The sequence below is a fragment of the Saccopteryx leptura genome, chromosome 2, assembly GCF_036850995.1.
Source record: "Saccopteryx leptura isolate mSacLep1 chromosome 2, mSacLep1_pri_phased_curated, whole genome shotgun sequence".
Classification (NCBI taxonomy): domain Eukaryota; kingdom Metazoa; phylum Chordata; class Mammalia; order Chiroptera; family Emballonuridae; genus Saccopteryx; species Saccopteryx leptura.
In genome coordinates, this window is record NC_089504.1 from 124,599,886 (window position 1) to 124,744,064 (window position 144,179).

Sequence of the window (144,179 nt, forward strand, 5' to 3'; positions counted from 1 at the left end):
GCCCAGAATGATACCTATCACTTTCACCAACGACGTAATAGCCAGTGATAGTTACATGTCCCCACCTAAATGAAAGGGAGAATGTGTTCAGTTCTCCAATATTGCTCCCAGCCTTGGGGATTCCTCAAAAGGATGAACAGTACTTTATACATAGTTGTACTCATGACTAAGGTCTACTATAGTGAAAGGATATAAAGCAAAATTAGCAAAGAGAAAAGATGCATGGGATGAAATCCAGGGAAATTAGACACAAGCTTCCAAGAGTCCTTTTCCAGTGGAGTTACACAGGCATGCTTGCTTGCTTCCTCTAACAAGTTGTGACAACGCACATGAAATTGTCTGCCAGATAAATTAATTAGAGATTCAATGTGCAAAGATTTTCTTGGAATTGGTCACATGAATATCTTCTACTTAGAAGGTACTATAATTCCAGACTCAGAAAGTTGGTATTTAGTATAAATTATATTGTTTAAAGTCTTGGCACCCTCAAACCATCCTTATCAGTTTACTGTTGACCAGGAACACGCTGAGAACCAGGTTTCCAGATGCCAGCAAGATCCAACCTTGCAAACAAGCCATTCTAAGTCTCAAGCCTGCAATGGTAATTCCTTTCTGTACAGGTGGTGAGAGAATTTAATCTACACTGTACCCAGAAAAACTAAAAAACTGAACTTAATAAGCATTAAGAAAAATCTCTTCCTCCCTGTTACTAATTTTAATGTTAGGGAGGGTTTAAGTCTAATTAGATGAACTTACAGTGTTTAGATTTCTTCCAACAGTGTATCAGCAAAATATATTAAGGTTTTCAGGCAAAAGTTAATGTATTTAGGTGCAAAATCTTTTAAAGAACAAAATTTAGCTATTGATGAAAGTATAAGTTTACAAAGGAAATTAACTGAAACATATGCTTTACAAGTAAAAAGGGGGAGAAAGAACATCAGGGAATAAATGTCACATATTAAAAAAATCCGTGTTAAAAAATCTGTATCACTATTTGTATTTATATATGCATATATACCTGAATATATACACACACATAGAATATTTTTGAAGGATTTATAAGAGAGTGGAAACATTTAATCTTATAAAGAAAAGGAAAGGTTAGAAAATGTATGACAGAGAAATTACTTGTCATTATATACAGTTAATTTGATATTTTTACTTTTTATAGGTATTACTTTTAATTTTCTACTTATTGATTTTTAGAGAGAGAGAGACAGAGAAGGACACAGAGGGAGAAATATTGATATGTTGTTTCACTTACTTATGCATTCATTGGTTGATTCTTGTATGTGCCCTGACCAAGGAGAGAATCCACAACCATGTTGTGTGGGGAAGATGCTCTTATCAAATTAGCTACAAGGTCAGGGTCTATATATTACTTTTAAATAAAATTAGTTTTTTAAGTTTATCAAGGAAGGATAAATGTGTGAAAATTCTTCTCTACTTTTATAAAAGCCTACAGAAATATTTATTTTTATTTTATTTTTTCCTTTCTATTGAATTTATTGTGGTGACAATTACTACATAAAACATACCCCATAGTGATAGTAAAGTAAGTATTTCTCACTTACTATCTCAACTTAAGACTCCTTCAATCAATATTTTTCTCCCCATAACCTCCTCCAAATCCCTTCTACACTCTTTCCCTGACAATCACTATACTGTTGTCCATGTTCATAATTTTTTTTAGTTTCTTTTTTTGTTTTTGCTCAATTCCTCAACCCCTCAATTCAGCTCCACAAACCAACCTCAGTCAGCTCTCTACCTATGAATCTGCCTCTGTTTTACTGTTAATTTTTTTCCTTGGATTTCACATATGAATGAAATCATAAGTTACTCGTTTTTCTTAGACTGGATTATTTCACTTAGCATAATGCTCTCCAAGACTATCCATGTGGTCACAAAAGGTAATATTTGCTTCTTTTTTTTTTTTTTTTAAAGCCAAGTAGTATTTCATTGTGTAAATGTACCACAGCTTTTGTATCAACTCATTTATGAATGGACACTTAGGCTGCTTCCAAATACTGGCTATTGTAAATAATGTTTCGATGAACATAAGGTTGTATATATTCATTTAAGTTCATATTTTGAGGTTCTCTGGATAAATTCTCAGAAGAGAAATCACTGGATTATAAAACAGTTCCACTCTTAATTGTTTGAGATAACTTAATACTGCTTTCTATAGTGGCTGTACCAAACTGCATTCCCATCAACAGAGCATGAGAGTACCCTTTATTCCACATCTTTACCAAAATTAGCTGTTTTTTTTTTAAATTATTGATTGATTTTAAAGAAAAAGGAAGGGAGAGAGAGAGAGAGAGAGAGAGAGAGAGAGAGACATCAATCTGTTTCTCTGTGTGTGCTGATCAGGGATCGAACCACACAAACTGCTTCGGGACAATGCTCTAACCAGCTGAGCTATCTGGGCAGGTCATTTGCTTTTATTTTATTGATTGATAATAGCCATACCAACAGATTATGAGATGATATTTAATTGTGGTTTTAATATGCCTTTTTCTAATGATTAGTAACATTGAGCATCTTTTTATAAGTCTATTGACCATCTCTATGTCCATGTGGGAAGTTTCTATTCAGGTCCCTTTCTTATTTATTTATTTATTTATTTATTTATTTATTTATTTATTTGGTGTTGAGTGTTATAAAATTCTTGTAAATTTTGTATATTAAGCCCTGATCAGATGCATTCACAAATATGTTCTTTCATTTGTAGCATGCCTTTTTATTTAGTTTATGGTTTTTGTTACTGTGCATAAACTTATTAGTTTGATATAGTCCATTTGTTTTCTTGTTGTGTTTGTTTCTTTCATTTTCCTTGACCAAGGAGATATGGGGAAATAATATTGCTACAGAAAATATTTATGATTTTACTGCTTAGGAATTTCTGAATTTTTATGGTTTCAAGTCTCACATGTAAGTCTTTAATCCATTTTGAGTTTATTCTTCTGTATGGTATAAGAAAGTGGAATGACTTCATTTTTTTTTGCATGTATGTGTCCAATTTTCCAACACCATTTATTGAATAGACTATACTACCTTTACCCCATTGCATGTTTCTGCCTCTTTTGTCAAATATTAGTTGAGTATAGAAGTGTGGGTTTATTTGTGAGCTTTGTATTCTATTCCATTGATCTGTATACTTGCTTTTATGCCAGTATCATGCTGTTTTGATTATAATAGCCTTGTAGTATAGTTTGATATCAGGTAGTGTGATTACTCCAACTTTGTTTTTATTTCTCAATATTTCTATGGTTATTCAGGAAATTTTGTGGTTGCATTACAAATATTTAAAATATTTATCCTAGTTCAATGGAATACATCATTGTCATCTTGATAGGAATTGTATTGAAACTATACATTACTTTGGATATTATGGAAATACTTATATTAATGATGTATTTTTTCTATCTATAAACACGGTATATGTTTCAACTTATTTGTAATTTCTCTAATATCTTTCTTCAGTGTTCTCTAATTTTCTGAGTACAAATCTTTTACATCCTTTGTTATATTTATTCCTAAGTACATTATTCTTTTTGAAGCAATTGTGAATGAGATTGTTTTCATAGTTTTTTTTCCTGATAGTTCATTATTGCTGTATGCAAATGTAACTGATTTCTGTATAAATATTTTGTATTGTGCTATTTTACTAAAATCATTTATCTGTATTACTAATTTTTTGGTGTGTTTCAGGATTCTCTCTATACTGTATCATGTCATCTGCAAATAATGACAGTTTTAAATATTCCTTTCCATTTTACATGCTTTTAATTTTTTCTTCTCGTCTGATTGCTGTGGCTAGGATTTCCATTACTGTGTTCAATAAGAATGGTGAAAGTGAACTTTCTGGTTTGCTCTTGATCTTCACGGAAATACTTGTAGTTTCTGCCTATTGAGTATAATGTTGACTGGGTGTGTCATATACGGCCTCTATTACATTGAGGTATGTTCCCTCTGTTCCTACTTTGCTGAGAGTTTTTGCATAAATTGTGCTGGTTTTTATCAAATGCTTTTTCTGAATCTATTGGATTAAACAAGTAGTTTTTATTTATCATTTGATCATTTGTATCACATTTATTGACTTATGAATATATTAGCAAACTTTCTTCCTCAGAATAAATCACACTCAATCATGGTGTATGATTTTTTTAATGTATTGTTGGATCTAGCTTGCTAATACTTTGTTGAGGATTTTAGCATCTATGTATAGCAGGAATATTAGCCATTCATTTTTTTTCTTTGTCATGTCTTTATCTGGTTTTAGAATTAGGTTAATGCTGGACTAATAAAATGATCTTGTGAGTCTTCTCTTGAATTTTTTGGAATGGTTTAAGAAGGCTAGATGTTAGTTCTCTTGAATGTTTGATAATACTCTCCTGTGAAAATTACAGTCCAGGACTTTTGTTTGTAGAGATTTATTTTTATTATTATTATTGCTTCAATTTCACTAGGTGTAGCCTGTCTATTCAAATTCTCTGAGTCTTCCTGATTTAATTTTGGAGATTGTATGGTTCTAAAAGTTTATCCATTTTGTTCACATTGTCCGATTTTTTGGCATATTGTTGTTTGTAATATTTTTTACAATACTTTGTATTTCTTTGATGTCAGTTGTTATCTAGCCTCTTTATTTTATTTTACTTTATTTTATTTTATTTTATTTTTTATTTATTTATTATGATTCCTTCTCTTTTTTTCTTGATCAGTCTGGTTAAAAGTTTGTGTATCTTATTTATATTTTCAGAGAACCAGCTTTTGGTTTCAGTAATCTTTTGTATTGTTTTTGTTTGTTTTGTAAGAGACAGGGAAAGAGAGACAAGAACATGGCATGAGCTGGTCCTGAATGTATCTTGACTGGGGAATCAAACCAGCAACCTCTACACCCTGGAATAATGCTCCAACCGATGGAGCTATTTGGCCAGGGCATAATTTCTTTTTTGTTCTTAGAGAAATTGAGAGAGAAAGGGAGAGAAAGGGAAGGGGAAGGGAAGCATTCATTTGTTATTGCACTAAGACAGGGGATGGAACCTGCAACCTTGTTTCTGGATAATGCTCTTAACAAACTGAGCTAACTGGCGCAGGCCTTGTACTGTTTTTTATTTTTGTTGTTGTTGTTGTTTTAAAGATTCTATTTTATTTATTTTAGCTCTGATCTTTATTATTTTCTTCTTTCTACTCTCTCTGGGCTTTGTTTGTTGTTCTTAGTCAGCTTTCATTAAATGCAGATTTATACTGTTTTGAGATTTTTATTGTATCTTGAGGTAGGCCTAAAATGCTATTAATGTCCCTCTCAAGACTGCTCATATATAAGGGGTTGTTGTGTTATAAGTTTCATTAGTTTCAAGATAATATTTGACTTTTTCCTGAATCTCATTGTTAACCTATCTATTGTTTAGTAACATTTTATTTAGTTTTCATGTCTGTGTATGTTTTTCAGCTTTTTCTTTTGATTGATTTCTAGTCTCATACCACCATGGTTAGAGAAAATGCTTGGTATAAATTTATTTTTCTTAAATTTATTGGGACTTGTTTTGTATTTTTTAGTAATTTTTAATTTTAATTTTTTGATTTTCAGAGATTAAAGAGAAATGAGAGAGAGAGAGAGAGAAGAAGAAGAAGAAGAAGAAGAAGAAGAAGAAGAAGAAGAAGAAGAAGAAGAAGAAGGAGGAGGAGGAGGAGGAGGAGGAGGAGGAGAGGTGGGAAAGCATTAACTCATAGTAGTTGCTTCTTGTATGTGCCTTGACCAGGCAAGCCCAGGGTTTCGAACCAGTGATATCAGCATTCCAGGTCTACGCTTTACTCACTCTACCACCACAGTTCAGGCAAGACCTATTTTGTGTTCTAACATGCGGTCTATCTTATAAAAGATTCCATGGGCACTTGAAATAAAAGTATAATCTGCTGCTTTGTGGTGAAATGCTCAGATAATATCAATTAAATCCATCTGATTTTGTGTGTCATGTAAGGCCGCTATTTCCTTGTTGTTTTTGTCAGGATTATATATCTACTAATGTCAATGGGATGTTAAAATCCCTTACTATGATGATATTATAGTCAATTTTCCCCTTTATGTCTATTAAGATTAGCTTTACATATACTGCTCACAAAAATAAGGGAATATTTCAAAATGAATATGAAGCAATAAAATATCCCCTAATTTTTGTGAGTAGTATATTTAGCTGCTCCTATGTTGGGTGCATACATGCTTATAAAGTTATACTTTTTTTTGTTGAATTGCTTCCTTTATCATTATGTGGTGCCATTCTTTGTCTCATACTTATTTTTTACTAGATATAAGTATTGCTACCCAAGATTGTTTTTCATTTTTCTTTACATGAAATATTTTTTCTATCCCTTTACTTTTAGTCTGTGTGTATGTTTTGTTCTGATGTGGGTCTCTTATAGAAAACATGTATACAATATATAGATCTTTTATTTTAGCCATTCAGCTACCCCATGCCATTTGGAACATTTAAGCCATTTACATTTAAACTGATTATTAATAGGTACATATTTATTGCCTTTTTATTCTTTTAACTATGTTTACCCATTTTTTTCTTTCTTTCTTCTTCTTAAAGCCAATCCTTTATCATTTCTTGTAATATTGATTTGGTGGTAACAAACTCATAGTTTTTTTCTTGTCTGTAAAGTGCTTTATTTCTCTTTCAATTTTAAGTGATATCATTGTTAGATAAAATAGTCTTGGTGTAGGTTTTTGTTTTAAATCATTTTGAATATTTCATGCCAATTCCTTCTGGACTGAAATGTTTCTGATGAGACATCAGCTGACAGTCTTAAAGGAATTCCCCTGTAGGTAAGTAACTGTCTATCTCTTGCTGCTTATAAGATTCTCTCTTTGTCTTTAAACTTTGACATTTTAATTATAATATTACTTGATGTGGCCTCTTTTGGTTTATGTTGTTTTGACCTTATTTTGCTTCGAGAATTTGTGTTAATTTTTTCTTGCATATGCTAGGTATATTTGCAGTAATTTCTTCAAATTGGTTCTCAGTTGTTTGCTCTCTCTTTTCTCTTTATGTGACACCTATGATGTACAATAGATGTTCTTACTCATCATTTTGTCCTAAAGGACTCTTAAAACTATCTTCATTTTTTAAAATTCTTTTTCTTTTTTCTGCTTTGTTTGGATGTTTTTTTCTACCTTGTCTTTCAAGTTGCTGAGTCAATCCTCTGCACATCCAACTTACTGTTTATTTCTTCTAGTATATTATTTATTTCATATAGCGTATTCTTCATATCTGACTATTTTTTTTAAATTTAGTGCGAGGAAGGGAGACAGAGAGACAGATTCCTACATGTACTCCAACTGAGACCTACCCAGCAAACCCTCATGGGAGTGATGTTCTGCCCATTTGGGGCATTGTCCCATTGTTCAATAACCAAGCTCTTCTTTGCACCTGAGTTGGAGGCCATGGAGCCATCCTTAGCACCCTGGGCCAGCTCACTCCAATCAAACCATGGCTGCAGGAGGGAAGAGAGAGAGAGAGAGAGAGAGAGAGAGAGAGAGTGTAACAGAGAGAGAAACAAGAGAGAAAGGGGAGGAGAAGCAGATGGGCACTACTCCTGTGTGCCCTGACTGGGAATCAAACCCAAGACATCCATATGCTAAGCTGACACCCTACCACTGAGCCAATTGACCAGGGCATTTCTGATTATTTTTATGGGTTTTTTTCCCCATGCTGTTGTAGTTCTCACCAAGTTCCTTGAGCATTCTTATAACTATTTTTCTGAACCTATATCTAATAAGTTGATTACCTTTATTTCATTTAGCTCTTTTGCTGGAGAATTCTCTTGTTCCTTCATTTGAAGTATGTTTCTCTTTCTTTCCATTTTTACTGCTTCTTTGTGTTTGTTTCTATGTATTAGGTTGATCTGCTATAATTTACAATCTTTGTAGGGTGACCATATATATACAAGCCTTGCAGGGTCCACTGCTGCAGCTCCTGAGCTGTGTTCTCTAGGAATATCCCTTGTGTGAGTTATGTAAACCTTCCTGTTATAATTAGTTTGATTGTTCTTTGCTCATTTGTGTGTGAGATCAACTTCAGGCTTGACTAATTGTGAAGCTCAACCCTAAACACAGCATACATTGCTGATCACACATAGCAGAAACCACCTCAGCAGGGTTTGGTACCTGTGAAGATCTGTCTTGGACTATGCCAATTTTGAAGTTTATTGGATCTTGTTCTGATGTTATCTAAGGCTGGCAACTGGGTGTGTTGCTTTTGGGCTTTATGGGAGGGACTCAGGGGCAGGCCACAGTAAAATCCTGCCTGTGACTGGCATTCGGCAAACTGAAGCTATGAGTGATCCACAGTTTGTGGATGCCTCTGCTCAGCCTGGGTGCACACATAAAGAACAAGGCTGTCCATCAAGGCTATCTTTTAACAGAACTGGGCAAGAAGGTAGGTCAACAAGTCTCAATGCATTCTAAAATTTCCTCTACCTGCCTTACTTTCTGGTTCTCTCTTAAGCACAATCATTGAAAGAGCCTCTGGCTATACTTGAGTTGCATGAGATAAGTTCACAGTGAATATGTATCAATCTCTGGTGTGAAAGTAACACAAATAAAGCTGATAATCAATATTAAATATCATACTCTGTTCATATAAAATAAGCATAATTTTTTTAAGTGAGAGGAGGGGAGATAGAGAGACAGAATCCCACATGTGTCTTAATTGGGATCTACCCAGCAGCCCTTGTCTGGGGCAGATGCTCAAATCAACCAAGCTATGCTCAGTGTCTGAGGTCAACTCTAGAACCAATCGAGCCACTGGCTGCAAGAATGGAAGAGAGAGAGAAGGGGAAGAGGGAGGGGAAGAGAAGCATATAGTTGTTTCTCATGTGTGTCCTGACCAGGGAACAAACCCAGGAGTTCTGCATGCTGAGCTGACACTCTTTCCACCGAGAAGACCAGCCAAGGCTCAGAACTTTTTCATAATGATACTTTCCAGCATTGTCAGGTTGCAGTGAAATATGAGAACCTTAGTACATGATAAGGAGAGATAAATTAGTTAATACTTGTAAAGATTAGTTTGGCAATCTACATCCAGGAATATTTATCTCAAGATTAATAGTGTAATAAGGAAATAACAGATGACGTCAGAGTAATGGCGCTGTAAGGAGCGATACCGATAAATCTCCCCCAAAACTCAACAAGATCTTCAACCAGAAACAGAAAAATCTATCCTTGGAGGCTCCAGATGTTCCGCACTACCCACGAAGGTATGGTCGAGTGAAAAATTGGCTAAATATATAACCAGACCCCAAAGGAAATAAGGAGGAAGAAACACTCCACCTTCCTCACTAACCTAAATAAGGGCTGCTTTCACTGGTAACTGAGAGTATAGGAACTAAGGCAGGCAAAGGGGGTGAATAGATCCATGCTGCAGCACAAACGGCCAAACCAGGCTGTGGCATGGAGATCTAAGCCGAGGAAAAACTGTACTTGTGGCAACCCAGTCAATATAAGCTAACGCTCGTGCCAAACCCAGACAAAGAAATGTACTTGGGACAGCCATTCGCCCGATCTCCTGGTTGGTATGCGCAGATAGTGGGCAAGAGATTCCTCGTAGAGCCCCAGGAGTGGGCGCCCGTGTTACCCGACAGAGGGACAGAGTCAGAGGCCTTTGTGTGGGCCAAAAGCAGAATCTCGAGGCTGCCCCAGCGCCCTGAAAAAGCCACGCACAGGTAGGGAGCGAGAGCTAATTCCAACGCTGGAATTTTTCCGTGAGTGTGGGGGTCTCACTCAGATTGCGAGGCAGCCGGCCTGATATCCTGGTTGGCACACATGGAGAGTGGGCGAGAGATTCCTCTGAGTGCTTCGGATGTGGGCGCCCATGTTCCCGGACAGAGGGCCAGAGTAAGGGGCCTTTGTGTGGGCTGAAACCGGAATCTCGGGTTCGCCCCAGCACCCTGAAAGTGCCATGCATGGGGAGGGAGCGAGAGCTAATTCCAATGCTGGAACTTTTCCGTGCGGGCGGAGGTCTCATTAGGAGTGAGAGGTGGCCAACCTGCTTCATATCCTGGTCAGCGTGCGCAGATAGTGAGCAAGAGATTACTCTGAGTGCCCTAGGAGTGGGTGCCTGCCCATGTTACCGGACAGAGGGGCAGAGTCAGAGGTCTCTGTGTGGGCGGAAGCCTCACCTGATTATGCTAGCAGCTCTAACTGATTGAGACTTACCCAGAGCCCTCTGCTGAGTGAGAATAGAGAGGGGATTTGCCAGCTCTTTGAGCCTCTTGCTCTCCAGACAGAGACAGCAGCAACCCCATAGTTGGATCATCAGGCTACTAATTCAGGAAGGAAAGACTAGGAGAGAGGCTCTGGGAACATGGACTCTCTCACTGTCAGAGCCTACAAATGCTAATGAGCCTCACTGCCAATGAGATTGAAGCCCAATATATGACATCGCCATAGAGACTTATCAACTGCAAACCTCTACCTAAGCGTGCCACAGGGGCAGAACTCAGGGTACAGAGTCACCGACCAGGAAGAGGGAGAGAAAAGAAAAAGCAAGAAGATAACCTCTCAAAATCAAGAATAATCCACAGACTTTATAACCTATCCCATTTTATTATATTTGTTCATTTGTTTCTCTTATCTTCCTGTCTTGATTACTTTTTTCCTCTTCAAATTTGGTCGTTTAATTCTCTGCTGGTCTTACTCTCTCCTCTCCTTGAACTACACTACCCATAAGTGTTACATCTTCCATTACCTTTTCTTTCTTCTTCCTTTCTCTCTATGAGGGTTGCATTCCAAAACCCTTAACTCTCTCTCTCTCTCTCTCTCTCTCCTTTTTTTCTTTTTTCTTCTTTTAGTGGTTCCTTTTTTTTCTCTTTCTTTTCTCCTTTTATATTAGTTTCTTCCTTTCTCCTTTACGTCGCCTCTCATTCAATCCTCAATAACAAACAAATTATTTTATCTGGAAATCAAACTTATGTTTGTGGCGCTTTGGGGTTATTTTACTTTGCTTTTTTAACTCACTAGCAGTACTTCTAACCCTGGCTTTCCATTTTATCTAGTTCTTGTTCTACTAAATACAATAGTAATTTTTAAATTTTCCCCCCTTTTTTTCTGTTTCTCTCTTATTCCTCTCATCATATCTCCTAGTCAACCAACACCTAAAAGCAAATCATTTTATTCTTGACCCAAATTTTTTTTAATTTGCATTTTGTGGGTCCATACCCCCTTTTTGCCCCTTTATTACTTCTTCGTAACTCAGGCCCTCCATTATAGGTATTTTTTGTTCTATTTAGCACAATATAATTCACAGTTCACACAAGATTTTCTCAAGAAGGAGGGGAGAGGAGAGGAGAGGAAAAAAAGAAGAGGGGGAAATATTTTTAAAAAAATTTTTTTTAATTCTTTTTTATTTTGATTTTTTAAACTTTTTATTCTTTATTAATTCTCATTAATACTATCAACAAAACCACCCTCAGATGCCATTAAGGAAGAGGAAATCAAATATCATGGATACAAAAGAAAGAGAGGTAACACAGAGAGATGAGGAAAAATCTATGGAGAAAAAACTTAATATATTGGAAACTTTGGGGCTAAATGACAGAGAATTTAAAATAGAAATCTTAAAAATACTCATAGATATACAAGAAAACACAGAAAGGCAATGTAGGGAGCTCAGAAAACAACTCAATAAACACAAAGAATATATTACCAAGGAAATTGAAACTATAAAAACAAATCAAGCAGAAATGAAAAACTCAATTCACGAGCTGAAAAACGAGGTAACAAGCTTAGCTAATAGAACAGGCCAGATAGAAAAGAGGATTAGTGAAATAGAAGACAAGCAACTTCAGGCACAACAGAGAGAAGAAGAAAGAGACTCAAAAATTTTAAAAAATGAGATAGCCCTACAGGAACTGTCTGAATCCATCAAAAAGAATAACATAAGAATAATAGGTATATCAGAGAGAGAGAGAGAGAGAAAATGGAATGGAGAACATATTCAAACAAATAATAGATGAGAACTTCCCAAGCCTGTGGAAAGAACTAAAGCCTCAAATTCAAGAAGCAAACAGAACTTCGAGTTTTCTTAACCCCAACAAACTTACTCCAAGGCACATTATAATGACATTGGCACAAACCAATGGTAAAGAAAAAATTCTCAAGGCAGCCAGGGAAAAGAAGAATACAACATATAAAGGAAGGCCCATTAGATTATCATCAGATTTCTTAACAGAAACTCTAGAAGCTAGTAGAAAGTGGACCCCAATATATAAAGTCCTGAAAAAGAGGAACTTTCGGCCATGAATACTATACCCATCAAAGCTATCCTTCAAATACGAAGGAGAAATAAAAAAACATTCACAGATACAGAAAAGATGAGGAAATTTATCATCAGAAAACCCCCACTCCAGGAATTACTAAAGGGGGTTCTCCAACCAGATACAAAGAACAACAAAAAAATAAACCACAAGTAAAAGCTCCAAAAAGAACACAATAAAAACAAATTTAAACTGTGACAACAACAAAAAAAAGGGGGGAGGAGAGGATGGAGATTAACAGTAGCAAAGGATGATGGAGTGCAAAAGTACTCATAAGATAGTGCACTACAGCCTGACTGGGCAGTGGCACAGTGGATAGAGCATCGGACTGGGATGCGGAAGACCCAGGTTCGAGACCTTGAGGTCACCAGCTTAAGTGTGGGCTCATGTGGTTTGAGCAAAAGCTCACCAGCTTGAGCCCACGGTTGCTGGCTCAGGCAAGGGGTTACTCGGTCTGCTGAAGGCCCACGGTCAAGGCACGTATGAGAAGGCAATTAATGAAATATTAAGGTGTTGCAATGTGCAACAAAAAAATAATGATTGATGCTTCTCATCTCTCCATTCCTGTCTGTCCCTGTCTATCCCTCTCTCTGACTCTCTCTCTCTGTCTCTGTAAAAAAAAAAAAAAAAAAAAAAAGAGATAGTGCACTACAATGAACAAATTAGGAACCCTTTTCATTACTTAATGGTAACCACCATTGAAAAAACCACCACAAGAAAAAGGAACCCTCATACACTATTGGTGGGAATGAAAGTAGTACAACCATTATGGAAGAAAGTATGGTGGTTCCTCAAAAAACTGAAAATTGAAATACCTTATGACACAGCAATCCCTCTACTGGGTATATACCCCCAAAACTCAGAAACATTGATAACGTAAAGACACATGCAGCCCCATGTTTATTGCAGCATTATTCACAGTGGGCAGGACATGGAAAGAACCAAAAAGCCCATCAATAGATGACTGGATAAAGAAGATGTGGCACATATACACTATGGAATACAACTCAGCCATAAGAAATGATGACATCGGATCATTTACAGCAAAATGGTGGGATCTTTTTTTTTTTTGTATTTTTCTGAAGCTGGAAAAGGGGAGAGACAGTCAGACAGACTCCCGCATGCGCCCGACCGGGATCCACCCAGCAAGCCCACCAGGGGCGACGCTCTGCCCACCAGGGAGTGATGCTCTGCCCCTCCGGGGTGTCGCTCTGTCATGACCAGAGCCACGCTAGCACCTGGGGCAGAGGCCAAGGAGCCATCCCCAGAGCCTGGGCCATCTTTGCTCTAATGGAGCCATGGCTGCGGGAGGGGAAGAGAGAGACAGAGAGGAAGGAGAGGGGGAGGGGTGGAGAAGCAGATGAGCGCTTCTCCTGTGTGCCCTGGCCAGGAATCGAACCCGGGACTTCTGCACGCCAGACTGACACTCTACCACTGAGCCAACTGGCCAGGGCCCAAAATGGTGGGATCTTGATAACATTATACGAAGTGAAATAAGTAAATCAGAGAAAAACAGGAACTGCATTATTCCATATGTAGGTGGGATATAAAAGCGAGACTAAGAGACATTGATAAGAGTGTGGTGGTTACGGGGGGAGGGGGGAGAGGGAGAGGGAAAGGGGAGGGGGAAGGGCACAAAGAAAACTAGATAGAAGGTGACAGAGGACAATTTGACTTTGGGTGATGGGTATGCAACATAATTGAACAACAAAATAACCTGAACATGTTATCTATGAATATATGTATCCTGATTTATTGATGTCACCCCATTAAAAAAATAAAATTATTAAAAAAAAAGAAAAAACCACCACAGAAGCACATGATTTAAAAAAGATAGCAACAGAGGAAAGATGTATGGAATACAACCAAATAAAAACAAAAGATAGAAAAATGAAACAGAAGGATTAAACAAGACACAAAACTAACAGAAAGCAATCTATAAAATGGCAATAGGGAATTCACAAGTGTCAATAATTACACTAAATGTAAAAGGATTAAACTCACCAATAAAAAGGCACAGAGTAGCAGAATGGATTAAAAAAGAAAATCCAACTGTATGCTGCCTACAAGAAACTCATCTAAGCAACAAGGATAAAAACAAATTCAATGTGAAAGGCTGGAAAACAATACTCCAAGCAAATAACATCCACAAAACAGCAGGCATAGCAATACTCATATCTGATAATGCTGACTACAAGACAGCAAAAGGACTCAGAGACAAAAATGGTCATTTCATAATGATTAAGGGACCACTGAATCAAGAAGACATAACAATTCTTAATATATATGCACCAAACCAAGAAACACCAAAATATATAAGATAGCTACTTCTTGACCTTAAAACAAAAACTTACAAAAATACAATCATACTTGGAGACCTCAATACACCGCTGACAGCTCTAGATCGGTCATCCAAACAGAGAATCAATAAAGATATATTGGTCTTAAACAAAACATTAGAGCACCTGCATATGATAGACATCTACAAGACTTTTCATCCCAAAGTGACAGAGTATACATTTTTCTCCAGTGTACATGGATCATTCTCAAGAATTGACCATATGTTGGGCCACAAAAACAAAATCAGCAAATTCAGAAAAATTGAAGTTGTACGAAGCATATTTTCTGATCATAAAGCCTTGAAACTAGAATTCAACTGCAAAAAAGAGAAAAAAAAACCCACAAAAATGTGGAAACTAAACAACATACTTTTAAAAAATGAATGGGTCAAAGAAGAAATAAGTGCAGAGATCAAAAGATATATACAGACTAATGAAAATGACAATATGACATATCAGAATCTCTGTGATGCAGCAAAAGCAGTGATAAGAGGGAAGTTTATATCACTTCAGGCATATATGAACAAACAAGAGAGAGCCCAAGTGAACCACTTAACTTCACACCTTAAGGAACTGGAAAAGAAGAACAAAGACAACCCAAAACCAGCCGCAGAAAGGAGATAATAAAAATCAGAGCAGAACTAAATAAAATAGAGAACAGAAAAACTATAGAAAAAATTAATAGAACAAGGAGTTGGTTTTTTTAAAAGATCAACAAAATTGACCAACCCCTGGCAAGACTTACCAAGGAAAAAAGAGAAAGAACTCATATAAACAAAATCCAAAATGAAAGAGGAGAAATCACCACATACACCGTAGATATACAAAGAATTATTATAGAATACTATGAAAAACTTTATGCCACTAAAGTCAACAACCTCGAAGAAATAGATAAATTCCTAGAACAATACAACCTTCCTAGACTGAGTCATGAAGAAGCAGAAAGCCTAAACAGACCTATTAGTAGAGAAGAAATAGAAAAAATTATTAAAAACATCCCCAAAAATAAAAGTCCAGGCCCAGATGGCTATACTAGTGAATTGTATCAAACGTTCAAAGAAGACTTGGTTCCTATTCTACTGAAAGTCTTCAAAAAATTGAAGAAGAAGCAATACTTCCAAACACATTTTATGAGGCCAACATAACCCTCATACCAAAACCAGGGAAGGATGGCACAAAAAAAGAAAACTACAGACCAATATCTCTAATGAGTACAGATGCTAAAATACTAAACAAAATACTAGCAAATCGAATACAACAACATATTAAAAAAATAATACATCATGATCAAGTGGGATTTATCCCAGAATCTCAAGGATGGTTCAACATACGTAAAACGGTTAACGTAATACACCATATCAATAAAACAAAGAACAAAAACCACATGATCTTATCAATAGATGCAGTAAGGCATTTGATAAAATACAACACAATTTTATGTTTACGACTCTCAACAAAATGGGTATAGAAGGAAAATATCTCAACATGATAAAGGCCGTATATGATAAACCATTAGCTAACATCATATTACATGGCAAAAAACTGAAGGCTTTCCCCCTTAAATCAGAAACAAGACAGGGTTGTCCACTCTCTCCACTCTTATTTAATGTGGTGCTAGAGGTTCTAGCCAGAGCAATCAGACAAGACAAAGAAATAAAAGGCATCCATATCGGAAAAGAAGAAGTAAAGGTATCACTTTTTGCAGATGATGTGATCCTATACATCGAAAACCCCAAAGAATCCACAAAAAGACTACTAGAAACAATAAGCCAATACAGTAAGGTCGCAGGATACAAAATAACATACAAAAGTCCACAGCCTTTCTGTATGCCAACAATAAAACATTTGAGAACGAACTCAAAAAAATAATCCCCTTCACGATTGTAACAACAACAAAAAAATACCTAGGAATAAACATAACAAAGAATGTAAAGGACTTATATAATGAAAACTACAAACCATTGTTAAGGGAAATCAAAAAAGATACAATTAGATGGAAGAATATTCCTTGTTCATGGTTAGGAAGAATAAATATAAGAAAGATGGCCATATTACCCAAAGCAATATACAGATTTAATGCAATTCCCATCAAAATTTCAATGACATTTTTTAAAGAAATGGAACAAAAAATCATCAGATTTATATGGAACTATAAAAAACCCTGAATAGAGAAAGCAATCCTAAAGAAAAAGAGTGAAGCTGGGGCATTACAATACCTGATTTCAAACTATATTATAGGACCACGACAATCAAAACAGCATGGTATTGGCAGAAAAATAGACACTCAGACCAATGTTACAGAATAGAAAGTCCTGAAATAAAACCACATATATATGGTCAAATAATTTTTGATAAAGTGGCCAACAACACACAATGGAGAAAAGAAAGCCTCTTCAACAAATGGTGCTGGGAAAACTGGAAAGCCACATGCAAAAGAATGAAACTGCACTACAGTTTGTCCCCATGTACTAAAATTAATTAAAATTGGATCAAAGATCTAAATATAAGACCTGAAACAATAAAGTACATAGAAGAAGACATAGGTTCTAAACTCATGGACTTTGGTTTTAAAGAGCATTTTATGAATTTGACTCCAAAGGCAAGAGAAGTGAAGGCAAAATTAATGAATGGGACTACATCAGACTAAGAAGTTTTTGCTCAGCAAGAGAAATTGATAACAAAATAAACAGACAGCCAACTAAATGGGAAGTGATATTTTCAAACAACTGCTCAGATAAGGGCCTAATATCCAAAATATACAAAGAACTCATAAAACTCAACAACAAACAAACAAACAATCCAAAAAAAAATGGGAAGAGGACATGAACAGACACTTCTCCCAGGAAGAAATACAAATGGCCAACAGATATATGAAAAGATGCTCATCTTCTTTAGTTATTGGATAAATGTAAATCAAAACTGCAATGAGATACCACCTCACACCTGTTAGATTAGCTATGATTAACAAGACAGGTAATAACAAATGTTGGAGAGGCTATGGAGAAAAAGGAACCCTCTTTCACTGTTGGTGGGAATATAAAGTAGTACAACCATTATGGAAGAAAGTATGGTGATTCCTCAAAAAACTGAAAATTCAACTACCTTATGACCCAGCAATCCCTCTACTGGGTATATACCCCCAAAACTCAGAAACATTGATACATAAAGACACATGCAGCCCCATGTTCATTGCAGCATTGTTCACAGTGTCCAGGACATGGAAACAACCAAAAAGCCCATCAATAGATGACTGGATAAAGAAGAGTGGCACATATACACTATGAAATACTACTCAGTCATAAGAAATGATGACATCAAATCATTTACAGCAAAATGGTGGGATCTTGATAACATTATATGAAGTGAAATAAGTAAATCAGAAAAAAACAGGAACTGCATTATTCCATACGTAGGTGGGACATAAAAGCGAGACTAAGAGACATTGATAAGAGTGTGGTGGTTATAGGGGGTGGGGAGAGAGGGAGAGGGAAAGGGAGAGGGGAAGGGGGCAAAAAAAACTAGATAGAAGTTGACAGAGGACAATCTGACTTTGTGTGATGGGTAAGCAACATAATTGATTGACAAGATAACCTGGACATATTTTCTTTGAACATATGTACCCTGATTTATTGATGTCACCGTAATAAAATTAATTAAAAAAAATGAAAAAAAATAAGGAAATAACAAACAGATATAAATTAATAACAATATTGATTTTCAAATATTTATGGGGGCATTTTTTATAAACAACCTATATAACAAAAAAAGAGAAAATTAATAAGTCAATTCAGGTATAACCATATATATGATGTATATTATGTAGCAACTAGAAAGCCCGGCGGTCATACGAAATGACCACTGTTCTAGATATTATAAATTGTAATTAAAATGATTTGTGAAAAGGTGTCTGCTAATTCAAACTGAATTACCCAGGGCAGGCGGCAAGGACGCCCCTTTGCTTACTGCCCCATGGGGTTTCCCCCTTCTACTTGCTTAATTGCTTAAAGTAGAGTGCAATGAAGGAAACCATTGGCATTACATTTCTTAAAAGCCACCGCTAGCTCAATAAATAAAGGTGATTTAAATAATAAAATGTTAATTCACATGTCAAAGATCTCTTTGTACACAACATTTCTTGTGTAGATCTTTCCATCATTTTTAAGCTGGCCTTGCAGAGGACCATCAATTATTTTTAATTTTACATCCTTCATGAACTCTTGAACAGGCAACATAAAGTTGACCGTGTCCAAATGCAGGCTCAGGTAAAAAAATGCCAACACGCTTAAGCGTTTGGCCCTGAGACTTATTGATGGTCTTAGCAAAGGCAAGTTTTACAGGAAATTGTCTATATCTCAATTGAAACGGCAACCCAATTGGTTTGTTTCCCATGGACACAAAAGCAAACGAACTATTGGCCCTGGCCGGCTGGCTCAGTGGTAGAGCGTCTGCCTGGCGTGCGGGGGACCCGGGTTCGATTCCCGGCCAGGGCACATAGGAGAAGCGTCCATTTGCTTCTCCACCCCCACCCCCTCCTTCCTCTCTGTCTCTCTCTTCCCCTCCCGCAGCCAAGGCTCCATTGGAGCAAAGATGGCCCGGGCGCTGGGGATGGCTCCTTGTCCTCTGCCCCAGGCACTAGAGTGGCTCTGGTTGATGCAGAGCGACGCCCCGGAGGGGCAGAGCATTGCCCCCTGGTGGGCAGAGTTTCGCCCCTGGTGGGCGTGCCGTGTGAATCCCGGTCGGGCGCATGCGGGAGTCTGTCTGACTGTCTCTCCCCGTTTCCAGCTTCAGAAAAATACAAAAAAAAAAAAAAAAAAAAGCAAATGAACTATTAATGGATTGAATGCTATCCATGTACTGTTTCCTATTTGGATGCTGATTAGTCAATAATTTATTCAAGAGTGGTGGATAATTCTCAATTAGTGGAACTACAATGTTTCCATACTTGCAACATTAAGAAAATCCTTTCTTGCCACGGTCAAATCAATTAGTTTCTAACTTGAAGTTTAAGGACTGACAGCGTTCACATTTCATATTCATGTCACCAGAGGAATGCTCAAAAATTAAAGTTTCTCCATTTGAAACTGTTTTAATCCTTTTTGCGTTTCGGTCAGCATTACTCTGTCGTTTTTTTGCATTTCTCTCCTGCCTTTGTTCAAGGGACTCATTTTGTCGAGACAGGCTTTTTTGTCTTGCATCTGAGGCAAGCCTTGCTTCTCTATGCTCATCAGTCTCATTTTGCTGAGAAAGACACATTTGCTCTGCAACTGAAGCAAGCCTTGTCTTTCTCTGCTCAGTGGTTTCTTTTTGTCGAGAAAGCCGTTTTTGTGCAGCTTTAGCTCCTTTTCTCTCCTCTACAGTGCTGTATTTTCTAGGAGGCATTCTTAAAAGAAATTACGTTAAGACGTAGTTTTTATGTAAAACAGATGATTGCCAATGCAAATAAATGTTCACCTTCCCCCTTACACGCTCAATTTGCGTTCAGCCTTAAATTGTTTCAAAAGCAGATGATTGCCAATACAAACAAATGTTCACCTTCCCCCTGACCCGCTCAATTTGCATTCAGCCGTGGCAACTTCACCCCATTGGCTAGTACAGTTATGCAAGCAACCAATAAGCTATCAGCGACAAACAGACACTTAAACCACATATAATAAAGATTAAAATGTTTTCAAGGCTTCTTAATGACATAGAGAAATAATCAAATACAATGTTAATTTATAAAAGCAAATGCAGAATTTTAGGTATATTCTATTCTCATTTAATTGCAAAAGATAAGTATAGTAATACTTTTATAATAGAAAATATTAGAAAATAAGTTATCTGGATTGAGGCTTTCTCTAGGCTTTGTGATTATGAGTGGTTTTTATTCATATAAACTTTTTCATATTTTTAAAACTATTTACTTTTCAAATTGCAAGTTAAAAATAAATGGTATTTTAAGAAATATAAAAAAGTTCATAAAGTAATTAAATATAAAGAAAAAATTATTGTAGTCCAAAATAATAGCTTTTAGAAATGTGAGGAATAAAGATAATAATAAACTTGATGAGGATAATGACATTTAGAGAAACTACTTAAGAAAATTTTCATTTATTGACATTTATATTTCTATCTACCACAGTGTCTGTACATGTAATTTTTATATAAAGTCCTTCCTTTAGTTTTTCTAATATTGACTCATTTATTCCTATCTAGTAACTTTCAAAATATAAATTAAAAACATTTTTATAAACAATATGACACTCACTTTTAAATAATTAAGGAACTAAAAAGTTTTTAAAATGGTTTTGCAGAATGTAGGCAGATTTGAATATTCTGCACACTAAACTCTAATCTTATAATAATTATGACAATTGAATTATATTAGTGTACCTTCTTTTTTATGAAGCTTGTAAATATTTAGAAACTTCTTATTGGACTAATTGTTATTGGATTCTACTTTGTATTTTTATAAGAAGATAGAATGCAAGCATAAACCTTTTTCTTAATCTATCAGACATTATAACCTTTTCATTTGCTTTGAGAATAAAAATGTTATTTTGTTGTATTTTTCTGAAGTTAGAAGCAGGGAGGCAGAGAAACAGACTCCCACATGCACCTGACCCAGATCCACTTGGCATGCCCACTAGGGGGCGATGCTCTGCCCATCTGGGGCATTGCTTCACTACAACTGGAACCATTCTAGCACCTGGGGCAGAGGCCATGGAGCCATCCTCAGCACCAGGGCCAACTTTGCTCCAATGGAGTCTTGGCTGCAGGACAGTAAGAGAGAGAGAGGAAGGAAAGGGGGAAGGGTGGAGAAGCAGATGGTCGCTTCTCCTGTGTGCCCTGGCCAGGAATCAAACCACATGCTGGGTTGACGCTCTTCCACTAAGCCAACCAGCCAGGGCTGAGAATCAAATTTTTTTCTTATTATGCTGAAGTTATCCATAAATCTCAGAATTCATTAGTCAATGATGAATAAAAAGTGAGTATTATAAGGTAAATTAAATTCAACATAACACATTTACCTTATTCTAAAATGTCTTAATAAATTAAAAAGTTTTATCTGTTCTTTTCTCTTCTGCCTACCTTAACCACCTGAATGTGTGTGTGTGTGCGTGCATGCATGTGTGTGTGTTTTAAAATTTAGATTAATAGCTAGTGGAAGAGAGAAAGAGAAACAGAGAGACAGAGAGAAACAGAAATAAATAGAGAATTAATCTCTGTCATTTCTCAGTATTTAAGAGAGGGTGGCAAGCATCAGCTATAGCAATTTAGAGAATGGTAAAAACATGTTTTATTGTATGGGATAGTAGAATATTCAGTTTGTCAGAAACCTTATTAACCACAGTGTTTAGACCCCTCAATTAAGAGGAGAAAATGATGACACTGAACTCTGAACCAGGACTTGAACTCTTCATAATTGATTTACTGTAGCAGATAACGTCACCATGCTGAATAAACAGGTAGCATGGCTCAGAGAAGAGTTCCTTTTTGTATACTGTAACTTCTCATCTTTTTAGGAGCACAGAAAATTTGGAAACAGGAACTTGACATTTTCAGAGAATTATTACAGTGCTAAAGAGTTCAAAGTGTTTATTCTTGAGACCTAGAAAACAAAGTGCCTCTTGATCCAAGGTTTTCAAAAAGGATTGCTGTACTAAAGTGTAATCAGCATTCAGTCAAAACTACTTATGTGGAGGCTAGAGCTAGATAATTGAATTTTAAAAGATTACTCTCCTTATGCTTTTTGTAAGAAAGGCAAATTAAAGTAGAACGTTAGAACCAGACAGAACTTATGTGTTTTCTTCCAGAAATGTTCTCTTCAGTGTGGAAACATAAACAGCATTCATTGTCCCTTTTAATGCCTTTATTATATTGATGATACACTTATAACTTCTTGTATTACTCTCAGTCTAGAGTCTGTACACACACCCCACACATACACGAAAACAGCACATTAAAGTTCAAACTAGATTTTATTTCTAGAATGTAAACAGCCACTTGCAGCAGTTTTTCTTGCTATAGATTTTATTATTCAAAGGTAATGAAAAAGCAAAGATAATAAGGCAAAAATAAATACAGAAATTATGTAAAGAGCTTGGTTTTCCTCCTTTATGTTTGTCTTGATATGTTTTCAAAACCATGGGATTACTGATAGCACTTTATTATATTTTCTGGGTTTTTTAGTAAATTTTATGGTTTCTAGTTCACTATAGCCCACAATATCCCACTACTATTATATATATATTTTGTTTCTCTCATATAACAATACACTTTCTAAGTTATATTTTGGGTTGTACCATATAAGCACATATAGATGGAATAAGCATCATTATTTATTCAATTTGTCATTGGGCACAGTTGCAAATTTATTTGTCAGAAAAATTGCTAGAAGTAACAAAACTGATTAAATGGATATAGATATTTAAAAACTTTTTATAGATATTACTGTTAAAATAGGCAGGTAGCTATATATTGATGGGGAAAGAGAGCAAAGGCAGATGGACATCACATTTTATAAATGTTGGAAAGCCTGCATCAGTAAGAAGCTTTCACGTCTAATTTAGCTTAATTTTTTAGAAGGTTAAAGTATTCCTAGCTAATTAGTTCATTGTGACCTCAGAGTACACTTTGCCTTTAGCCCTCCAGACTAGCTTGGGAGGAGTCTCCCCAAGGCACTCCCTGGGGCAGGTGCTGGTCAGGGTGGTGCTTCTGTGCTTCCACTTTAAGGCACCTGCAGTAAAAGCCAGAATGACAACTAGAGAAGCCTGCCACTCTATCCTAGAAGAAGATTGGTTTGTGGGAGGAATCAACACAAACTCATGAAATTAAAAAAAAACCCAAAAACTGTTTGGTTGACTAAGAAAAAAGTAGTCCTTCTTAACCAAAAAATATAAACAGAAGCTTAACAGAGACGGTCATATTTTTCCCTTCTGCCCTTTTCTCTGCTTTCCTGATTGGGAATGCACTAGTCACATTTGCAGCCATGATGTGTGGCCTGGCAGCTGGATGACGAACCAAGTACAGGCTTTGAGCTGTGCCTGGACTAGACTGGACTGGACTAAGCTTTGATATGAGCTGGACCATAGTGCAGAACATTCAGACTTTGGTCTTTATGCTGGGTTTAATGAAGACAAGGTTGGACTTTTTTTCTTGGTGAGATGAATGGAGATGAGGCACTGAAAGCCTGTGAGCAACCTTCTATTTCAAGAATAAGTTTTACTGCAGCAGCCTAATGTGTTTGCTTCTCCAAACGTGAGTCTTATAAAATGCTTTTTATACAATATGTACACCGGAGTTTTCCACCTCCAGTCTGTGGACCAGTGCTGGTCTGCCAAAAATTTTGTGCTCGACTGCAAAAGAGTTAACCATCTTGATAATGTAAGAAGATTATAGAGTCTATAATCTTCATACAACGTCAGTGTAGTTAACTCTTTTGTGACCAGCACAAAAATTTCTGGTGGACTGGCACTGGTCCACAGACTGGAGGTTGAAAACCACTGCCATACACAAGCCCCACTTCAACCTGTTTCAGAGCCAATATCATTGCCAAGTTGCATTCCAAGTTGTGACAACTATATTTTAGTTGTGTATAGAAGATACCCGTTACTATTTATTATTTAATTAATTTATTTTTTTTGCCCTGGCTGGTTGGCTCAACAGTAGAGCATCGGCCTGGTTTGTGGAAGCCCCTGAGTGTGGAAGTTCTGGGTTCTACTCCCAATCAGGGCACACAGGAGAAGTAACCATCTGCTTCTCTAGCCCTCCCCCACTCCTTCTCTCTCTCTTCCCCTCTGGCAGCCATGGCTTGAATGGTTTGAGTAAGTTGGCCCTGGCTGTTGAAGATGGTTCAATGGCCTTGCCTCATGAACTGAAACAGCTCAGCGGCCCCAAATGGGCAGAGCACCATCCTGTAGGTTAGCTTGCTGGGTGAATCTTGGTTGGAGCACATGCAGGAGTTTGTCTCTCTGCCTTCCTGCCTTCTCATTTCTCACTTAAAAAAAATGTATATGTGTGTGTGTGTGTGTATATATATATATATATATATATATATTTCATTTACTATTTTGACCTTTTAACTATATTCAATCATTTACTATTTTACCTGTTTAAATATTCAAAATAAAGTAAACTTCATACTTTTTATGTTTACTTTTTACTTCTATATGTTAGCTTATTCATTTTAATTTTAATTATAGACTGTGTAGAATTTATTTTGGCATAAAGTGTGAAAATCCATTTCTTTTTTATATTATGTTGTCTCAACATTACTGACTTGATGATATAGATATTCTCCAAGATTTGATATGCCATCTTTATCATATACTGAATTGTTATTGTATTTTGGTTAAGTTCTGAACTACCTATTCTGGTTCTAAGATTTGTTAGTCTCACATTTAAAAAATATGTTAACTTTATTATAGATATTTTGTCTCATATAATTATTAAATGTCATTTAATTAAAATTAATTTTGATTTTTTTTCCTTTTGCATGTTTATATCTATATGAATGTTAACATCATTTTTAGTTAAAATGTGTATATCTATATTATTTGGGGAAGATATATATATATATAAGTTGATGTATTAAAATGCTTTCTGTCTTAGCTGTAATTGACAGAATATCTAATTTAAAATGTTATAAGCAAAAGAGAGAATTTATTAACTCATATAATAAGACATTCAAAGACATGATAATATTGAGGTTAGATAAGTCAATAGTTCAAAACTAGACTCTCCTTTGATTCTGTACTAATATTTTTGCTGTCTCGATTTTTGACATCAGGCTTTTCTCTGATGGTCACATGGCAGTTATGTCATATTCAAGCTCACACAAAGTCTAAGGTAAAGAAAAAAGAATCTTTCTTTTTTGCATTTAGAGAGAAGAAAGATTTTCCAGGAATTTTCAGCCAATCTCCTCTTTATTTTGAAAATTCTACAACTGGATTAATCAAAATTTACCTCTTAGGAGAAAGGATTTTTTATCTTTATTTTGAGACTTTAGCTTTTTAAGCAGTTTTAGGTTCACAGCAAAATTGGAAGTGTATACAGAGATTTCCCATAGTCCTCCAGCTCCTGCAAATATATAGCCTCCCCTATTATCAACATTGCCACCAGAGTGTAACATTTGTAATGATTGAAGAACCTACGGGGCACTGACACATTGTAATCATTCACAATCCAGTAGTGTATACTACAGCTTATTCTGGGTATTGTACATTCTATAGGTTTGGACAAATGTCTAATGACATGGATCATACAGAGTATTTTTATATCTCTAAAAATCCTTTGTTCTCCACTACTCATTCATGCCTCCTCCCTAACTCTGGCAACAATTAATCCCTTTTTATTCATTCCATAGTTTTGCCATTTCCAGAATGTCATATGATTGGAAACATATAGAATGAAGTCTTTTGAGGTTGGCTTTTCACACTTAGTAATATTCACTTAAGGTTTCTCCATGTCTTTGTTTTCCCTTTTATTGAACTTATTGGGGTGACATTGGCTAATGTATCTCTTTGTTACTTGATAGTTCATTTCTTTTTAGTCATAAATAGTATTCCATTATCTGTAGGTACCACAGTTTATTTATCCATTTATCTACTAAAAGATATCTTGATTGCTTCCAAGTTTCAGAAATTATGAATAAAGCTACTGTAAATATCTGTACTGATTTTTGCATGGATATATGTTTTCAACTCCTTGGGGTAAACACCAATGAGCTGGATGGCTGGATTTTGTGAAAAGAGTGTATTTAGTTTTCTAAGAACTACCAAACTATCTGTCAAAGTGGTTGTGACATTTTCCATTTCCACCAGCAATGAATAAGAGTTTGCTTTGTTCCCATCACCGCCAGGTATTATCCATGTTCTAAATTTTTAGCCATTCTAATAGAAGTGTATTGATATCTCATTGTTGTTTAAATTTGCATTTTCTCATGGCATTTCATGTGCTTCATCAAGTGTTTTTCATATGCTTATTGGGTTTCTACATTTTCAAGATAGAAGAGGTCAATAGTTTGTTGGGTAGGTAAACAACAAAGTAATACTTAATTTAGGGAGACTTTTTAAGTTACTGATTAATTCTATCCAAAGCCAATGAGTAACATTCTCCTTACTCAAGTCCCTCTTATATAGCTTATTAAGTTTCTTTGTTGTCTTTGTATAGGATTTGTACACTAGATATGTTTTTCTCCTAGAGATTTATCTCTTTAAGTTACTTCAATGAGGCCTTTCCTTTCTTTCAACTTTCTAAGCTATATAGGAAAGCAAGTTCTTTTAAAAATGATTTTCCTCTCTAAATAGATAGAGATATGTATGTATATATGTATATACAAAATTGGTACACATATACATGTTTCTATAAAACATATATATGAATAATGTATATTATATACATTTTGATATGACAACTAAAATGTTAAGAAAACTTTAATTTATGTAACATACTTTTCCATTAATTAAACATGCTTTTAGCATCAACACTGGCACTATCTCACAAGACTTTTATAAAGAAAACTTAGTTGTAGAGTTAAGCTTTTCTGGCTTTGAATTCTAGCTTAATAATTCACTAAGTACATGACAATGGACAGGTTATTGAGACTGTTAACTCAGTTTCTTCATAAATAAAGTGGGATTATAATTGTATTTACCTTATGGGAGAGTTGTTAAGAAATAGAATATTTATTAGGGTTAATCCTCATAAAACCAATGCTCAATTATTGTCAAATAATTTTATTTTTCTTAGCAGTAATAATACAAACCTTTTGTCTTACTTTCCTGGTAAATTTATCTTTTCTCAGTTTTGAAGACTTGTGAAAGCATGAAATGCATAATTAGAATGATTGACATAATCATTTTTTGTACAATTTGGGAAACACTGGACTTGTATATGAGCTACAATTTTAAAAAGGTAAATTTAAACAAAACAGGTTAAGTTGGAAGTTTTCAAATTTTAAATTTTTCTTCAGTTTAAAGCTAAAGTACAATTTTCTAAAAAATTTGAAGAAGTAATTAAAAAGAAACAATCCAAGTTCTTAATTTGAAAGTGGGTATAAAATTCTTAAAGCTGTTTATTATATTTCTCTACATTAAAATATAAAATGGATATTCTTGAGAAATAAATGCTAGAATTTAAATTTTTAAGTACTTCACATACAGTATGTCAGAATTATCTATTCTGTTTATAGAGATTTTATAGTAGGAGTTTTCTCAATGAGAGATAAAACTGCTTAATCAAGGTCTCTAGGTCAGGCACTAGTACAAGCTGAGAGGTATTCATGTTGAAATTTTGTTGGAAGGACCTCATTTCATGCTACTAATTACTGAGTGAAAAGCCAAGAAAAACAAACATCTGCATCACAATTTCCTTCTGGTTAGAGCAATTCATATCTGTCCTTTCGAGAGATTCAGCCAGACCAAGCAGAGTGTAGCTTATGCTGAGCTTGGGCCAAAAATGTATGGGATAGCTTAAAATGCTTTGTTTAATAATCTTAAAGCTATATTCTGAGAACACTAATCCCCTAGAGAGGTGTTAGACGGGATAGGAGAAACCATTTCATTCTGTGGAAAATATTACTCAAAAGGCCCTTGTATAAAAGGAAAATAGAAACAAAATAAAAAAGCAACAGGAGAGGGGAAAAGTGTATTGGAAAATCTCTTGTTATTTATTTTAAATATCAATTGAAATAGAAAAAAGGTAGTATGATGACTATGCTTCTCATAGCAATAAAACATTTCTATTTTTATGCCTGTAATACATGTTAATAAAATAAAAGAAAAAATGAAATAAAAAGCTTGGACCTTTTTTAATCCTGAAAAGTTAAAAGATCAAATAAAAACCTGTTGAGAGTCTGTGAGGAAAGTCTTATTAAAAGCTATATATAAAGTGGGTATCACAGAAGTTTCAGAACTTTCAGAATTTCTCACGGTCTTTCTTTCTTTCTTTCTTTCTTTCTTTCTTTCTTTCTTTCTTTCTTTCTTTCTTTCTTTCTTTCTTTGTTTTTTTTTTTTACTAATTTTATCAAATTTTGCCAGAAAATGTTTAATGTCAGCAAATACATTCACTAGCAGAATCCATTATTTAATGTGTCTCCACATAATACAAAAGTATCAAAACATGGACACCATGAAAAAACAAAAGCAAAACAATAATAGATTTTTTAGCAAATAGATGTGATGAGCAGGGTTAGTTTTAGAATTCTACTTTTTTATCCATCGGACGGTTTTAGGATGAGTCAACATAGGCCTGAGGATTCTATTATTACAGTAAACATAATACATCTGGGCATTGCGCAGATCAAGATCAATATATTCTTCAGTTGAATTATTGTTCTATTACATTTATATTTAAATTGTATAAATAATGTGCATTAATAAATGATAAAATAATTTTACAAAACAAAACAAAGCCATTAGATGGAAGCAAATATGCCTCCACTTTAATAATGATAAAACCTGGGTTATATAAACTATCATATTCATCATGATTTTAGATTCTGATGTGTTGTCATTTTCATCTTTGTATTTATACATTAAATTTCATTTTTTATATTTACACATTAAATATAAAAAGTTTTAATGTGTATACAAGATAAATGATTTATATGTTCTTAGCAACAAAACAAACTTCTTAATTACTGATCAGTATATTTTCTAAGAATTTGTAGTTTGCTTTTTATTTTAACAGCCCCATGCCTTCAGATACATACAGGTATTGATTGACTTATGACCTATGCAACTTACAACCATACGACTTTACGACCACAATCGCTAACCACGACTGCTCTGCGTCTGGCAGGGCAAGCGTTGCCCAGCTGGGAATATGACAGTGAGGACCAGCTTCCGGCAGCACTACCATCTCCGTGTGCACCATTTCAACTGTTAACTCAGACTCAGTACAGCAATTTGTGTTTTGTGTCTTGGATATTTTTCATCAAACCCCTTCCAAGATGTCTACCAAGAGGAAATTGTCTTTGTCTTTGACTTAAAGATTTTTATAACATCATTTCACAGTACTATACATATGGCCTACTCAATTTATGACCAAATTGTGTTACAACCGGTCTGTTGGAACCAATCGTGGCCATAAGTCGAGCACTAGCTGTATATGCAAATGTCCTTGTGGGTCTCCCTAATTTTCTGGCATGTAGAACATCAGAGTATAAGCCTATTACTTTAACCTCATATAAGAGGAAAAGAGAGAGAGAGAGAAGCAAGAGGGGAGAGTTGGAGAAGCAGATGGTCACTTCTCCAGTGTGCCTTGACTGGGAATTGAACCCAGGACTTCCACACGCTGGCTGACACTCTATCACTGAGCCAACAAGCCAAGGCAATTTTGTTCTCTTTTAACCATTTCATTTTGGTTCCAAAGGCTTAGTAGTAAATGTTTAAACCCATATCAGGCAAGATAGGCCAGGTCATGTTGTGGTAACAAAAAAACCCCAAAATCTTATTGATATATGAAATAAAATTTTATTATTTCTTACATTAAATGTAAAAGGAGTAGACTGAGACTCTCCTCTCCTTGCCACTCAAGGACTCAGGCTCAAACAATAACTTTCTTAATATGTGCCCATGATTACCATGACTGATAGAAGAGAATGTATAAAGTAATGCATTAGATCTCAAAAACAATGGCCTAGATCAGGGGTCCCCAAACTACGGCCCGCGGGCCACATGCGGCCCCCTGAGGCCATTTATCCGGCCCCCTGCTGCACTTCCGGAAGGGGCACCTCTTTCATTGGTGGTCAATGAAAGGAGCACATTGACCATCTCATTAGCCAAAAGCAGGCCCATAGTTCCCATTGAAATACTGGTCAGTTTCTTGATTTAAATTTACTTGTTTTTTATTTTAAATATTGTATTTGTTCCCATTTTGTTTTTTTACTTTAAAATAAGATATGTGCAGTGTGCATAGGGATTTGTTCATAGTTTTTTTTATAGTCCGGCCCTCCAACGGTCTGAGGGACAGTGAACTGGCCCCTTGTGTAAAAAGTTTGGGGACCACTGGCCTAGATAAAACACATGCCACTTTCACTCTAACTTCATTGATAGAGAAGTTTACATGTTCAAAACTACCACTAAGCAAGGCAAGAAAGTGTAATCTTACCATGTATCCAGAAGGAAAACCTGAATGCTTACGAACTTCTTGAAAACCACCACAAAACAGCCTATGTTGGAAACTTTGTTGATTGGTAAAATAAACCTGAATAAGGGTTCAGATAACTTATTAGTGACACTCACATGGGCTCCGTTAAGAAGAGTAGTTGAATGTTGTTTAGAGAAAAATAGTAAATCTCTATTTTTTAATATCTGTTTCATTTATTTAGTAGACACTTTTATTCATCTGATGAGTGTTTTATTCCTTTTTCAGTCCCAAATCGCATATCACTTCCTCTATAAAGTCTCCTCCAACTCACTCAGGTAGCAATAATCACTTGCTCTACATGCAATGTCTGTATGTTTTTTCTGCTTTGCATTTATCATACTTAACTGTCATTTGTTTATTTATTTGCTCATGATTGGATGACATGTTCTCTGAGTGCTGAAACTATACCCTGTTCCTCACTGGGTCCTCAGTATGTTTCATAGTACATAGAACATAGAAAATTTTCAATTTGGGTTGAACTATTTATTGTATCTTACAAGCCATGTATTTAAAAACAAAAGGTATTTAGTTGGTTGATGAGAAAAGAGAATTAATAACTGGACAAAAGTGAGTCAGAACAGAATCAAAGCTTGTTCAGGAACTTGCTACAGATGAATTCCAAAGGATAATACTGCAACAGAAGTATTAATTTTATAATAAAAATCACAGTACTTTTTTCTCGGGAGGGTATATGGTTTTAGAGAGAGAACAACAATCTAGATTAACATTTACAAAGCTAACTTTATTTTGTTGTGTTAAGATTCGCTGATTGGGACTATTCACTTATTAAAATAACTTCAAAATATACTCTTTAACATCATAAAAGTATCATAACTATTCTTGTCATTATCTGAAAAATACAACTACTTCTAAGAAGTAAATATATATATGCATTTTATCTGTACATAAATATATTGAAATTTAAAGTTTCTCTAGGCTTATCACTTAGATGAATTTTTCATATCTCTTAATTAATGTTACCTCAAAATTAAAAGTATGACAGTTTAGTTACCCACTGATTGTAATATGTAAATAGGAATTTTAACTCAATCAGTGTTATATATGCAGAATTGAGGAGAATAATAATGAAGCGACTTACTATAATTACTCAGTTGCATCAACAATCTTATTAAAAAGCATGTTAATTCAATTTTAAGTTATTGGCCTCTAGATTAAAGTAAAAGTGGGAAGAAATGCAGGTTTGTCTGCTCTAAGTTAAATTGGTATATAGATAAATGTTATATCACAAAGAATATATAACTTATTTAGTTTTTGTAAAAACTCACCCTTTATTGTTCACTGTGAAGAGCATGTCTGTGGCTGTTTTATAAGACTTCAGTGTAAATTTAAATCCGGTGTAAGAAAATTCTATTTTCAAACGACTCCAAAAACTAATAGGCCCATTTAGAGCATAAATAAGATGATATAATTAAAAAGTAGGCCACTCTGAAAGAAAGTTATTGAGTCTGGACTTAGTTATATATGTTACCTGAACTGGGTATTGCTTTAGAATTTAGGAAATAGTGATTAGTGAAGTGCAGTCAGGGAAAAATTTGAGTTTCCATAAATTATTTATTAGTATCTTGGTAGAAAGAGCTAAATTTTATTTAGCTTATTTTTTAAGAAAATGAACTAAAGACTTTGTATACACTCACTCTCACTTGATAAAAAAACTCTTGAATATGAACTACATTAAAATAGCTCTACCGTTCCCATGACAAACATGAGTGAAACTGTTAGTATGGGGGAAAACCTAATTACTTCCACTAGTTTTCATTTAAGAAGAACAAATTATGAGCGAGAAATTAAGTTACACTTAACATAGTTAAAATGATTTTGTTCAACCATGTCTAGAAGAAGAAAAATTATGGATACAGCATGAAGTAAAGCTTTTCTGCTTCCTGTAGGTACTCTGTTGGGTCCTGGAAGAGAACAGATGTACCAACACAGCATTAAACAAATGCATCAACTTTATCACAAGCTGAGCTTTGTCCTCAAATGTCACTGTAGTTGCCTAAAATGGTGAATCACAGAAACTAATATAGGTCTCCAACATCTGAGTGTAACTACAATCTAGTTGAGTGTCTTTCTTGACCCATTTCTTGTAGGACTTTAACCTAACTTGGTCATCAATATCTTATAATTTTATAGAAAAGGAATGTGGATAAAGAACATTGCCTATGGGAAAAAGGTATATTTTTATGCCTAAGGCTTAGAAAAAAAATTAATAGCTTTAAACAGTGTACAGAGATAAAAACATATTTATTAAGGATTACCAGGTAGATACTATATTCATTCTTCTGAATGGCATAAAATAGCCCAGGGATGAAGGCTATTTGAATCAGATATCAGGTCAATTTTTCCCACACAATTATTACCAAATTACTCTTTGATGTGAATGCCTTCTACTCTATTGAGGAATATAATAACAACCTATGCTTATTCTAAGCAAAAGTTAAAAATATTTCTCAGAATATATTTCCTAAAGGGTCAAAGGCAAATAATATTTGTCTCTTTGCTTAAATCATCTCAGTTTTTTTGAAAAACACACAACATATTACACTTAAGCTTATAATTCATTCTGAATTTTTATATATGGTGAGAGAAAATAATCTATGTTGTTCTGTATTTTAGAAGCATCCTTTAATCTAGGACTAATTTTGTCCCATTGTTGAGTTCAATATTCTTAGTACAATATCCCATGTCTTGGGAATTAAGACACTTTTTTATTATAGCTTTTTATTATGTAAAAATCTATTCATGGCCCTTTGGGAAGTCCATTGACTGTTTTTATGCTCTCATACCCTCAAGTCTTGTGTAGTAGTGTCTTCATATATGTTGCTGTTTTTCAGTCTGCTGTAGATAAACAGTTGACCTTTCAACAATCTCCAGAACTATCTCTTTGCAATTCTCTCCCTTCTGGTACTGAGCACACTCTATCTGCCTTGGCCTCTTAGGAATTCCAACTGAGTCTATTCTACTCAGGGAAACTACTCAACTCTACCTTGGTTCCATTTTTTTTGCTCTGTGTCATGAGGATTGTCTATGGGTATTATGCTGAGGGATATTAATGGGCTCAGATAATCTGTTTTTTCTCTCTCAGAAAGCATTGTACTGTATTGACTTTTGTTCAATGTCTGAAAACTCTTGTTACATATATTTTGTATGATTTTTAATTGTCAAGGAGGTAGTGTAAATCTAATACATGTTACCTAATTTCAGTCAAAAGCTCAAATTCTGTCTTATTTTTATTTCTATTATTTTTCTTTTTTTTAATAATTTTATTTTTAATGGGGCGACATCAATAAATCAGGATACATATATTCGAAGATAACAACTCCAGGTTATCTTGTCGTTCACTTATGTTGCATACCCATCACCCAAAGTCAGATGGTCCTCTGTCACCCTCTATCTAGTTTGCTTTGTGCCCCTCCCCCTCGCCCTTTCCCTCTCCCTCTCCCCCTTCCCCCTGTAACCACCACACTCTTATCAATGTCTCTTAGTTTCACTTTTAAGTCCCACCTATGTATGGAATAATGCAGTTCCTGGTTTTTTCTGATTTACTTATTTCACTTCGTATAATGTTATCAAGATCCCACCATTTTGCTGTAAATGATCCAATATCATCATTTCTTATGGCTGAGTAGTATTCCATAGAGTATATGTGCCACATCTTCTTTATCCAGTCATCTATTGATGGGCTTTTTGGTTGTTTCCATGTCCTGGCCACTGTGAACAATGCTGCAGTGAACATGGGGATGCATGTGTCTTTACATATCAATGTTTCTGAGTTTTGGGGGTATATACACAGTAGAGAGATTGCTGGGTCATAAGGTAATTCTATTTTCAGTTTTTTGAGGAACCACCATACTTTCTTCCATAATGGTTGTACTACTTTACATTCCCACCAACAGTGTATGAGGGTTACTTTTTCTCCATAGCCTCTCCAACATTTGTTATTACCTGTCTTGTTAATAATAGCTAATCTAACAGGTGTGAGGTGGTATCTCATTACAGTTTTGATTTGCATTTCTCTAATAGCTAAAGAAGATGAGCATCTTTTCATATATCTGTTGGCCATTTGTATTTCTTCCTGGGAGAAGTGTCTGTTCATGTCCTCTTCCCATTTTATTATTGGATTGTTTGTTTGTTTGTTGTTGAGTTTTATGAGTTCTTTGTATATTTTGGATATTAGGCCCTTATCTGAGCTGTTGATTGAAAATATTTCCCATTTAGTTGGCTATCTGTTTATTTTGTTATCAGTTTCTCTTGCTGAGCAAAAACTTCTTAGTCTGATGTAGTCCCATTCATTAATTTTTGCCTTCACTTCTCTTGCCTTTGGAGTCAAATTCATAAAATGCTCTTTAAAACCCAGGTCCATGAGTTGAGTACCTATGTCTTCTTCTATGTACTTAATTGTTTCAGGTCTTATGTTTAGATCTTTGATCCATTTTGAGTTAATTTTAGTACAGGGGGACAAACTGTAGTCCAGTTTCATTCTTTTGCATGTGGCTTTCCAGTTTTCCCAGCACCATTTATTAAAGAGGCTTTCTTTTCTCCATTGTGTGTTCTTGGCCCCTTTATCAAAAATTGACTATATATATGTGGTTTTATTTCTGGGTTTTCTATTTTGTTCCATTGGTCTGAGTGTCTATTTTTCTGCCAATACCATACTGTTTTGATTGTCGTGGCCCTATAATATAGTTTGAAGTCAGCTATTGTAATGCCCCCAGCTTCATTCTTTTTCTTTAGGATTGCTTTGGCTATTCGGGGTTTTTTATAGTTCCATATACATCTGATGATTTTTTGTTCCATTTCTTTAAAAATGTCATTGGAATTTTGATGGGAATTGCATTAAATTTGTATATTGCTTTGGGTAATATGGCCATCTTGATTATATTTATTCTTCCTAAACAAGAACAAGGTATATTCTTCCATCTCATTATATCTTTTTCGATTTCCCTTAACAATGGTTTATAGTTTTCATTATATAAGTCCTTTACATTCTTTGTTATGTTTATTCCTAAGTATTTTATTTTTTTTGTTGCAATTGTGAAGGGAATTGTTCTTTTGAGTTCGTTCTCAAATGTTTCATTGTTGGCATATAGAAAGGCTACTGACTTCTGTATGTTAATTTTGTATCCTGCGACCTTACTGTATTGGCTTATTGTTTCTAGTAGTCTTTTTGTGGATTCTTTGGGGTTTTCGATGTATAGGATCATATCATCTGCAAAAAGTGATACCTTTACTTCTTCTTTTCTGATATGGATGCCTTTTATTTCTTTGTCTTGTCTGATTGCTCTGGCTAGAACCTCTAGTACCACATAAAATAAGAGTGGAGAGAGTGGACAACCCTGTCTTGTTCCTGATTTAAGGGGGAAAGCCTTCAGTTTAGTGCCATTTAATATGATGTTAGCTGATGGTTTATCATATATGGCCTTTATCATGTTGAGATATTTTCCTTCTATACCCATTTTGTTGAGAGTCTTAAACATAAAATTGTGTTGTATTTTATCGAAAGCCTTTTCTGCAACTATTGATAAGATCATGTGGTTATTGTTCTTTGTTTTTTTGATATGGTGTATTACGTTAACCGTTTTACGTATGTTGAACCATCCTTGAGATTCTGGGATAAATCCCACTTGATCATGATGTATTATTTTTTTAATATGTTGTTGTATTCTATTTGCTAGTATTTTGTTTAGTATTTTAGTATCTGTATTCATTAGAGATATTGGTCTGTAGTTTTCTTTTTTTGTGCCATCCTTCCCTGGTTTTGGTATGAGGGTTATGTTGGCCTCATAAAATGTGTTTGGAAGTATTGCTTCTTCTTCAATTTTTTGGAAGACTTTCAGTAGAATAGGAACCAAGTCTTCTTTGAATGTTTGATAAAATTCGCTGGTATAGCCGTCAGGGCCTGGACTTTTATTTTTGATGAGGTTTTTAATCGCTTTTTCTATTTCTTCTCTACAAATAGGCCTGTTTAGGCTTTCTGCTTCTTCTTGACTCAGTCTAGGAAGGTTGTATTGTTCTAGGAATTTATCCATTTCTTCTAGGTTGTTGAATTTAGTGGCATAAAGTTTTTCATAGTATTCTACAATAATTCTTTGTATATCTACTGTGTCTGTGGTGATTTCTCCTCTTTCATTTAGGATTTTGTTTATATGAGTTCTTTCTCTTTTTTCCTTGGTAAGTCTTGCCAAGGGTTTGTCTTTTCAAAGAACCAGTTCTTTGTTCTATTAATTATTTCTACAGTTTTTCTGTTCTCTATTTCATTGATTTCTGCTCTGATTTTTATTTCTCCTTTCTTCAGCTGGTTTTGGGTTGTCTTTGTTCTTCTTTTTCTAGTTCTTTAAGGTGTGAAATTAAGTGGTTCACTTAGGCTCTCTCTTGTTTGTTCATATATGCCTGAAGTGATATGAACTTCCCTCTTATTATTGCTTTTGCTGCATCCCATAGAATCTGATATGTCGTATTGTCATTTTCATTAGTCTGTATATATCTTTTGATCTCTGCACTTATTTCTTCTTTGACCCCTTCATTTTTTAAAAGTATGTTGTTTAGTTTCCACATTTTTGTGGGATTTTTTTCCTCTTTTTTGAAGTTGAATTCTAGTTTCAAGGCTTTATGATCAGAAAATATGCTTGGTACAACTTCGATTTTTCTGAATTTGCTGATGTTGTTTTGTGTACCAACATATGGTCAGTTCTTGAGAATGATCCATGTACACTGGAGAAAAATGTATACTCAGTCACTTTGGGATGAAATGTCCTTTAGATATCTATCATATCCAGGTGCTCTAGTCTTTTGTTTAAGGCCACTAGATCTTTGTTGATTCTCTTTGCATGACTGATCTAGAGCCGTCAGCGGTGTATTGAGGTCTCCAAGTATGATTGTATTTTTGTCAGTTTTTGTTTTTAAGGTCAATAAGTAGCTGTCTTATATATTTTGGTGCTCCTTGGTTTGGTGCATATATATTAAGAATTGTTATGTCTTCTTGATTCAGTGTCCCCTTAGCCATTATGAAATGGCCATTTTTGTCTCTGAGTACTTTTCCTGTCTTGTAGTCAGCATTATCCGATATGAGTATTGCTACACCTGCTTTTTTTTTGATGTTATTTGCTTGGAGTATTGTTTTCCAGCCTTTCACTTTGAATTTGTTTTTATCCTTGTTACTTAGATGAGTTTCATGTAGGCAGCATGCAGTTGGATTTTCTTTTTTAATCCATTCTGCTACTCTGTGCCTTTTTATTGGTGAGTTTAATCCGTTTACATTTAGTGTAATTATTGACACTTGTGAGTTCCCTATTGCCATTTTATATCTTGCTTTCTGTTATTTTTGTGTCTTGTTTGATCCTTCTCTTTCGTTTTTCTATCTTTTGTTTTTATTTGATTGTATTCCATACATCTTTCCTCTGTTGCTATCTTTTTTATCTCATGTCCTTCTGTGGTGGTTTTTTCAATGGTGATTACCTTTAAGTAATGAAAAGGGCTGCTACCCTGTTCATTGTAGAGCACTATTTTGTGAGTACTTTTGCACTCCATCGTCCTTTGCTACTGTTAATCTCCATCTTCTCCCCTCCTTTTTTTTTGTTGTTGTCAGAGTTTATTTGGTTTTATGGTGTTTCTCTTGTAGCATTTACTTGTGGCTTTGTTTTTTTTTGTTCTTTGTATCTGATTGGAGAACCCCCTTTAGTAATTCTTGGAGTGGGGTTTTTTTGATGATAAATTCCCTCATCTTTTCTGTATCTGTGAATGTTTTTATTTCTCCTGCATATTTGAAGGATAGCTTTGATGAGTATAGTATTCGTGGCTAGTAGTTCCTCTCTTTCAGGACTTTAAATATTGGGGTCCACTCTCTTCTAGCTTGTAGAGTTTCTGCTAAGAAATCTGATGATAATCTAATGGGCCTTCCTTTATATGTTGTATTCTTCTTTTCCCTGGCTGCCTTGAGAATTTTTTCTTTGCCGTTGGTTTGTGCCAATTTCATTATGATATACCTTGGAGTAGGTTTGTTGGGGTTAAGAAAACTTGGAGTTCTGTTTGCTTCTTGAATTTGAGGCTTTAGTTCTTTCCACAGGCTTGCGAAGTTCTCATCTATTATTTATTTGAGTATGTTCTCCATTCCATTTTCTCTTTCTTCTCCCTCTGATATACCTATTATTCTTATGTTATTCTTTTTGATGGCGTCAGATAATTCTTGTAGGGCTATCTCATTTTTTTAAATTTTTGAGTCTCTTTCTTCTTCTCTCTGTTGTGCCTCAAGTTGCTTGTCTTCTATTACACTAACCCTCTCTTCTATCTGGCCTGTTCAATTAGCTAAGCTTTTTACCTCTTTTTTCTGCTCGTGAATTGAGTTTTTCATCTCTGTTTGATTTGTTTTTATAGTTTCAATTTTCTTGGAAATATATTCTTTGTGTTCGTTGAGTTGTTTTCTGAGCTCCCTAAATTGCCTTTCTGTGTTTTCTTGTATATCTTGGAGGATTTTTAGGATTTCTATCTTAAATTCTCTGTCATTTAGCTCCAAGATTTCCAATATATTAAATTTTTTCTCCATAGATTTTTCCTCATCTAGCTGTGTTACCTCTCTTTTTTTTGTATGCATGATATTTGATTTTCTCTTCCTTAATGGCATCTGAGGGTGGTTTTGTTGATAGTATTAATGAGAATTAATAAAGAATAAAAAGTTAAAAAAATAAAAAATAAAAAAGAGTTTTTTTAAAAAAGAATTAATAATGAAATAAAAAAAAATAAAATAAAAATTTTTTAAAAAAAAAGAAAGGAAATTATTTCCCCCCCTCCTTTTTTTCTCTCCTCTCCTCTCCCCTCTTTCTTGAGAAAATCTTGTGGTGAACTCTGAATTATATTGTACTAAATAGAACAAACAATGCCTGTAATGGAAGGCCTGAATTGGGGAAAAGTAATAAAGGGGCAAAAAAAAGAAAAAAAAAAAAAGAAAAGAAAAAAAAGGTCGTATGGACCCACACAAAGCAAATAAGAAAAAATTGAGTCAAGAATAAAATGATTTGGAGAGAGAAGATGGCAGTGGAGTAGGCGGATGCACAGACGCCCAGCTCTCAACACCAAACTGGAATACAAATCAATTTAGAAAAAATCATCATGAAAAACCAACACTGAACTGCAAGAACAGCTCTCAAAAACCAAGGAGCAAAGAGGAAGCCACAATAATCCTGGTAAGGAGTGCCTGAATCTCCTCTGCTTACAGGAATGGAAGGAGGGGGGTGAGGCTGAGAGCCCAGAGAGGATTTCACAGAGGAAAAAGAGCAGAAACTATTGCTCACAGCCACTTACCTGGCGACCAGGGAGCAAGGTGGGTTAAAAGACAAGCTTATCTCCCAAGTGGAAAAGACAGGGAGAGGGACAGACTGTGAGGGGCTAAGGTATGCAAGAAATGAAATAAAAAAGCTGACTCATTCGTGCTGGAGGCGGCCATAGCTGGGGGAGGGACTGAACCTTTCACAAAACAGAGCTGAAGTGCTTTCGGATCAGAGATCTCCGGACATCTATCCAGCTGCAATCAGCACAACAAGACACAGCTGAAAACAAGAAGTGGGGAGGAGGGGCAGTAACTCAGGTCTCCATGGAGATCTGAGATACACCTCCCCCTACTGAAGCTGAGAAAAAACCCTGCCCCTAGTGAGATTAGTTGGTGGAAGAGACCTTCAGCGTCTCAGGTTACACCCAGAGCATTCCTGGATTCAGTTTCAAGGAAGCCCCCTGCTGAGATCAGTTAACAAGACTATCACCTGTTAAGAAAACAAACAAATCAAGACTTCAAAGCTGCCCAAATCCAAAAGTGGATTACAAATCATAGCTGATACCAACACACAAAGACCTAAAAATAACACAACTGAAAACTGGAGGTAGACAACACCAAGCCTAGCCTCAACCAACTCTACAAAAAAAAAAAAAAAAAAAAAAAAGATGAGAAGACAAAGGAGTGCAATCCAAATGAAACCACAAGAGACACCTTCGAGAGATGAACTGAGTGATATGGAAATAATCAAACTTCCAGATGCGGAGTTCAAAATAATGATTGTAAGGATGCTTAGGGATCTTAGAACAACAATGGAGGGACAGTTTGAAAACCTAAATAAAGAAATAGGAAGTAGAAAAAAGAATCAGTTGGAGACGACAAATACAATATCAGAAATAAAGACCACAATGGAAGGAATTAAAAACAGGATAGATAGAGCAGAGGATCGAATCAGTGAGTTAGAAGACAACTGGAATGAAGGCATGAAAGCAGAGAAGAAAAGAGAAAAAAGACTCAAAAAGTCAGAGGAAACTCTTAGAGAGCTCTGTGACAACATGAAGAGAAATAACATCCGCATCATAGGCGTTCCTGAAGAAGAAGAAAAAGAACAAGGGATAGAGACTTTGTTCAACCATATCATAGCTGAAAACTTCCCTAAATTAATGCAAGAGTAACTCTCACAAATCCAAGAAGCACAGAGGACTCCATTAAAGAGAAACCCAAAGAAACCTACACCAAGACACATCATAATTAAAATACCAAAGCTAAGCGATAAAGAGAAAGTATTAAAAGCTGCAAGAGAAAAAAAAGTTATCACCGACAAAGGAGCCCCCATAAGGATGACATCTGACTTCTCAACAGAAACACTTGAGGCCAGAAGGGAATGGCAAGAAATATTCAAAGTAATGCAGAACAAGAACCTACAACCAAGACTACTTTATCCAGCAAGGCTATCGTTTAAAATTGAAGGAGAAATAAAAAGCTTCCCAGACAAAAAACAACTCAAGGAATTCATTACAACCAAACCAATGCTGCAGGAAATATTAAGGGGCCTGGTGTAAACAGATAAAGTGGGAAAAGAATACAGAAAAAAAAAAAGAAAAGGAATACACCTTTAAAGAAGAAAATGGCAATAAACAAATACATATCAATAATAACCTTAAATGTAAATGGATTAAATGATCCAATCAAAAGACATAGGGTAGCTGTGTGGATAAGAAAAAAGGACCCATACATATGTTGTCTAGAAGAGACACACCTTAGAACAAAAGACACACACAGATTGAAGGTAAAAGGATGGAAAAAAACGTTTCATGCAAACGGAAATGAAAAAAAAGCTGGGGTAGCAATACTTATATCAGACAAATTGGACTTTAAAACAAAGGATATAGTAAGAGATAAAGAAGGCCACTACATAATGATAAAGGGAGTAATCCAACAGGAAGATATAACTATTATAAATATCTATGCACCTAATATAGGAGCACCCAAATATATAAAACAGACTTTGATGGATTTAAAGGGTGAGATCAACAGCAATACTATAATAGTAGGGGATTTCAATACCCCACTAACATCACTAGATAGATCCTCAAGAAAGAAAATTAACAAAGAAACAGCAAACTTATTGGAAACACTAGATCAACTCGATTTAATAGATATCTTCAGAACCTTTCACCCTAAAGCAGCAGAATATACATTCTTTTCAAGTGCTCATGGTAAATTCTCTAGGATAGACCATATGTTAGGGCACAAAAGTGCTCTCAACAAATTTAAGAAGACTGAAATCATATCAAGCACTTTCTCCGATCACAACGGCATAAAACTAGAAATGAATCACAGCAGAAAAGCTCAAAAATTCTCAAACACATGGAAACTAAATAGCAGGGTGTTAAATAATGAATGGATTAAGAATGAGATCAAAGAAGAAATAGAGAAATTCCTAGAAACGAATGACAATGAGCATACAACAACTCAAAATTTATGGGACACAGCGAAAGCAGTGCTGAGAGGGAAGTTCATAGCACTACAGGCACACTTTCAGAAGCTAGAAAAAGCTCAAATAAACAACTTAACCCTGCATCTAAAAGAATTAGAAAAAGAACAGCAAGTAAAGCCCAAATGTAGTAGAAGGAAGGAAATAATAAAGATCAGAGCAGAAATAAATGACATAGAGGCTAAAGAAACAATACAGAGGATCAATGAAACTAGGAGCTGGTTCTTTGAAAAGGTAAACAAGATTGATGAACCTTTAAGTAGACTCACCAAGAAAAAGAGAGAGAGGACTCAAATAAATAAAATTAGAAATGAGAGAGGAGAAATAACAACTGACACAACAGAAATACAAAATATTGTAAGAAAATACTACGAAAAACTGTATGCCAAAAAACTAGACAACCTAGATGAAATGGACAAATTCCTTGAAACATACAATCTTCCAAAAATCAATCTGGAAGAATCAGAAAACTTAAACAGACCGATTACACCAAAGGAGATAAAAACAGTTATCAAAAAACTCCCAACAAAGAAAAGTCTGGGGCCCGATGGCTTCACAATGGAATTCTACCAAATATTCAAAGAAGAACTAACTCCTATCCTTCTCAAACTATTTCAAAAAATTCAAGAGGAAGGAAGACTTCCAAACTCCTTTTATGAGGCGAGCATAATTCTGATTCCAAAACCAGGCAAAGACAACACAAAGAAAGAAAATTATAGGCCAATATCTCTGATGAATATAGATGCTAAAATCCTCAACAAAATATTAGCAAACCGGATCCAACAATATATGGAAAAAATCATACACCATGATCAAGTGGGATTTATTCTGGGGAGACAAGGCTGGTACAATATTCGTAAATCAATCAATGTGATTCATCACATAAACAAAAAGAAGGAGAAAAACCATATGATAATTTCAATAGATGCAGAAAAAGCATTTGATAAAATCCAGCACCCATTCATGATCAAAACTCTCAGCAAAGTGGGAATACAGGGAACATACCTCAACATGATAAAAGCCATCTATGAGAAACCCACAGCCAACATCATACTCAATGCGAAAAAATTAAAAGCAATCCCCTTAAGATCAGGAACAAGGCAGGGGTGCCCCCTTTCACCACTCTTATTTAACATAGTCCTGGAAGTCCTAGCCACAGCAATCAGAGAAGAAGAAGAAATAAAAGGCATTCAAGTTGGAAAAGAAGAAGTAAAACTATCATTATTTGCAGATGATATGATATTGTATATAGAAAACCCTAAAGTCTCAGTCAAAAAACTACTGGACCTGATAAATAAATTCAGCAAAGTGGCAGGATATAAAATCAATACTCAGAAATCAGAAGCATTTTTATACACCAACAATGAACAGTCAGAAAGAGAAATTAAGGAAACAATCCCCTTCACAATTACAACCAAAAAAATAAAGTACCTAGGAGTAAACTTAACCAAGGAGACTAAAGACTTGTACTCGGAAAATTACAAAACATTGATAAAAGAAATCAAGGAAGATACAAACAAGTGGAAGCATATACCGTGCTCATGGTTAGGAAGAATAAACATCATTAAAATGTCTATATTACCCAAAGCAATTTATAAATTCAATGCAATACCAATTAAAATACCAATGACATACTTCAAAGATATAGAACACATATTCCAAAAATTTATATGGAACCAAAAAAGGACACGAATAGCCTCAGCAATCTTAAAAAAGAAGTATAAAGTGGGAGGTATCACACTTCCTGATATCAAGTTATACTACAAGGCCATTGTACTCAAAACAGCCTGGTACTGGCATAAGAACAGGCATATAGATCAATGGAACAGAACAGAGAACCCAGAAATAAACCCACATTTCTATGGACAACTGATATTTGACAAAGGAGGTAAGGAAATACAATGGAGTAAAGACAGCCTCTTTAACAAATGGTGTTGGGAAAATTGGACAGCTACCTGCAAAAAAATGAAACTAGATCACCAGCTTACACCACTCACAAAAATAAACTCAAAATGGATAAAAGACTTGAATGTAGGCCGTGAAACCATAAGCACCTTAGAAGAAAACATAGGCTGTAAGCTCTCCGACATCTCTTGGAGCAATATATTTGCTGATTTATCTCCACGGGGAAGTGAAATAAAAGACAGGATAAACAAATGGGACTATATCAAACTAAAAAGCTTTTGCACAGCTAAAGACAACAAGAACAGAATAAAAAGACAAACTACACAATGGGAGAACATATTTGACAATACGTCTGATAAGGGGTTAATAACCAAAATTTATAAAGATCTTGTAAAACTCAACACCAGGAAGACAAACAACCCAATCCAAAAATGGGCAAAAGAGATGAATAGACATTTCTCCAAAGAGGACATACAGATGGCCAATAGGCATATGAAAAAATGCTCAACATCACTAATCATTAGAGAAATGCAAATTAAAACCACAATGTGATATCACCTTACACCAGTCAGAATGGCGCTTATCAACAAAACAACACAGAATAAGTGCTGGCGAGGATGTGGAGAAAAGGGAACCCTCCTGCACTGCTGGTGGGAATGCAGACTGGTGCAGCCACTGTGGAAAACAGTATGGAGATTCCTCAAAAAACTGAAAATCGAACTGCCTTTTGACCCAGTTATCCCACTTTTAGGAATATACCCCAAGGACACCATAGAACGGCTCGAAAAGGAGAAATGCACCCGCATGTTTGTGGCAGCATTGTTCACAATAGCTTAGATCTGGAAACAGCCCAAGTCTCCGTCAGAGGACGAGTGGATTAAAAAACTTTGGTACATATATACTATGGAATACTACTCAGCCATAAGAAATGATGACATCGGATCATTTACAATAACATGGATGGACCTTGATAACATTATACGGAGTGAAATAAGTAAATCAGAGAAAAAAAACTGAGATGAATCCATACATAGAAGGGACATAAAAATGAGACTCAGAGACATGAACAAGAATGTGATGGCAACAGGGGCGGGAGGTTGGGGGAGGGGGGATGGGGTGAAGAAGGAGAGAGGGGTTAGGGGAGGGGAGGGGCACAAAGAAAACCAGATATAAGGTGACAGAAGACAATTTAACTTTGCGGGAGGGGTATACAGCACAATCAAATGTCAAAATAATCTAGAGATATTTTCTCTCAACATATGTACCCTGATTTATCAATGTCACTGCATTAAATTTAATAATAAAAAAAAAAGAATAAAATGATTTGCTTTTAGGTGTTGGTTGACTAAGAGTTATGATGAGAGGAATAAGAGGGAAACAGGAAAATGGGGGGACAAATTAAAAAATTACTATTGTATTTAGTGGAAAAAGAACTAGATAAAATGGAGATACAGGGATGGGAGCACTGCTAGTGTGTTAAAAAGGTGAAGTAAAAACCCCCCAAAATGCCACAAACATAAGTTTGAGTCCCAGATAAGATATTGTTCTTTATTGAGGTTTGAATGAGAGGAGACGTAAAGGAGAAAGGAAGAAACTAATATAGAGGGAGAAAAGAAAGAGAGAGAGAAAAAAAGAGGGAACCACTAAAAGAAGAAAAAAGAAAAAAGAGGAAAGAGAGAGCGAGAGTTAAGGGTTTTGGAGTGCAACCCTCATAGAGAGAAAGGAAGAGGAAAGAAAAGATAATGGGAGAAGTAACACTTATGGGTAGTGTAATTCAAGGAGAGGAAAGAGTAAGACCGGCAGAGAGTTAAATGACCAAATTGGAGGAGGAATAAAAAATATCAAGAATGAAGATAAGAGAAACAAACAAATATAATAAAATGGGATAGGCTATAAAGTCTGCGTATTATTCTTGATTTTGAGAGTTTATCTTCTTGCTTTTTCTTTTCTCTCCCTCTTCCTGGTCAGTGACTCTGTAGCTCGGGTTCTGCCCCTTTGGCATGCTCAGGTAGAGGTTTGCAGTTGATAAGTCTCTATGGCGATGTCGTGTATTGTGCTTCAGTCTCATTGGCAGTCGAGGCTCATTAGCATTTATAGGCTCTGCCAGTGAGAGAGTCTGTGTTCCTGGAGCCTTTCTCCTAGTCTTTCCTTCCTCAATTAGTAGCCTGATAATCCAGCTATGGGGTTGCTGCTGCCTCTGCCTAGATAGTAAGAGGCTCAAAGAGTTGGCAACTCCCCACTCTATTCCCACTCGGCCCAGGGCTCTGGGTAAGGCTCAGTCAGTCAGAGCTGCTAGCATAATCAGGCAGGGCTTCTGCCCACTCAAAGACCTCTGGCTCTGCCACTCTGTGGGATAACATGGGCACGCACTGCCGAGGCACTTGGAGGAATCTCTCGCCCACTATCTGCGCATGCAGATCAAGATATCAGGCCAGCAGTCTCACACTCTGAGTGAAACCCCCACCCGCATGGAAAAGTTCCAGCGTTGGAATTGGCTCTCGCTCCGTCCCCAGGCACGGCTTTTTCAAGGCGCTGGGGCGGCCCGAGATTCTGCTTTTTGGCCCACACAAAGGTCCCTGACTCTGTCCCTCTGTGGGATAACACGGGCAGGCACTGCCGAGGCACTCTGAGGAATCTCTCGCTCACTATCTGCATGCGCATATCAGGATATCAGGCCAGCAGTCTCACCTGAGTGAAACCCCCACCCGCACGGAAAAGTTCCGGCGTTGGAATTGGCTCTTGCTCCATCCCCGTGCACAGCTTTCCTAGGGTGGTGGAGTAGCCCAGAGATTCTGCTTTCGGCCCACACAAAGGCATCTGACTCTGCCTCTCTGTGGGATAACACGGGCGCCCACTCCCGGGGCTTTGGAAGGAATCTCTCGCCCACTATCTGCGCTCGCCGACCTGGAGATCGGGGAAAATGTCTGCCCCGCTTGTCTTTCTTTGTGTCTGGGTTTGGCGCGAGTGTTAGCTTGTATTGCCCGGGTTGCCACAGAAACAGTTTTTCCTCGGCCTGGATCTCTGTGCCACAGCCTGGTTCTGCCGTTTGTGCCGCGTCCTGGATCTATTCACCCCCTTTGCCTGCCTCAGTTTCTATATTCTCAGTTCCCAGTGAAAGCCGCCATGTTTAGGTTAGTGAGGAAGGCGGAGCATTTCTTACTCCCTATTTCCTTCAGGGTTTGATTATATATTTAGCCAGTTTTTTGCTCGACCATACCTTCGGGTGTATTGCGAAGCACCTGGAGGCTCCAAGGATAGGTTTTTCTGTTTCTGGTTGAAGATCTTGTTGAGTTTTGGGGGAGATTTATCAGTATCGCTTCCTATCATGCCATTACTCTGACATCATCTCCCCTATTATTTTTCTGTTTACACTTTAATATGGATGATTTCAATTTACATTCAAGTTTTCTGCAGTGTCTAGTATTGTGATAACCTTTCAAAGTGAATTCTTATTTCTAATTTGTCTTTTTACTTGTAACATTTCCTTTATACTCTGCTTTTTTGGGTTAAATATCTGCTAAATTTACCATGTTTTCAAGTATGTTCTCTATTTTTTCCACTAGATCTTTTGAGATGATATTTATACTGTTTTAATCTCTGATTGATAGTTTTATTATCTTTGTTATTCTAGGCTCAGTCTCTGTTAGCTGTTTATTTCCTGGGTTGCTTCTTCTCTTCCTTCTCTCTGTTTTCTGGTACATTTTATAAAGTAGCATACTGATTATGAGATGGTACGACTGTAGAGAGTGAGGTAAATTTAAGCCAAGACATTAGAATGTCTTTTGTACTTTTCAAGCAACTAATGATGAATGTTACATCTGTAGAGTCCATAGATAAACTGGTACAGCATTTTATTATTAACATAGTTGCTTATATTAAAATACAAATTTTTAAATTTCTTGGTGGGAGGCAGGGATACTCCTGATACCTTGTTCTTAATTATGTGCCAGGGAAGTAAAAAACTATTTTTTTATTTTTATTTTATTTTTTATTTTTTTAGGGCTTTTTCTCCATTCTCAGCTTTCATTAGACCCTAAAAGTGATTCTTCAGGCTGTTGCTCTTTCTCCAGCAGAAAACTGGTTTGTCTGTTACTTGGTATTAGGCTTCTGGTAGAAGAAGGGACGTTTCTTGGTTTTATAAATTAGTGAATGTTGAATCTGGATAAAGTTTTACACAAGATTTAATGTACTGTCTTTCAACTGACTTGAAAGTCTAAGTTTAGTGTTTACATATAATATATATTTATTTAAAATAATATATTGCCTATAATAACAACTTTAAAACTATAAGGGAATATAATTCAAGCATACATAATTATTTGTTACAAACAGTCATAAAAAATTGTGGATATACAGGTTTATAAAGAACATTGAATAATACATGAATTTATAGAGTCTATGTATATTAAACTATTTGATTTTTGAATTATCAATGCTCTTCTTTATATATATCTCATTAGAGTTGATTACAACTGATTCAAAGTGTTTTTCAAGACTGATTAATAGAATAAAATTAAATGTATTAATTTATAGGCCATAACTTAATTCAGATTACTTTAAGTAGACTTGCTGCAATTATATTACAAAAAAAATAAAAGATTATATTATTACTTATTTTCATTTCAATTTTTTAAGAGAATGACACTTTTATTGCAATGTCTATTATCTATGTTCTTAGCCAGATAATCGTTTTTTAATATAGAATTTTATTACTATTACTATTATTATTTTATTTTTTATTAAGTTCATTAGGGTGACACTGGTTAACAAAACCATACAGGTTTCAAGTGTACAAGTCAAAAAAATATCATCTGCATACTATATTGTACATCCATCACCAAAAGTAAAATCTCTTTCCATCCCCATTTATCCCCCTTTGCCTTCTTCTACCTTCCCTCATCCCCTTTTCCCTCTGGCTATCACCATTCTATTGTCTGTTTCTATGTGTGTGATATATATATATATATATTTTTTTTTTTTTGCTGTATCCCTTTACCTTTTTTCACCTGCACCCCCAATCCCTCACACCTCTGAAAGCTGTCAGTCTGTTCTATGTCTCTAAATTGCATTTTGTGTGCTAAATTATTGCATTCATTAGATTCTAAAATATAAGTGAGATTATATGGTATTTGTCTTTCTCTGACTCTTATTTCATTTAGCATAATATTCTCTAGAGCCATCCATGCTGTCACAAAAAGTAAGATTTTCTTCTTTTTTACAGCTGAGTAGTATTTCATTGTGTAAATCTACCACAGTTTCTTTGTTTTTTAATCTACTCATCTACTAATGGACACTTGAGCTCCTCCCAAATCTGGGCTATTGTAAATAACACTGCAATAAAGATATAGGTGCACATATCCTTTCAAATTAGTGTTTTGAGTTTCTGAAGATATATTCACAAGGTGGAATCACTGGATCAATAGGTAGTTACATTTTTAATTTTTTGAGGTAACTCCCTATTGTTCTTCACTGTGGCTGTATAAGTCTGCATTTACACCAATAGTGCACAGGGGTAGCCTGTTCGCCACATTCTCATCAACACTTGTTTGTTGTTTTATTGATGAAAGCCATTTTGACAGATATGAAGTGATATCTCATTGTTTTTACAATTTGTACTCTTTTAATGATTAGTGATGCTGTGCATCTTTTTTCACATCTATTGGCCATCTGTGTGTCCTCTTTAAAGAAGTATCTGTTCAGGTCTTTTCTCCATTTGTTAATTGGGTTATTTGTGTCTTTTTGGTGTTGAGTTTTATAAGTTGTTTATAAATTTTGAATAAAAAGATCTTATAAACTGGATTGGTGAATATGTCCTCCCATTCAATGGGTTGTTTTTCATTTTGTTGATAGTTTTCTTTGCTGTGCAAAAAATTTTTAACTTGATATAGTTCTATTTGGGTTTTTTTTCTTTTGTTTTCTTTACCTGAGGTGATATATAAAAAAAAATATTGTTACAAGAAATGTCCAAGATTTTACTGTTTATGTTTTCTTCTGCATACTGCATCGTACATCCATCAGCCAAATTTAAGTGTTTAATCAACTCTCACATTTAAGTGTTTAATCCATTTTGAGTTTATTCTTGTGTATGGTATAAGAAGGTGGTCTGGTTTCATTTTTCACATATATCTGTCTAATTTTTCCAACACCATTTATTGAAGAGACTGGCTTTATCCCATTGTATGTTCTTGCCTCTTTTCTCAAATATTTATTGACCATAAAGATGTGAGTTAATTTCTGGGTTCTCTATTCTGTTCCATTGATCTGCATTCCTGTTCTATGCCAGTACCATAGTAGGGTATTTTAATTACTAGGGACTTGTAATATAGTTTGATATCAGATAGTATGATACCTCCTGTTCTGTTTTTATTTCCCAAAATTGCTGAGGTTATGTTGGGTCTTTTGTTGTTCTATAAAAAATTTTTGTAATATTTGTTCTAGTTTTGTAAAATAAGCCATTGGTTTCTTGATAGGAATTGTGTTGAATCTGTAAATTGCTTTGGGTAGTATGGACATTTTAATGATGTTAATTCTTCCTGCCCATGGACACAATATATGCTCCCATTTATTTATATCTTCCCCAGTTTCTTCCTTTAGTATCCAATAATTTTCCAAGTACAAGTGTTTTACCTCCTTTGTTATATTTATTCTTAGGTTTTTGTTGCAATAGTAAATAAAATTGTTTTCAATTTCTCTTTCTATTAGCTCATTATTGACATATAAATATGAATATTAATTTCTGTATATTAATTTTGTATTTATGATATTGTATTTTTTAATACTATAAATGTTTTTTTTTAAAAACAAACACACTATTATTGTTTAAATAATCATTTAATTTTCATTAAATGTATGGAAGATATAATCCAGTAGTCTTTAAAAGTTATGAAGATAAATAAGTTACAAGGTGATGAGTAGCTTATTTTTATTTTAATATATTGATAAATTATTGGATCTATTTGCAGCATTTGGTTGAAAATTTAAAACAAGTATTTTGTTTGTCATTATTTTTCTCCAAGAGATAAATTATATGTTTAGAAACATATAATCTGCATTTTTGTAGCTAAATATATTTTTATTTTTTATCAACTGAAGGGAAGAATATTATTAGATTCATTATACTGATAGCATCATGTTCTTCAAGAGAAAACAACTTTTATATTTAGTGAGTCATTTTATATTCAGATTGCTATTTCTATGGATTAATTTTATGCTATTTTTCTGTTATCTTAAGAAATTATATAATCACAGAAAAAGCATGTTACTTTTAGATTAAAATATATATTACATGCACTTTTTAAACATTTAATTCTTTGAAATCAAATAAGTATGTAAGATCAAATTATTTTAAGAACACTTAAAATATATGCATTTAAACATTAATATTTGTGATGGGCTTTTTATCTTTGATTATATAACAACAATGTAGAAATTGTAGACTGTTGTGTACAAATTTGATATTTATCATATGTTATTAAATAACTATGATATGTTAAGCACAAAATTTGGGATAATCAGAGAATACCCTCAAGACAGAATTTGATATATTTTATTCTTACTGAAATTGCTCTAAAATGAAGTGTAGATGATTGTAACGTAGGCCTACAACATTCATCAAAACATTTAAACTTTTAGTAATAAAGTTATGGTATAAGTACCATGGTACAGTTAGATTGGTTCTCCTAATATGTACCAAAATAAAATTCTAGGGAAAATTCTTATAGCAAAAGATTTTTATGAATTGCATTTCATTTTATATAATTTGAGCATAAATGAAAAGATTTTCTTCTGTAAGTAAGATATGATTTTACTCTTTACTAAAGAAATGCACACTTTATTTCTATAAATGCAAAATTTAAGTATAAAATTACTATATTGTTATATATGTAAAATAAGAGAAGTAAAGAATTAGACTTAGAAAGAAAGGTAAGTATGATATTGTGTCATAAGAGAATGCCAATAAACACTGTCTAAATTAAAGCATATAATTTTTAAAATTACTTCTTCCATTAATGTTTTATATTTTTCCTGAAGTTATATAAATTATTTAAATACAGTGGTACCTTGAGATACAAACAGATCAACATACAAATTTTTTTTTTTTTTTTAAAGATACGAGCTGTGACTTGGTTCGTATTTTTGTTTGAAATCCGAGCGAAATTCCGAGATACGAGTTGTGATTCGAGAAGCTGCTGCTAGTTGGTGCTTTATTGCATGGGTCCAGTATCGGCAGTTTGATATATGAGTTGTCTGACTTACAAGCTCGGTTACAGAACAAATTAAATTAATATCTCCAGGTACCACTGTATTAACATTTATTACAAAGAAAACTTTTATCCTAAATTAAGCTATTCTTTCCATTTTGTAGGGTTTGTTCCATAATTTTTATGTAAAATTTAAATCAATATTTTATTTATAATTATGTATTATCAATTTTTAAAAGAAAACAAAAGGAGGAATAGAGAGTATTTTAGAATTTGCCATTTGTTAATAAATTCCCTTTTTATGGTATAAAACTATTTTTTATTTTGCAGTGTTCCTTTATTCCATATTGCTTTATTTTTAAAATGGCAACTATATCAATTTAACCTCCACAAGACAATAATTCTGAATTCTATTTTTTTAAGTTCAACTTTTTAAGAATTAAGAATTAAGTGATACTGGCCCTGGCCGGTTGGCTCAGCGGTAGAGCGTCGGCCTAGCATGCGGAGGACCCGGGTTCGATTCCCGGCCAGGGCACACAGGAGAAGTGCCCATTTGCTTCTCCACCCCTCCGCCGTGCCTTCCTCTCTGTCTCTCTCTTCCCCTCCCGCAGCCAAGGCTCCATTGGAGCAAAGATGGCCCGGGCACTGGGGATGGCTCTGTGGCCTCTGCCTCAGGCGCTAGAGTGGCTCTGGTCGCAACATGGCGACGCCCAGGATGGGCAGAGCATCGCCCCCTGGTGGGCAGAGCATCGCCCCTGGTGGGCGTGCCGGGTGGATCCCGGTCAGGCGCATGCGAGAGTCTGTGTGACTGTCTCTCCCTGTTTCCAGCTTCAGGAAAAAAAAAAAAAAAATGAATTAAGTGATACTGAAAAAATGTAATATAATTTCATAGTAAGTCAGTAACAGAAAGTCATATTTTTTATAATAAGTGAGTGTGAAAAATTTAGTCAGGTGTTATTTTGGGTGTATATATCAGGAAAAAATATTGGGGAATATTGAAAGATTTTTTTAATAAAATTGAAAAACTTTTATGTAAATTTTTTTATAAAAATGTGAAAGGTATTTTTTATAAAAATAAAAATAAATTTCTTGTGTACCAACCACATGTTAAGTCCTAAAGTTATACAAAGACTAAAATATAAACTTAATCCAAAGCAATCCTAGTTTAATAGAACAACCTTCTTTCTCCTTCTTTTTTTTTTTTATTGTATTTATTTTTAATGGGGTGACATCAGTAAATCAAGATACATATATTCAAAGATAACATGTCCAGGTTATCTTATCGTTCAATTATGTTGCTCCTTCTTGATAAAAGGAAGTAACTGATGGCAAACCAATATTCGATGAAGGGCAGCTGGGAAAGCCAGATTATCAACACTTAGAAAATTATAAAGTCTGAAATCATCAGAGGACCATTAAATCAAAGAGAAGAGAAGGCACCCAGATTCTATAGAGGGTAAAGCTACAGAAAAATAGCTCTTTTCTTAGGATATTTGTCACTTTTATGCATAGGGCAAAAATGTAAAAAAACAAAACAAAAACAAACAAAAAAAACCTATATGTTTTACACCAAGAAGTCCTGCAGGAGGACAGAGAAACCATGGAAGCCATCACAATTCTTGTGGAAGTCGAGAAAATTAAAAAATTGAGAAGGGAGGAGCATAGATTCTTTTTTGACAACTGATAATTTATAACATGAAACGAGTTCACCCCTCAACACATGTGAATTGTGAAGTTGCCAAAGGTAGAAGTCTAAAAAGATGAGCTTATACAACCTTTGAACAGCAAATAAGGGCAAATAAGGTTTTTTGATACACAGTTTTGATGAGGTGAAATATTTAGAGTTCAAGGGAGGATTTTTCTGGTATGGCTTCTCTATCTGTAACAAAGGAGCTGGATAGCTCCAGATAGACAGAAACTTACCAAAATTTCAATCCACCATCTACTGAGCTAGAAGCCTGGTAATATTAAAGTTAGCCAGTCACCAGCTGACCTGTGGTGGCTCCATGGATAGAGCGCAGACCTGGGATGCTGAGGACACCAGTTCAAAACTCTAGGCTTGCCTGGTGGAGGCATATACAACAAGCAACCAATCGACAGCTAGAGTGAAGCAACTACTTCTCCTCCTGCCCCTTTCTGTAAAATCAATAAATAAAATCTTAAAAAAAAAAAAGCTAGCCATCCATCATTCTATCTGCCAAGCAGAGCAAAAAGATAATCTTTTCTATAAAAAAATAACTTCAAGTAAAGCCTTTATGACATTTTTATAAATAATGTTTGTCATTCAATTAGAAAAAAAACACTTGAAATGTTAAAATACAGGATCATATGCAGTGGCTTTGGGAGATTAGAAGAGAGATTTGATTAGTGACTTTTACTGATTTCTGTATGTAAATATGCTCACCATGAGTGATTTTATGCCATCTATGTAAAGCTATCAAATGCAGAGTTAGGAAGAGATAGATACTCACTTTCTGCTCTCCCAAGTGGGTATAAACCAGTGTGGAACATCACTAAATATGAAAAAAAAAATAGACAGTCAAGACATTGTATCCTCCTGGCAAGAAATTTAAAATAAATTGTTAACTGTTCAAAAAAATAGAAAAATGGATAAAATGAGTAAGATCAAAAGTTTACTGGAATCTTTAAAAAAGAATCAAATGAATATTCTATATATGAAAAACACAAGTGAAATTAAAAACTTACTATTTGGATTTAACAGAAAAGTTCAAGATAAGATTAAAAAATTTTAAATAATGTTAATAGAAATTATCCAAATTGAAGCACACAGAATAAAAAAGAAAATATACGAAAAAATATAAGTGAAAAATCTCTTTTATGTGTATTGAAGACCCATAAAATGTGAAGTCCCATAAAAGTAAGGTAGTAGAAATATATTAAAAGCTAACAACTACATTTTTAAAATTAAAAATAATAATAACCTACAGATTCAAGGAAGATTGTGACCTCTAGCAAGGTAAACTACAAAGAACAACACATAATAACACATAACAGTGAAACTGAATAAAAATAGAAACAGTTCTAAAAGTAGCAAGAAGCAAGGTAAGAAAAATATTAGTTTTCAAAAATAATAGAAATAATGACTAATGACTTTTTAACAAAAAACAATGAAAGCCAGTCATGTAATATTTTTGCTAATATGTATTTTAGTTTCTGTTTCTCTCTTTATCCATTTCCATGTTCTTATCTTCCATCTAAATCCTTATGAAAAATAATATTTCAGCTAAGATCTCATTCTGGAGTATTGGTATTGTCTTGGTTGTCCCTACAGGCAATCAATCTGGTTACCTCTGGTCCTAAACCAAGTTACTCATTCTCCCAATTTTCTCGTATTCTAGATGAGCAACAACAAGTTGGTAGGGTTGTTGCTGAATTCTGAATGAATTTCTGTTGTCTATAAAGCCTGGCTTTTCAACTGCTAGGTGAGTTTCTTATGCTTCAGTTTCCCTGATTGCATGTACTAATCATATCCTCTCCTTTTCTTACCACAACCTTGTTAGCAATATGTGGGACAATAAGATACAGAACTCTCTCTATCCCTAGAATATAAGCCTTGTAAACTTGAGGTTTATTGCTATTGTGATGAACATTATATCCTTAGAACTTAGCATAGTGCTTGTTGCATTATTGGTTTTCAGTAAACATTTAAAAATGATTCAATAAACACTTCTTTGCTTCTACTACATACATTCTTACTATAAATTCTGGTCACCTAAATTAATCTGGATCTGTGATTTCCTTGCAATCAGAAAATCTAACCATGTATTGGTTACTTGCAATTTCCTCCAAATATCATTCTTTCTTTCACCTTCAAGCCTCTTTCCATATTATTTTTGCATCTTGTAATTCCTCATATCTGTTTTATCTGTTTTCATTTTGTTTAGATGTGTTCATTCTCTAAACATATTTCAGGTTGTACCTTTCCTTGAAGCATGCATCAGCTCTGCAAGTCTGGGATAAATAGTTCTCTTTTCAATCTTATAAAATGGTTTTATAATGATAAATATCAGCCCATCTCTTCTTTATCATAAACCATCGCCTAGGAAATTGTAAGTATGTTATGGTAGAAACCATTTTAATTACATGTAGAGTGTATAATTTGTCTTCAATAAGTATTTGCTGAGTAAAGAAGGTAATTGGCAAAAAAAAAAAGGTAAATGGCAAATTCTGGTTTTGATTCATGGACTCTCATTTTCATTAAAGTAAGTTTCAAAGATCAAATATCTCTGTAAATGTTATATTTTAAAATTTATGTTAAGATTTGTTATTTAATGCCTGACCAGGTAGTGGTGCAGTGGATAAAGTGTTGGACTGGGACATGGAGGACTCAGATTCGAAATCTCTAGATCACCAGCTTGAGCGTGGGCTCATCTGGTTTGAGCAAGGCTCACCAGCTTGAGCCCAAGGCTGCTGTCTTGAGCAAGGGGTCACTTTTTCTGCTGTAGCATCCCAGTCAAGACATACATGAGAGACTAGTCAATGAACAACTAAAGTGCCACAGCGAGGAATTGATGATTCTCATTTCCTTTCCTGTCTGCCCCTGTCTATCCCTCTCTCTCTCTCTGTCAGTGTAGCAAAAATAAAATATACATAAAATAAAATAATTAGTTATTTCACTTATTCAACTAAAATTTATTGAGCTATTGAATATTTGTTAAACATCAAGATCTAGAGGCTAAAAGACATTGTAGAGGTCCTGACAGGGAAAAAAGAAGCTGGAGAAAAAAAATGCCTGCTGTTATATTAGAAGAACTGACCTATAAACAAATATAAGGTAGGGTGACAAAAGTATATGTCAGCTAGAGTGCTAACACCTATGTAGGAATATTCTGTTTCACCAGTAAAGAGAGTTAAACAGATAGCAAAGATAAATTTTAGAGTCAAGAATTAGTTTTTTTTCCAAATAAAGAGAAGGCGATTATGCATTTAGAAATTAAATGCCTAAAATAATGAAAAGAAAAGAAAAAACCTACCAAATTAAAAAAAATTATGACTACTCAACATGGTTTGAGTTTTATATGTAATGAAGGTAAAATTACTGGGTAAATATGCAACTAAGGTAAGCAGAAGACAATCATGAGGTTATGTGTAATGTCACATTAAGAGTTTTGACTTTTTAATGCAAGTAATAAGAAGCTTTTGCTATGTTTAAGTATGTTAGTGATATCGCTGATGCAGAAAGAACACTGTGAACAATTTATACACTTTGGAGAGCAAAGACTAAAGGAAAAGACTAATTTAGAAGCACTTCTAAAGATAGTGAAGGAAAGAACAGAAGCATGTGCAGTGAGTATAAAAAGAATGATTTAGATTTGAGGGGAAAAAGAGAACAGAATTAAGCAAAGTGCAGTTGCTATTACATATGGGTAGCAGGAACACTGAAGTGTGAATAACAACTGATTTCTAACTTAGACAGCTAACATCATAGAGGCACCATTAACAGCAATAGCGATATAAAGAAGTCAAATAGGCAAATATTTATGTAAAGAAATTGTCAGTATTAATGAATGAGCAACTATCATAATTTCATTATATTGTTTAATATTGGTTGTTGTAGGTAGTTAGGCTCCTGTAACTTTTTTAAACATTAAAGAGAAGATAAAAATGAAAGTGACTTATTGTTATATTATAACAATGTGATCTCTGTTTTTCTTGGGTTCATGTAGAAATATATAGCTTGGCAAAGCTATTCTGTCAAATTAATAAGTGTGGTGAAAGAACCAATATTCATATACTTGTAATTGTAGGTATGTGTTTTTGTCTTTCCATTTTAAATTTTCCTATTTAAAATTCACTGAAGAGATATTTCACAAGAATATAGTTGTATTTGCCATAAAATAGTCCCAGAAAAAAAGTGATTAGTACCTTCACAGTAGTTATGACAATTTGTTTCCGGGGGTAATAAATTGTCTGTTTGCATCTGAGTATGAGATCCTGCATTTTCTTTAACTATCCTTTCCATCCCTCCTTCCTTTCATCTGTTTCTTCTTTCCTTGCTTCCCCTCTTTCTTATTATCTCTTTTTCTTTCTCTCTTAAAGATTCTATATGTATTTTTCTTATTGTGCTTTTATGTAAAATTTAAAAAGTAAACTGATAACTACAAATAAAATTAAAAAGCCAACTTAGTTAATATTGTTGGTGAACTTTGAAGAATAATAATACCAAATATTGTTAAAGAATTTAATGTTATAAGCACTTATTCTTTGAGCATTGATGCAAATTTTCTCTTGCTTGTAAGTTGCTAAGCAACATTCTGAAAATGTTTTTGTTGACAATAAATATAATTCTGTATGGTCTCAAAAGCATAGATAATATTTTTGAGCTACTATATCATATTATCAAGCCATATACTTTAAATTACAATGATTGTATAAATGAAAGTGGTACATAAAATAAGCCAACACTTCTTTATATAAGGTTCAAACTTTTTTCAGTCAAAAACTATCATGGCAGAACAATAATAGTTAAAACTAAAAATATAGAATATGTAATTAATTTGGAATACCATTAGCAAACAATTATTTTTAGTATATGTAGAAAACCATTAGAAATAAATACACCACAGGATACTGTAGGAATTATACTAGTCCTAATTTGTTCACTAATTAGAAGATAGTGCATAATATTAGTACTCATGCTAGATTACTTTGTTTTATGATTTATTGTGTTGAATACATTAATATCTATTTCATAATACCAATACGTAAATTACATGAGGTGTAGAACAGAAACATAAGATAAATATGCAAATGTTCTTTCAGGAGAGATGGAAATAAAGAATTAAAGTTGCTTATACATGATAAGATATAAAATCACCATATCAAAAATTCAGGGTTGCACATTACAGCAGTGAGATTTGGGGAGATGATATAAGAGATAAATTCATACTTCCATAGATGAATTATACTTGATGCTCTTGTACATTTTCAGGAATAAGAAAAGTGACTCACATGTTTTCTTTCCTATAATTTGATATCTTGATAAATATAACTCTAGCTTATGGGAAAATAAGAATAAAAAAATAAATTTATCCTTATTTCACCCAGCCTTTCCAGAGTTCAAGCCATGAAATTTGGCTTAGGGATTTAGAATTATATATATGTTTCTTGACCAAGGTAGGTATTTCTTCTCATTCTAAATTTTGAAATACAACATATTATTATTTAAACATTTTTCTTGAAAAAATGGGTCCCAAGGTTCTATTAAATCAAAGGCTCAAATTCATTTAAGTATTACAGTGAGTAACACTTCTAAGAATTTTTTGATGCTTAATACTATGTTATATGAATAATAGAATAAAAATATACAGGTAGTTTATCACTTATTTAGGGAAACAATACCATATAAAACATAGAAGTTACATAAAGACACAGACACATACACACACACTAGAACTCAGCCACAATAAAACATTTTTAAAAATTCTATATCTACAGTACTTCCCTGAAGTAGAATATCTAGTATATAGATTGCAAGAGAAAATATAATAAAAAATCTGTAACAAAGTATAATTGTCCATTTTTTTCATCTAAAATATATTTGTTTTATTAGTTCTTTATCTTCTTGTTTATACAAATTGAAGTTACGTGATGTAATTCCAAGCTTCTCTGTCTTTACATATATATATATTTTAGTGGTACCCCATTGATAAAGCAAGAAACTCGATGGAGATCTAGGGTGAGATTGGATGTGAATTTGCAATTTCTGATCTGTGTACACTCTCTATACCTCTCTGTGCCTTTTTAAACCTTATCTGGATAGTAGGTATAAGTACCTATTTTATAAGATTATTGTGATAATTACAGTACCTAATAAGCTATGCAAAAAGACGTAGAACCATAACAAGTTATATAATAAAAATTAGCTATTATTTAAGTTATTATTAACAATAGTAGATGTTAATTGTTTACTTATATGAGATCAAGTTTTGAAAGAGTAAAAGAATCTGTGTCAATAAGGATGAATGAACAGTACTGGAACAAAACCTTAATAAAGACATTTCAATATTTTACCTAGTAAAGAAACTTGATTATAATACTTTTTTTTTACTTTTGATGCAATAACTCATTGGTTAATAATAAGGCTCTTATTGTTAGTCTAATAAATTGTGTTATTTTTTTGTTTGTTTTTAGGTTTGTCACCTCATGGTCTAGAGATAGCTATCAAATCTCTATCACATCTTCAAAAATATGTAGAACAAAAAGAAAAGTATTTTCTTTCTCTTATAACGTGAAAATGAGATTTCTGAAAATTCTACTCATTAGACATCTTATAACTCATGAATCAGAATAAGGTCACACTCCCACTTTTAACAGTAAGTATTAGAATAAATGAAATGATCATGCTTTATTTAGACCAATGATAACTAATACTTGGGGTGAGTGAAGAGGCTTCTATTAATTCAGCATATTGTGGCTCAAACAAAATTGGGTTTAATGAACTAAGGAAGACAAATTGTTAGCCAATAAATAGTGTCTGACACTAACAATGCATAATTTACTGCTGTGATTTAACTGGCATTTGTTGGGCACAGAATAGAAGAACAGGTAGATGAACAGTTATTGTTTTCACAAAGAGCATATTCAATAGGAAAGTTGAATGCTAATTACTTGGTCAATATAATATCAACAATATTTCTGTGTAGCTTTCCTTTGTAGATTACCAAATTGAATACTTTTTATGTCTAATTAATTTTAATATCACATTAATTGTGCTCAATGTGGAAATATAATTTTAATAGCTAATTGCCATTTTAAGTAAATAAAGAGCAAGAGATTTTACAATAAAAATAGTGACTTAAAATTTTTTTAAATTAAATATGCTTAAGGTACTGTGTAAATTTAACATGAAGAAACAGATTAATCATTTAGAACTGAATATGCAAATTTCCAAGAAAACAATGTTCATGATGCTAATTCTATGTTTGTTACTAAAAAAAAAAAATGCTTTTAGAGCCTTTGCTGACAGGTCAAATTGACTACTCATATTAAAAGTATGCCCAAGGCCCTGGCCTGTTGGCTCAGTGGTAGAGCGTTCGCCTGGCGTGCAGAAGTCCCGGGTTCGATTCCCGGCCAGGGCACACAGGAGAAGCGCCCATCTGCTTCTCCACCCCTCCCCCTCTCCTTCCTCTCTGTCTCTCTCTTCCCCTCCCGCAGCGAGGCTCCATTGGAGCAAAGATGGCCCGGGCTCTGGGGATGGCTCCTTGGCCTCTGCCCCAGGCACTGGAGGGGCTCTGGTCGCAACAGAGCGATGCCCCGGAGGGGCAGAGCATCGCCCCCTGGTGGGCAGAGCGTCGCATCCTGGTGGGCGTGCCCGGTGGATCCCGGTTGGGCGCATGCGGGAGTCTGTCTGACATTCTCTCCCCATTTCCAGCTTCAGAAAAATACAAAAAAATAAAAATAAAATAATAAAATTATGCCCAAGCCCTACCATAAATGCGTGATCATATTTAAAAATACCCAAAGATTCTGAATAACTTAAATATATTAAATATGTAATATAGTAGAGAAGCAGAGAGGCACATGCCTAAATGCACGCTATTCCATTTGCTTAAATAGAATTCTTAATGCAGTAGAATCACAGATGATTTCAAGAGTAAATCTTACATTTCTGCCTACATATTAAAAAGTTTGCATGAAATGGAGTTTCATTCCTGATTCATATCAATTTATAAAGGTAGGCCATTCAGTTTGCTATACAAAATATATCCTTATGAAGCATGACAAAATCCAATTTACTGGTAAAATCAATTTAAGTTAAAATCAAAAACTACTCTTTATATCACCCTTTACTTGTACTATTATGATGAAAAATGAATAGATACCTATAGCGAACATTTATTCTGATTATTTTCATTTTTATTTGATAGAAATTATCTTCTACAGAGAAGAAAATGTATATAAAAAGGTCACATTACTTACTTCTTGTACATATTAAAGCTATACTAGAAAAATAAAAGACTATTCACATTTTCCAGAGTCACAGAGGATGAAACTGCATAATGATATTCTTTAAAATCCAGTCTGAAAGATATAAAAACACTCTGATTCCAACAGAATTCTCTTAAACAACTGTTGAACATTTCTAAAAGTGCCTCCTTTGTGATGATTGTATAAATTTTATTATATAGTATAAATTGATTAAAAAGTTAATAGACTTTGATGATTTTGAGCAAGGAAATGATCGGAATTCATGGGTAGCTATAAAAAAGTCACTTGTTAAGAACAAAGTGTATAAGGGCTGAGACATATTCTAAGATACCAGATAGGAGGTTTTGGGATAATTTTAGGAGAGGATGGTGATTTCTTGTATTGTAATTTCAGTGGAGTTGCTAAAAATAGTGGTATTCTAATTGTATTTTGAAGTTACAAGCTATCAAATTTATAGACATATTGAATGTGCAGATATATAATAAAAGTGAGAAATAAAAGATGCTTCCAAATATTTTATCATGAGCAACAGGAAACATGGGAGCACTTGGGGCTGGGAATATAGATCAGAGTTGTCTAGTAGTAGAGATAGCAATGCTCCAAGGAGAGGTCTAGTTAAGATATGTAAATTGTGAACTCATCATCGTGTACATGGTCATTATATCATAATTACTTTCTTGTTTGGAATATCTGATTAGCTCTAAATTTTTATTCTTTAAGGATATATAAGAATATGGACCAAATATATATTATTTTTATACCTTAGATTTTAATTCAATTCTGTTATATATATTTATTTTGTTCTTTCAGCTTTGGCCATTGGTAGTTCTTTCAGTTGACTCCTGTGCCCTTTTAAAATAGCCTCTTCTTATACTTTCCTTGCTTTTCTTTGTTTTATTGTCTTTTTTCCCTTATGATGCACATCTTTACTTTTTGACACTGATATGCTCTGGAGACCATTTTGTATACCTAATTTCCTTCCTTAGTATGAGAATTAGTTTTTTTCATCAAAGATCACTGATTTCTTTCATTGGAAACTTCTATTAAGAACTAAGATTTGAGTGCTAGATGAGCTCATTGCTAATGGTGTTGTAGCATCCACCGGGTACGAGAACAAATGTCGGAGACTTTCAGGAATTAAGATATTACTTTGTTGGCCAGTTTAACCTGCGCAGGGGCGAACTCCCGAGATGTCCGGAGACATCGTGCCCACAAGGAGCTGCAAATGGGAGCCGTGCCTGGAGCTTACAGCCAGGCCCTTATATATCCTAAGTGAGCAAGCATAGACAGAAGCAGATGTGGCAGTTTAGCTATTGGCTAGGGGGGTCACACGCAGCATAGCAACAGGGGCCGGTTTTAGCTTAGTGGCGAATTTCAAACCTAAACTTCTGATAAGGGTCTCTGACCTTCTTTGTTCCCAGCCTCACAGGAGCCATATCAGCACTTACTGTTCCTGCAATAGTTACACTCTTTGGCAGCTCCAGTACTCCCTGAATCTAACAGTGTCATTAGTGCTAGATTACCTCTGTTGAAATAGAAAGGAAATATATGAATGTATACAAACCAATATAAATGGGCATGCACACACACATTACTATTTGTACTGAGTTTATGCTAAACAAAAGTTTAAACTAATGTTGCCAATATTACTCTATTACCACATGGATATTTCTAGCCTCCTACTCTCCTTTTTTATAAACTCTACCTCTGAGTTTGAGAAACATGGCCTTCCATCACCATTTGTTAGTTACTGATTAATTCTATGTATATCAGTTCAGAATTGTTTCCCCAGACTCAGTGTGAAACAAGTTTGTCAAGAGTCCTTTACACATTTTAGAGACAAATCCTTTGTCAAATATATGCTAAATAGATTTTCTCCCAGTCTGTGGTTTTCAAGTTTTTTTTGTTTTGTTTTGTTTTTGGTGACAGAGACAGAGAGGGACAGACAGACAGGAAGGGAGAGATGAGAAGCATCAGTTCTTCGTTGCGATACCTTAGTTCAGTGGTTCTCAAAGTGTGTGCCAGGGCACACTGGTATGCCTCAGAAGATTTTCAGGTGCACCCTATGGTATTCCAGAGAAATATGTGCCTGTTGGGGTTTTGGAGTTAGAGTTTTGGGGGACAGAGGTGTGGGGAATTGGCTGTAAGCTGACAGTCTGCCTAGACCCCCCTCACTTGCCTGATTAGGTTGCAAAAACTATTAAGCTGTGGTGCTGGATTGTTTACACTACCCCCACCCCCGCCCCCTGCATGTTCCCCTGACAGACTGGAGGCAAGTTTCTTCTATCCTTTGTTTGGTGTAAAGTTAAGATGATATGTATGGTGGGGGTTTTCTGCACTTAACACAATTAGGAGTAAAAAGAGAGGAATTCTTCAATGTATTGATGAGGAAATGAGAGTTTGCCTTTCAAATAGATGCCCAGACATTGAAGAAATTGCTAGGACACATCAGGCTCATGTTTCTCATAAACACAAGAATGAAAAAACATAACACATTCGCACCGGGACCTGCTGAATTTACTAAATCTTAGTAAGAATATATCTATATATAAAAAAAGATAACTTTTTTGTAGTTTTTTTTATTATTTAACCCCTATTTTTTACAAATTCTAAAAAGCATAACTCAAAAAATGTAACATAAAAATGTTTTTTAATGTCAGAATAAATTTGATTTTGTTGTATTTATTTTGTTTAATTATCATAAAAACACTTTATATATTTATAAAGTTAAAAACGCTTTAACTTTATATATTTTTCCTTACTTTTTGACTTAATTATTATAACATATTTCTCAGAAATTTGTATATAGTGTGCCTCCAATTATTTGTAGGATTTTAAATGTGCCCTGACTTCAAAATTTTGAGAACCACTGCCTTAGTTGTTCATTGATTGCTTTCACATATGTGCCTTCACCGGGGGCTACAGCAGACTGAGTGACTCCTTGCTCAAGCCAGCGACCTTGGCCTCAAGCTGGTGAGCCTCGCTCAAACCAGATCAGCCCATGCTCAAGCTGGTGACCTCGGGGTTTCGAACCTGGGTTCTCCTCGTCTTAGTTCGACACTCTATCCACTTTGCCACTGCCTAGTCAGGCCCAAGTTTCATGTTGTTTTTCACAGAGAAGAAGTTGAAATAGCCTGACCCATGGTGTCGCAGTGGACAAAGCGTCAACCTGGAAATACTGAGGTCGCCAGTTCAAAACCCTGGGCTTGCCTGGCCAAGGCACATATGGGAGTTGATGCTTCCAGCTCCTCCCCCCCTTCTCTCTCTCTGTCTCTCCTCTCTCTCTCTGTCTCTCCCTCTCCTCTCTAAAGAAATGAATAAATAAATAAATAAGTTGAAATATGGGAGTCCAAAAACACTCTTTTATTTTTTTTAGCCTCTGTTACTTTCTGGCAGTGTTTCAGCTAGTCTAACATTCCAAGAAACCTTGTATGTGTCCCATGTAATTCAAAAGGGCCTGCATCATTAGAAAAGAATTCTCTACAGATTTTTCCTGGATGAACCCATTTCTAATCCTGACTTCTGTTAGGAGAATTAATAAGATCCATGCATCGTATACCAAATATTTTCAGTAAAAGATTTTCCAGCCATATCCTTGGTCTACTCTCTATATTATGTTTTGTCAAGAGTGGAGTTAATATATATTAATTTCCTCAATTTTTTGTTATAAACTTTATATTCTTCTATCAATACATCTTTACTTTAAATGTTTTAATATTGAAAGTTAAAAGGTAAATTTTATTTTTAAAAAGTTGGATTGTCTGAGGTCATTTTTCCATCCATGGCCTAAAGCTAATTTTCTGGAATAACCCAGGAGGGAGGAAATTTTTCAAAGTGTTCTGGGGAAAAACATTATAATTGTCATGTCTTATTTTTATTAACATAAATAAAACTGTCATATTTTATCTATATTAGTTTAAGAAAGTTCTTTCTCTGAGGATAGTTTATTTTCAAGTATAAAATCCATGGCTTATAACTGTATCAGTACACTATTATCACAAAAATTTTACTTAAAACTCATTCTAAAACTCATAACCATATATCAATAAGCACCTGTTCCTATTTTTAAAGTTCTGAATGCAGCTCTAGGTTAGCACATTTAGGCTGGACTCAGTTTGAAGCTCTTCCTCAGGCTGCAGGTCTGTAGATTTTGGCTTCTTCCCAAAGATCAGCTAAGGTCTACTTCATGTGTGTAATTATTAGGTGAAGGAGAACCGGTAGGACAAGAAAGAAAGACCATTCATGTAATTATATTACAACACCTTACTCTATTACTCATATGAATATCCAATTATCCAAAGCAAATCACATGGCATGAGATGTTGATGCAGGGAGGAGGGAAGAGTGGCAAAATCAGTTAAGTCTCTCACAGTCCACTCCCTTAGCCACTGTTATTTAGGATCCATACGCACACATTTCACTCACTTGCTGCCCACAAATTATTAACTGTTGCTTAGAATTTTATTATCTATATCTGTCATAGTATCAGTTATTTTTATATGGAAACCTGTTAACTAAGAAGACAAGTTACTCTCAACCCACATTCCCAACAAGTGATTGTGCAGTAGATTCAGAGTAAGTTCAATAAATACTCTCATTTAAGAAGAGGTGAAATGGAAAAAAGACTGGAAAGAATCCCTTGGAATTCTGAAATCCTTCCAGGCAAGCATTGTGTTGTACTCCCATCTTGAGGTACAACTTTTTTGATCAGATGCTGGTTCCATTTCCTGGCAGCGACCCCACTTTATGAAGCTTTACATTTGCCTCATGGGAATTTTTTATTTATTCTCTGATTATAGTACATGGAGGACCAGAGTTTTTTGTTTGTTTAACTATTTTTTTACATTTTTATAAACTGGCAACATTCTTGCAAATATAAATCTCTCAAAAATTGGGTTTTTAAAAAATATATTCAATTCCAGTCAACTAAAGATGTCAAAGGCCTTATCAAACATTCTTTAGAGGAATTATTCTAAGATTTGTGGGACATCGTGCCTCACCTTATCAGGAGTGTATTTATTCAGGTATAATGATCTAATAGGTGCCACCATACTCATTTCAGAAGTCTTAGTAAATGGTGAGGCTGCTGGGGCTTTGATTTTGTTTACTGATATCTACAGAAAGCATTTTATAAACCAAATTGGTTATTTTTTTATTGTTTTAGAGAGACACGGAAAGGAAGGTACAGAGAAAAGCATTCATTGTTGATCCACTTAGTTATGCATTCATCTTAATGATCACATAGATTTTTGAGTTCCACTCCAAAACTATATCTTAACTGTTGAATTATTGCTAGTTAGAGAGACCAAAACAAAACAAAAAAATTTTTTTTTAATCCAGCATTTCCCAGTATTTCCAAATTTCTACAGTCCTTAATCTATTTTTAAATTTGCCTGGTCTCTTATTTCAAGCACCTATAATAGTTTTCATAACTTCTGTTCTCTAGTCCCAAATCCCATACCATGTATTTTTTTTTACTTTTTATTGAATGGATTAGGGTGACACTGATTAACAAAATTATACAGGTCCCAGGTGCACAATTCCACAACACAAAATCTCTATACCATATGTGTACTCACCACCCCAAGTCAAGTCTCTGTCTGCCACCATTTATTCCCCTTATACCTTCCATCACCTCTCCAACCCTCTAGCCCCAGAAGACACCACACTGCTGTCTGTGTCCACAAGTTTTTCTCTCATTTCTTTTCTTATTTTTCCAATTCCTTTAATGCAACTCCCCAACTCCACTGCCCAAAAGCTGTCAGATTGCATGTACTCTATCTATGAGTCTGTTTCTATTTTGCTTATTCATTTTGTTCACTAGATTGCACATATAAGTCAAATCATTTACTACTTGTTATTCTGAATGCCTTATTTTATTTGGCAAAATACCCTTCAGGTCCATCCATACCACTGCAATGATAAGATTTTCTTTTTTTTCATGGCTCAGTAGTATTCCATTGTGTAAATGTACCAATATTTTATTCACTCATTTACTAATAACTACTAAGCCTGCTTCAAAACATCAAAAACCAAAAGCTTGTTTTTTGAGGAAAAAAACCCAAAATAACAAGATTGACAATCCTTTAAATAGATTTATCAGGTAAAAGAGAGAGGACCCAAGTAAATAAAATCAGAAGTAAAAGAGGAGAAGTAAGCCCTGGCCGGTTGGCTTAGTGGTAGAGCGTCGGCCTGGCGTGCAGAAGTCCCGGGTTCGATTCCAGGCCAGGGCACACAGGAGAAGTGCCCATCTGCTTCTCCACCCCTCCCCCTCTCCTTCCTCTCTGTCTCTCTCTTCCCCTCCCGCAGGGAGGCTCCATTGGAGCAAAGATGGCCCGGGTGCTGGGGATGGCTCCTTGGCCTCTGCCCCAGGCGCTAGAGTGGCTCTGGTCGCAACAGAGCGACGCCCCGGAGGGGAAGAGCATTGCCCCCTGGTGGGCAGAGCGTTGCCCCTGGTGGGCGTGCCGGGTGGATCCCGGTGGGGCACATGCGGGAGTCTGTCTGACTGTCTCTCCCCGTTTCCAGCTTTGGAAAAATACAAAAAAAAAAAAAAAAAAAAGAGGAGAAGTAACAACTGACTCCAAAGAAATACAAAGGATTGTGAACAAGTATATGCCACAAAATTGGATAATCTGAAAAAAATGGATAAATTCCTAGAAACACAATCTTTCATAACTGAATAAGATAGTCTGGTTTTTCATTAGCTCACATGAATCTTTTGCCATTTAGAAAACTGAATCAAAAATAATCAGATAATATAAGTAACAGATCACATCTAGTGAAATTAAAGCAGTAATAAAATAATTTCCAACAAAAAAATGTTGTACTGATGGCTTAACAGAGGAATTTTACCAAACATTTAAAGAAGAAATGAAACCTGTTCTTGTCAAATTATTCCAAATATTCAAAAGAAAGAAAGACTCGCAAGCTCATTTTATGAGACCAGTATCATCTTAACTCCAAAACCAGATAAAGACACTACAAAAAAAGAAAATTATAGGCCAATGTCCCTAATACATATATATGCTAAAATTCTCAACAAAATATTAGCAAACCAAATCCAGCAATGCATTAAAAAGATCATACATCATGATCAAGTTGAATTTATTCTGGGGATGCAAATGGGTACAATATTCACAAATCAATAAATGTGATGCACCACAAAAAGAACTAAAGGATAAAACCACATGATAATATCAATAGGTGCAATAAAAAAGCATTTGATAAAATCCAGCATCCTCTTATGATTAAAAAACTCACAGCAAAGTGGAAATACAAGGACATATCTCAACATTACAAAGGCCATATATGACAAACCCGCAGCCAACATCATACTCAATGGGCAAAAACTGTAAGTGTTTCCCTTAAGATCAGAAATAAGATACAAATGTCTTCTTTAACCACTTTTATTAAACATAGTACTGGAGGTCTTAGGCATAACATCAGACAAGAAGAAATAAAAGGCATCCAAATTGAAAAGGAAGAAGTAAAACAGTCATTATTTGTAGATGACATGATACTCTATTACAGAACCCTAATGATTCCACCAAAAAGCTATCAGAACTGATAAATGAATTCAATAGAGTAACAGGATACGAGATAAGTACTCCAAAATCAGTTGCATTTTAAACACCAATAATAAATTATCATTAAGGAAAACTAAGAAAACAATCATATTCCAATTGCTTCAAAGAGAATAAAATACCTAGGAATAAATTTAACCAAGGATGTAAACAGCTTTTACCTAGAACATTAAAGGACTGACTAGAAAGAAACTGAAGATACAAATAAGTAAAAGCATATACCATGTTCATGAGTAGGAAGAACTAACATTACTAAGATGTATATACTACTCAAAGCAACTGATAGATTCAGAACAATTCCTATCAAAATACCAATGGTTTATTTCACAGAACTGGAACAAATATTCCGAAAATTTATATGGAACCACAAAAGACCCTGAGCAGCCACAGCAATTCTGAGAAAGAACAAGGTTGAAAGAATTGTGCTACTTGATATCAAACTATACTACAAGGCCATAGTAATCAAAACAGCATGGTACTGGCATAATAATAGACAAATTAATCAATAGAACAGAATAGAAGCCTAGAACTAAAATCACACTTTTATAGTCAATTATTATTTGACAAAGGAAGTAAGAACATAAAATGAGGGAAAAGTATCTTCAATAAATTATGTTGGGAAAATTGGACAGATAAATGCAAGAAAATGAAAATAGAACACAAATTTGTACCATACACAAGAATAAACTTAAAATGAATTAAGGACTTAACTGTAAGGCTTGAAATCATAAATATTCTAGAATAAAACATAAGCAGTAAGATCTTGGACATTTCTAGTAGCAATATTTTTTCAATATATCTCCTCAAGCAAGGTAAATAAAAGAAAAAATAAACAAATTGTATTACATCAAACTGAAAAAGTTTTTGCACAGCAAAGCAAATCATGAACTAAATACAAGACAACTTACTGAATGGTAGAACTTATTGGTCAATGCATATGATAAAAGGTTAATATTTAAAATTTATAAAGAACTTACAAAACTCAACACCAAAAAACTAAAAACAACTTTATTTAAAAATGGGGAAAATACCTGAATAGACAATTCTCCAGAAAGGACATTTAGATGGCCTTTAGGCATATGAAAAAATGTTTAATGTCACTAATCGTTGGAGAAATGAAAATTAAAATCACAATGATATATCACCTCAGACCTATCAGAATGGCTATCAAGCAATAAATCAACAACAAGTGTTGATGAGAAAATGGAGAATAGAGAACCCTTGCAGATTGTTGGAAATGCAGATTGGTGCCGCTACTGTGGAAAGCATTATAGATTTACCTCAAAAAATTAAAAATAAAATTGCCTATGACCCAGCTATTTGACTTCTTGTAATTTATTTGAAGAAACCTCCAGAAAGGTAATTTGAAAGCATATATGCAACCCTAGGTTTATTATATTGTTATTTCCAAACCATGCATTTGAGATTTTTGTTAAAGTAGCACTCCACTCCCTCTGCTGATTGGCTCAGTGGTAGAGCATCAGCCCAGTGTGTGGAAGTCCTGGGTTTGATTCCTGGTCAGGGCACACAGGAGAAGTGCCCATCTGCTTTTCCACCCTTCCCTTTCTCTTTTCTCTGTGTCTATCTCTTCCCCTCCCGCAGCCAAGTCTCCAATGGAACAACTTGGCCCTAGCGCTGAGGATGACCCCTTGGCTTTGCCTCAGGTGCTAAAATGGCTTTAGTTTCAACAGAGCAACTGCCCCAGATGGGCAGATCATCGCCCCCTAGTGAGCTTGGTGGGTGAATCCCAGTCAGGCGCATGCAGGAGTCTCTGTGCCTTCCAGCTTCTCACTTCAGAAAAAAATAAAAATAAAATAAAATAAAATAGCACTCCTCTACTAGGTGGCAACATTTTGATCAGTCAGCTATTGACTCAATAATATTTTTTAACAATGTACTCAAACATCAGTTATTTACAATAATAATTAGATTTATTCTCATATTCACAGGTCTTCCATTCTGTTGTGAATCAGCTAACAGAGGGTAAACTTGGCAGGCTGGCTGCATACTGTGGATCTGAATGGGCTTTAGATCCTCACTATGGATTGGGCTCAGCTAGGCACCACATGCATTTTTTGGGGAGCTGAAGCTAAAAGTTTCTTAGTTACTTGAGAGAAGCTTTTCTTGTGGCAATATCAGAGACGCTAGGGCCCCAACCTGTCTACTCAGACACACATAAAGCTCCCTTTGCATCACATCTGAAAACAATTCATACAGTAGTGTGTGGATGCATGGAGGTATGCATAATTGGGAACCGTATTGTAATCTGCTACAATAATATCATTAAATTTATGGTAACTGTTTACTTTAATTGCCATAGGCCTATTTTAATTTAGTTCACTAAGGAATTATGAATTGCATTGGAAATAATAAAACATAATAAAAAATGTAAATGAGGCCTTAAACACACAAACCTGTTATAATGTAAAGCATCATGTATACACGGCTTACCAATTTACCAGTGGAAATACTATGTCCTCATTTATGTAAACTTTTTAACTTTTGAACACTAATTTTAACTCAATTTGTTTCCAATACATAAGCACAAACAGAAAAATCTCAAGGTCAATGCTGCTTGCAAGGAGATAGACAAAGCACAGATTTTAAAACAGATTTAGTCACAGTTATAAACCTCAGTTTAGAATCAATTTCCCCCATGGGCATGCTTTTCAGGAAGGTCAATGAAGACGTAGATTGTCTTGTTTTTACTACCAGTCTCTTTCCCATTCACATTTTTCATAAGTAATTTCTTACCCTTGTTTAATTCTCTTTTTATATTCTACCTCTTACTTACAAAGTATCTTTCTACTTTCTCTTTTTTTTCCACAGATCTTAGTATGTGTCAAACAGTTTTCTAAACCCTTTTCTTATATATATGTTTTATGTTTATTGCAAGTTTACTTTATTCTAGATAGATAATTATATAATTTATCAAAGTGATCCTCCTGATATTTCTAAGGCCCACCTGAAACCATATATAATTACAATATTATTGACTATATTCTTGATGCTGTACTTTACATCATTAAAACTGTTTTGTAATATCTTACTTCCTTTACCTTTTTAATTTAACTCCCAACTCTTTCCCCAATATTTATCAATAAAGGATTGAATAAAAAATGCGGTACATAAATACAGTAGAATATTACTAGATTATGAAAAAGAATGAAACACTTTCTCTGGAAGAAAGAGTGATTGGCTAATTTTTATTACGTTTTTCTACTCCCCTCTATAACATTTCAGTGAAGGACTAGCTATTCTAACTGGAAAACAGAGTACAGATGATATAAAAGAAATGTGACCCTGGGATTCTACATTATTCATTTATACCCTCTTGCTTTTCCAGAGACAAGCGACAGAGCTATAAAGGAGCAGTCATAAAAGTTTACTATCTGTTTTTATCTTCCATTTCTACAGAAATATAATGTTCAATCATGTTTCCACAAGTTAAAGAAAAATAGAGATTCTTCTCCATCCATATGTTTGCATGCCCCACATCTCCAGCATCTACAGCTCGGCATAGCACTCACTCTTTTTAAGGACCATTGCTCTTGCTTTTATCTTCCACTGTTACAACAAGCTGACAGCTTTCACAGTAACATTCTATTAAATCTGGTAATCTAAATGGTTTGACCAGCACAGATCTTAGTTATAACTGCAGTTAGTTGATTATGAGGTTTTCAGGAACAAAACAGACGGACAAGAAACTAAGGCCTTGCTGAACTATACAAATGAAACAATGTCATCATCAAGAACAACAGAATAACAACATAACTATATATCTAACATGGCCAACAAAGGTTTAGCTGAGCCACCTGTAGTTACTGTCCCTAATTCCTAGATTTCGGTCAACTCAGGGAGCTAGAGCCCCTTCATTGAGGGAAAGGCTGATACATTATAGGAAGACTAATTATAATTTGAAGTACATATTTTTTTCTTTATCTCCCCTAGGAGAGCTCACAGCCATCAAATAGAGTAATATTCAATTAGGAAAAGCAAAATGCCTGGTCATTTCTCAGATTACGGAACAGTGGTCCTGAGCTATGTATGGCACATCCCTGTTGAATCAAAATGCCAAAGGGGAAAAAAGTGGCTTATAAGATTAACTTATTAAATGGAGTTTTGCCTCTAGTCTACTTTATTGTAAGAGAATGGATATTTGCTTATTCTGGGCACAGGATGCAGATCAGGTTTAGCAGAGCCTCTGCAGGGGGAAGGGGAAACCAGGAAAATCTCAGTTGACATGCAGAGCTAAAATAACAAAGCAGAAAATAGAGCAGACTCAAACTCCTGACCAATTTTCTCCACAGGACATTTTCTAAATTCTGGGAATATATGGCAATCCAGGGAGTTAAGAGAATATTTCTGAAAGATAGACTGAAATGTTCTGGAATATACAGTGCTATAAAGAAATTCTTGCTGGGGAAGCAACCAGACTCAAGCGCATGGCTGGTATCCCTTCAAGATATTTGCCAGGTCTGGAAAGCAGAATATGAAATATAGCTGGGAAATTCTGGGAAATTCTGAAGGTGAAACTTAAAAAGTATTATTTTTTAAATATCAGTTATTCTTTCTTTTTTCCATTGGCAAATATATTAATATTTCTAACGAAAATAAAAATAGATTTTGAATATTTTTCAAATATTTTTAAATAATTGAGATGCCCTGTTTTGCACAGAGCACATGCATTGTTAAGGTACTCACCTGGCGCCCAGCTCGGATGCCACTGGAAAAGGAAGTGAGCCACAAACAGACGCAAAGCTCTGCTTGCTGTGAAGCTAGAGCTATTTTCTCTATCAGTTTTGCAACACTTGGCCTAGAGTACTCTTTTCTCTTCTTTGATATGCCTTACTCATTCTCATTCTTGAAATTTTTAGTTTGCATATCACTTCCTCAAAGAAGCTGTGACTGACCAGATTAGCTGAGGTAAATGACCCTCCATTTTTTACTTATAACTTGTTTGCTTCCTTCTAATTGCCTAAAATAAATGACGTATGATTTATATTTTCTTGGTTCTAGGTTGTAGATTAGTTTTCTCTCCCTCTCTAGGAAATTAGCTCTATGAAGACATTATTTTTGTGTCTATCTTTTGTATGTGTCTACAACCCCTAACACACATCACTTAGACAATAGTCACTGAATAACTATTGGTGGAATTAAAATAAATCAGTGAAGTATGCTCTAAAATATAGGTTGTGACAACCACTACACTATTTCCAGTTTATTTTTGCCATTTGTATTTTAGTCCTTAAACCTGTCCAGGTTACAAGATTTATTACTTTGTTTATGAAAGAATACACATATTCACAAGTACAATATCTCACACAACCTTTAATATGATACTGTGTTATATATTGATTCTAGAAATAAGACCTTGCTTACCCTGAATACAAGTGGTTATTGAACATAGCGCCGTTTTTGTGGTTTTATTACATCAGCAAACATATTTGTTTTATGTCCTTTTAAATGATTTTTGTTAAGATTAAAAACCTATATAAGTATTTTTTCAATTTCCAATTTCTTATTCTGAGTGGGAGAGAATAATGCATGGAATTTCAGGAGTGTTATTCATAACTAGATGTCTGTTTATAGCTATTCCTTTGACAAAACAGGTCAATGTTAAGCTTCAGTAGCCTGAAAATTTAGCATGATTATTTATCATTAATGTCAGAGTTAAGCTTTTCCCTTATAATAAAAATAGATTCATTCAAACAAGATTCTTGCAGGACCCAAATATCTGTCACACAGTGATTGTCCTTTCTTGCATCATTGATTTCAGGTCAACAACAGAATATTAAAGAAAAAGTTAAAACAAAAAGTTATAATTTAGAAGCTAAAAACTAAGTATATAAATTTAGTAAGTTTTATGAAATAGAAATGTAAACAAATATAATTTATCTATTATATGTATCATATTTTTTGCTCCATGAGACGCACCTGACCATAAGACACACCTAGGGTTTTAAGGAGGAAAATAAGAAAAAAAATATTCTGAACCAAATGGTGTGTTAAAATATTTAATAAAATACCGTACTTTTTGCTCCATAAGACACACGGGCATTTCGCCCTCTACTTTTGGGGGAAAAACAGTGCGTCTTATGGAGTGAAAAATACGATATTTAATGATGCATTCAAATAGCATCATTTTAATTCTGTAGATAGCAGAAATATTTAAATGTATATATTAAAATATTAATTTTAAAAGATTGTGTAATATGCAAAAGAATATATGCTGAAATGAATAAAAATCAAAAATAAACCTAATACCCAGTGAAAATATTATATTAGTATTATTTTTAACTCTTACTACTGGCATGCCTGAGGATGACTCAGTTTAAATTACAACCTTGAGATTCTTATAAGCATTTATTGAAGGAAAACCTTCAGAAAACCAAGTAGTTCTGTTAAAAGGCAAGTCGAAAGCCTGGTATTGATTTTGACATAAAAAGTATTCTGATTCATAGGTTGGTGAAGCCTTTAGTAGGCCATGTAGAAACCACTTGCATTTGTAGAAATCTTATATTTTTTACTGAAAATTTAATGAAAATAACCATTTTACATAATATAATTATGGCAGAATTTGCTAATTTAATTTGTTTATATTTTTAGTATTATAAATGAAATTGAAATAAGAATATTTGATCCAAAAATGAATGGAAAATTTTTGTTTCCAAAGAGCAACCCCCTCCCCCCCAAAAATCAGGCAACAAAAAGAAATATGTAGCCTTACCAGGCAGTGGCGCAGTGGATAGAGTGTCGGACTAGGATGTGGAGGACCCAGGTTCCAGACCCCGAGGTCGCCAGCTTGAGCGAGGGCTCATCTGGTTTGAGCAAGGCTCATCAGCTTGAGCCCAAGGTCGCTGGCTCGAGCAAGGAGTCACTTGGTCTGCTGTAGCACTCCCCCCCCCCCCGCCCCCATTAAGGCACATACGAGAAATCAATCAATGAACAACTAAGGAACCACAACGAAGAATTGATGTTTCTCATCTCTCTCCCTTCCTATCTGTCTGTCCCTATCTGTCCCTCTCTCTGACTCTCTCTGTCTCTGCCATAAAAAAAAAGAAATATGTAAAAGAATATGATAATGAATATTTGACTTATTGATAAATTAGCACCATGGGAAGTTTTAATTTCATAGTTTTCTTTGTTATTATGATGAAAAAGGTTTTTTGTTTTTTTTCTAAATGATGGAAGTGTTGTAAAATAATTCTTATCAGCATCAGGTACCTTTTTTTTATTATAAATTAATCAAAATGTGAAGACTAGAATACATTAAATTTGGCAATGTTGATTTTAATTTATGTTAACAGTTTCTCAAATACGCATTAGGTATTTGATCATATTTGGTCACTTTGTTAATTATGTTACAACTTTTTTGAACTCTAGTTTATTTTTAAAATTTTACTTATTGATTTTAGAAAGCTAGAAATATTGAGAAATATTAATTTGTTGTTCTACTTATTTACTTGTTGGTCTACTTATTTATGCATTTATTGGTTGATTCTTGTATGTGCCCTGACCAGTGATTGAACACACAACCTCAGCCTATCAGGATGACCATTTTGTTTTGTTTTTTTGTTTTTTTATTTATTGATTTTAGAGAGAGAGGCAGAGAGAGAGAGAGAGAGAAAGAGAGAAGAACACCAATCTGTTCCTGTATGTGCCCTGACTGGGGATCAAACCAGCAACCTCTGCGCTTCAGATGATGCTCTTAACAGACTGAGCTACCCAGCAAGGAATCAACTACAGTTTACATTCAGTTTTATTCTGTATTAGTTTCAGGTGTACAATATAGTGGGTAGACAATCATATGTACATTACAAAGCTGTTTTCCCAATATTTCAAGTACTCACCTGGCCCCATACACAGTAATTACAATATTATTGACTATATTCCCTATGTTGTAATTTATATCTCTGTGACTGTTCTGTAACTACCAATTTGTACTTCTTAATCACATCACCTTTTTTACCCAGTTTGCCAAGCCCCTCCCCTCTGTCAACTGTCAGTCTGATCTCTGTATATGATTCTATTCTATTTTTTTTATTTTGTTCTTTAGATCAGTGGTCCCCAATCCCCAGACCATGGACCGGTATCAGTCCGTGGGCTATTTGGTACCAGTCTGCAGATAAAGAATAAATAACTTACATTATTTTTGTTTTATTTAGATTTAAGTCTGAATGATGTTTTATTTTTTAAAAAATTACCAGATTCCCTCTGTTACATCCATCTAAGACTCACTCTTGATGCTTGTCTTGGTCACGTGATACATGTATCCGTCCCACCCTAAAGGCCGATCCGTGAAAATATTTTCTGACATTAAACCGGTCCGTGGCCCAAAAAAGGTTGGGGACCACTGCTTTAGATTTTATATAATAGGGAAAGTATATATTATTTGTCTTTCTCTATCTGACTTATTTCACTTAACATAATGTACTCTTAATTCATCCATGCTGTTACAAAAGGTAAGATTTCATTCTTTTTTTATCACTTAGTAGTATTGCATTGTATAAATGTACAACAGCTTTTTTAGCCACTCTTCTATTGATGTGCACTTAGACTGATTTCACATCTTGGCTATTGTAAATAATGTTTTAATGAACATGGAGGTAAATATATTCTTTTAAATTAGTGTTTTCGATTTCTTTGAATAAATTCCCAGAAGTGGAATCACTGGACTGTAAGGTAGTTTTATTTTTAAATTTTTAAGTAACCTCCACACTGTTTTCTATAGTGGTTATACCAATCTTTTTGCAACTTCCTATCGGGGTACAAAAACTTTAGCTCTAGAGACTAGGCCTTTTGCCTCTAAATTTATATTGTCTTTTTATTTATAACAGATCATAAAAATAACATGCAAGAGCCAAGTAATAGGCATCTCTATATGAAACATACACATAATAAAGTGAAGAAAAGTAATGCTAAATAGGGAAACTATAATACCATTGCAATTAGCATTAAATAGGAGAAAGATAACTTCATATTTAGTAAAGACATAATTCACTGTGAAAATTTAGCTTTAATAAATAGTCTATCACTATATATTGGTTGCCTTTTAGATCAGAAAGATATGACAGCCCTGGCCAGTTGGCTCAGTGGTAGAGCATCAGCCTGGTGTACAGGAGTCCTGGGTTTGATTCCTGGCCAGGGCACACAGGAGAAGCGCCCATCTGCTTCTCCACCTCTTCCCCTCTCCTTCCTCTCTGTCTCTCTCTTCCCCTCCCGCAGCCAAGGCTCCATTGGAGCAAAGTTGGTCCAGGTGCTGAGGATGGCTCCATGGCCTCTCCCTCAGGTGCTAGAATGGCTCTGGTTGCAACAGAGCAATGCCCCAGATGGGTAAAGCATCACCCCCTGGTGGGCATGCCGGGTGGATCCCAGTCGGGTGCATGCGGGAGTCTGTCTGACTGCCTCCCCGTTTCCAACTTCAGATAAATACAAAAAAAAAAAAAGAAAGAAAGAAAGAAAGAAAGATATGACAGAACATAATTATTTGGGATATTTTTCCCCACTCTTCACCACAGAAGAGAAGGAGTTTTATGAGTATGACAGCTTCATGGCCTCCACACTACCTGCTAATCATGGGTAGAAGTTAGAAACGAAATGATTTTATGCACTTAAACATTGTTTTCATTTCGGACATGTTGAGTAATGTATACCTCTAAGACAACCAAATGAAGAAGTTGAATACATAATTCAATATACAAGACTGTAGTTCATAAGAAGACTTTGAATTTTGGTAAGTACTTTAGAATAGAAAATAAATTAATTAATGACTGTACTTGAGCTAACCCAGGGCAATGATCTCAAACTGGTGGGTCTACAGACATGTTTTATTTTTCGAATGTATCAACATGTATGATTCTAGGTAATGCATACATTTCTCCGGTACAGCATGTTTTTCCTCCATTTATTTTGTCTTACCATGAGTGCCCTCTCTCAGTTAAATTATCTTTACATGTCTTAAAGGCACTGTAGTTCCCAAACTTTATATAAAATAAAGAAAATAAATAAATTATCGTAGGACTTAGCACTAAAAAACTCAAGTTTTATGCATTTAGCTTGTAAATATTATGTGCTTTAGAACAATCCTTATCAAAATATTTTTGATAAAGCACTAGGTTTAATTTTTATTATATACTGTAGGGCCAGGGGCAGCTGTCATTGTGGCCATGCACATGAAGGTTCCTATTGAATTCAGACATATGATAAAGAAACAGTGGAGCCAAAAAATGGTAGGCCATTCCTTTATTAAAGTCTCACACCAGGGAAACACTCCTAGGTGAAGAGAGGCATGTGCAGGGACATCTGCTGCAGTGCTGGTGACTGTGAGTGTTTGTGCAAGTGCAGCTGTGATGGAAACTGTGGAGTTGCTCTTAGAAGTGGCACCAGTCCACTTTCCCACCAACTCTAAACCACAGTGCTTACCGCCCTAAACTTCCATCATGTATTGATGATATTTGAGCTTTGCCAAGTGCTGTGAACAAGTGTACCCTCGTAGTTTAACTGATAGTTCTCTTAGGAGTGAGGTGTTGTTTTCCTTTTCTGTACATTATGAGTGCTAATGATTTGCTCATTTCCTATTGTCTTGTTCACTTGTTTCTTATTGGATTATAGGAGCTCTTTATTCCTTAAGGACACTAGCTTTATTTACGTGGTGCATTGTTGGTACTTTCTGAGTTTGTCTTCGGATTTTGCTTGTCCTCCTGTGTAGATTTTTGTGCAGTTGATTTAATCAACCTTTCATGTTCTCTGATTTCTTCCACACACAGAAATTATATTAAATAAAAACTCTGCCATGTTTTCTTCTATATGTTTATGGGCTTTAGCTTTACATTTAAATCACTAATCTACATCTCATCTATTTTAATATAAAATATGACTTAGGAAAATAGTTTTCTATTTCAAATGTCTTGCTCCCCCTTTTATTAATGAATTCATGTCTTGCGGATCTGAAACACCACTTTGACTATATATTAGAGTCCCCTGTATGGTGGTTGTGCTTCTGAACTTCTTGTTCTGTCCTATCAACTCATCTGCCTATTTATATTATCATACTGTTTTAGTTACTATAGCTATGAAAAATGTCTATCTAGAGTAAAGTTAGAAGATCAGTGAGATAGAAGAGGAGAGTGTTTGTATAAAATTTAATTCAGGGATAATTTGTAACTGGTACTCTTAGTATCACATCTTTAATGCGTCTCCATGAGTGTTGATTAAAAGACAAACCTGCCTGACCTGTGGTGGCGCAGTGGATAGAGCATTGACCTGGAATGCTGAGGTCGCCAGTTTGAAGCCCTGGGCTTGCCTGGTCAAGGCACAAAAAAGCAAACAATGAACAACTAAACCAAAGCAACTATGAGTTAATACTCCTTGCTCCCCCCTCCAATAAAATCAATAAATAATATCTTAAAAAAAACCACCAAAAAAAATAAATAAAGTCTCACACCAGCTGATGAGCAAACACACAGGGAAAACACTTCCCTTTCACTCAGGGCTCCCAAAACCCTGACACATTCTCTGGTTCTACAACCAGAAGATTATTCTCGTTTCTCCTAGAATCAAAGGCCCCACCAGTCTCAGCAGAGCTCACAAAGCCCCTCACCTCTGATTCCCCATCTGCACACCTTCCCTCTCTCTGCACACACTGGCTTCTTGTTCAGCACTGTGCATTCCCTCTGCTCTCATTCTGCAAACTGGCTTCTTCTTCAGCACTCTGCATTCCCTCTGCTCTCATTCTGCAAACATGGCTTCTTTTTGCCTCTTCTTCTGCTCTCCTTTTTTCAAAACTTTCTGGTGCTAAAACCTCTCCTCCAGCAAACATTAACAAAACAATGGCCCTAACCAAGCAGGAAGGTAAATTGCTATTTTATAGACCACATACACCTGGCACTGCCCAGCCCCTATTTTGTAACAATAAAAGTGAGGAAACTCAAAAATTACAAATTTTACAAACTCATTTACCCAACATATACATATATTTAAAAAATTTCAAGACATTAATGATGGACACTTTTATAAATATATTAGTTTTTTAGGGCTACTGCTATAACGAAATACCACAAACTGATGATCTTAAACAACAAAATATTTTTTTGTCTCACAGTTCTGGAGGCTTGATGTCTGAGCTCCAGGTGTCAGTAGGTTGATTCCCCCTGAGTGCTGGGAGGAAGGCTATGTTTCATGACACTCCCTTAGCTTCAGGTGGCTTGCTGGCCACCTTTGTGGGTTCTTGGTGTGTAGAAGCACAGCTTGATCTCTGCCTTCACCCTCACATGGCTGTGTGCATGCCTCTGTGTCCCAATTTCATCTTCTTATATGTTTCTTAGTCATATTGCAGTAGGGCCCTCTGACCTCACCTTAAGTAAATACACCTGCACAGGACTGTTTCAAAATAAAGTCGCATTCTAAGTTACTGGTAGTTAGGATTTCAACTTAAGAATTTTGAGGCACACAATTCTGTCCATAAAAATAAAATACAGTAATAATATCATAAAAATGCCAAGTTTCTATAACAGGGGTCGGGAACCTTTGGCTCATGAGCCAGATGTGGCTCTTTTGATTGCTGCATCTGGCTTGCAGACAAATATTTAATAAAAGAATAATAACATTAAAAATATAAAAAAAATCTCATGTATTACAATCCATTCATTTCCTACTGCTCATGTTCATGGTTGCGGGTGGCTGGAGCCAATCACAGCTGTCCTCGGGACAACACCAAATTTTTATTGGATAATGCATAAGGTACACAGGTTGTTGTATGGCTCTCATGGAATTACATTTTAAAATATGTGGCGTTCATGGCTCTCTCAGCCAAAACGCTTCCCGACCCCTGTTTTATAAACATTTCTAAATACTTCCTCTATTTTTATACTAATTTCATGGTTTACCTGTGTTTAAGAGTACATGGATTACCTAAGTGGTAGTGCAGTGAATAGAGCAGGGGTCCCCAAACTACAGCCAGTGGGCTGCATGCAGCCCCCTGAGGCCATTTATCCGGACCCCGCCACAATTCCGGAAGGAGCACCTCTTTCATTGGTGGTCAGTGAGAGGAGCACATTGACCATCTCATTAGCCAAAAGCAGGCCCATAGTTCCCATTGAAATACTGGTCAGTTTGTTGATTTTTTTTTTTTTTATATAATTTTATTTTTTTAATGGGGTGACATCAATAAATCAGGATACATATATTCAAAGATAACAAGTCCAGGTTATCTTGTCGTTCAATTATGTTGCATACCCACCACCCAAAGTCAGATTGTCCTCTGTCACCTTCTATCTTGTTTTCTTTGTGCCCCTCCCCACCCCCTATCCCTCTCCCATTCCCCCCTCCCCCCCGTAACCACCACACTCTTATAAATGTCTCTTAGTTTCACTATTATGTCCCACCTACGTATGGAATAATACAGTTCCTGTTTTTTTCTGATTTACTTATTTCGCTTCGTATCATGTTATCAAGATCCCACCATTTTGCTGTAAATGTTCCGATGTCATCATTTCTTATGACTGAGTAGTATTCCATAGTGTATATGTGCCACATCTTCTTTATCCAGTCATCTATTGATGGGCTTTTTGGTTGTTTCCATGTCCTGGCCACTGTGAACAATGCTGCAATAAACATGGGGCTGCATGTGTCTTTACGTATCAATGTTTCTGAGTTTTTGGGATATATACCCAGTAGAGGGATTGCTGGGTCATAAGGTAGTTCTATTTTCAGTTTTTTGAGGAACCACCATACTTTCTTCCATAATGGTTGTACTACTTTACATTCCCACCAACAGTGTATGAGGGTTCCTTTTTCTCCACAGCCTCTCCAACATTTGCTGTTACCTGACTTGCTAATAACAGCTAATCGAACAGGTGTGAGGTGGTATCTCATTGCCGTTTTGATTTGCATTTCTCTAATAGCTAAAGAAGATGAGCATCTTTTCATATATCTGTTGGCCATTTGTATTTCTTCCTGGGAGAAGTGTCTATTCATATCCTCTTCCCATTTTTTTATTGGATTGTTTGTTTGTTTGTTGTTGAGTTTTATGAGTTCTTTGTATATTTTGGATATTAGGCCCTTATCTGAGCTGTCGTTTGAAAAAATCATTTCCCATTTAGTTGGCTTTCTGTTTATTTTGTTATCAGTTTCTCTTGCTGAGCAAAAACTTCTTAGTCTGATGTAGTCCCATTCATTAATTTTTGCCTTCACTTCTCTTGCCATTGGAGTCAAATTCATAAAATGCTCTTTAAAACCCAGGTCCCTGAGTTGAGTACCTATGTCTTCTTCTATGTACTTAATTGTTTCAGGTCTTACGTTTAGATCTTTGATCCATTTTGAGTTAATTTTTGTACAGGGGGAGAGACTGTAGTCCAGTTTCATTCTTTTGCATGTGGCTTTCCAGTTTTCCCAGCACCATTTATTGAAGAGGCTTTCTTTTCTCCATTGTGTGTTGTTGGCCCCTTTATCAAAAATTATTTGACTATATATATGTGGTTTTATTTCTGGACTTTCTATTCTGTTCCATTGGTATGAGTGTCTATTTTTCTGCCAATACCATGCTGTTTTGATTGTCGTGGCCCTATAATAGAGTTTGAAGTCAGCTATTGTAATGCCCCCAGCTTCATTCTTTTTCTTTAGGATTGCTTTGGCTATTCGGGGTTTTTTATAGTTCCATATAAATCTGATGATTTTTTGCTCTATTTCTTTAAAAAATGTCATTGGAAGTTTGATGGGAATTGCATTAAATTTGTATATTGCTTTGGGTAATATAGCCATCTTGATTATATTTATTCTTCCTAGCCAAGAACAAGATATATTCTTCCATCTCATTATATCTTTTTCGATTTCCCTTAACAATGGTTTATAGTTTTCATTATATAAGTCCTTTACATTCTTTGTTATGTTTATTCCTAAGTATTTTATTTTTTTTGTTGCAATCGTGAAGGGGATTATTCTTTTGAGTTCCTTCTCAGTTGTTTCATTGTTGGCATATAGAAAGGCTATTGACTTCTGTATGTTAATTTTGTATCCTGCGACCTTACTGTATTGGCTTATTGTTTCTAGTAGTCTTTTTGTGGATTCTTTGGGGTTTTCGATGTATAGGATCATATCATCTGCAAAAAGTGATACCTTTACTTCTTCTTTTCCGATATGGATGCCTTTTATTTCTTTGTCTTGTCTGATTGCTCTGGCTAGAACCTCTAGTACCACATTAAATAAGAGTGGAGAGAGTGGACAACCCTGTCTTGTTCCTGATTTAAGGGGGAAAGCCTTCAGTTTAGTGCCATTTAATATGATGTTAGCTGATGGTTTATCATATATGGCCTTTATCATGTTGAGATATTTTCCTTCTATACCCATTTTGTTGAGAGTCTTAAACATAAAATTGTGTTGTATTTTATCGAAAGCCTTTTCTGCGTCTATTGATAAGATCATGTGGTTTTTGTTCTTTGTTTTGTTGATATGGTGTATTACATTAACCGTTTTACGTATGTTGAACCATCCTTGAGATTCTGGGATGAATCCCACTTGATCATGATGTATTATTTTTTTAATATGTTGTTGTATTCGATTTGCTAGTATTTTGTTTAGTATTTTAGCATCTGTATTCATTAGAGATATTGGTCTGTAGTTTTCTTTTTTTGTGCCATCCTTGCCTGGTTTTGGTATGAGGGTTATGTTGGCTTCGTAAAATGTGTTTGGAAGTATTGCTTCTTCTTCAATTTTTTGGAAGACTTTGAGTAGAAAAGGAACCAAGTCTTCTTTGAATGTTTGATAAAATTCGCTGGTATAGCCATCAGGGCCTGGACTTTTATTTTTGGGGAGGTTTTTAATGGTTTTTTCTATTTCTTCTCTACTGATAGGTCTGTTTAGGCTTTCTGCTTCTTCTTGACTCAGTCTAGGAAGGTTGTATTTTTCTAGGAATTTATCCATTTCTTCTAGGTTGTTGAATTTAGTGGCATAAAGTTTTTCATAGTATTCTACAATAATTCTTTGTATATCTACTGTGTCCGTGGTGATTTCTCCTCTTTCATTTTGGATTTTGTTTTTATGAGTTCTTTCTCTTTTTTCCTTGGTAAGTCTTGCCAAGGGTTTGTCAATTTTGTTGATCTTTTCAAAGAACCAGCTCCTTGTTCTATTAATTTTTTCTATAGTTTTTCTGTTCTCTAGTTCATTTATTTCTGCTCTGATTTTTATTATCTCCTTTCTTCGGCTGGTTTTGGGTTGTCTTTGTTCTTCTTTTTCTAGTTCCTTAAGGTGGGAAGTTAAGTGGTTCACTTGGGCTCTCTCTTGTTTGTTCATATATGCCTGAAGTGATATGAACTTCCCTCTTATCACTGCTTTTGCTGCATCCCATAGATTCTGATATGTCGTATTGTCATTTTCATTAGTCTGTATATATCTTTTGATCTCTGCACTTATTTCTTCTTTGACCCATTCATTTTTTAAAAGTATGTTGTTTAGTTTCCACATTTTTGTGGGATTTTTTTCCTCTTTTTTGCAGTTGAATTCTAGTTTCAAGGCTTTATGATCAGAAAATATGCTTGGTACAACTTCAATTTTTCTGAATTTGCTGATGTTGTTTTTGTGGCCCAACATATGGTCAATTCTTGAGAATGATCCATGTACACTGGAGAAAAATGTATACTCAGTCACTTTGGGATGAAATGTCCTGTAGATGTCTATCATATCCAGGTGCTCTAGTGTTTTGTTTAAGGCCACTATGTCTTTGTTGATTCTCTGTTTGGATGACCGATCTAGAGCCGTCAGCGGTGTATTGAGGTCTCCAAGTATGATTGTATTTTTGTCAGTTTTTGTTTTAAGATCAATAAGTAGCTGTCTTATATATTTTGGTGCTCCTTGGTTTGGTGCATATATATTAAGAATTGTTATGTCTTCTTGATTCAGTGTCCCCTTAGCCATTATGAAATGGCCATTTTTGTCTCTGAGTACTTTTCCTGTCTTGTAGTCAGCATTATCCGATATGAGTATTGCTACACCTGCTTTTTTTTGGATGTTATTTGCTTGGAGTATTGTTTTCCAGCCTTTCACTTTGAATTTGTTTTTATCCTTGTTACTTAGATGAGTTTCCTGTAGGCAGCATACAGTTGGATTTTCTTTTTTAATCCATTCTGCTACTCTGTGCCTTTTTATTGGTGAGTTTAATCCGTTTACATTTAGTGTAATTATTGATACTTGTGAGTTCCCTATTGCCATTTTATATCTTGCTTTCTGTTAGTTTTGTGTCTTGTTTGATCCTTCTCTTTTGTTTTTCTATCTTTTGTTTTTATTTGGTTGTATTCCATACATCTTTCCACTGTTGCTATCTTTTTTATCTCATGTGCTTCTGTGGTGGTTTTTTCAATGGTGGTTACCTTTGAATAATGAAAAGGGTCCCTACCCTGTTCATTGTAGCAAACTATTTTGTGAGTACTTTTGCACTCCATCGTCCTTTGCTACTGTTAATCTCCATCTTCTCCCCCTCTTTCTTTTTGTTGTTGTCACAGTTTAAATTTGGTTTTATTGTGTTCTTCTTGGAGCTTTTACTTGTGGTTCTGTTTTTTTTTTTTGTTCTTTGTATCTGATTGGAGAACCCCCTTTAGTAATTCCTGGAGTGGGGGTTTTCTGATGATAAATTCCCTCATCTTTTCTGTATCTATGAATGTTTTTATTTCTCCTTCATATTTGAAGGATAGCTTTGATGGGTATAGTATTTGTGGCTGAAAGTTCCTCTCTTTCAGGACTTTAAATATTGGGGTCCACTCTCTTCTAGCTTGTAGAGTTTCTGCTGAGAAATCTGATGATAATCTAATGGGCCTTCCTTTATATGTTGTATTCTTCTTTTCCCTGGCTGCCTTGAGAATTTTTTCTTTGCTGTTGGTTTGTGTCAATTTCATTATGATATGCCTTGGAGTAGGTTTGTTGGGGTTAAGAAAACTTGGAGTTCTGTTTGCTTCTTGAACTTGAGGCTTTAGTTCTTTCCACAGGCTTGGGAAGTTCTCATCTATTATTTGTTTGAGTATGTTCTCCATTCCATTTTCTCTCTCTTCTCCCTCTGATATACCTATTATTCTTATGTTATTCTTTTTGATGGAGTCAGATAATTCTTGTAGGGCTATCTCATTTTTTTAAATTTTTGAGTCTCTTTCTTCTTCTCTCTGTTGTGCCTCAAGTTGCTTGTCTTCTATTTCACTAATCCTCTCTTCTATCTGACCTGTTCTATTAGCTAAGCTTGTTACTTCGTTTTTCAGCTCGTGAATTGAGTTTTTCATCTCTGTTTGATTTGTTTTTATAGTTTCAATTTCCTTGGACATATATTCTTTGTGTTCATTGAGTTGTTTTCTGAGCTCCCTAAATTGCCTTTCTGTGTTTTCTTGTATATCTCGGAGGATTTTTAGGATTTCTATCTTGAATTCTCTGTCATTTAGCTCTAAGGTTTCCAATATATTAAATTTTTTCTCCATAGATTTTTCCTCATCTAGCTGTGTTACCTCTCTTTCTTTTGTATCCATGATATTCGATTTTCTCTTCCTTAATGGCATCTGAGGGTGGTTTTGTTGATAGTATTAATGAGATTTAATAAAGAATAAAAAGTTTAAAAAAATAAAAAAAAATAAAAAAGAGTTGTTTTTTTAAAAAAAAATTAATAATGAAATAAAGAAAAATAAAATAAAATAAAAATTTAAAAAAAAAAAAAAAAAAAAAAAAAGGAAATTATTCCCCCCCTCCTTTTTTCCTCTCCTCTCCTCTCCCCTCTTTCTTGATAAAATCTTGTGGTGGACTGTGAATTATAACAAACAATGCCTGTGATGGAGGGCCTGAATTGGGGAAAAGTAATAAAGGGGCAAAAAAAAAAAAAAAAAAAAGAAAGAAAAAAGAAAAAAAAGAGCGTATGGACCCACAAAAAGCAAATAAGGAAAAAATTTGGGTCAAGAATAAAATGATTTGCTTTTAGGTGTTGGTTGTCTAAGAGTTATGATGAGAGGATTAAGAGGAAAACGGAAAAATGGGGGGACAAATTAAAAAATTACTATTGTATTTAGTGGAACAAGAACTAGATAATATGGAGAGCCAGGGATGGGAGCACTGCTAGTGAGTTAAAAAGGTGAAGTAAAAACCCCCCAAAATGCCACAGACATAAGTTTGAGTCCCAGATAAGATAATTTGTTTGTTATTCAGGTTTGAATGAGAGGAGATGTAAAGGAAAAAGGAAGAAACTAATATAGAGGGAGAAAAGAAAGAGAGAGAGAGAGAAAAAAAAAAGAGGGAACCACTAAAAGAAGAAAAAAGAAAGGAGAGAGAGAGAGAGAGAGAGTTAAGGGTTTTGGAGTGCAACCCTCATAGAGAGAAAGGAAGAGAAGAGAAAAGATAATGGGAGATGTAACACTTATGGGTAGTGTAGTTCAAGGAGAGGAGAGAGTAAGACCGGTAGAGAGTTAATCGGCCAAATTGGAGGAGGAAAAAAAAAAGTATCAAGAATGAAGATAAGAGAAACAAACGAACAAATATAATAAAATGGGATAGGTTATAAAGTCTGCAGATTATTCTTGATTTTGAGAGGTTATCTTCTTGCTTTTTCTTTTCTCTCCCTCTTCCTGGTCGGTGACTCTGTACCCCGGGTTTTGCCCCTTTGCCACGCTCAGGTGGAGGTTTGCAGTTGATAAGTCTCTATGGCAATGTCATGTATTGTGCTTTAGTCTCGTTGGCAGTCGAGGCTATTAGCATTTATAGGCTCCGACAGTGAGAGAGTCCGTGTTCCTGGAGCCTTTCTCCTAGTCTTTCCTTCCTCAATTAGTAGCCTGATAATCCAGCTATGGGGTTGCTGCTGCCTCTGCCTGGATAGTAAGAGGCTCAAAGAGCTGGCAACTCCCCACTCTATTTTCACTCAGCACAGGGCTCTGGGTAAGGCTCAGTCAGTCAGAGCTGCCAGCATAATCAGTCGGGCTTTCCACCCACTCACAGACCTCTGGCTCTGCCACTCTGTCCGGTAACACAAGCGGGTGCCCACTTCCGGGGCGCTTGGAGAAAACTCTCACTCACTGGCTGCGCGCGCAGACCAGGATATCCGGCCAGCAGTCTCACGCTCTGAGTGAAACCCCCGACCGCAGGGAAAAGTTGCAGTGTTGGAATTGAGTCTCGCTCCGTCCCCGTGCGCGGCTTTTGCAAGGCGCTGGGGCGGCCCGAGATTCCGCTTTGGCCCACACAAAGGCCCCTGACTCTGCCCCTCTGTGCGATAACACGGGCGCGCACTGCCGAGGCACTCGGAGGAATCGCTCACTCCTTATCTGCGCGCGCAAACCAGGATATGAGGCCGGCCGCTTTCCCTCTGAGTGAAACACCCTCGGCAAGGAAAATCTCCACCATTGGAATTAGTTCTCACTCCCTCCCGTGCGTGGCTTTCCCAGGGCGCTGGGGCTGCCCAGAGACTCTGCCCTCGGCCCACAGAAAGGCCTCTGACCCTGCCTCTCCTTGGGGCAACACGGGCACTGACTCCCGGGCCCTAGGAAGAAATCTCTCGCCCACTAACTGCGCACCAATCAGGAGACCGGGTAAAATGGCCGCGCCGCTTGTTTTTCTTTGTTTGGGTTTGGCGCGAGTGTTAGCTTGTATTGCCCGGGTTGCCACAGGATCAGATTTTCCTCGGCTTGGATCTCCGTGCCACAGCCTAGTTCGGCCGTTTGTATTCACCCCCTTTGCCCGCCTCAGTTTCTATATTCACAGTTACCAGAGAAAGCCGCCCTGTTTAGGTTAGTGAGGAAGGCGGAGCATTTCTTACTCCCTATTTCCTTCGGGGTTTGGTTATATATTTAGCCAATTTTTCACTCAATCATACCTTTGGGTGTATTGCGAAGCATCTGGAAGCTCCAAGTATAGGTTTTTCTGTTTCTGGTTGAAGATCTTGTTGAGTTTTGGGGGAGATTTATCGGTATCGCTTCCTACCCCACCATTACTCTGACGTCATCCAGTTTGTTGATTTAAATTTACTTCTTTATTTTAAATATTGTATTTATTCCCGTTTTTTGTTTTTTTTTTTTACTTTAAAATAAGATATGTGCAGTGTGCATAGGGATTTGTTCATAGTTTTTTTTTATAGTCTGGCCCTCCAACGGTCTGAGGGACAGTGAACTGGCCCCTTGTGTAAAAAGTTTGGGGACCCCTGGAATAGAGCATCGGACTGGGACGCGGAGGACCCAGTTTCATAAACCCCGAGGTCCCTAGCTTGAGTGTGGGCTCACCAGCTTGAGCCCAAAGGTTGCTGGCTTGAAGCCCAAGGTTACTGGTTTGAGCCCTAAATGACTAGCTCAAGAAAAGGATCACTCATTCTGCTGAGCCCCCCTACCCCAGTCAAGGCACATATAAGAAAGCAATCAATGAACAACTAAGGAGCTGCAATGAAGAATTTATGCATCTCATCTCTCTCTCTTCCAGTCTGTTTGTCCCTATCTGTCCCTCTATCTGACTCTGTCTGTGTCAAAAAAAAAAAAAAAAAAAAGAGTCCATAAATTGGTTCCAGGGCATAAATTACATATAGTAGAGCACTGATTATTTATTTTATTATTTTTTTATTTGTATTTTTCTGAAGCTGGAAACGGGGAGAGACAGTCAGACAGACTCCCGCATGCGCCCGACCGGGGTCCACCCGGCACGTCCACCAGGGGGCAACGCTCTGCCCACCAGGGGGCGATGCTCTACTGTGACCAGAGCCACTCTAGCGCCTGGGGCAGAGGCCAAGGAGCCATCCCCAGCGCCCGGGCCATCTTTGCTCCAATGGAGCCTCGCTGCGGGAGGGGAAGAGAGAGACAGAGAGGAAGGAGAGGGAGAGGGGCGGAGAAGCAGATGGGCGCTTCTCCTGTGTGCCCTGGCCGGGAATCGAACCCGGGACTTCTGCACGCCAGGCCGATGCTCTACCACTGAGCTAACCAGCCAGGACCTTAGTAGAGCACTGATTAAAAAGTTATTTTAAAAGAGTCTATATTAAGAAGGATAGAAAGATTAAATTGCACTATATATTTTATAATTTACATATATATAAAAACTTTCTTTTGATATATTCTGAATAGCTCTTCTTTTATGACATACTTTCTTCTAGACAAGGTGCTATCTCTAATTTCAAAGTTAAACATTGTACCTTAGTATTAATGGTGGGATTCAAATAATTTAACAACCGGTTCTCTGTCCTAATGACCATTTTTATTATAAAAAAATTATATGCCGAAAGGTAGTTTATTATTTCATGCATTTAATACTTAAATAAGAACAATAAAAGAGGTACACAAAACTAGATTATAAGAGTTTTAAGATATTAATGAAAACATTAAATCTCTGACAAAAACAATAAAATTGCTATTTAAGTTATTTCCATAATGCTTCTTGATTAGTGTCCTCACTTGCAATTTTTTTCACCTATGGACAAAATGAAATTTACTGTGGGTGCTTAGAATATGCTGTTGCACAAATGAATGTTAAAAAAAAAGTAAAGAATGTAAATTTGTGATTTCCATATTAGGCAGCTGCCGAGGTGCCCACCTTAGAGAAAACCCTTTTAAAAACCATTTTAAAATTATTATTATTATTATTGAGAGGTGGAGAGGCAGAGACAGACTTCTGCATGCGCCCCAACCTTGATCCACCTGGCAAACCCCTACGAGGCAATGCTTTGCCCAATTTGGTCACTACTCTATTGTTCGGGCACGAGCTATTTCAGCACCTGAGGCCGAGGCTAAGTATTTGTCCTCAGTGCTCTGGGCCAACGTTGCTTGAACCATTTGAGCCATAGCTGCAGGAGGGGAACAGAGACAGAAGGAGACAGAAGCAGATGGTCGCCCCTCTTGTGAACCCTGACTATTGGTTTCACCGAACCTGTGCAAATCAGCTGAATCCCACCATTGCCTGCTGTTCTGAGGTTTCTTTCTTTCTTTTGAAACTCGCCTTCCAGACTTTCTCTTTTCCTGCTCGGCTAGCCCTAGAGAAATCTTTGCTACATTAGTTTCCAACTTCTTTCCCTGTTCACTCCAGATAGAAGTCACATATCAGGAAAACATTTCTGTATTTTTGCTTTTCTGTTTCTAATCTGTCTTCATGCCTTTATTTAATGAACTGTTCTTGGAAGCTTTTCTAGATCTACGTTATTTGCCAGAAGTACTACTTTTTCAAAAGGAAGAATATTAGTCAGCCTGAAATGCCTTTGAGTCTGATATAATCTTCACTCTAACAAAAACTCCATTAAGTTTATGATGCCTACATGATAATCTATTTTCTTGTTCTCTTGTTTTCTTATTGATTTTTTTGAGATTTTTTATCCCTATGAGAATTCAAAAACATAAAAAATAAATATCTGTACTCGCAAGATTCCTACAAAAGCAAGTAATTTTTCTTCTGAATTAATCTGTCAGTAATCAATTTCTCCTATAAAAATATTTTTATATATAAAAGTAATCTGTTTTGTGTTTTAGAACAATATATTTCATTTAACTATGGTCTTTCTAACATGGTGACTCAAATTATTATTACTTTAAGTCTTGGAAGTTCCATTGCAAAAATTATGATAAAATTTCATAATCAAGAGTAAAATGTCATATATGATTAAATGTTCTAGTATCAAGAATGTAAATTATCCCATTATATCCATACTGAAATGAGAAAATAACTGAAAGAAAATAGCTTGAATTATATCATGAAGTTATCTGAGTAATTATAATGAGCTTTTTTAATTGTAGCATTGGTACAAATACTGTTTTATAAGAAAGACCCAAAAATACGTTAAAAGAGTTACTATATCATTAATGGAAACATTGGGACCATAAAAGAATTAAAACAAAACAAAACAAAAAACTTTAGCAGTATTAGATAAATTACTACAAGATTATAACTGAAGTTTTCATAATATATCTAATTGTGCATTACATTGTCCCTTTGACATTTTTGTTTGCAGTTTTGAAATTACTATTGATTATGTGATAACATGATACAAATAATGCAAATGTATATTATTTATAGAAATATTAAGAAATAATTTTTTTGCCTGATCAGGTGGTGGTGCAGTGAATAATACATCGACCTGAGACACTGAGGACTCAGGTTTGAAACCATGAGGTAACCAGATTGAGTGTGGGTGTTCTGGATTGAGCGTGGGATAACAGACATAACCCATGGTCACCGGCTTAAGCCCAAATGTTGCTGGATTGAACCCAAGGTCGCTTGCTTGAGCAAGGGGTCACTGGCTCAGCTAGAGCCCCCCCGTCAAGGCACATATGAGAAAGCAATCAACAAACACCTAAAGTGCCACAACTATGAGTTGATGCTTCTCATTTCTCTCCCTTCTATTTGTACCCATCTGTTCCTCTCTCTCTTTAAAATACATAAGCAAATAAATAAATAAATAAATTTTTAAAGCAAGTGGTAGAATCTATTATAGAATCTGCTAAAAGGCTTGGAATCTGGGGCCAAACTGCCTGGGTTCCAATCATGACTGCCAATGACTTGCTTGTGGTCTTAGGTAAATTACCTAATGATATCTTTGTTTCAGTTTTCTCAATACAAAAATAATAGAATTATTATGAGAATTATTGAGTTAACATTTGTATTGCTTGTAGGTGGACTATATAAAACTATATTACACAGGTTTTTATTTTATAAATCCAATTCTCTATTTATAACTTTTTAAAATTTGATTTTTTATTAAATATTTTTTAAGAGTGTATTCATTTTAGAGAAAGAGAAGGAGGGAGGAGCAGGAATCATCAACTCCCATATGTGCCTTGACAAGGCCAGCCCAGGGTCGATGCTTTATCCACTGTGTCACCACAGAACAGGCTGAAAAATAGATTTTAATATTCTAATTTTATGTGACTTTTCTTAAGTCACGGTGTTTCAACTGTGTATATAAAAAGAATGTAATCCAAAATATAGATTATATTTTATTTATCTGAAATCTTCAGTACCAAGAAAAGGGCCAGATAGATATTGTACAACTCTTTTTTGAACTAAACTACAAAACTTTATGAAGATAATTTAGCATAGAAGAATGAGAGTGAGAGCTGAGAACAAACAGAAATGATGGCACATCTATTGCTTTACATTGTCAATATTCCTTTTCTTCCTTCTACTCACAATTAATGCAGTAATGACAATACCATCTTCTTCATTATGTGGTGCAACCAACCATCTTTCATGCAACTAAAGATATTTGTCCTCTAACAATGATTTTTAGAAGATAGTGTATCAACAGAAAATTTGAGGTATAATAAGGTCAGGAGATCATGATTTTGATGAAAAAGCTAATTTATTATTTACAGTTTCTATGGTGAAAAGGCATGCCATGCCATGGGGTGGGTGTAAGGGGCTACATAGGAAAAGCACAGGTTTTGTTACAAGGCCCCTGGAAAGGGAGAAACTATAGACAAGAACTTTAACTGTGATTTCAGCAGAAGAAATGGATACGGCAGGGTGAGCGGCTTAGAGTTGGCTGGTTTTAGACTCTGAGGCATAGGAACTATCCCTAATCATCTGATTCCTGGCCCTGGGGTAAGTAGAGCAGGTCTATAGGTTTATTGTGACCGGTACTGTAAAAGCTCAATAACCAACATGGTTTAGAGGATTTGTTGGTTTGCGTTTGATAAGTGCCCCCCCAAAAGACTCCTCTTGATGAAGGAGGTGGCATGAAAAGGTCAGGAGGCATGCCACAGTGATGCAGGCATATTATCAGAATGTACTCAACAGGGTCTGTCTAGCACATGGGTGAAGTGCAGATTTAAGGCATTAAGTTAACAAAAGCTAGAAATATATTCAATACAAGGAGGTACACAGAAATCTTAATTCCTCATCTCTTACTGTCACATTCTCATTTGCATATCCTGCAACATTAAACTAAGTTGCAATGATAGTTGCAAAAATAACTGTCATTACTCTTTAATTGAAACATTAGGACAAGTATAGAAGGTAAAAGGGAACAATGTGCTAATATAACTGTTTATGAAGGAGCAGCTGTTGTCTTTCTTTACTCATTTTATGTCACTTTTCTCTCAAACTACATTTTTCTGTAAGAGGACCTTAGTTTAGGTTACTCAAACTCACATTCCCAAAGGTCTGGTCTCAATAGTTTTGCTATTATTGAGTTGGAGATTTTTCATTAAATTTTATGTCTGAGCATGGATGTTGTAATGACCACCCCGGGGGATTTTCTGAATTCTACATAGTTCTGCCTGTCCCTGTGGTTATTTATTTTTTGATATGCCACATGATATATAATTTAATGAACACCTATAATATATGACATTGTACTATGAGCTAAATATAAGATGTTGCCAAGACAAAACTAGCTACTCATAATGGAGTTGGCTAAAAATATCTAAAAACATTTCTGATGAATAGACTGGCTGGAATGATTATAATAAGAAGAACCAAAAAAGAAAGAACAAAGACAGCTGGGAAAGTACTGTAACATTATATATACAAACAGTATGCTCACATTTAGAGAGCAACAGCTGAATGAAAGCGGTCCTTTGGCTCTGAGGTATTGGCATGGCTTTTCAGCTTCACTAGTATTTATCGGATGAGAAGCAGCCTAAAAATACTGACACAAAGACACACACACTCTTGTTTATGAAGATCTTCAATGCTTACAGATTTTCCTTAACCAGATTTACATATTCTAGATTGTGGGTTGTGATAACTTTTTATCAAGCCAATGAGGCACATAGTTACAGAGATAAAAGAATCAGGTGATCAGGCTCTATGTCACATACTGAAGATTCTAATGCAAAATCTATAGTAGTCAGATGGGTGCTAAGCAAGGTTCTGGTTCTTACTGGGCATTCTTCTTGCTGGGAAGTCAGAGATATGACTGGTAGAAAAGGAGTTGAATTTTCACTTTGAAACAGGTGACATAATAAACTGGCTGGTTAAGGGATAAGAAATTTTAGTAAAGTGTTTGCTGGAGAAGAATTCTTTCCAGGTTAACTCCTGAGTTCTTAAAATATTTAGTTATTTATAGTGCTGCATCTCTTCATCTGTTAAACTAGCTCTTTCTAGAAATTCCCATTATTACTCTGTTCTTTGACAACTTATCTAGTCTCAAGTCTCCAGTGTCTAGCCCAATCCACAAGCCATCACTGATATTTTCCCATTCATTTTGCCATTTCTATTTATTTTTTTTTTTAATTTTTTTTTAAAATTTATTTATTAAATTTAATGCAGTGACATTGATAAATCAGGCTACATATGTTGAGAGAAAACATCTCTAGATTATTTTGACATTTGATTGTGCTGTATACCCCTCCCCCAAAGTTAAATTGTCTTCTGTCACCTTCTATCTGGTTTTCTTTGCGCCTCTCCCCTCCCCCAACCCTTCTTTCCTTCTTCACCCCATCCCCCCTCCCCCCACCCCCCACCCCGGTTGCCATCACATTCTTGTTCATGTCTCTGAGTCTCATTTTTATGTCCCTTCTATGTATGGATTCATGTAGTTCTTAGTGGTTTTTCTGATTTACTTATTTCACTCCATATAATGTTATCAAGGTCCATCCATGTTATTGTAAATGATCCGATGTCATCATTTCTTATGGCTGAGTAGTACTCCATAGTATATATGTACCAAAGCTTTTTAATCCACTCGTCCTCTAACGGACACTTGGGTTGTTTCCAGATCTTCGCTATTGTGAACAATGCTGCCACAAACATGGGGGTGCATTTCTCCTTTTGGAGCAGTTCTCTGGTGTCCTTGGGGTATATTCCTAAAAGTGGGATAGCTGGGTCAAAAGGCAGTTCGATTTTCAGTTTTTTGAGGAATCTCCATACTGTTTTCCACAGAGGCTGCACCAGTCTGCATTCCCACCAGCAGTGCAGGAGGGTACCCTTTTCTCCACATCCTCGCCAGCACTTATTCTGTGTTGTTTTGTTGATGAGTGCCATTCTGACTGGTGTGAGGTGATATCTCATTGTGGTTTTAATTTGCATTTCTCTAATGATTAGTGATGTTGAGCATTTTTTCATATGCCTGTTGGCCATCTGTATGTCCTCTTTGGAGAAGTGTCTATTCATCTCTTTTGCCCATTTTTGGATTGGATTGTTTGTCTTCCTGGTGTTGAGATTTACGAGTTCTTTATAAATTTTGGTTATTAACCCCTTATCAGACGTATTGTCAAATATGCTCTCCCATTGTGTAGTTTGTCTTTTTATTCTGTTCTTGTTCTCTTTAGCTGTGCAAAAGCTTTTTAGTTTGATATAGTCCCATTTGTTTATCCTGTCTTTTATTTCACTTCCCCATGGAGATAAATCAGTAAATATATTGCTCCGAGAGATGTCGGAGAGCTTACTGCCTATGTTTCCTTCTAAGATGCTTATGGTTTCACGGCCTACATTTAAGTCTTTTATCCATTTTGAGTTTATTTTTGTGAGTGGTGTAAGCTGGTGATCTAGTTTCATTTTTTTGCAGGTAGCTGTCCAATTTTCCCAATACCATTTGTTAAAGAGGCTGTCTTTACTCCATTGTATTTCCTTGCCTCCTTTGTCAAATATCAGTTGTCCATAGAACTGTGGGTTTATTTCTGGGTTCTCTGTTCTTTTCCATTGATCTATATGCCTGTTCTTATGCCAGTACCAGGCTGTTTTGAGTACAATGGCCTTGTAGTATAACTTGATATCAGGAAGTGTGATACCTCCCACTTTATTCTTCTTTTTTAAGATTGCTGAGGCTATTCTCTTTTGGTTCCATATAAATTTTTGGAATATGTGTTCCATATCTTTGAAGTATGTCATTGGTATTTTAGTTGGTATTGCATTGAATTTATAGATTGCTTTGGGTAATATAGACATTTTAATGATGTTTATTCTTCCTAACCATGAGCACGGTATATGCTTCCACTTGTTTGTATCTTCCTTGATTTCTTTTATCAATGCTTTGTAATTTTCCAAGTACAAGTCTTTAGTCTCCTTGGTTAAATTTATTCCTAGGAACTTTATTTTTTTGGTTGTAATTGTGAGGGGATTGTTTCCTTAATTTCTCTTTCTGACTGTTCATTGTTGGTGTATAAAAATGCCTCTGATTTCTGAGTATTGATTTTATATCCTGCCACTTTGCTGAATTCATTTATCAGGTCCAGTAGCTTTTTGACTGAGACTTTAGGTCTTCTATATACAATATCATATCATCTGCAAATAATGATAGTTTTACTTCTTCTTTTCCCACTTGAATTTCTTTTATTTCTTCTTCTTGTCTGATAGCTGTGGCTAGGACTTCCAAGACCATGTTAAATAAGAGTGGTGAAAGGGGGCACCCTTGCCTTGTTCCTGATCTTAAAGGTATTGCTTTTAATTTTTGCCCATTGAGTATGATGTTGGCTGTGGGTTTCTCATAGATGGCTTTTATCATGTTGAGGTATGTTCCCTGTATTCCCACTTTGCTGAGAGTTTTGATCATGAATGGGTGCTGGATTTTATCAAATGCTTTTTCTGCATCTATTGAAATTATCATATATCATATGGTTTTTCTCCTTCTTTTTGTTTATGTGATAAATCACACTGATTGATTTACGAATATTGTACCATCCTTTCCTCCCCAGAATAAATCCCACTTGATCATGGTGTATGATTTTTTCCATATATTGTTGGATCCGGTTTGCTAATATTTTGTTGAAGATTTTAGCATCTATATTTAACAGAGATATTGGCCTATAATTTTCTTTCTTTGTGTTGTCTTTGCCTGGTTTTGGAATCAGAATTATGCTCATCTCATAAAAGGAGCTTGGAAGTCTTCCTTCCTCTTGAATTTTTTGAAATAGTTTGAGAAGGATAAGAGTTAGTTCTTCTTTGAATATTTGGTAGAATTCTGTTGTGAAGACATCGGGCCCTGGACTTTTCTTTGTTGGGAGTTTTTTGATAACTGTTTCGATCTCCTTTGTTGTAATCGGTCTGTTTAGGTTTTCTGATTCTTCCAGATTGATTTTTGGAAGATTGTATGTTTCAAGGAATTTGTCCATTTCATCTAGGTTGTCTAGTTTTTTGGCATACAGTTCTTCATAGTATTTTCTTACAATATTTTGTATTTCTGTTGTGTCAGTTGTTATTTCTCCTCTCTCATTTCTAATTTTATTTATTTGAGTCCTCTCTCTTTTTTTTGGTAAGTCTAGTTAAAGGTTCATCAATCTTGTTTACCTTTTCAAAGAACCAGCTCCTAGTTTCATTGATCTTCTGTATTGTTTCTTTAGCCTCTAAGTCATTTATTTCTGCACTGATCTTTATTATTTTCTTCCTTCTACTAGCTCTGGGCTTTACTTGCTGTTCTTTTTCTAGTTATTTTAGATGCAGGGTTAAGTTGTTTATTTAAGCTTTTTCTAGCCTCTGAAAGTGTGCCTGTAGTGCTATGAACTTCCCTCTCAGCACTGTTTTCGCTGTGTCCCATAAATTTTGAGTTGTTGTATGCTCATTGTCATTCGTTTCTAGGAATTTTTTTATTTCTTCTTTGGTCTCATTCTTAATCCATTCATTATTTAACAACCTGCTATTTAGTTTCCATGTGTTTGAGAATTTTTGAGATTTTCTGTTGTGATTCATTTCTAGATTCATGCCCTTGTGATCGGAGAAAGTGCTTGATACAATTTCAGTCTTCTTAAATTTGTTGAGAGCACTTTTGTGCCCTAACATGTGGTCTATCCTAGAGAATGTACCATGAGCACTTGAAAAGAATGTATATTCTGCTGCTTTAGGGTGAAAGGTTCTGAAGATATCTATTAAATCAAGTTGATCTAGTGTTTCCAATAAGTCTGCTGTTTCTTTGTTAATTTTCTTTCTTGAGGATCTATCTAGTGATGTTAGTGGGGTATTGAAATCCCCTACTATTATAGTATTGCTGTTGATCTTGCCCTTTAAATCCATCAAAGTCTGCTTTATATATTTAGGTGCTCCTATATTAGGTGCATAGATATTTATAATAGTTATATCTTCCTGTTGGATTACTCCCTTTATCATTATGTAGTGGCCTTCTTTATCTCTTACTATATCCTTTGTTTTAAAGTCCAATTTGTCTGATATAAGTATTGCTACCCCAGCTTTTTTTTCATTTCCGTTTGCATGAAACATTTTTTTCCATCCTTTTACCTTCAATCTATGTGTGTCTTTTGTTCTAAGGTGTGTCTCTTGTAGACAACATATGTATGGGTCCTGTTTTCTTATCCACGCAGCTACCCTATATCTTTTGATTGGATCATTTAATACATTTACATTTAAGGTTGTTATTGATATGTAGTTGTTTATTGCCATTTTCTTCTTTAAAGGTGTATTCCTTTTTTTGCTGTATTCTTTTCCCACTTTGATCTGTTTACAACAGGCCCCTTAACATTTCCTGCAGCATTGGTTTGGTTGTAATGAATTCCTTGAGTTGTTTTTTTTCTGGGAAGCTTTTTATTTCTCCTTCGATTTTAAACGATAGCCTTGCTGGATAAAGTAGTCTTGGTTGTAGGTTCTTGTTCTGCATTACTTTGAATATTTCTTGCCATTCCCTTCTGGCCTCAAGTGTTTCTGTTGAGAAGTCTGATGTCATCCTTATGGGGGCTCCTTTGTAGGTGATAACTTTTTTTTCTATTGCTGCTTTTAATATTTTCTCTTTATCGCTTAGCTTTGGTATTTTAATTATGATGTATCTTGGTGTAGGTTTCTTTGGGTTTCTCTTTAATGGAGTCCTCTGTGCTTCTTGGATTTGTGAGAGTTTCTCTTGCATTAATTTAGGGAAGTTTTCAGCTATGATATGATTGATGATATGATTGAACAAAGTCTCTATCCCTTGTTCTTTTTCTTCTTCTTCAGGAACCCCTATGATGCAGATGTTATTTCTCTTCATGTTGTCACAGAGCTCTCTAAGAGTTTCCTCTGACTTTTTGAGTCTCTTTTCTCTTTTCTTTTCTGCTTTCATGCCTTCATTCCAGTTGTCCTCTAACTCGCTGATTCGATCCTCTACTCTATCTATCCTGTTTTTAATTCTTTCCATTGTGGTCTTTATTTCTGATATTGTATTTGTCATCTCCAACTGATTCTTTTTTATACTTGCTATTTCTTTATTTAGGTTTTCATACTGACCCTCCATTGTTGTTCTAAGATCCCTAAGCATCTTTACAATCATTATTTTGAACTCCGCATCTGGAAGTTTGATTATTTCCATATCACTCAGTTCATCTCTCGAAGTTGTCTCTTGTGGTTTCATTTGGATTGCACTCCTTTGTCTTCTCATCCTCTTTTTTTTTGTTTTATTTTTAGAGTTGGTTGAGTCTAGGCTTGGTGTTGTCTGCCTCCAGTTTTCAGTTGTGTTATTTCTAGGTCTTCTTGGGTTGGTATCAGCTGTTATCTGTAATCCACTTTCAGATTTGGGCAGCTTTGAAGTCTTGATTTGTTTGTTTTCTTAACAGGTGATAGTCTTGTTTACTGATCTCAGCAGGGGGCTTTCTTGAAACTGTATCCAGGAATGCGATGGGTGTAACCTGAGACTCTGAAGGCCTCTTTAGCCAGCTAATCTCACTGGGGGCAGGGTGTTTTCTCAGCTTCAGTAGGGGGAGGTGTATCTCAGATCTCCATGGAGACCTGAGTTACTGCCCCTCCTCCCCACTTCTTGTTTTCAGCTGTGTCTTGTTGCGCTGATTGGAGCTGGATAGATGTCCGGAGATCTCTGATCCGGAAGCACTTCAGCTCTGTTTTGTGAAAGGTTCAGTCCCTCCCCCAGCTATGGCCGCCTCCAGCACGGATGAGTCAGCCCTTTTAGCTCGTCTCCTGCATTCCTTAGCCCCTCACAGTCTGTCCCTCTCCCTGTCTTCTCCACCTCGGAGATAAGCTGGTCCTTTCAATGCACCTCGCTTCCTGGTCGCCAGGCAAGTGGCTGTGAGCAGTAGTTTCTGCTCCCCTCCCTCCGAGATCCTCTCTGGGCTCTCAGCCCCTCCCCACCCCCTCTGTTCTGGCAAGCAGAGGAGGTTCAGGGGCTCCCTACCAGGACTCCTGTGGTTTCTTCTTTGCTCCTTGGTTTTTGAGAGCCGTTCTTGCAGTTCAGAGTTGGTTTTTCATGCTGATTTTTCCTAAATTGATTTGTATTCCAGTTTGGTGGTGAGAGCTGGGCATCTGTGCATCCGCCTACTCTGCTGCCATCTTTTTCTCCCATTTCTTCTCTATTTAGAAACAAAGATTTTCTAGGTTTTTATGTATTTGTTTTTTATTGTAAACTTTGAACAATAAAATAAAATTAATAAACATTTACAATCAACCAAATAATAAACATTTTTCTGTTGTTTCTCAAACATTAGGAATAGTTTTCAAAGAAACCTTGAAGAAAAGAATGGTGTGTGGAAGTGCTAGTATGAGAATTTTAATCATTCCATATCAGCCAGAAAAAATAAAGAAAATCCGAAATGTAATTTTTCCATTAGAACATATAATGTTCTAATATAAGTGCCTAGGATGCCGTGATTCAGCCATTCTAAGTCCACTACCTTAATAATTGGCTTCCAAATTATTCTCAGGAAAGAAATGGAAAGAAGAGAGAAGAGAAAGCAAGATGTATTAGGCACCTATGAATAAGAAAAAGAAAAAAGAAAAAAAAGGATGAAAATATATTGTGCATGGGGAACTAGTGAATCAACTCCAATGACCCTTGAGTTCTTACACCTGAAAACAACATAATTCCAAAGCCATACCTAACAGGGACGTAAATGCAATAGTCAGGCATTCGTCATAGAATGGACTCAAGCTCTACTACTCCCTAGGTTACCTCTAGCTTCAAAGATTATTTTTTTAATTTTTTTTTCTTTTTTTTAAATTTTTTAAAGATTTTATTTATTCATTTTAGAGAAGGGGGGAGAAAGAGAGAGAGAGAGAGAGAAGGGGGAGAGAAGGGGGGAGGAGCAGGAAGCACCATCTCCCATATGTGCCTTGACTGGGCAAGCTCAGGGTTTCAAACTGGCGACCTCAGCATTCCATCCAGGTCAAAGCTTTATCCACTGTGCCACCACAGGTCAAGCAAAGATTTTTTTTTAAGTAAAAAAATCCCATGAAAATAAGCTTAGAGTCCTAAACATGATTGTATGAAAATGAAATGTCGTATATAGCATACAATTAGAAAGAAATAATTTACAGTATTATTATTTTTCACACATTACATTAAAGTATAGTAATGACAGAATAATTAAAAATGTTACAAGTGAGAGCCCTGGCCGTTTGGCTCAGTGGTAGAGTGTCGGCCTGGTGTGCAGGAGTCCTGGGTTGGATTCCTGGCCAGGGCACACAAGAGAAGCGCCCATCTGCTTCTCCACCCTTCCCCCTCTCCTTCCTCTCTGTCTCTCTCTTGCCCTCCCACAGCCAAGGCTCCATTGGAGCAAAGTTGGCCCGGGCGCTGAGGATGGCTTCAAGGCCTCTGCCTCAGGCACTAGAATGGCGAATGGCTCTGGTTGCAACAGAGCAATGCCCCAGATGGGCAGATCATCGCCCCCTGGTGGGCATGCCGGGTGGATCCCGGTCCGGCGCATGTAGGAGTCTGTCTGACTGCCTCCCTGTTTCCAACTTCAAAAAAATACAAAAATAAATAAATAAAAATAAAAATGTTACATGTGTGAGGCTGAAAAATGTCCACACAAAAGATACCCACATCCTGACTTTTGGAACCTATAAATATTACCTTTATGGAAAAATAAATACAGGTTTCAGGTATACAATTCTATAATAATACTGTATATTGTATTGTGTTCACCACCCAAAGTCAAGTCTCCTTCCATCACCATTTATCACCCCCTCCGCATTACCCCTTTTCCTCTGAAAATCACCATATTGTTTTCTGAATATATGAGGGTTCAGTTTCTTGGGGTTTTTTTGCTTAATCCCTTCACCATTTTTACGCAGCCCTACAATGCACCTCATATTTCAGAGCTGTCAGTCTGTTCTCTATGAGTCTGTTTCTATTTTGTTTGATAGTTTATTTTGTTCATTAGATTCCACATATGAGTGAAATCATATGGTACTTGTCCTTCTCTGACTGGTTTACTTCACTTAGCATAATGCTCCAGAGTCCATTCATGCCATCCTAAAGGGTAAGATTTCTTTTTTTAAGGGCAATCAGTATTATATTGTGTAAATGTACCCTAATTTTCTTATGAATCTATTGGTGGACATTTGGTCTGCTTTCAAACTTGGCAATTATAAATAATGTTACCATGAACATAAGGGTGCATATAATCTTTCAAATTAGCATTTGAGATTTCTTCAGATATAGTCTCAGAGGTGACATCAGTGAGTCATAGGCAGTTCCATTTTTAATTGTATGAGGTAACTCTGTACTGCTTTCCACAGTTGGTGCATTCCTATCAACAGTGAACAAGGGTTTCCTTTACTCCACATCCTTGCCAAAACTTGTTTACTAATTTGTAGATGAAAGCCATTCTAACAGGTATGAGGTGATATCTCATTGTGTGGTTTTGTTTACTATTCATAATCTTTTTTAAAAAACTACTTAGAAAATTAAATATAATGGGGTGACATTGATCAATAAGAGTTTCAGGTTAACATTTCCATAGCATTTGAACTGTTTATGTTGTGTATCCAGCACCATATTTTTCATTTTTTATTATCATGTATTTGTCTCTCTTTACTTCCCTACTCTCTCACTCCAAACTCCTCCCCCTGGTAACCACTTCACTTTTACATATGTCCATGAGTCTCATTTTTATATTTCACCTATGTGTGAGATCATATAGTACTTTGCTTTTTCTGATTTACTTATTTCACAAAGTATTAATATTCTCAAGGTCCATCCATGTTGTTGTAAATGGCAATACATCATTAGTTCTTATGGCTGAGGAGTATTTCATTGTATATATGTACCACATTTTCTTTATTTAATCTTCTGTCAAAGGACACTTTGGTTGTTTCCATGTCTTGGCCATTGTGAATAATGCTACAATAAACATGGGGGTGCTTGTTTCTTTGTGTACCAATGTCTCAGAGTTTTGTTTTCTTCTTCTTCTTTTGGATAGATACCCAGTAGAGGGATTGCTGGGTCATATAACAGTTCTATTCTTAACTTTTTGAGGACTCACCATACTTTATTCCATAATGGTTGTACCAGTTTACATTCCCATCAGAAGTGAAAGAGAGTTCTCTTTTCTCCGCAGCCTCTCTAAAATTTGTTATTACCTTTCTTTTGATAACAGCCAATCTAACAGGTTAATTCTTCATAGATAAGAAGAATTAACACACATCTAACAGGTGTGAGGTTTTAATTTGCATTTCTCTGATGATTAGTGATGTTAAGGATCTTTAGTATATCTACTGGCTATCTGTATATCTTTCTGGGAGAGTTTGTATTTAAGTCCTTTCTCTCTTTTTTAATTGAAATATTTGATTTTTTGGTGTTGAGTTTAATAAATTCTTCATAAATTTTGGATATTAACTCCTCATCAGGTGTATCATTGGCAGATATGTTTTCATGTTCAGTGGTTTCTCTTTTTATTTTGTTGATGATTTGCTTTGCTGTGCAACAGCTTTTTAGTTTGATGTAGTTTCATTTGTTTATTTTTCTTTTGTTTCACTTGCTCAAGGAGATATATCAGAAAAAAAATATTTAAGTTTTTATATATTTTCTTCTAGCACTTTTTATAGTTTTGATTCTAATATTTAAGTCTTTATACTATACTTTGAATTTATTCTTGTGTGTACTGTAGAATGGTGGCCTAGTTTCCTTTTTTGCATGTATCTGTCCAATTTTACCAATACCATTTATTGAATAGACTGTCTTTACCACATTTGTATGCTCTTGCCTTTTTTATGAAATATTAATTAATCGTAAAGGTGTGGGCTTATCTTTGGGCTCTCATTTTGTTCCATTGATCTGTATGTTTATTTTTATGTCAATACTATACTGTTTTGATTACTATGGCCTTAAAGTTTAGATTGATATCAGGTAGCATGATTCTGCCAACTTTGTTCATCTTTCTCAAGATTTCTATTACTATTTAAAATATTTTGTGGCTCCATATAAATTTTTGGAACATTTGTTTTGTGAAATAAATGTTGGTATCTTGGTAGGAATTACATTGAATTTATAGATTGCTTTGAGTAGTATGGAATTTTTTTTAAATTTTATTTATTCATTTTAGAGAGGAGAGAGAGAGGGAGAGACAGAGACAGAGAGAGAGAGAGAGAGAGAGAGAGAGAGAGGAGAGAGATAGGGGGGAGGAGCTGGAAGTATCAACTCCCATATGTGCCTTGACCAGGCAAACCCAGGGTTTCGAACCGGCGACTTCAGCATTTCCAGGTCGATGCTTTATCCACTGCGCCACCACAGGTCAGGCCTAGTATGAAAATTTCAATGACATTAATTCTTATCCATGAACGCAGTTTATGCTTCCATATAGTTTTTACATATAGGTGTTTTACATTCTTGGTTCAATTTATTCCTAGGTATTTTATTCTGTTTGAAGCAATCATTAGTGGGATTATTTTCTTGATTTCCCTTAATAATAATTTATTATTAGTATATAAAAATGCAACTGGTTTATGGATATTTATTTTTCATTCTGCTATTTTAAAGAATTTATTAATTCTGGCAGATAGTTGATGGAATATTTAGGGTTCTGTATAGAGAGCATTATATCATCTGCAGATAATGACATTTTTGGTTCCTACTTTGCAATTTGAAAACATATTTCTTCTTCTTGTCTGGCAGTTGTGGCTAAGACTTCTGGTACTATGCTGAATAAGAGTAGTGAAAGTAGGCATCTCTGTCTTATACCTAATCTTAAGGGAAACTATTGTAGTTTTTGTCCCATAAGTATGATTATGATGTATAATATTTTTACTATATTGCTGGATCTGTTTTGCTAATATTTTAATGAGAATTTTAACATCTATGTTTACCAGGGATATTGGCCTATATATATTTCTTTTCTTTTTAGTATCTTTAGCTGGTTTTTTGAAATAAGCTAGAGTTTACCTCATAAAACAAGCTTAGGAATTCTTCTTCTTTTTAAATTTTTGGAATAGTTTGAGGATAGGTGTAAGTTTTTTTTTGGGGGGGGGGGGTTGACTGATTGGTAAAGTTTACCTGTGAAGCCATTAATTTAGGAGTTTTGTTTGTTGAAATTGTTTTTTATTTGTTTTTCACTTTTACTAGTTGTAATTTGCCTTTTCAAAATCTCTGATTCTTTAAAATTCAGTTTTGGAATATAATATTTTTTTAGAAATTAATCCATTTCATCCAGTTTGTCCAGTGTGTTAGCAATATTTTCTTATAATTCTTTGTATTTCTTCAGTGTCAGTTGTTACTTTTTCTTTCTATTTCTAATTTTATTGATTTGGGTTTTCTTTCTCTTTTTCTTAATGAGACTGTTTAAAGTCAGTCAATCATGTTTATCTTTTCAAAAAACTAGCTCTTGGTTTCATTGATCTTTGTGTTGGTTTTCTAGAATCTGTATTTTTATTTCTGCTCTGATTTTTATTTATTTTTATTTATCTATTTTTTTGTGACAGACAGAGTCAGACAGAGGGACTGATAGGGACAGACAGAAGGTAGAGAGATGAGAAGCATCAGTTCTTCATTGCGGCACCTTAGTTATTCACTGATTGTTTTTTTCTCATATGTGCCCTAACCGGGGGCTACAGCAGACCAAGTGACCCCTTGCTCGAGCAAGCAACCTTGGACTCAAGCTGGTGAGCATTGCTTGAAGCAGATGAGCCTGCACTCAAGCTGGCAACCTCGGGGTCTCGAACCTGGGTCTTCCACGTCCCAGTCCGATGCTCTATCCACTGTGCCACCGCCTGGTCAGGTCTGCTCTTATTTTGATTATTTCATTTCTTTTACTTACTTTGGGCTTTGTTAGTTGCTGTTTTTCTAGTTCTTCTAAATGTAAAGTTAGATTTTTCTTGTTTCTTGATGTAGGCCTGTAATGCTATGAAAATTCTTCTTATTCTTTCAGTGTGCTATTAATTTTTGTTTGCTGTGTTATTTTCATTTGTTTCTAAGTATATTTTCTTATTTAGAATTTTATTTATTAATTTTAGAGAGAGGAGAGAGAGAGAAAAAAATGGGGGTATGGAGGAGCAGGAAGCATCAACTTACAGCACTTGCTTCTCATATGTGCCTTGACTAGGCAAGCCCGTGTTTTGAACTAGCAACTTCAGCATTCCAAGTCCATGCTTTATCTATTGCACCACAACAGGTCAGGTTCTAGGTATCTTTTGATATTTTTCCCTTAATCTCATTGTTAAACCATTCATGGTTTAGTAGTATGTATTTTAATCTTCAAGTTTATGTGTATTTTTCAGGTTTTTTCTTTTGATTGATTTCTAGTTTTATTTCATTATTGTCAGAGAAGATGCTTGATATGATTTCAGTCTTTTTAAATTGATTGAGGCTTGTTTTATATCTTATCATGTTGTCTATCTTATAAAATGTTCTGTGTACACTTGGAAGAAATGTATATTCTGAGACTTTAGGATAAAATGCTCGGAAAATATCAATTAAATTCATCAGATCTACTGTGTTATTTAATGACACAATTTTCTTGTTGATTTTTTATTTGAAAGATCTATTTATTGCTTTCAATAGGGTGTTATAACTCTCTACTATGACTGTATTGCTGTCAATTTCTTCCTTTATATACTTCAAGATTTGTTTTATATATTTAAGTGGCCTATGTTGGATGCATAAACGATTACAAGTATTATATCTTCTTCTTGAATTTTTCTCTTTATCATATTGTATCCTTTTTTGTCTCTTCCTATAGCCTTTGTATTACAGTTTATATTGTCATATATAAGAATTACTACACCAGCTGTTTTTCCTTACCATTTTCATGAAATATGTTTTCAATCCCTTTAAGTCTGTATATATCTTTTGTTCTGAAGTGGGTCTCTTTGTAAACTGCATATATGGGTCTTATTTTCTTACCTATTCAGCTACCCACTGTCTTTTCTTTTTTTAAGATTTTACTTATTAATTTTTAGAGATGGGGGGAGAGAGAGAGAGAGAGAGAGAGAGAGAGAGAGAGAGAGAGAGAAGGAAGAGTAAGAAGCATCAACTTTCATATGTACCTTGAGCAGGCAAGCCTGGGGTTTCGAACCAGAGACCTCAGTGTTCCTGGTCAGTACTTTATCCACTGTGCCACCACAGGTCAGGCCCCACTGTCTTTTCATTAGAGAATTAAAAAGAATTATATTTAAAATAATTACTGGCCTGACCTGTGGTGGTGCAGTGGATAAAGCATCAACCTGGAAATGCTGAGGTCGCAGGTTCGAAACCCTGGGCTTGCCTGGTCAAGGCATATATGGGAGTTGATGCTTCCAGCTCCTCCTTGCCTTCTCTCTCTCTCTCTCTCTCTCTCTCTCTCTCTCTCTGTCTTTCCCTCTCCTCTCTAAAATGAATAAAAAAAATTAAAATAATTATTGGTAGGTATTTATTTATTGTCATTTTAATCTTTTAAGATATTTCTTTCCTCCTCCTCCTCCTCCTCCTCCTCCTCCTCCTCCTCCTCCTCCTCCTTCTTCTTCTTCTTAAATGAGGCCCTTTAACATTTCTTGTAATATTGGCTTGGTGGTAACAATCTCTTTTAGCTTTTTCTTCTCTGGCATGCTCTTTATTTTGCTTTTAATTTTAAATACTAGCCTTGATAAATAAAGTTGTCTTAATTGTAGGTTGTTGCTTTTTAACACTAGGTTCGGGGGCATGTCAGCAAAAGTCTCAAGGCACCCCAGTCTGCCTCCACCTGTTTCCTCCTGCCCGCTGACTGTTAGGCTCGGTCACAGGAATAGCCTTTGGCAGTTTTTCATTGCATGATGTAAGTTACCATTGAGTCACCAGGAAGGGGTGAGTGGTGTTTACAAGATTGATATAGGTTTACATTTGGTGCCAGTACTAGGTCTGAGGCCACTCAGCAAAAATATTTGGATATTCCAATTCTATTTGCCACTCACTAGGTTCTTGCACACATTTGTAGTAAGGAGAGGTCTCAGGGAGTCATCAAGGTGAGGCCAGCAAAGTTTATCCGACCCGAACAGACCAAGATTTGGCTGTCTGAAGAGAGAGCTCTGCTCTGGTTGACGTGCGAGGGAAAAATGACCCTGTTCTGGAACCACACAAGTCTGTTTGTTTCAGATTCTGCTGGGAGGAGCCTGAACTCAGCAGAGTGAGGCCTCTGGAAATGGGATAGATGGGGCTAGTTGATCTTCAGTGAAGGAGAAGTTCTGTTCAGACTTTGGGGAACATGAAGGTGTGGCTTTCACCCAGATCACATAACTCAGTCTGTCCTGGATTATTCTCAATCCTTGGAGAGGTGCCACCTCCAGCAGTCAGACAGTTGGTTCTGCCAAGAACCTGGAGGTTGGGTCAGCCAGGACCCTGTATAAAGGGGCTAATGGGTCTACCATGAAGGGGAAGCACAGTCAGAAAAGTGGAGGGAATGGCCCCTAGCCCAAAGCCAAACTTAGTCACTGACAGCCCCTAAGTTTTCTCAGACTTCTAAAACCTATTCAAAGTAGCTTACTCCTCCACGGGGAATAAGCTCTGAAGGGTGGGTGAGGGGGAGCCCAGGCAATTGAAACTATTGCTTTCCCAAGGCTGACGCCATACAGAGTGCTCCTCCCAAGAAAGATATCTGTGGTATGGGAGAATGACTAAGCACAGGCATCCTGGTGGCTTTCCCTTCAGCTATATTGTCAGAGCCACAAATATCAGACTCTCCTTACACAATTCTAGTCAGTTTGCCTTTCCTCTACTGGAGCCCAGGGTAAGAGGCTGTGAAAAAAATTTTGTGTTGGCCCTTTAAGAGAGTGCCTGTGTCTCTAGTGGGCTCCTGTCTCTCCCTGATAGACAGAATCTCACCAATTTTCACAGCCAGATATTATATGGCTGGTTCTTCTTGGCTCTACTGTTCTTGTCTGGTGAATTTGGCTTGGGGCTGTGACCTCATTCTTCTTTGGGGAACTCTCCCTCCTCCTGCAGCTGAGCTATCCATCTAAAATATTAGTGACAGCAATGGAAGCAAGGTCAACCCTTTTCACATTTCTACCCTTCCTATCAGTCTTGATGTGGCTTCTATAAATCCTTGGATATAAGACTTTTCTTCATCTAGCCTTCTGTTGGTTATTCATGATAATTTTGTATAAATTGGTTAAAATCCTAGTTGGTCCTGGAAGTGGGTGAGTATACGTTACACCTACTTCATCACCATGTTGGAAAAATCCTTGAATTTTTTATATTCACCTTCTAGATTCTACACATTCATTCACTGACATTGCCTTCATAACAAAGAGTTTTAAAGACACTCAGGACTGGAGTGATAGGGCTAACACTTATGGAATGCTGACTGCCATCAGAAATTGGATGAAGTAAGGGACTAATTCTGTAGAGCCTCCAAAGGGAGAGTGATCTTGCTGACACCTTAATTTCTGCTCGAAGATACTGGCTTTAGATTTATGGCCTCCAGAACTGTGAGAACATACATTTTGGTTGTGTTAAACCACCAACTTGTCATTATGTGTTATAATAGCCGTAGAAAATTAATGCATCATACAACTGTAAATTTGATAGATAAAACACATTGAATTGATTTATTCATTTAACCAACTCTTACAGTGTTCCTGATACCAGTCATTGGAATAAATTTTGTCAGTAAAAGTTAATGAAAAATAATTCAAGGTAAGAGGTAAGTCACATAAAACTTGAGAAAGTTTTAGTAGAAAGTATGGGTTAAGAACATAGGTGAAGAAATCTACTTAACAAAGAAAGGAGGATATTTTTTCAGATCAAAAAATAAAAATAAAAAGAGAAAGAAATAGATTGATTAAAAATGGAAGAGAGACTTTGGAAGTTATCCTGCTTATCTAGCAATTCTGGTGATATTAATTTAACTTCTCTAAAATTATAAAATTACTAAATATGCTTATGGAATTATTGAAATAATCACATAAAATGATAAATAAGGCTGGTCCATAGTAAGTGTTTATTCAATATTGGTAGTTTTATCATCATTAAGATTTTAAATTTAAAAGATAAATAAGCTTATTAACTTTTAATAATCTCAACCAGTATTCTTAATAAAATAAGAAACCAAAGTCAATTTTCTGGAGGGTTATAAGCATAAGAATTTTAAAGTTTAGTAGATAATTAAAAGTACTTATTTATGATATCATAATGAATACAATATATTACCATGGACATCTCTACAAATATTATTGTTAATGAAATTATTGCAAATTGAAAGTTCAGTCACATGTAAAGCATTGTGGATTAGACAAAGTCAATACAGAAGTACTCTCTTATTTAGGGTTTTATCTTTCATAGTTTCAATTATCTATAGTCAACCATCGTTCAAAAATATTGAATGGAAAATTCCACAAATAAACAATTTATATATTTTAATTTGTGCATCATTCTGAGTGTAAGTGTACATAGCACATTAGTCACTTAGCACTGTCTCAGTTATCAGGTTCATTATCAGAGAGACAGAGACTACATTTACGTAACTTTTAGTATAGTATATTGTTATAATTATTCTATTTTATTATTAGCAACTGTTAACCTATTATTGTGCCTAATTTACATATTAAAATTTATTATAAATATGTACCTGCAGGAGAAAATCTAGTATATATAGAGTTCAGTACTATCCACAGTTTCAGGCATTCGCTGGGGGGTCTTGGAAGGTATTCTCCTGCAGATGAGGGGCTACAATAAGTAAGTCAAAAAAGTAAATTATGGAGCAGGAAGAAATATAAAATATATACTTTTCCTCTAATTTTTGATTTGAGAATTTTAGTCAATATATAGACACATAAAAACCAAACAGTGAGTGTTTTAGAGTTTGTGGGTCATATGCTCTCTGTTACAACTACTCAATTCTGCCATTATACAGGCATACCTTGGAGATATTGCCAGTTAAATTCCAGATCTGCACAATAAAGTTAAGCAAGTCACTATTTTCTTTATGTTTATTTTTTGTTGTTTTTTTCTGTTGTTGTTATTATTGTTTTGTGACAGAGACAGAGAGAGAGAGGGTCAGACAGACAAGAAGGGAGAAAGATGAGAAACATCAATTCTTCATTGTGGCTCCTTAGTTGTTCATTGATTGCTTTCTCATATGTGCCTTGATCAGAGGGCTACAGCAGAGCGAGTGACTGTTTGCTCAAGCCAGCAACCTTGAGCTCAAGCCAGAGACCTTTGGGTTCAAGCCAGTGACAAATGGAGTCATGTCTATGATCCCAAGCTCAGGCTAGCAACCCCGTGCTCAAGCTGGTGAGCCCACGCTCAAGCCGGCTACCTCAGGATTTTGAACCTGGGTCCTCTGCATCTCAATCTGATGCTCTATCTACAGAGCCACCACCTGGTCAGACACAAGTAACAATATTTTTTTGCTAGTGGAAAGAGTCTTGCCTTCAATTTGTAAAAACACACACACATACACAAACAACATCTATAAAGTGCAATAAAACAAGACATGCTTGTGGTGTTAAAGCAGCAATAGACAATAAACAAATAAGCAGTGGGATCTTTCAAAAGCACTTTATTTATGAAAACAGGTGGTATGATAGCTATGTGGTTCCTAACCTTAATTAAATTCAACTTAAAGACTTATAAAATATGAAAAATGTCACCTTTCTTGTACAGTGTTATCTTTCTTGATGACTAGCTCATGTACCTAAAACACTGGCACAAATTCTAAAAACATCCTGGACTTACTGAATCAGAAATTCCAGGATGGCATATGTAGTTTTGTGCAGCCAGTCCAACATTAGGTTAACTACTGACTTAAATGACTATAAACTATTTATATGGAGCCTAGCATTATATGAATAATCAAAGCTTTAACAAAGCAAGTCTGTTTATACTATGAAAAATAGACTAAAAATTACCAAGAATAGCTCTAAAGAAAATGTTCAAGGAATGGCCATAGAGGGGGCCAGGATTAATAGAAGGCAAGAATGATGGTGGTTTCTACTTTAGTCAAGCTTGGAGAATTAAAAGGGCCAACTTAACAAATGTATTCCTGGCATGCCTTTGCACACATTTAATAGAATTATTTTCCTTCTCTAACTTTCTCTCTAGAGTAGTGTCCCTGCCTTAGGAATTTGGGGCATAATTCAGACATAAAGACCTCAAATTATCAGAATAAATCCTCTTTTTATCTCATTGTATCTAGGTACAGGATGCTTTCTCTGAAAATTATCTTTATTCAAATCACACACATTTAATTATAAGAGCTACATATGATTCATGACCAGTTGGCTCAGTGGTAGAGCATCAGCCTGGCGTGTGGAAGTCCTGGGTTTGATTCTTGGTCAGGGCACACAGGAGAAGTGACCATCTGCTTCTCCACCCTCCCCTCCTTTCTCTTTCTCTCTCTCTCCTCCCTTCCCTTAGTCATGGCTTGAATGGTTCAAGTAATTTGGCCCTAGTTGCTAAGGATGGCTCCATGGTCTCACCTTAGGCACTGAAATAGTTCAGTTGTTGAGCAATGGAGCAGCAGCCCCAGATGAACAGAACATCGCCCTATAGGGGGCTGGTTGGGTGTATCCTTATAGGGGCACATGTGGGAGTCTGTCTCTGCCTCCCTGCCTCCCACCTCTCTCTTAATTAAAAAAAATATTATCTTTGGCAGTGATCGCTTGTCATGTAGTCAATAATGTTTTATGATAATTACCACACAGGTAAAATTATTCATGTATCGTTGGGAAAATTTTGGCTCTGCGAAGGTCAGTTACTATACAGGGGGTCCTTGGGTTATGACACAGTTCCGTTACTACAACAGTGACATAACTTGAGTTTTGATGTAAGTCAAAACACAACCTAGTCTAAGTCACTTACCTATCCTAACACAGTTGTAAAATCATAATCTAGAACATAAAAACACAACTAAGCCACAGAAAAGGAAAAGGATATAAACATACTGTACTGCACAATGTACTGTAGTAACAGAAAAAATGACGATGTACATCTCAATTTTTTAAAGTTTTTATGAGAATGACCATCATAAACTCGAAATGTCGTATGTCAAGACTTTCGCAACCCAAGGACCCCCTGTCTTACATTTATTGTAATATCCCCAGAATGCCACTCCATATTTGGCATATACACAACATAAAATACAAGTTTTAAGAATGAATGAAAACTCCATTTCACTATAGGATATAAACAGGTTCTAATATGGATAAACTCACTATATAGATGATGCTGTATAAAATGAAGATGAGAAGTTAATAAATGCAATGATAACATTGTTAGAGTAGAGAGTATGGACAGGTACATATTTAAATGCAAATTTCATGTTATCTAAGGAAAAGCAGAGAGCAAAGGGATGAGAAACTTAGATGTTTTTCACCCCTTTTAAATGATGATAATGCAAGAAACCACAGAGGTCTCCCACCTCATTCCCTCACCACAGTAAGACTATTGTAAATAATGACTGCCAATAATAAATAATTCCTAAGTAGTGAGTGGTTTTTGTGACTATATCCTTGCTGTACTGTGCCTCTGATACCGAAGATAAACTTGCTAGCACATTTGATTATGACCTGCTTTAAGTGTCTACAGTACAGCTATGATTCATAAAGAGACAAGAATCAGGGGAGCTGTACTGAAACCTGGCTACAACATGAATTAACCCATAGAATACTATGCTAATTTTAAAAAGCCAGTCACAGAAGGCCCACAGAATGTGGTTTGTAGGCTGAAGATAAGAATAGTGGTTACTGGAGGAAGAAAGGGATAAAAGATGTTCAAATATTAGGTAGAGGTGATGATTGCATCACTGTGAATGTATTTTTAAAAATCCACTGAATGGCCTGACCAGGTAGTGCAGTGGATAGAGTGTCAGACTGGGACACAGAGGACGCTGGTGTGAAACCCTGAGGTCGCCGGCTTAAGCGCATGCTCGTTTGGTTTGAACATGGCTCTCCAGCTTGAACCCAAGGTCACTTACTTGAGTAAGGGGTCAGATGCTCTGCTGTAGTCCCTTATGAGGCCCATATGAGAAAGCAATCACTGATCAATTAAAGTGCCGCAAGGAAGAATTGATGCTTCTCATCTCTCTTCCTTCCTGTCTGTCTATCCTCCTCTGTCTCTCTGTCTTTGTCACAAAGAAAAAAAAATCCACTGAATTATACATTTTAAAAGAATGAATTATCCTGCATCTCAAATTCTATCTCAAAGATGTTATAGCCCTGGCCGGTTGGCTCAGTGGTAGAGCGTCGGCCTGGCGTGCGGGGGACCCAGGTTCGATTCCCGGCCAGGGCACATAGGAGAAGTGCCCATTTGCTTCTCCATACCCCCCCCTTTCCTCTCTGTCTCTCTCTTCCCCTCCCACAGCCAAGGCTCCATTGGAGCAAGGATGGCCCGGGCTCTGGGGATGGCTCCTTGGACTCTGCCCCAGGCGCTAGAGCTAGAGTGGCTCTGGTCGCGGCAGAGTGACGCCCCGGAGGGGCAGAGCATCGCCCCCTGGTGGGCAGAGCGTCGCCCCTGGTGGGCGTGCCGGGTGGATCCCGGTTGGGCGCATGCGGGAGTTTGTCGGACTGTCTCTCCCCGTTTCCAGCTTCAGAAAAATACAAAAAAAAAAAAAAAAAAGATGTTATAAAAACTGGGGAAAGAGTTTAATGCATGATCAGGCAGTACAACAAGTAAAAATCTCTACTTCTTTGGAAAATATGTACAGGCATGTAGCAATCAAAATTCTTTATTATTCTCAATAGTTTATGGTGCCCTTTACATTTCAAAGACTTAAAAAAATACAGATAAGCCCTGGCGAGATAGCTTAGTTGGTTGGAGCATCATCCTGAAGTGCAGAAGTTGCTGTGTTCAATCCCCAGTCAGGGTACATACTGTTCCTGTTTCTCTGTCTCTCTCTCCTGGCTTATCTCTTAAAAAGAGTGCAGAATATCTCACAGAATAATGTATCAGAAGTTCTAAGCTCCTATTGCCATAATAAAAAGGTTATTACCAATTTGTTCTATTTGTTTTAATAATTTTACCATATAAAAAAATATTGGTCATAAATGTAAATACCATTTCACCCAACAGCCTCAGTTTATATTCTTATTTTGTTAGTAACCAAAATTTTAAAAGTTATTTTAAAATAAAAATCTTAAATTACTTCTTTCTCTAATCTATATTTTTCTGATGGGCAGTAAAAAATACAAATCAGTCAATAATTATTAATATTAATATTTTTAATTATAATGGAAAGGTATAGCATTTAAAACTATAAAAATAAAATGCTTATTTTAAAAATGTAGAAATGAATAAAAACATTGCTGTCAATCTATATTAGAGAAGGCAATGACAGCCCTAAAAACAATTTCTGTCACAACAAGTAGGTTAGAAAACTGTTGAAATTCTTCAGTAATGTGGCTAATGAGAAACTTGACAAGATCATTGGAAAGATGACAAATACTTAATTTTTCTTTTATTCTCTTTTGCTCTCTTTTTAAAGTGTTATTGTGGGGTGAAAAGGGAAAGCCAATAGGGAAAGAATAGAAGACTGAGTGAGCTGAATGGTATAAACTAAAATAAATAATAGTGTTTTATTTTGTTTTAATAAAGCAATAGTTTTGAAACAGAGGATAAGAAATTACATCTTAGTTTCCTAAAACTCCAAATACTGTAATTTTAATTTTAAGCTCACATCTTTTCAGGCTGTTGAGAAACATAACTTCAGTTATTTGTATATTTTTTCTACACTTTTCAAGGGCTAGACTCAATCAGAGCATTAAAATTTTAGGAGTCCAGAATAAGTCACCTCATATGGGCATCTTCATGTAAAAACTGTATTTTATAAAGTCAAATTAATATCTACATTGAATACTCACTCCACTGTCTACCATCAGGGTTTTAGGGTTTTACTGACAGGCTATTGTCAAAGTTCAGAAGGAAATTTTAAAGAAATAAGACATCAGCAAAGGCCATTTGTCTGTAGAGGATATTACTTAAAACATTATCACAGTCAACATGAATGCTTAGATCTAGCACCTGTCTGATGCCTCCATTTCAAGTGACTAGGGGAAACTTCACAGGACCACCTATGATCTTTCTGGTTTTATAGCATGTAGCCTTTCTTTTTAAACCCTTTTGACTCACTAGCATTGTGAAACTCCATCTCATCCGGGTGACTGTAGAGTCTTGCTGCATTCACTTAGCACTCTGGGAAGGATGGTTCAGTTTCTCCCACTCACTTGCTCTCTTTTACCCTCCTTCTCACACTAAATTCCTGCTTACTCCTGGCTTCCTTACTTTCCTGAAACCCAGACTGAGAAATTTTCTTTCAATTCAGGGTTGATTCTATAATTCTCGTGCTTGCTCTTGGTGACAGATAGACAGTCAGAAGATGATAGATAGATGATAGATAGATAGATCATAGATAGAAATACAGACACATCTATAGACATTCTTTCTTACTCATATGCCTTTTCTGAGATACAATGTTTGACTTTTAAATAAAACAGCGAGGAAAAGTCATATATCAATTTTGCTTTTTATTTTTCACTTAAATTCTTGAATTTGGAAAAGGAAAATGCTAAATAATATAATGTAATATGGTGTAAATTAGATAGAAATAAATAATAAATCAATGTCTCAAAATATTGTTTACACTAGGCTATGCGAATAAAAACAATTTCAACATGTAATAGGATGTTTTCAATTTTTATAAATAATGATCTTTCAAGAACATTTAAAAAAGTGAATGCATAAGCAAGAGACTAATATGATTAATGGAGGATTTCTGTTTCTAAAGAACTAAAACTATTCTAATATCCATAATCAGGCTTTAACTTTCATGATTTTTGAATTTGTGTTGTATGCAATACAAGTGTAATGTCTTACAAAATATTAAAGTATAAGCATTAAATATAATAATAAAAGTACTTTAAAAACCACTTAAGCTTTCATTCTTTGCAGTTAGCTTGAATTTTAATAGATTAAAAAATCTACTTCAAATGTTAGAGAAAATCTTATTTTGATGATTTTGTAAAGGAATAATCAGAGAAGCACAAAATATTGCATGGAGATCATTTTGATGCTTTTAGTGAATTCTTAACATATTTCTTTAAATAAAATATCAATAAAAAAGGCTAGATGTATTATATTTAGAAGGTGTCAGGCCATGGCTGGTTAGCTCAGTGAGTTAAGAGCTTCACCCTGAAACAATGAGGTTGTAGGTTCGATTCCTGGTCAGGTTACACATGCGAAGCAACCAAAGACTGAGTAGAACAACAAATAAATGCCTTCCTTCCTCCACCCCTCATCTCTTCTTCTCTCTGTCTCTAGGAAAAGACAAGCCCTGGCCAGATAGCTCAGAGAATACTTCCAGCACAGCCTATAGGAGTGTGGAGGTTGCTGGTATGATCCCCAGTCAGTGTTCCTCTCTCTCTGCCTTTCTCTCACTCAAATAAATAAATAAGTAAATAAATAAAAAATAATAATCTAAATAAATAAATAAATAAAATGTCTGTTTTCAGTGAAGAAATATAGAGAGTTGGAAAGAGTCTCGCTCTTATCTGTTCAAACTGCACATTAATTACTTTTCTCAAACTAATCACAGAACTGACATTGCAGTGAAATTTAGTAACCTGAAACCTTGGGAAAGAAAGCCAAGTGCTGCAAGAAGGAGGGCTCTCTCGTTTGCGTACATACTTGGAGTAGACAGGAAATACAGGTTAAATTTTTTAAACAAATTGTGAAAGGTGGACTAAACAACTTTAGGAAGCCCACTTTAGGGGCTGCAGACATGAGGATTTAACAACACTTTGCAGACTTTCTTTCCTAAATTTGACCAGGAGATGATAGAAAGAACATCGGGGAGAATCCACGAATACTCTTCTAAGATTGCCTGGGGAAGTAGAACAGCATTAACTCTGGAAATTTTGCCCAGATCCCACCTCCTCTATCTTCCATTTAGAAGAACAGATTTAACCTACAATAAAAAATGCTGCCCTTAAGGCACTGGTAAAAACTTATTGCAGTAATGGGAGGGAAACAATTATACCAATTCTTAACATCGTCTTCCAGAACTGGAAGATGTATAAACAATTTTCACTCACTATTTACAAAGCCAACATTTCCTTCATATCAAAACCAGACAGAACCATTAAAATAAAAGAAAACTGCAGATCAATATGATTTATGGAAATAGGTGCAAAAATTTTCACCAAAACTATGAACATTTTAATTCAGCAATATAAATAAGGGGTAATACATCACTACCAAGTAGAATATATCCCAAGAATACAAAACTGGTTCAAAATTCAACAATCAATGCAATTCTCCATATAAATACACGAAAGAAGAAATGCCACATGATCAGCTCATTCAACACAAAAGAGCATTTGAAAAAATTTTATACTTATGACAAAATAATTAACAAACAATGCATAGAAGAGAATGATCTTAACATAGATAATAAAGTTTTACCCCAAAATTCAGAAAAAAGACAAGAATTTTCTCTTTCATCACTGCTATTTACCATCATTCTGGAAGTTCAAACCAGAACATTTGTTACCAAACTACAACCGGTCTGGTTTGACTCACCAGCCCCCGAAATAACCGCTAAGCAGAGACTGAGTCTGAGAAGGAAACAGACATCTTTAATCAAGATTGCCAGCAACCTGAAAAGACAGGGGGCATATTCTAGCCCAAAACCTGCCTTACAAGCTCAGTTGTGAAGCCTGTGCTTCTTCTGGTGTGGCTAGTACAATAGGGTGCATGCATTTAATCCCATAGAAGGCATGAGGCAAAATGGCTGGCTGCCAGAATCCTAATCTCTTGCTTCTTGAACCCAGTACTTCTTTATCTGCATTCTTTTCAATGGCAGTTTTGTTCTTGTAGCATTGCAGCTTAGATACCATCTTGCTTGTGGAGCTCCTGGGCCTGGGACACAGGGTGGATTACTTGTAGCCACATGAAGTCACTTAGGCCTATTTATGTATGCAGCTCCTGGAATAAAGCTTTTACTTACATAGATCATTAATTCCATTAATTGTAACTAAAAGCTACTATTACTAAAGCTAAATTTATAACCCTTGAGTTCTCCTATCACACTGAGGCAGATAAATAAATAAGCAAACAAGTAAATAAACAAATAAATAAAAGATCTCTAGATAGATTTATTTAAATATTTTTTCTTACAATCTATATTTTATTTAAATATTGAAATCCCCAAAGAATTGACAAAAGTCAATGTGTTAATCTAGGCTGTAAGGTAAAGCAATAGTATAGCTACAGTCCTATGCAAACATTACTAGCATGTTTTGATGTCTGGACTGTCCAATACCCCCATACCCTTCCTTTTTTAAAGAAATTATTAAGTTCTTCTTGAGTATTTATTTTTCCCTAGGAACTCCATTATTAATATTTGTTGTTAGAGAAAAAAAAAGCTTGTTGAAAACTGTATTGGGCTTTTCTTATTTATAAAAATACATTATTCGGCCCTGGCCGGTTGGCTCAGCGGTAGAGCGTCAGCCTGGCGTGCGGGGGACCCGGGTTCGATTCCCAGCCAGGGCACATAGGAGAAGCGCCCATTTGCTTCTCCACCGCCCCACTCCTTCCTCTCTGTCTCTCTCTTCCCCTCCCGCAGCCAACGCTCCATTGGAGCAAAGATGGCCCGGGCGCTGGGGATGGCTCCTTGGCCTCTGCCCCAGGCGCTAGAGTGGCTCTGGTCGCGGCAGAGCGATGCCTCGGAGGGGCAGAGCATCGCCCCCTGGTGGGCAGAACGTCGCCCCTGGTGGGCGTGCCGGGTGGATCCCGGTCGGGCGCATGCGGGAGTCTGTCTGACTGTCTCTCCCCGTTTCCAGCTTCAGAAAAAAAGAAAAAAAAAAAAGAAAAAAAAATACATTATTCAATGAAGCAAGGGGTAATGTTGATCATTTTGATGGCTTCTTACAATATTTCCTTAAGTAAATTTTATTGAAGTTGTTTATAATATATAGAGTATTATATATTGTACACTATATATTGTGTATATCTGTATCAGAGAACTAAATCAACGAGACATTGTTACTTCTTTAGGATGTTGAGTAAATATATCTATGAACAAAGGATGGAAAGAATACCTTTCCATTTTTTTAAATAAATTCTTGAACCTCTTGGGAGTGTTATATTTCCTCATAGAAATGTTGCCCATTAAAAAATAATAATAATTTGCTAGCATTGTATATTTTAATTGCTATTTTAAATGAGGCTTTCTCTTTTATTATATCTTTTTTAGAGTTAAATAACAATTAATAATGTAGTAGCTATCTTCAAAAATAATAAATAATAAAACAGGAATAAATTGTTTTAAGTTCTCACAATGGCAAAAAAATAAAATTCCATTTGCACTTTTAAAAATTTTCTTTTCATACATACCTTTTTTAAAAAATTGATCATTCTGGCCTGACCTGTGGTGGCGCAGTGGATAAAGCGTTGACCTGGAAATGCTGAGGCCACTGGTTCGAAACCCTGGGCTTGCCTGGTCAAGGCACATATGGGAGTTGATGCTTCCAGCTCCTCCCCCCTGTCTCTCTCTCCTCTCTGTCTCTCTCTGTCTCTCTCTCTCTCTCCTCTCTAAAATGAATAAATAAAAATTAAAAAATAATTGATCATTCTGATCTGTGATTGTGGTATAGTGGTGAGCATAATAGCTGCCTTCCATTATATCTTATAACTATTTGTATATGTGGGCACAGTAGGATTTGGTAGAAGAAAAAGCTGCACTGTGATGTAGGCCTGAAAAGGTCTCATCCTACATGATGGGACACTCTGCAACAAAGATTGCCCTTAGTATGACGTCAGGAGAGGCAACTGTCACACTGAGACACATACTGAAGGTGGTGAGACCAGGTAGAGAATATCTTACCAGTTCACTGCCACAGCTGAGTTATTAGTCTTTCAGTGAAAAGGGATTTGAGTGGTGCTTGTCTACCACAGCTGAGAATCATTATTTGAAGTACTGTGAGAAAGCAAAGCGCGAGAAGAGGAGAAATCTAATAAATGATTCTTGAAGAACATCCAATGAACAGCAGGGGAAAGAGCTTCTGAAGAGTGAGGAGAAGAACACTAGGAGTTGATATAAGTTTTGGAGCTTTGTCCAATATCTAAGGATGCATGGAAAATCCTGAAAAGTGTATTTGGTTGGCAAATATTTTACTTTGCAAATTTTGACTGTGTATTTTAAAATGAGAAAGAATGTTAGAGTAGAACATGGGTTGGATGAGAAAAGTTGTTTTCAAGTCAAGTTTTAACAAAATTGAGTATAGAAAATATTAGAAAAATGTTCCAGAGTAGAAGGATAAGTTAAAGATATCAGAGAAAAGGGAATTAATTGATAATGAGAAATCTTCAGAGTCCCAGGCCATGTATGAAATATTTTTTGAGAGTGGGGATATTATATCCAGTTTGACTTAATAGAAAAAGAAAATGTTGAGTTAGTGTGAAGTAAGGCCATGCATTTGTGGTGATAGCTTTACGCTTTTTGTATGTTAAAAAGTTAGTCATTTATTAAAAGTGAAGAAGAAATTTCAGGTTATGTTTAAAGAACTAGGGGAAGGCTAGCTCTGAGCTAGAACTATAAAGATCAGGAGAGAAAAAGAAGAAGGGAAATACCAACGTTTCTGGCCTGCATTGAAATCCAACTTAGAGCCCTGGCTGTTGGCTCAGTGGTAGAGTGTTGACCCAGCATATAGAAGTCCCAAGTTCAATTCCCAGTCAGGGCACAGAGGAGAAGTGACCATCTGCTTCTCCATTCCTCCCACTTCCCTTTTTCTCTTTCTCTATTCCTTTGTCCTTCAGAAGCCATGGCTTGATTGCTTTGAGTGCATTGGCCTTGGGCACTGAGGATGGCTCAGTGGAACCTCTGCTTCAGGAGCTAAAAATAGTTTAGTTGTGAGCATGTACCCAGATGGGCAGAATGTCTGCCGCAGATGGTGGTCACCAAATGGATTCAGTTGGGGCATATGCTCTCACTTAAAAAAAAAAAAAGAGAAAGAAAAAAGAAATCTGACTTAGGTCAGAATCACCACAAATATATAATAATATTAGTCTAGAGCTGTGCTGTCCAAAGCAGTAATCAGCATCCATTTGTCTATTGATGTAAAATTTAAATTAATTAAAATAATTCAGTTTTTTATATGAATTAATCACATTTCTAATACTCAACAGTGACTTATATGTACTTGTGTTGGGAAAACAGCTATGTTAGGCTTGCTTGCATGTAGTTTGCGTGATTGGTACAAGCCACCTATGTAAGGCTATGGGTGCTTTCCCTCAGGGTGTCAGAAGGCAGGTTGGAGATTGCCTGCTTGCCACTGTGAGGGACAATTTTGCTGTTTGTTGCCTGAGAAGTGGTTTTTCCTTGCCGGTTTGCTCATCCGACATTGTGAGACTCTATTAAATAGGAATGACCCAACGCTTTCTGGCTCTGCAGTTCCTTTACCGTCAGCCCAAATTTAATATGAACCTGCCTGTCCTCAGCCACTGGCATTACATCTGGGAGTAGTCAGCAGAATTTGGATCAGATTGGTATGGAGCCGCCAGCACCTTTGAAGGGTGGGGTAGAGAAGTGGACATTATTCTCCATCATATTATTCCCAACGGCTATTTTTTTAGGGGCTGTGGGCTGGGTGTTTTGTTACAGCTCTGCAAGAAGAAACCAAGAACTCTGTGCAAGAGACTGCCTGAGCTCAAAAGCTTTAAGATGAGCTATAGACCAAGAGCCAACAATGGCATGAGTTGGAATAGTCACTAGAGAAAGAGTTGCAGATTTGAGAACTGCAGGTCAGGCTATAGGCTGAGAACCAGCAATGGCTTGAATTGGAATGAACAGTGGAAAAGGAGACTAACCACTCTTCAGAGCTGCAGTGTGAGATGCAGGCTGAGCACAAGAGGTGCCTGGACCTGAAGCAGTGGTTGAAGAAGGAATTATAGTTTGACAATATGCAATTTGCCCTGGAAGTGGAATGTTGGCAATGACAGTTGTTAGAGAAACAACTGCAGGTTCAATAGCTTGAGCTTCAACTTCAGGCTGAGAGCTGGCAACTGCAGGCGCTGAAGCAGATGCTGAAGATGGAGCTGCATCTGTGCCTGTGGAGTGGCTCTGAGTCAGCAGGAGCAGGGATTTCCAATGCCTCCTGTTCTGAGGCGGAGGTTTGGCCTAAAACTGTCACTGCAGATGAAGAGCCCATCTGGTGGTCACCCAGAAGGTAAAAGCCCAGAAGCCAAGAGTGCCTCAGGTGCAGTCACAACCCCCACCATAGGTATTGGAGCACTCTGTGGTCCAGCCCTGCATTCAGGCAGAACCCACTGAGCCCTTAGCAGCCTGGTTACTGAGGTTGTAGGATATAGGGGGTAGATGACATTATGCTCTCTGGAACAGAGATGGAGAAATTGGCTGCCATTACCACTCACTCCTCCCTGAGGCAGCATCTTCAGAATTGCCATGACAACCCAGGAAATCATACTCTATTAGAATGGATGATGGTCACCATTCATATAGTCGGCAGAATGCTGGAGACTTGCTGGGGCAGTGAGTCAGTGTCAGATATACATGGAGTTACCCCAGGTCCTTTAGAAACTAGGTATGAAGAATGCTGCTTTCAACCCAATGTCCCATGGGCCAGATGAGGAAGTATTTACAGCAAGGATGAGGGATCTTATTCTCTGTAGCACCCTGTCAGCCCTTTCTGGGTCACTAGTGGCTATCTTGGGCCTCTCAGTGGGGCAGCCCATCAACACGGTTACACAAATGGTAGCAGATTTGGGCAAGGCAGAGGCAGCATGGAATCAAAGCTTTGAGGGCTGCTGCTCATGCTGCCACTCATGCTGCCCCCCCCCCCCCACTAACAAGAGAAACAGGCCTGAACACAGATATAGGTAGATTTGATTGTGGCTGGGGCAGATAGGAAGAAATTAGATGGCAAGTCTAATAAAGTTTTTTAAATAAGCTTCAGTGGCAGCTTAAAGCAGAAGCAGGTGACAGTATATCATGTCATAGGCATGGCCCTCTAGCCCATCCTGGGAATGCTGAGGCAGATACCTTAGCAAGGGCCTGATGGTTGGTGACTGTGCCTGCAGGTGATATGGCGCAGTGGCTTCATTGGTGTCTACTCTCTGTGGGACAGAAAACTATGTAAGCTACAATTAAGGCATGAGACTTGCCTGTGTCCCATGCAGAGCTACTTGCATCTTATGATCAATGTGCAGTATGTTCCAAGGAGCACCCTCAGAGACAACTGTCATTACCTGAACAGATGCAGAGAGGTCATATTCCACCGACACGGTGGCAGATAAATATCATTGCACCCTTACCAAAGTCAAATGGGCACCAGTACACCAGTATGCAGTCACCTGTGTAGATGTGCCACCAGTCTGCTTTCTGCTTACCCCACCCATAACCCAGACCAGAGGGCAGTTATACAGGCTCTGGACCACCTGATTGCTGCTTACATGTGACTGTTGGTCCTTGTAAATGACAACAGTATCCATTTCACAGGTTCTATGGAGAAGCCATGGCTCCAGACCTGAAGGTGGACTGGAAGTACCATGTTTCCTACCACCCATGGGCTATTGGTATTGTTGAGTGGTATAATATACATACTCTTAAAACAGGGACTGAGACAGGAGCGGAAGCACCAGCTCCCTTACTGGATGGTACCCTGCTTATGGATGGTACTCCAGATTTTAAGTGAGAAACCTCAATGGAGGGCCAACCTCCAGTGAAGGCCTTCCTGCACTAGAAAGCTGCTCCCATCCAGTTGCAAAGACACACCAAGGACACTTTCTTTAATGGACATAGCCCTGGACTTTACAGGCCCTGCCACCTACCATGGAGTAGAGGGCTAGAGGCAGGCCTCCAGTTAACTCCCTGGGCAGAGTGCTCAGGAATACATTGTGAAGGGCACCTTTGTATTTATTGTAATTATTGTATAACTTGTACTGTTGCTTTAGTCTGTTTGTTTACATAACGTACCTCACTCCTCACACAGGGATCATTGTGGAAGATACTTGTGGCATAGGTTGTAAGGCAAGCAACCCTAAAGTAGTGGAATATTGGAAAAACAGCTGTGTTAAGCTTGTTCACTGTCCTTTGCCTGATTGGTTCCTGAGCACAGGGAAGCACCATGTGAATATAGTCTATGTAAAGGCTAAGGGTGCTTGCCCTCAAGGCGGCAGGTGGCGGATTGCCTACCCACCACTGTGAGGGGCCATGTTGCTGTTTGTTTGTCTGAGAAGCAGTTTTCCCCTACCGGTTTGCTTATCCACCATTGCAAGACTCTATTAAACGGGAATGATCCAATGTTTTCTGGCTCCACAGTTCTTCTACCATTTGCCCAAATTTGATGCGAACCTGCCTGGCCTTGGCCATCGGCATTACAACTTAAGTGGACAAAACAGGTATTGGACATTTCCATCACTGCAAGAAATTCTGTTGAGAAGTCTAGATGGGTAATTTGTCAGCAACAGTGTGCAGCAACCCAGGAGCAGCAGCCAGGAGGGCATCCACGTAAAGGGATTTAGAATTGCCATTATGTTTACCTGGGTGGAACCTGAGACTGATGCTAAATATGGGATATCTTGCAGAGCCTACTCTGCACATAAAAAGACGAGTATTAAAGGGTTGATACATAAGATGTACTTGGAAGTATTTGGGACTATGGTATTTGATGAGGCTGAGAGGCAGGAAGTGAAAGAGCTAGAAGGTGATCAGAGAGTTAACTTTAAAACTTCTCAGGTGGAATCATTCCTAGTGAGGAAAAAGTTCCGAGTGTGGAGGAGGTGGAATGGATTTGTAGGTTCATTGGTGTTAGGTTGGCCAGAAAGGCAGACTGTGAAAAAATTTACAAAGAATGGAAAAGTTGAAATAGAAAAGTTTATTAATTTTCAAAAGTGGAAAAGGCCAGACACTGGGAGAGAGAAGTAGGGAGTTGGCTTTTACTGGGTTTTCAAGGGCAATGTAATGTAGTTATTGTCATGAGACAGCTCAGCTTGGGAGGGTAGCTTGTTTCTTGTTTCTTTTGTTGTCTAGCTGCAGTAGGTCATTACAGTCACCTTACAAGTTGGAGGTGAATTAGCTTACACTCTCTGTGTACACTCTCTGACACGTTTTAAACTATGTCAGAAGATTACGTTAGGAATGAGAGATAGGCTTTTTACTCTTTGTCCTTTCAATTGGGGTTCACAGAGTAAAGAAAATATATTCCTGAAAAGGTAAACTAATTTGGATATTGAAGTCACATAACAAGATTATAAATTTGTACTGTATAGAAAAGCCATTTGACATACGACAGAAATGAAGAATAATGGAAATGATTTAGCCAAGCGACAAATGATCCTTAAAGAAATAGGAATGGAAAAACATGGATTTGGAACCTAACTTTAGGTTTATAAACCAATGATACTGGTTATATTTTAGTCCACCATTGTCATATTACTATAATTTTCCCTACATATGAATGAGAAGGTAGGAAAAAAAAACCCCAAAAAACAAAAAACAAAAAACTGGAAAATTGTAAAGGGTGCAGTTACACCATTCAGTTACACCCAGCCCTACACCATTCAGCTGACATATCATTTATGGTATCATTATAAACTTGACTAAATTTACTTTTTCCTCTTTGAAATGGGAGTTGTAATAATTAACTCCAAGAGCATCATATGGATTTAACAAAATGATTACAAGGTCCATCTTCAGCCATATGCTAATTTCAGTTTATTGAGCGTAATATATTTATTTTTAACTTCACAACTTTTGTATCCCTGTATCAGCTAAGAATGCATCAAAGAAAAAGAATCAGTAGAATATATATATATGATATATATATATATCATATATATGTATATATATATGATATATGATATATATGATAGATAGATAATTTATTGCAAGAAATTGGTTTACCCTGTGAGGACTAGCTAAACAAGTCCAAAATCTACAAGGCAGGCCATCAGGACCAGCAGGACAGAATTCTTGTTCATGTGCTGAAGCTCTCTGTAGGCCACAGGTAGAATTTTGTCTTGCTAGCAGAAGAAAATCTCACTTCTGTCCCTAAGGTCTTTGAACTGCCTGAATCAGGCTCACCCGGATACATAATTGATATTTCCCTTTTACTTAAAGTAAGCTGATTGTAGACATTAAACACATCTACCAAACAACTTTACAGCAAGTCCTAAATTAGTGATTCATCACATGACTGGTGTTTGACTGAATAGCCTAACCAGCTGTCACATAAAACTGACCATTGCAACTCCTTAACTCAATGCTTGAAATGCTTTCCCTTTATGTATCTGCACACTGCAAACCTAAGTGGATTTTTTCTGATGGTTGTATATAACATACCTTGCCCACTTATTATATATCTCAGCAATCATGTTTATTTCCTTTTTACTGTGACTATTTTTTTATTTGTTTCATTTATTTTCTGTCTCCTACACTTGCACTAAGAACGAGGATCTTGCCTATTCAGTTCAGTATCTTATCACATGTCTTGTGCTGAACTTAGTGCACAGGAAGTACATAGTAGCAGCTCAATGAATGTTACTGAATAAACTAAAATGTCTAGAAAAGCATAAGTCTTCAAATAATTATAGTTTTCCATTTTTCCAAGAGCCAGACTTCATTCAGTGATTTGTAAATAGTTTAGTAATATTTTTTACTCTTTCTTACAAAATTATATTTGTAAATTTTCTTACATATTTACTGGTTATATGCACATAGCAACCAATCTCTTTTTTCACCCATATACATGAATAAAGGCAGTTTATTTGAAAATTTAGACTTGATTATTTCATGTGATGTTATAAGTTATGATGCATTGTTTTAAAATTTTGGACCATTTATATATTGACAGTTTATCATATGTGTGTGTGTGTGTTTTAACATTCCATAAATGTGATTATGTTATGCAGTTTATAATGTATAGTATACTTTTATTCATATATTTTTTCTGCTTGTCTTTTTTTATCAGTCTCTTGCTTTTTCTCCACCAATATTATTACCACTCTGTCCGTTCCTGTTTATTCCTGGAATGAGTTTTTAATATCTTTATTCAGGTCTGTATAATTATAAGCAAGCATATAGGAGATCATATTATATATTTAGTATTGTTCTCTTACTCAATAGACCTTGTAAAATCAATTGACTGTTACAGTTCTAATTTAATCTTTTTAATAGCCATATGAGCATATGATACAGATGTGCCATCATAATTTTGAGCATTTTCTAGATTAATGGTCATGCACTATATTTCCATATTTTAGCCCTACACTCAATTCTTCAATACACACATCCTGGAAGTTGTTACTTGCTTCTTTTTTGATGAGATATAATGAGGAGAATGAGTGATATTTACACTCACTCATCCTTTTGAAAGGTATCTTTCCAAACAAGCTATATCAGTTCACATTTTTATGGACAATTATATCTAAACTATTGACACAAATAGATCTTTTTGCTCTTTAATTTTTGTAAGTAAGACTGAAGTCTGACCTTTTATTCTGAACATTTGAATTTATTTAGCAGTTCTCTTTATGTACTTTAATATTTATTTGTGCAATTGAAAATACAGTAAGTCTAAATGTTTTTCACTGAAAAGTGAGTTTCAACCCATATTTTGCCCTGCTTGGGTAGCTCTATTGGTAGATCATTGTCCTGATACACCAGGGTTATAGTTTCTATCCCTAGTCAGGGCACATGCAAGAATCAACCACTGAATATGTATAAATAAGTAGAACAACAAGTTGATATCTCTCTCTCTTTCTCTTCCTTTCTCTCTAAAATAAATCAATAAACAAAATTTTAAAAATAAAATCTACTTTTTATTTATCTTGAAGAATTATGCATGTCCTTTTTGTTATTTGGGTATGTCTTAGGAAACACTTGGTGCTTGAGTTTGTCAGGTCTCTGAAAGAGTACTCTGAGTCTGCATTTAGCATATCTGCTACAAAGCTGATTCATGACATGATATTTTAAACTAATTTTTTCTACTTTATAAAAACATAAAAAATAAAGTCAGTTTACTTAAAAATGGGACTGCTTTATGTTATGTCATGTTGTAAAACATACTGTATATTTTATGTTTAAAAACTGTGGTTCATTTTGAAATTGATAACTTATCTAAGCAAAACAATAAACATCACATTTTTTGTCATGAAATAAAAGTAGTTCTAATATTGGTAGAAGCCAAAATGAAAACACTGTCAAAAAGCACAACTAAAATTTTCTATTGATTTTTTTTCTGGATGGAAGTATAAGCATACTAATTTCAAGAAATATTTTTAGCTAAATTTTATTGGGGTGATACTGGTTAACCTAATTATTCAGGTTTCAGTTGCCCAATTCTATAACACATCTTCGTAAACTGTATTATGTTCATCCTCCCAAGTCAAGGCTTTGTCCATCACCATTTATCCCCCTGTACCTACTCCACCTCCCGCCCCACCCCCCACAATCACTACACTGTTCATGTCCATGAGTTTTTTTGTCCTTTTTTGCTCTATCCCTACACCTCCCTCACTCAATACCCCCTATAGCTGTCAGCCTGCTTTCTATGTGTGAGTCTGTTTCTATTTTGCTTTTTATTAGTGAATGCATATTTTGTAGGAATAAGAAACAGCATGAGCATTTTTAAAAATGCACGTGTGCTAGAAAAATCTATAAACAAAGGTCTGACCATGTTTTTCAGTTCTGAATAAAACATTATGCATCAATTTTATTTGGAGAAATTAGACTTATAGCTATGCTTGAATATTCATTTATTTTGTACACTAAATGCTTTTCTCTTTGACTAAATTTTCAGAAACTAGAACTAGAACACTAAGCAATGCTGAAAGGTTATATCCATGATGAATTTTTTTGTTGTTGTTAAATGAGATTATCATATCTTCTCTTTATTTAAAATGTAAGAACACACAAAATGTAAATGGTCTAATAATGCTTCTTCATCATATTGTATACTTTAAAATTAGTTTCTTTTTTTAAATGTATTGTACATGAAATCAAGAATAACTGGAAACTTTTGCTGAATTTACAATGTCTCATTTCGCTTGCAAATTTCACAAATATTTTATTTTTATTTATTTATTTATTTTTTAAATATATTTTTATTTTTTTATTTTATTTATTCATTTTAGAGAGGAGAGAGAGAGAGGAGAGAGAGACAGGGGGGAGGAGCTGGAAGCATCAACTCCCATATGTACCTTGACCAAGCAAGCCCCGGATTTTGAACCGGCGACCTCAGCATTTCCAGGTCGACGCTTTATCCACTGCGCCACCACAGGTCAGGCATATTTCACAAATATTTTAGACACTTTTCTCTTGCTGTAGTTGGTTGCTAATTGTGTCTAGAAAATGACCCAAGGTAATCATACAACATATCTGGACATTCATATTTTATCTCCCTCCTATCCCAGGGGTCACTAATTGTTTTTGAAATTCACTGTAGGTTTTGATCAAGTCAATCAGCCAATAGGGCATGAAGGTAACAAAGAGGTGGTAGAAATGAATGTGAGATTAAAGGATAAATATAAGGGTGATACTCTAAGAAATTTTAATTAGTTTGGGGGTTTGGCTATCTCCTGGCTTGAATTCCCAGAACTATAATATGATGTGATGACTAAATCTCTAATGAGGGCCACAAAAGAACACCAGGAAGCCTTCTGTTGCTGAAAGTTCCATATCATGAGTTATCTTTTGTGGCAAAAATAATTTGCTCATCACTATTCTTGAACAGTGCAGTGAGATAATCATGTTTGCTTGAGATATTTATTAAATGTAACCAGAAGAATTTTAATAACCTGGTAATATTAGGGTTTTTTTTTTCCCTAAGAATAGGAGTAGATTATATATATATACAAGAAATACAAGAAGAATAAATTTGGTATAATGATTATCTTGTTAGTTTTAAGAATACAAAATTATTAAGGTATGGCACTTAGCCCCAATAAAAAGTTGAGTTTAATAAAGTCTATGCAAAAGATAAACAAGGACATGCAAAAGGTAAATATGAGGTAAGGTTACAAAAAAAAGTCATTGCAGACTTTGTATTTCACACCAAATGGTAAAATGTAAAAGCAGTTTTTAATAATACATAATATATATTTAATTATATTTTCTATAAATCTAAATTAAGTCCACATTTTTCTTCTTTTGTTGCGTGTCCTTCTTAGCAAACACCTGTACTGCATTTATTACACAGAGCCTTACCTGTATCCTTGTAGCATTGGCCAATATTCTGCTTTCCAGATTCCTTTTCTTTCTCATGAAATTATTCTTTTTATAAATTTCACTGCCTCAATTTTTATATTCTAAAACTTATTAACGTGAGAAATCACTACCTCTTAATGTATATACATTAGTAAATATATATATAGTCTTTCATTGAGAGAGCCCTTTAGAACAAAACCTTCTCCAAAGGTAAGAGTTGAAGATCTATAATAGAAAAATACCTTTCCGATAAGTGTGTATTTCAACCCTTTTCGTATCACAGTTTGCTCTTCTGGCAAGTTTTAAACATAGAAAATTTGAAATATAACCATATATGCACACATTTTCTACTATGTATATTGATAGAATACATAAAGTTGTAAAAACATTTGTGTCTGTACCGGTTCACAATTCCCATACTGAATATCTAATGTATCAATTTGTATTAACCCTGTACGCTGTGTTTTCTGTGAGGGTGAGAGAAAAGAAGACTTGTAATAAAGCATTTTTTGGTGCTAAAATACCACATCAGGTACCTTAATTTGCCACAAATAAGACAAAATTAGAGTTTAAAATGAAAACATTGCTACCCTGTTTTTCTGGTAGCAATGCAGCATCCTAACAGCATGTAAGCCATGACAAGATTTAGAGCGCAACTCAATCAGTGGCAACAAAATCAGAAATAGAGGAGGATCAATACAAAGTGTTGTCTGGAATAATGAAACAGTCCTTGGCTGGAAAAATCTATCTTATTTTTCTTCTTTTAACGAGGTGCTCTGGAAGTATCTGACCTAGCTCAGTAAAAATTAAGTCTTCTGTGTATATAAAGACAAAGAAGAGCCAATGGTAAATACTATACCTTATGTATAAATATAAAACATATACTTATAGATACGTCTTTTTAAAGATGAACTGGCAGAATAATAGGGCATTAGGGAAAACAGTTTTTATTATTAAAATTTGAAAGGCAGAAACCACGGGCCTAATTGAAAAAAATGAGGCTAGTGTGTTCAAAGAGGAAAATTTATTTTAAGAATGCCTGGGTGCAAGCAGGCTGAGACCAGCAAAGGGTATCAGCCATGAGCTGCAGGGGGTGGGGTGGAGTGGTAGATATAGGGGCTAGGGTGAATCAGCATATTCTAGTTTATGGCTTCGGTCACTGACTTAAAGATGAGCAGGAGGAGGGGGATTCAGTTTCAGTAATATCTTCTCCACAAGATCTTTTAATGTAGCACAGGCCTAATCAGTCTGGTTCTACCCGGTGTCTGGTGTCCTTGGTAAATCTTCAAGACAGCCAGGGTCAGGTATCTCTAAAGAACAGCTGGGTCCTGGCAACTCTGGGAATTATCTGTGAAATTTCTCACAAAGACTCTGTTTTCCTTAGGATACAAAGTAAAGATTTAGGATTCGGGATTTAACCCCTTCAAGACTGGCTGTCTCCTTTCCTAACTTTAATGTCAGGTTCCTCCCAAATGTTTGTTCCCAGGGACACTTCCCAGATCCTGCTGTGCAGACAGACATCTTGCTGCATTTCAAAGGGGAGACCAGGAAGCTTGTAAGAAGGAATAGTAAGCTAATTAACTACAACCTGACAGTGAGGGGTGAGAACTTTCTGTTTTGAGCCCTTCTTGCTCCTTTGGGCCTGCATTGTTCTCAGGATGGCGGCTGAGTATAGCCATTTCATCTATCAAAATTATGTTATAATTAAATCTATCATTTGACATGTCATTGTTTTTATTATTTTTTCTTGAATGTATTTCTTCAAGTTTCAGAGTTTAGGATATTATTTTTGCAAAGCTACTTACATGAAGAGCTTCTAATACATTATAATTATAATATCAGAATATGTGATATATCTTGAAAAAAATAATGATCAAGTTGCTCTTTGAATTCTAAAAGTCTTTTTTTTAAAAAAATATTTTATTTATTGATTTTTAGAGAGAGAGGAGTGAGGAGAGAGAGAGAGAGAGAGAGAAGAGGGAGGAGCAAGAAGCATCAACTCCCATATGTGCCTTGACCAGGCAAGCCCAAGGTTTCGAACCGGCGACCTCAGTGTTCCAGGTCGACGCTTTATCCCACTGCGCCACCACAGGTCAGGCTCTAAAAGTCTTAAAGTGCTGGATGCAACCTGTGAGCTAAGGAGCTTTAAGCTGCCTAAGAAAGAAAGTACTGTGTACTGCCAGTGGCTGCTGCCGTCATGGCCATACTCGTTCTCATTAGATTCGGGCAGACGGTAAAGAAACAGTGGAGCCAAAAAATGGTGAGTCATTTCTTTATTAAAGCCTCGCACCGGCCAATGAGCAAACAGGCAGGAAAAATACCTTCCTTTCATTCAGGGTTCCCAAAGTCCTGCCACATTCTCAGATTCCACAACCAGATTCTTCTCCAGTTCCTCCTAGAATCAAAAGTCCCCAGTAGCCTCAGTAGGGCTCCCAAAGCCCCTCACTCTGGTTTTCCACTTGCACACCTTCTTACTCTCTGCATTCTCTCTCTGCTCTCCTTCCAAAACTACCTGGGCCCACAAAGACCCCTCCTCCAGCATACATTAGCAAAACAATGGCCCCTCCCAATCAGGAATGCAATCCACAATTCACAATCAACTTCCCTGCTCTGAGAGTAAGCACACACATGGCTGCCCAGTGCCATTGTTTAATAAAAGTGAGCAAACTCAAAAAATACAAATTTTACAAACTCATTTGCCCAATATACTGGCTCCCCTGGTCATGTGATCAGGGCCCAGGATACAACAGCAATGTGTCCTGTCACTGTTGGTTCCACCTTTATCCTGATAGGTTGTCATTGATAGTAAATGAAAGAACCAGTCCTACCTATGGCATTATCAGGTGGTTGGGGTTTAATATTTATGGTTGCGATCATATGATGGAACCATCAACTGTCAGACTTACCATATCAGACTTCTTATTTGGAGCAGAACCAAACCTTCACACTGTTAACAAAAATGGAAGTGAAGTCTTAATGTCCAAGCCTTGCAATTGACCATACTGTGTAATCTTAAATCATGAGTCTAAGCTAGTTTCCATGATTTCTGAAAAAGGAGAACACCTCTTCTAGCAGGTCAGCCAGAAGATGATCAGTGCTCAGAAATTATCTTCCTCTTGATATCTTTGTTTGAAATGACTTATAACATATCTGACTTTTGCCTTTAACTAAAATGGGAACTTATCGGAATTCTTATCTATAAATGAGAGAGCTACGGTAGATGAGACTATTCCATTAAAAAAATGACCTTTGAAAGCTTAAAGGTGCAGTATATCTACCATAACCAAGTGCAACTTCTAAATTCTATTGGGGAATCAAAAGCTCTTAAGTGGAATTTTTAAAAAACCACATGAGAAAAAAAAATTAAGTAAAGGAAGAGTAGCATCACTAATTAATATTAATGTCCCTCAGCTTTTTAATAAAATAAATACCAACTATTTCAAGAGGATTTATCATTTCTTAACAGTTATTGATCCTTTAAAATTAGTTGTTTTAATCTTGTATTTTTTATTTCAATTGAGATATATCTGTTAATTATTTTTATTAATCATCTAAAAATATATTGTTTATTAAAGTATAACACACACATAACACTGAAACACCTTCTAAAAGGCATCTTTAATGTTTCAAAGTACTTAAGTGCATAATATTATCATATTCATAGGAGAATTTTGGACCTTTTTTTAAAGGTTTTTCTAATTTTCTTTAGAAAATTAAATTTAACAGGTGACATTGATCAATAGAGTATATAGATTTCAGGTAAACATTTCTATAACATTTGAACTGTTGATTATGTTATATACCCATCACCTGAAGTCAAATAATTTTCTGTCTTATATTTAATATTTGGACCATTTAAAACCCTTCCACCCACAACCTCCCCCATTCCCCTTCCATACATCCCCTTCCCCTTGGTAACCACTTCACTTTTATCTATGTCAATGAGTCTCAGTTTTATATCCCACCTATGTGTGAAGTCATACAATTCTCAACTTTCTCTGATTTACTTATTTCACTCAGTATAATGTTCTCAAGGTCTGTCCATGTTGTTGTAAATGTCACTAAGTCATCATTATTTAAGGTTGAATAGCACTCCATTGTATATATCATTATAACTCTTTTTTATCCAGTTCTCTATTGAAGGGCACTGTGGTTTTCTCCATGTATTGGCCACTGTGAATAATGCTGCAATGAACATGGGGGTGCATGTTTCCATATGTACCAATTGTAAGGTATTTTTCCCTGCTGAGAAGGAAGGAAGAAGGCTGGAGCCACAAAGTGTGGAATAACAAAAGGCTTTATTGAGTACAGAGTGTGCATCCCACTGGCGAGGCTCCCTGGCCCCGAGGAAAGATGGAGGCCAGGGAAATCACAAGAGGTAACCCACATGGGAGATATTTAAAGGGTCCCTAGGGTGGTTGAGCTAATATGACGTGGTGAAATCTCACTGGCTGGCAGATGGTCGCTGTTTTCCAAAGGGTTCCCGGGAAGTTTCTTTTGGCGTGCTTGGTTGTAGGCGGTCCTAGCCAAAGTTCGCAGGTCTGACCTTTCCCATTATCCACCGACCTTACATTCTGACCTTTTGTGTTAAATAGAAAAGAGGCACCGTTTATTCATCTGGCTACTTCCTGCTGATTAGGGGTGTCATGGGGAGGGGGAGATTGAAAGGTGGTGGCTTTGAGGGGTGTCAGGAAGAACATCCGTGTGGCTGTGAGTTGAGAAACTGCGGATACCGTCCTGTAAGGATTAAAAAAAAAAAGAGGAGTAATAGGAGGATTTGTAGGGTCCAGCCTTTTGGTGAGCTGGAGATGGATGGAGTCCAGTGGTTCCGACTTCCAGTGGTCCTGTAAGGAGGCAAGATTGAGGCAAAACTGCATGTCAGGAGTGGTGTAAAAAGGAGAAAGGAAGGGATCCCATCCATTCCTATAACTGAGACCCGTGAGGGAACTAGAGGTCCAGAGTGTGATGGCAAAAAGAGAAGGTAGCCCCTGTGTCCACAAGAAATGAAGTGGACTTACCCAGTAGTTGCAGCATACCCTGGGTTCTCCGAGTCCAGGCTGTGTCCTAGGAGTTCAAGCGATGCACCCACCTGGCTGGATTGCCTCCCATTTGGGCGGCTTGTCCCCCATGTAGAGGTGCTGAGGAAAAGCCTGTTGCCCAAAGGGGCAATCACTCCGCCAGTGACTGGGCTGTTTGCAGTCAGGCAGGGCTCAGTGGGCAGCTGCAGGCAGGGGCCCTACTGGGACCAGTAACCCTGCTTACCACACTTAAAGCAAGCTGCTGGTGGCTCTGCTGGTCTCAGGGTTGCCACAAGAGTTTGGGTTTGGAGCATTACCTTCTGCTGCATGCAGGCCTGGCGAACAGCCTTGGCTTGTTTCTGTTAGTTGGGACCATTAAAAACTTTAAATGCCATGTTCACAGGTCCTGGATAGGGGTTTGGGGGGGTTGAGAATAAGAGGAAGGGGAGGGCTCATGCGGAGCCCAGCACCCAGATCCCGCAGGAAATACTGGAGCCAAAGGCAGGACAGGGCTAGAATTTCCTGCAAGAAAATTGGGGTTGCATGTCCTGAAAACCAGTGTAAGAGCCAATGCCAGGCTGAGAATGGCCTGATGGAGGAGGGGTTTAAGAACACAGTGGAGTAGGGAGGGGGCCCTGACCAGCAGAGGAAGAGAAAGAGAGATGGTAGTGATATAGAAACAGGATTTTGCAGAGAGGGGAGGGGGCTCTCAGAAGGAAGAGAACCGAGCACAAAAGAGGTCCGCAGAGGGACTAGAGAAGTCCCAAGAGAGGGGCGCCCCCAGGGGTCAGGCAGGAGGGAGAGAGAGTTGGGAGTCCACGGAGAAGGAAAGATCAGGAGTGGAGGTTTTAGGTGAGGTTTCTCTGGCCAGAAAGAGGCCTGCGCGGTGTGGAATAGGCAGCACAGAGATTAAGGACGGGTGCACGAATAATTAGAAGCCATGAATGTAAGAGATCTCCAATCAGTTCTCAGCTTTTTTGGCGATAGTTAAATTGGTGAGGGTGTTAAAACCGAAAGTCCCTTCAGGAGGCTAATTCAGTGGGTTCTGTGGCCTGGCCACAGTGGAGAAGAACAGTTTCTTCTTCCTTAGGGAGGGAGATTCCTGTGCCCCCACAGCCGCCCTAAGTCCTCGGAGTGGTCAGATTTGAGTATCAGCGTCCTAAAACTCAAGGTCAGGCCACGGATGGATAAGGTAAAGTGGGTGTGCTTGGGACATCTCCACAAGCACAAGCACTCAGAATGGAAAGACTTCCCTGACATAGCTACAGTTTCGGACAGGGAGTCTCCGCAGAAAGAACTCAAGGGTGGCTGGAGGCAGGGGGATTACCGCACCGTGCGCTGGTATTTGAAGTGGGTGGAAGGTCAGAGATCCTGGTTCTTTCTCAGAGGGGATGGGGAAGAGGAGCGGTTCTTGCGGACTTCAACTCCTCCTGGGTTTTCGGCACCAAAATGTAAGGTATTTTTCCCTGCTGAGAAGGAAGGAAGGGGTCGGAGCCACAAAGTGTGGAATAGTAAAAGGCTTTATTGAGTACAGAGCGTGCATCCAGCCCAGCGAGGTTCCCTGGCCCTGAGGAAAGATGGAGGCCAGGGAAGTTGCAAGTGGTGACCCGTGTGTGAGATATTTAAAGGGTCCCTAGGGTGATTGAGCTAATATGACGTGGTGAAATTTCACTGGCTGGCAGATGGTCGCTGTTTTCCAAGGGGTTCCTGGGAAGTCTTTTTTGGCTCGCTTGTTGTGGGTGGTCCTAGCCAAAGTTCGCAGGTCTGACCTTTCCCATTATCCACAGACCTTACACCAATACTTTTGAGTTTTGGGGGTAGATACTCAGTAGAGGGATTGCTGAGTCATATAGTAGTTTTATTCTTAATTTTTTGAGAAACCACTATACTGTTTTCTATAATGGCTGTACCAGTTTACCTTCTCACCAACAGTGAATGAGGGTTTCTTTTTCTCCACAGCCTCTCCAACACTTGTTATTACCTGTCTTGTTGATAATAGCCAATTTAACAGATGTGAGGTGGTATCTCATTGTAGTTTTAATTTGCATTTCTTGAACAGCTAGTGAAAATGAGTATCTTTCCATATATCTATTGGCCATTTGTATGTCCTTTTGGGAGAAGTGTCTTTTCAGATCCTCTCTCCATTTTTTAATTGGATTGTTTTCCTGTTTATTGCTGAGCTTTGTGAGTTCTTTGTATATTTTGGATATTAATATTCAAATATCATCTCCCATTTAGTTGCCTGCCTATTTGTTTTGCTGTCAGTTTCTTTTGCTGTGCAGAAGCTTTTTAGTTTGATATAGTCCCATTCATTTATTTTTGCCTTTACTTCCCTTGCCTTTGGGGTCAAATTCATAAATTGTTCTCTATGGCTAAGGTTCATTAGGTTAGTTACCTATGTTTTCTTCTACGTAATTATAGTTTCATATCTTATATTTAGGTATTTGATCCATTTTGAATTAACTTTTGTGCAGGGGAACAGACTGTAGTCAAGTTTAATTCTTTTGCATGTGGCTTTCCAGTTTTCCCAGCAGCAGTTATTGAAGAAGCTTTCTTTTCTTCATTATATGTTTTTGGCTCCTTTGTCAAAGGTGATTTCTCCATATATATGTGGTTTTATTTCGGGGCTCTTCATTCAGTCCCATTGGTCTGTATGTCTGTTTTTCTGCCAATACCATGCCTTTTGATTATCCTGGCTATGTAATTTAATTTGAAGTCAGGTAGTATGATACCTTCAGCTTCATTCTTTTTCCTCAGGATTGCTTTGGCTATTGGGGGTTTTTATGGTTTCATACAAACCTGGTAATTCTTTATTCTATTCCTTTAAAAAATAACATTGTAATTTTGATGGAGATTGCATTAAATTTCTCTATAGTTTTGGATAATATGGCCACTCCTGGAACACTGAGTTCACCAGTTCGAAGCCCTGGGCTTGCCTGGTCAAGGCACATACAGGAGTTGATACTTCCTGCTCCTCTCCCCTTCTCTTTCTGTTTCTCCCTCTCCCCTAAAGTGACAAAATAAAATCTAAAAAATAAAAGTTTTAGGTTTATATTGTAAACTTTGACTTTATACTATATATTGTAAACTTTTTATACATAAATGTGATTGAAATATAAAATATAATTTCTTAATTTTTAATGTCCTGTACAGACTATGCTGTAATATTTTATCTCTTTTTCATTATTTTATTACTGGATTTAGATTTTAAAAATATGGCCTTAGACCCTTTTATTTAATTATTATTATAGTGAAAGTAGTTTTACTGGAGTGGCAACTCTGAATGACAATTTACTTTAAATTGATATTTATAGTATGTAATTTTTAAAGAAGAGTTTCAGAGAAAAAGTAACTCTAAACTATTTAAAGCTATGGTCTCATTTACTAATATTTCTAATTAATGCCTATAAATCCAAATGAGTTTATAATTTAATTTGCCAAAGTCAGATATATGTCATTTCAGAAAATAGCACTTCTCTTTAATAGAAGTAATATAATCAACAAGATTAAATCTATCTTCTCTATAGGTTGTGTTATCCATGATACAAGGCAAAAGATTAATTATGGCTTTAGAATTTGAATAGTGAGAAATCTGTCATATTTCAAAGGTGTTTGATAATGGGAAATAACTGCTTCATTTTCTGTCCTGTTGAGATGACATCTGTGATATCACCTTTGTCAGCTGTTCAGACCACCACTCCAGCAAAATCATTCTATTTCCTGCAGAAAATTTAATTTAACAAATAAAACCATATTATGCAAAGTCTTATAGATGCCCTAAAAACATCTCAAATGAAATTCAAAAGTAATTTTTCTTCACAGCCAAAATATTATAATTTAAATATACCCTTAAAGATTCACTTAAGTGGATTCTAGGAGACAAGAGAGATTAAATACTAAACAAAATTAGAGTGAGAGGAAAAGGTTATTTTCTTGCTGGTTTCTTTATTTTTTTCACCAGAGAGACAGGACAGAGACAGAAACAGAGAGCCAGAGAGGGACAGAAAAGGAAAGGCAGACAGAAAGGGAGAGAGATGAGAAGCATTAAATTCTTCATTGTGCTACCTTAGTTGTTCATTGACTGTTTCTCATATGTGCCTTCACTGGGGAGGGGGGTTGCTGCAGCTGAACCAGTGACCCTTTATGCAAGCCAGTGACCTTGGGCTCAAGCAAGTGACCTTGGACTTCAAGTCAGCAAACTTTGGACTCAAGCCAGTGACCATGAGGTCATGTCTATGATTCCACGTTCAAGCTGGTGAGCCTGTGCTCAAGCCAGATGACCCTGCGTTCAAGATGACGATCTCAGAGTTTCAAACCTGGGTCTTCTGCATCCCAGGCTGACACTCTATCTACTGTGCCACTACCTGGTCAAGATCTTTATTTTACTTATTTATTTATTTATTTTTGTGAGAGACAGACAGACAGACAGACATGGACAGACTGACAGAAAGGGAAAGAAATGGAAAGTATCATTTTTTTTTTTTGTGGCACCTAAGTTGTTCATTGATTGATTTCTCATATGTGCCTTTACCCAGGGCCTGCAGCTAAGCCAGTGAACACTTCCTAAAGTCAGCAACCTTGGTCCCAAGCCCGTGACTTTGGTCTTCAAGCCAGAGACCTTTGGGTTTAAACCAGCATCCAAGTTGTCATGACTATGAACCCACATGACCCTGTTATCAAGCCTGTGACCTTGGGATCCTTGGGTTTCAAATCTGGGACCTCAACATCCCAGACTGGTGCTCTATCCACTGCCCCACTGCCTGGTCAGGCTATTTATTTATTTCTTTAAAGTAAGT